General features: G+C 37.8%; 3 protein-coding genes and 1 pseudogene across 4 annotated transcripts; 1 reads left to right on the forward strand and 3 right to left on the reverse strand.

Annotated features, from left to right (window-relative positions):
- The first annotated feature begins 12,043 nt into the window (after positions 1–12,043).
- LOC309817807 (BAG family molecular chaperone regulator 2-like) lies at positions 12,044–12,577 on the forward strand (annotated as a pseudogene). Its single transcript has one exon. The product of its transcript is annotated as a BAG family molecular chaperone regulator 2-like (transcript).
- An 8,236-nt stretch (positions 12,578–20,813) lies between these two features.
- LOC309817811 (tripartite motif-containing protein 64C-like) lies at positions 20,814–27,613 on the reverse strand (the record flags this gene model as incomplete). Its single annotated transcript, XM_082682097.1, has 6 exons — positions 20,814–21,307; positions 22,365–22,462; positions 24,260–24,282; positions 25,031–25,261; positions 25,951–26,046; positions 27,203–27,613. 6 exons carry the CDS (start codon positions 27,611–27,613, stop codon positions 20,814–20,816), a joined length of 1,353 nt encoding a protein of 450 aa, XP_082538223.1.
- Positions 27,614–35,763: 8,150 nt separating this feature from the next.
- LOC309817810 (glutamate carboxypeptidase 2-like) lies at positions 35,764–73,649 on the reverse strand. Its single transcript, XM_082682096.1, has 15 exons — positions 73,557–73,649; positions 72,583–72,769; positions 69,426–69,519; positions 58,410–58,508; positions 58,046–58,131; positions 56,309–56,428; positions 54,027–54,109; positions 52,286–52,349; positions 50,040–50,107; positions 47,621–47,712; positions 45,281–45,371; positions 42,150–42,414; positions 41,795–41,876; positions 38,041–38,133; positions 35,764–36,710 (listed from the first exon to the last, which is right to left on the reverse strand). Exons 1-15 carry the CDS (start codon positions 73,620–73,622, stop codon positions 36,521–36,523), a joined length of 1,680 nt encoding a protein of 559 aa, XP_082538222.1. The 5' UTR covers positions 73,623–73,649; the 3' UTR covers positions 35,764–36,520.
- Positions 73,650–88,917: 15,268 nt separating this feature from the next.
- On the reverse strand, positions 88,918–99,258 carry LOC309817808 (glutamate carboxypeptidase 2-like; the record flags this gene model as incomplete). The annotated part of the gene is made up of 4 exons (XM_082682094.1): positions 88,918–89,059; positions 93,562–93,748; positions 96,774–96,879; positions 99,090–99,258. 4 exons carry the CDS (start codon positions 99,256–99,258, stop codon positions 88,934–88,936), a joined length of 588 nt encoding a protein of 195 aa, XP_082538220.1. The 3' UTR covers positions 88,918–88,933.
- Between the last annotated feature and the right edge of the window lie 16,861 nt (positions 99,259–116,119).

Here is a 116,119-nt window from a genome sequence, read left to right on the forward strand (position 1 = left end):
AAAAATCAAAATTTAAAACCAACCACCCCCCAAAAACATTATAATTTTCACAGCAATTTCCTCTCTACACTAGAATATCCAGAGATGCAATTGATGGAGGCATGACCATAGACCTGTGTTATTGATATTTTCTTATATGATCAATGTCGCTTCTTGGAAGTCCCTACCAGGTGATTGGATCTAGTCTGAATACATTTCAACTCTAGACTGCAAACTGAAGGCTTTCAACAGGTAGCAAATAAGACCTTAAAAAATGTATCATAATTAGTTCAATACATTTAACTCATGTTGATCTGTACAAAGACCATGTAATGTCTACATTACATTCAGCATTTTAGGTGTTTTATGTGCTCCATAGATACATATAAATGGGAAAATTTAAGACCTAAAAACATCTAATACCACATAAAGTAATGAAATAAAAAGTATTAAATAACAATATTACAAATATCAATTTATTGCAATGGCTCTAGTTACAGATATTTTAAATATTGATGTCATTTTAAAAAAAACGAAGAAAACTACTTGTTTGCTTGGACAAGACCCAAGTAGGCCAAGAGGTAAATGAAAAGTATTTGCATAAGGGAAAGTAGGCATGAAGATATTTGCAATCAATTCCTTGCTTACCAGAGTCTACTGTGAGTGGTCTCACCTCTGGAAGCCTGGACGTCCTAGTAGCCTGTGGAGGTCAGGGTCAACAAGAACTCTCCAAAGCTTGGCAGCTACACACTCTCTCAGTCTACCTTGGAGAATCAGTCGCCTCTGGACAAAGGTGCTTTTTAAAGGATTAGACTCACTTGAGGCCACACCTACTTCCTGAAATTGGATACAACCTTCAGACAGGAAGGTGTGAAAACAGCTGATTGGGTTTGCAGCATATAGAAAACAACACTTGAGGGGTAAGACCCTAAAAGAATACAGACTTCCTTTAGGGTAAATGTAAGAAGGTTGACCCCACACAAGTTGTTTGAAAATACATTTGAACTGAAGAAATGATTTCATGAAATGATTTTTTATTCTTCAAGCAATGACTTCATAATTGTTAAAATGTATATTCTTACTCTACTTTTAAAATTTGTAATAGCTAATGATGTTTCTAGCCATTGTTTATCTGATTATGCTTGAAAATAAAACATTAATTGGAATAATTGACACACCTACACTATATACATTTCTCATAAAAAAGGGTAACTAGGCATTCAAATGTTGTTTAAATAATTGTATATATAATAATTGGTGAAATTAACTGTGCTAAGCTTTTTCTTACCTTTAATATTTTATGAGTACTGTGGAATAAGTGGTTTATGTCCAAATAAAATCTATTGTTTGGACTCATACATTTGTAAATTTTTTTTTTTGGGGGGGGTGGTACGCGGGCCTCTCACTCTTGTGGCCTCCCCGTTGCGGAGCACAGGCTCTGGATGCACAGGCTCAGTGGCCATGGCTCACAGGCCTAGCCGCTCCGTGGCATGTGGGATCCTCCTGGACCAGGACACGAACCCGTGTCCCCTGCATCGGCAGGCGGACTCTCAACCACTGTGCCACCAGGGAAGCCCCTGTAAATACTTTTAATCAGAATACTTTGTATATATTATGCATATAACATATACATCAATGGATATATTCATATTAAAATATAAATATAATGTAGTAACTACTTATACAATATTTATGTGAATAATTATCTTTAATAAAATGAATAAAGAAAATTGGTTTTTCGTGAGGTATAATTGACATATAACATTATATAAGATTCAGATCTACAAGCTGAATGATTTGTTATTCATATATATTATGAAATAATCACCACAATAAGTCTAGTTAACATTCGTCACACTACATAATTACAAATACTTTTTCTTGTGAAGAGAATTTTTTTTATAATGTTAATTTATTTATTTATTTTCTTATTAGTCATCCATTTTATACACATCAGTGTATACATGTCAAACCCAATCACCCAGTTCATCACCCCCACCCCCGACCGCTTTTTCCCCTTGGTGTCCATAGGATTGTACTCTACATCTGTGTCTCAATTTCTGCTCTGCAAACTGGTTCATTTGTACCATTTTCTAGGTTCCACATATATGCGTTAATACACAATATTTGTTTTACTCTTTCTGACTTACTTCATTCTGTATGATAGTCTCTAGATCCATCCACATCACTACAAATAACCCAATTTCTTTCCTTTTCATGGCTGAGTAATATTCCATTGCATATATGTACCACAACTTCTTTATCCATTTGTCTGTCGATGGGCATTTAGGTTGCTTCCATGACCTGGCTATTGTAAATAGTGCTGCAATGAACATTGGGGTGCATGTGTCTTTTTGAATTATGGTTTTCTCTGGGTATACGCCCAGTAGTGGGATTGCTGGATCATATGGTCATTCTATTTTTAGTTCTTTAAGGAACCTCAATACTGTTCTCCATGGTGGCTGTATCAATTTACATTCCCACCAACAGTGCAACAGGGTTCCCGTTTCTCCATACCCTCTCCAGCATTTGTTGTTTGTAGATTTACATGTAGCTGTCCAGTTTTCCCACCACCACTTATTGAAGAGACTCTCTTTTCTCCATTGTATATTCTTGCCTCCTTTGTCATAGATTAGGTGGCCATAGGTTCATGGGTTTTTCTCTGGGCTTTCTATCTTGCACCATTGATCTATATTTCTGTTTTTGTGCCAGTAACCATACTATCTTGATTAAATGTAGTATCATTTGAAGGCAGGGAGCCTGATTCCTCCAGCTCTGTGCTTCTTTCTCAAGATTGCTTTGGCTATTCAGGGTCTTTTGTGTTTCCATACAAAATGTAAAGTTTTTTGTTCTAATTCTGTGAAAAATGCCAGTGGTAATTTGATAGGGATTGTATTGAATCTGTACATTGTTTTAGGTAGGATGGTCATTTTCACAATACTGATTCTGCAATCCAAGAACATGTTATATCTCTCCATCTATTTGTATCATCTTTGATTTTTTTCATCAGTGTTTTATAGTTTTCTGAGTACATGTCTTTTGCCTCCTTAAGTAGGTTTATTCCCAGGTATTTTATTCTTTTTGCTGTAATGGTAAATGGGAGTGTTTCCTTAATTTCTCTTTCAGATTTTTCATCATTAATGTATAGGAATGCAAGAGATTTCTGTGTATTAATTTTGTATTCTGCGACCTTACTAAATTCATTGATTAGCTCTAGTAGGCTTCTGATGGCATCTTTAAGATTTTCTATATATATTATCATGTCATCTACAAACAGTGACAGTTTTACTTCTTTTCCAGTTTGGATAACTTTTATTTCTTTTTCTTCTCTGATTGATGTGGCTAGGACTTCTAAGACTATGTTGAATAATAGTAGTGAAAGTGGACACCCTTTTCTTGTTCCTGATCTTAGAGGAAATGCTTTCAGTTTTTCACCATTGAGAATAATGTTTGCTGTGGGTTTGTCATATATGGCCTTTATTATATTGAGGTAGGTTCCCTCTATGCCCACTTTCACCCTGCAATATTTTAAACACTTTATTTTGAGGATCAAATGTGCAAAACAAATTTACTGAAGAAATGACTTAATATTTTCAGCTTTCATCTCAGATACCAGTTTCCACCTTACATTTTGGTGAGTGTCCATTGAAGTGGCTGTTTCTTTGAGAGGCTTCCTAAGCCAGCCTGAGATGGGACGGGTGGTAGGTGGAGAATACATACACATATGCATACTACACACACACATAATTGCTTTTGACTTTTATAAAAACTAGAAGCCAAAAAAAAAAAAAAGCCTTTATCCAAGAAATAGATCATGGTGAGCATAACAACAAAAAAAATTCCTATAAATGCAGAAAATCTTCAAATTCTGATATATAATTTTGAGTTGGTTAAACGAGTTTTAGATGAGGGATAGTCTTTTCATTTTCCCACCTGTTATGTATCAAGGTACGGCCTCTATCTTTCTTGTTCTGGGGGTTTAGTTCATAGCACAGTGCCTGACACACAGGGAGACTTCCACAGACATTTGTTTAATCAATGACGAGGGAAGAGCAGTTTTTGCAGCACTGCCCATATTCGTTGCAAGTTTTGACACCTTACTGGTGCTTGTAAGTGAAATCATCTTTTTCTAAATTGTCTTTCTAACAGCCCTTCACAGTACCCTGAACTCTGTGAGCATTTAATAAATTTGAATTTCAGTCACACTGTATTAGGAAGGCCGAAATGCATTCCATCCGGTTTCCAGTTCTGCTGAAATTAGCGGAGCTCGCCAGGTCCAGGAGCTCAGTCGGCCCGGCGCCCACAGCACAGCACAGCCCTCCAACCCCAAACTCTCCCGCTTTTCGCTTTGGAGGCTGCAGGGAGGAGCAGAAGATCTGGGATCCGGGGAAGGGGTCGGTATACATACCCAGCATAAATCCACCCAGGAAATATGCCAGCGCTGTAGCCAAGCACATCCAAAGCTACGGAAGACCCTGGACTTGGCCATGGCTTCCGCAGGACTGAGAGAGAAGAGCCTGCTGGCCGAGCGAGCCTCGGGAATGCTGGCGAACTAGAGCGCGCCCAGGGGATCCAAAGAACGGCCAGGTTGCTGCCAACCTCACCCGCTGCAGCCTTGCGCAAAGCCCCGCCTCCGCCCCACAGGTGGGTCCAGAGGCGAATGGAAACTGGCAGCAAACTCCTGGCCCCTGGAGCACCCGGGGACTTCTATGGGAGAGAGGAAGCCGTGCAGGGAGAGGAGACATTCTGCTTGTTGGCAGACAACGTCCATTCTGTTGACCCTGGACAAGTTTGCGTTCCGGGGGACTACTGAAAATGTCCCTGCTTGTTCCCTGAAGAACTCTACTTACCAGCCTCTTTCCAGGAGCTGCTGAATGTTGGCAGCCAAGTGCATTTAACTACTGCTTTTCCTTCACTGTTGATCACTCTGCTGTCGGATTCTAATTTCTAACTTGGCACATTTGGGAAACATTTCTGGTCCTGGCTGCTCCCTGATAACACGTTAGTTTCTCAACAACATATAACATCGAAACTGATGGGATTGTGTTCTTTGGTTCTCCCTTACCTGAACAAGTCTCCAAATTTCTGTAATTCTCAAGTTTCTTCCTCTGTGATTGGGGTTTTTGCCTACCTCACTACAATGTTGTAGGTTCAAATTGATACAATTAACCACTGAAAATGCCTTGCAACATAACTTGATGGTAGGTTTTCAACAAATGTCATCTTCCCTGCCCTCCCCCCTCCTATCACATTTCCCCCAGTATTTCTTTCTGAAAGTGATTTAAAGGTTTACAAATGGTGGTCCTCTTAAATAGGATGACTCCATCCATCCATTTTACCCTGGAGGAAATCTTTAGCAATTCCTGAAGGGATTCCTCCTATCCAACCAAAAGCAGTTTGCAGTCAGAGCAAAGATGGCTGCTGAGTGGAATATGAACAGGATAGTACATGTCTGGTTATACCCCCAATCTTCGCTGCATTGTCTGAAGCCCTGATAATCTTAGTAAAGACACTTTTCTTTGTTCCTATCAAGTTGCCGGAAGGGTCTAATTTCTTTTTCTTGCACTGTAATTGTTGATAGATGTATTTGATGGTTTTTCCCTTAGCACTTCTGTAGAAGTAATGTACAATAGAAGAAATACAGGTTTCTAATAACTGTCAGACTATACTACTGAATTGGGTAACAAAGTACAGAACTCTAAAAATCTAATGGCTTCCTAAAACTGCTAACAAAAGATCAAGCTCAGCAAGAACCAATCACATTCATGATTGAATGAACTGATGAATATGACTATAATTTTTATGACTTTTTGTTTGAAATATTACTGACTTTTTAATCTTTCATTTTCATATATGAGGAAACATTTCCTCTTATGTAATGAAATATAGCAATTTGGTAAATTATACCTTTGTAAGCAGAATTGAAACATTTATATTTGTTCTCCCCCCCGATCCCTCCAGAATTTGAAAACTCTTAGTGAGTATTTGTGTTTTTATGGCAATAGTTACTTACATAAATCCACTAATAATCTGTTCTCCTTTTAAGAGGGCACAATTGGAAAAATTAATTATATTACAAGGCTTTGACTAGAATGTCACATTTTAGAATATGCATCCAATCAGACATGACCAGATAGTTTTAAGGAACTAAGATTGACTTTATGGAGACATAAAGCCCCTTGGAAAATCAGCCTGGTACCTTGCTTGCAAAGTTCCCAGAAGCCTTAACAGGTGAGAAAGTAAGGTCACTTCCTGGCAGATATAAGAACCTCAGGATATTTGGGGGACCTCAAGAAGAGAATTAACCCAAATCTATAGGTATTACAGGTGAGTCTGATGGTAAGTTCTTGGCTTGGCTGGCTGACTTCAAGAAGCTATTAAAAATTCAGTCTGGAGATTCCTTATGAAAAGTTTCAGCAAAGAGGATTTAAAAGAGCCTATGTGAAAAAAAAAAAAAAAAAGAGCCTACGTGTTCAATTGCTATCCTTGCCAGACTTATGTAAATATTCAGGCCAAATTTCATGTAACTCATCTTATTTTGCAAACAAATTAATTTTAATTTGGCTTTCTTTGATAAAAATGAGGGTGACGATAGAGAGGAAAAAATTCTCTTTCAGTAGAAACTATAATACACTGTTATTAATATTAGATTCTAGTTCTATTAATCATCCTTGAGATTTTTGTTGTCCACCTGAAAACCAAAATGGATCCTGAATTCTTCTAGTTTCTTCAAATATTTGACTACAATTCTTCAAACTAACATTTCCAGTTTTTCTCCCACTTTTGACTTGGAATCATTGAGAACTAAAGCTGCCCTTTCCCTGAAGCCCTGCTATCTGAAGCTGAACAGCTTGATATAAATGTAAGAGAGACCACCACAATAGCCCATGCTTAGGCAATCTCTGTACCTGTTGCTTTGTAAGCCACTCAGAAAGTTTACATGAATACCTAATGACATCATCAGAGACATTTCTAACTGCAAAATATACTTCAAACTTCAGATCTAGAAATCTTCTCAAATGGAAACTCTCAGGACTCAGTTGCTGAGTTTATATTTGTTCCAATCATTAAACTTTGTTTTACTTTTGTCTCCACAGAAATGCATCTTATTAAATACCTGACTGCTCGCACCCTATAGGTCTAACTTTGAGAGCCCACTTGCATCACTGCCTCCTGAAATGAGTAACTGACATGACCTACTGTCAGAACTAAGAAATTGGCTCAGTGAGATGAAGCAATCTATTGACTCAATTTCTGGAATGTGAAACTTCTTAAAAGAAATTTCAAAGTCAGGACTGTAGGAGAGCAAAATTTGCCACCCCTAAATGTCTCTTTGGTATGTGTACTATTTCTAGATGAAAACAGCCAAGGCCTCAAAGACTCAGGAATAAACTTTTACCTTCCCCCTAACTGCCGAAAAGAATGTAGATAGAGGACCAGTGGCAGGAATGGAGCTATCACCATTGATAACTATAGGATGAACCAGGTGTGGTAGACAGGGAAGAACCAGGAATAGTCTGTTAAAATTCCTCTCAGTGTTCCATTGTCTCTACCTGGCCCAGCAAACTTTTTTTTTTTTTTTTACCAAACATTTGCTTTTCCATTTCCATGTGAAATGCCTTCCTCCCCTTTGAAGTCCCAAACCCTGAGAGTTTTAGCCATTGTTGGGAGTTACTCAGTTTTCTGGGTCTCTCTCATGTATACATGTTAATAAATTGTTTGATTTTCTCATGCTTTAAAAGAAGGACTAAGTTATTTGTGAAATTTGTTTTTTCTTACTCTTATCTCAATTTTTATAGCTAGTAAATGTTGACTAATAGAAAAATCATTTTATTCATTAGCACAGCTTCCTAACCTGATTAATCTTCCCAAATTAAAATTAGATTATTCATTTTTTCAGTATTTATTGAATGGCTATAGCATTCCAGACATCGTGAAAAATTCTGATGATATGACCCTTGCCTTTAGGAAGCCTACAATACAATAAGAAGGCAAATATTGAATATGTAATTAAATGTAAAAAGTTCTAAGAAGGAGCAGTATTACCTTAAATGTGAAGCATGTCGCTGCCTTAATAGGTGGCATCTGCAATCTTGATCTTGCCAATCCATTGTAAAAAGTCCAGTTAGCTGGTTTAGCAAGTCTTTGGACTTTTTAAAAAAATATATGGATACAAATTCAATATCTCTTCTTCTTAATTAAGCTTAAAGCAGAAGGCTGCTATCTAATCATTAGCATCTTAGAGGATATTTGTATCTTACAAAGCACACTTAACAAAGCAACATTGTTGATTTATGCCAACCCCTTGCAGTCCTTCCTTCGAAGCTAAAAAATATATAAGAGACTTTTAGTACTGGAAAATCAGTCTCTCAGTAAAACTATTAACACATTTGATCTGCACATTATTCAGAGCCTCTAGCAAGACAGAACTCATTATCTTCTCCATTCATAAAATTAAATTGTTCCTATATAATCTTCCCTCACCCCTTCTAACATCCTAGAAGAGGCAATCTTGTAACTTCAAAGTCCAAATCCCTTCAAATGGGTCACAGCAAGGTTTGAAAACAAAGTACCACATATATACTAACAAAGCAGTATATGTAAATTTCTTAATAAACATACCAATAATTAAGATTCAATAGAGAAGAAATAATGTTTAGTGTCAAATTTCATGTTTTGGCTGAAGATGTTACCTTATCTCTCATAAATGAGGAATCACCTAGATGCTCACTGTACAGATATAAACATGATGCCATTAATAATGTCACAAGGTGACAGGATGATCTGGTCATCCAGATAGCAACATTCTGTTTCCAAAAAAGTGAAAAGTTGATGTCATGATGGCTGAGATTCATGACAAGTGTTACATTCTAGTTGAGTATTAAAATCCTATGTCTAAAAACTGCCCAAAGTTAGTTTGAAACTTAAGATGTTAGAATGTTAATATATTGTACAATAAACCGTAACATATAACAGGTGAGAAGTGAGACAGGAGTGTAGTGTGAAAAGTATAAAAGACTGATAAAAGTAAGTGAGAAGAAAGTTTAAAAGAAAGGCAGAAAACCATGACTGGATGATTTCCTCCTGAAGTCACAATTACTCTACTCAACAGTAAATGTAGAAATTAGAAAAGACCCACCAAGTTAAAGTGTAAAACAGAAAGAGGGCTGCAACCCATGTCCTCCTATCAATACCGGCTGTGTGTACCATGATGCTAACATTCCAGGCAGAATGGTAAATTATATTATTTGGCCTTTAAACCATGTTTCCCTATTCAGTATTATAATTAACATGTACCTTCAGCCTATTTTCCATGATAGCTTTTATATAATACTACTAGGATTAGGGGACCCCTCATGGTTTTTCTTCCAACATTCATTCCTCATTTACATCCTCAGTCCCTGTGTACCTTCAGTACCATTAGATTATGAATAAATCGCTCTTGATTTATTTATTATTTATTTATTTTTTGGCCGTGTTGCACAGCTTGTGGGATATTACTTCCTCCACCAGGGGTTGAACCCCGGCCCTCTGCAGTGAAAGCACAGAGTCCTAACCACTGGACCACAAGGGCATTCTTAAAATCTCTCTAGATTTTTGATCTTCCTTCTAACAGCACTTTCTCTATTCTATCTTACCTGACACATATTTTTACTTGATGATACCCTTTCCCCTAAAAGCAGAAAAAATTCCACTTCATGGGAAAGTAGAAATAAGTCCTTTAGGACCTCATGGGGTCAGAGAGGAACGATGGACCTTTGCTCTGACATCATCAATTCACTGGTTGTTCTCTTTTGAAGTTACTACCCTCTGATTATATCATCTGCTTCTTATTCTCATCACCGTCCCCAGGTGAACACCAAGATATTCTCCCACCTTCTGCAATGTTTTTCACAGCTGTCTTGTAGATTTTTGGTGCACCTCTGGCCCTTCACTCTTCCTTTTCTTTCACACCTTGCATACAATCCATCAGTAAGTTCTATTGGCTCTGCAATCAATATATGTCATGAATCCAGCTGCTCCACCAGTATTCATCTAATCCTAGCCACAGTCCTCTCTCATCTAGACTTCTGCAACAGACCCCTAGTGGGGCTCTTCCTCCACTGTTGCTCCCATACCCATAATCATTGACTCAGTAGTTTTCTTCATAAAGTAGCAATCAGATCATATTATTATTAAAAATCCTTCAAAGCTTTCTCATTAAACTTAAAAACAAAATTCAGACTCGTTAGAGTGGCAGCTAAACCTACTTGTTCTAGCTTTTGAAGCTGCCTCCCTTCAAGGGAAGACAACACTAAGGAAACACATGCAGACCAAGTGCACAGAGACCAGGAAACAACCACATCAGCAGAGATCACCAGCATCACAAAGAAGCAGGCAATCCCCAAGCGAGGCCTGTGGTACTGTGCTCTCCCAGCGCTGGTGTAGTGCGTCCATATGCCTACAGATGAAGGCATTGGTAAATGGCCAGTGGTTAAGAGAGTCACTGGTCTTCTTTCAGGGTCTTTTGTGGTGACATATAAATTTTATGATTGTTTTTTCTTCTTATGTAAAAAAAATGCTATTGGACTCTTCATAGAGATTGCATTGAATCTACAGATGGCTTTCTGTAGTATTGCCATTTAAACAGTATTAATTCTTCTAACCTATGAACACAGGAAACCTTTCCATTTATTTGTTACAATATATTCTTTTTTTTTTTTTTTTGCGGTACGCGGGCCTCTCACTGTTGTGGCCTCTCCCGTTGCGGAGCACAGGCTCCAGACGCGCAGGCTCAGCGGCCATGGTTCACGGGCCCAGCTGCTCCGCGGCATGTGGGATCTTCCCAGACCAGGGCACGAACCCGTGTCCCCTGCATCGGCAGGCGGACTCTTAACCACTGGGCCACCAGGGAAGCCCTATTTGTTACAATATATTCTTAATAATGGTCTGAGGAAACTGACCCCATGCTCTATGACTCAGATTGTATACAAATACCTGGCAATATCCTCTATATTGGGTATTTTCAGGCTCATTTTTGTATGATCTCTACCTCTGGCCCAACTTTAATATGTTAGAGGTTCTCAAGAGGAGGCTAGAGACAATGATATCACTCACAGTTTTTAAACCTCCAGATGTCTGCTTCCGTCTATACGTTGGATCTCTTAGGTTTCCAACATATTGACTTCACATTAGAATCACTTGGGAGTTTTCAACATGCCAATGATTGGAGCACAATCCCAGAGATTCTAATTTAATTGGTTTGATGCTACGTATTAGTGCACTTAAGAGCTACCCAGGTGAATATGCAGCTAGAGCTGCAAACCACTAGTCTATAATCTTATTTAAAGTTTGATCAAAGATCAGCAGCATCAGTATCACCTGAGAGCAGTTTAGGCTTTATTTTAGATATACTTAATCAGCATTTGCATTTTGACAAGACACGCAGGTGACCTAAATGTACTTTAATTTAGAGACGCACTGGTCTAGAAAATAAGTTGATATCTTGAGAACAAGTCCTTCAACATGTGTTTTTCAAGATTAATTGGAATATTTTCAACACTTTGAATTTTTATATATCTTTTAGAATCAAGTTCCATTTTCACAGGAAGAAAAAAATCCTGGGTTTTTGGTTTTAATTTTATTCAGAATTATCTGACACGCATTATTTAACAAATTAAACTGTATATTAAAACATATTACCCCTAATGTAGCTTCATAGAACAAATATCTACATCTGCTTTTAAGAAAGGGGAAAAGGCCTGAAGTTGCATCATATTTATGAAACTGGGGGAGGCGGTGTTCCCGGGCAGAGTGAGCCCAGGCGCCACGGGAGGCCTCCCATCCGCGCCCGCGCTGGGAAATCGCTGGGCTTCCTCTCGCCAGCCATCGCCCCTCTGAGACCATTCGAGCCCGTCCGAAGCCGTCCGAACCCCTCGGAGCCCGTCCGAGCCCGGGGCCAGCGAGCGTCTCATGCACAGGCACCTGGTTCCCCGGCCCCGGCCCCGGCCCCGGCCCGGGGGCCGCGGGCGGCGCGTCAGAGGGAGGCGAGCGCCGCAAGGTGGCGGCGCCTCCTGCGGCCGAGATGGCTCAGGCGAGCATCAGCATCAAGGCCAACGAGGTCGCTTCTGCTGCTCCTCGTTCATGGGTTGACCTCTCCAGCCGCCTTCTGGAGAGCCTGGACCAGCTGGAGCGCAGGGTGGAAGCTTTGAGAGAAGCTGCTGCTGCAGTTGAGCAGGAGAAAGATTTCCTTCTGAGATGATGCACAGCATCCAGAACAGCCAGGGCACGCGCAGATCGGCGACGGGGAAAGAGAAGAATTAAATCTGACTGCAAAGCGTTTGATGGGACCGTTGAAGTTTCAATGGAAACAATTAGAAACCCCCAGCAGCAGGAGCCCCTCAAGCATGCCCCAGGATCATCAGCGAGGTGGTCAGCACGTTTCTGGATGATTTGGGAAACGCCGAGTCACCTAGCGTCGATGTACAGCGCATGCCCCTCAGAGGTGCCTCCTGGGCTGGGGGATCAGAAGTTTCAGTCCATAGTAATTGGCTGTGCTCCTGAAGATCAGAGGAAAATTAAGAGAAGACTAGAAACCATGCTTAGGTCTGAACACTAATTGAATCTGCTTTCAGCACTTTGTTGCAGTTTTGGAACCAGTTCCTTTAGAATGCGCTAGCAGCTTGATGATGGCCTTGTCAGAGTTTTCTAAGAGCCCTTATAAATAATGACGTATTAAGGATAAAATATTATTTTAAGTGCACATTCTAAAGGAACTGGGTCCAAAACTCTGCAACAAAATGCTGAAAGCAGATTCAATTAGTGTTCAGACCTAAGAGCCCTTATAAATAATGATGTAATAAGGATAAAATACTATTTTAAGTGATAACTAGTTCCGTATGTTAGGCATAACAACTAATTTGATACTGATAGTTGTTTCCGATGAGGAAAATATTTCAGTGTCGTTAGTTTTGTGAAGAACAATTAAAGCTAGAAATATTTTGGTTACCTTTCTAGACGTTTTTAGATTGAATTCTTGTCTTGTGCTAGGCTCTAGCACATCCACTGTTCTTGGATGAACACTTAGTGTGTGAAGGAAAATAAGTGCTCATCTAAGGGAAAAGCCTCATGGTTCTTTTCTGGCCTGTGTCTGCGAAGACACCGGGGCACATGGGGCACTTGTTTGACTAGACATTCTGTACATAAAGCAGTCCACACATTGACCACACATCTGCTAACCAACCAGAGAGCTTAGAGGAATGGAAGGGAATTTTCTCTACATCTTCTCTTTCATTCAGCAGTTGTTTTTTTTGAGATCTGTATCAAATTATTTTGAACCTAAAGATATATGCATCTCATAATATGAATGTATTCCTTGATAATACATGAAAACATGACACAAAATGTGAGAGAATTCACCTCTAGTTTTATCACTGTGAACAACTATATATCCACTTCATCTTTTTTCAAATGCATCATCTTTAAATTTTTAATCATTACAGAAATACAATGTTGTAGCTTGCCTTCAAACAGAAAAAATTAAATGCTGTTGTAAAGTCTGCTCTTTTTTTTTTTTTCAATTTTTGGCCGCACCGTGTGGCATGTGGGCTCAGTAATAGAACCCATGGCCCCTACATTGGGAGTGCAGAGTCTTAACCACTGGACCGCCAGGGAAGTCTGCTTTTAATCCTCAACTTAAAAACCTCTTATTCTTAGTCCTAGCAGTTCTAATTTATTTGAATTATTTCAACAAATTAGTTGGATAAATTTACAATTTATATGTAAACCATGTTTACTGCATAAGAAATTTGTAGCTAGTATACAGACCCCCCAAACATGGCTTGCATATTAATTTGTTTATCAATACACCCAAAAGGATGTGCACAAAATTTCATTAATACTAGATAACATAGACGCCCCTACTATATAGACAGGACCTTATCAATCTTGTCCCCCAGTGTTTATGTGGGTAGCTTTCCTAAAACTGTACAAATATTACATGTTTAATCTTTCATAATATGATATTACAAAGAAATTGCTTTTATTCTTGTTCAGCTCGGTCATCTTCATATATGTTTAATCCTTACTAGTCACTTGTGTTGTTTAATTTTCTTCTTCTTTTGTTTTTTTTTTAAATTTCCCTTGCTATATATAACATCTTCACTACTGGTTTCTAAGAACTCATTTATGAGTGAGAATGTTAACCATTTGTGATGCAATGCAAATCAAATACCATATTTTATTGCCATCAATTTACTATGGTGTTTTGTATTTTGGTTGTGTATTAAAGTATAATCATGTTGTGTTTTCTGTAGTGAGTTCTTAGAAAAGTCCATTATTGTTAAGCCAGGACAAAATGACTTACAGATGGCTCCTTAGGGGGGGAAACTTGAGGAACTAGAGAAGGTGTGTGAAAGAGAGATCATAAAACACTGCAGAACTGACCTTCAGGAACAGCTAGAGGTGGCTAGGCACAGTGGTAGAGATAGATCCAGGGAGATGAAGCTGTGCGTCTGCGAGTTTCTGGGGCAAAGGAGCAGAGAGGGCCTCTGAGGGTCGTGTTCTCCCAAGATGGGAGCACAAGGCTGCGCTCTTAATGTAGCTCTGGCATCAGGGCTCTTCTGGCAACTGTCTCTCTAAAGGCCACTTCATGAACAGTCATACCAAGTTCTATTATATTAGGAAAGGTATTTTCTTCCCTCTGGATTCTTCCTAAATATGAAGTGAAAAACGTGCTCTATTGATGGTATTTATATGCAATTAGTCTTCTTGGACTTTTATAAGGTGAAGGTAGGTCAAGGTAGCTTTCTTCACTTCATAAGTCTAGAGGACTCGGTTGTTTTCCTAAGGTGTTCAGTAACATGAACTCAACTTTTTGCCATCTCCTGGTTCTGCTTCTCTTCCCACTTCTTTTCTTGAGACATTCTCCTTCTTTGCTCCTGCCGCCTAAGTCTTGCTTCGTACCTATTTTACTCCCAGTACTTTTTTCTCATTATGAAGCCTGGTCCTGGAAGGGAGCTTTAGGTGGTTATGTCTGAGAGTTGTAGGGACTGGAGGGTACCAGCCCCTTCACATGTTATTGTGGATTCCTTGCATATTTCAGCCTGAACGCACTCACCCTACTCAGGTTCATCAGTTATTCTTTAAGGGACCTGCCAGCTTTCAATGAATCCCTACTGCTAACTTTTGGGGTTCTGAAATTTATCAGATATCCTGTCCTTTCCTTCTGTTTCCTCCTAAACAGATTCTGATACCCCATGAATCTTAGATATCCCTGATTTGTCTCCATCTGTCCAAATTTTGGGACTTCCAGACAGTTTTGTTGTAGAAAAGGTTCACGAATTTTGATACTGTATCCTAGTTTTTCTTCTGTTTTATTTAGAGTTTTGGAAATATTCCTAACGTACATTGCACTTCTTTTATATTGCCAGAATTCACAAGTGTAGTTTGGAGAAATGCACTGTATAAAAAAATGAAGAGTGCCTCCAACCTGGATCGCAGTGTTTTTAGTAGTTTCCATAAGTTGTATATAAGAGAGAACTAGGACAAAGGAATTGTGGAAGTAGTTCTCCAAGGCATCATGCTCTCCTTCACTTTGAATTTTTGAACATGCTGTTTCCTCTATCTGAACATCACTTCCATTACCCCTTTTCCTACTTAATCTCTATTTATTCAAGGGCAAATTGTGGAATAATTTCCTTTCGGAAAATGTTTACATTTCAAAAAATGCACTTCTAGCAATTTCCATCGCACCATGGATCTCCTACTATTATTTTGTGTAAATATATCTACATAGCAACAGGACTATTTTAAAAATTTCTAGAATGATGCTTTGGGCCAGAGTTGGAACAACATTCTAGCAAGATTATAGGTCATCATGACATATATATATAGTAGAATAATTTCATTAAGTGTATTTAATTTTTTAACGTAATTTATTTTGCTATCTATTATGTATTAGTGGTTTCTTGTTGGAATTCAGTAAAAGATAAGTATGGTAGATGGATGAAATAAAGGAAGCTAAGTGCTATGATCTTAATGTCTGTGTCACCTCCAAATTCATATATTGAACCCTAATGCCCGATGTGATGGTATTAGGAGGTGAGCTCTTTGAGAGGTGTTTAAGTCGTGAGAGTGGAGCCCTCATGAATGGGATTAGTGCCTTATAAAAGAGGCTCCAGAGAGATCCTGAGTGTCTTCTGTCAAGTGAGGACACAAGAAGTCTGCCCCTGAAACAAAGCCATCAGCCAACCACCTTGGCACCCTGATCTGAGACTTCCAGCCTCCAGAATAGTGAGAAATAAATTTCTGTTGTTTGTCCAGTTTATGATATTTTTTTATAGCAGCTCCAATGGATTAACCTAACATTTTCTATGAATCTACTGTGAGCCAGTTATAGGCATTAAATTTAATCTTCACTTATACTTATTCTCATTTCATGAACATATACATGAGGAAACAGATAAGCAATCAGTTAATTATTTTAACCAATGTCATCTTATTGTAATAGCTAATTCACAATTTTAATCCATATTTACCCAATTCCAGTATTTGTACTTTTTTGACCAAATAATGCTTTCTATTACTGATTACACTTACTGGTCATTCTTCAATGTTAGAATGATATATTAAAGTTAAGAATTGTAACTTTTATCTCTGTATCCCATGCAACAAGGCATGGCTTAGAAAACATTAGGTGCTGAATGAATTAGAAAACGCATGCGTTAAATTCACAAGAAGAGCCCCACTTGACTGGATATCTCACTATCTATTCTGGTTTATAAGCCTTACTAGCACTTGAGGGCAAAAATGACTTATGGGAAAATCTGCTGGAGGGCAAAAATGACTTATGGGAAAATCTGCTGATTTTCAGGTAAAAAGAATGAATTCTTAGACCTAATTTTGCAAATTTAAAGTCAAGGAAGGAAGCAAATAACACAAACTGCTAAAGGATTTTCCAAATAAATTCAACATGTTAGCCATCTAGATGGCATATAAAATTGATAAATCTCCAGTAACTTTAAGAGATTAAAAGCATATATTTACAGAGCATACCTGTGTATGAAATTGTATATGGTGGACTCTATGGGAAATAAATGTATTATTTTTTGAATACCAAATGCCTTGTGCACTACTTATCTGCCTGTTTTTTCCAATGAAAACTCAAAATCAGCTTTAATAAATATTTGTTTTAATAAAGTAAAACATAAAAATGTGTTTAAGAGTGTGCAATAGCCATCTATCTATCTATCTGTCTATCTATCCAACTATTTATCTAATTCAATGATCTTTATGTGTTAAAATAAAAATATTTTCATGTACCAGTAGTGAAAACTATGGACTTGGGTGACAATGATGCGTCACTGTGGGTTCATCAGTTGTAAAAAATATATGCTGCATACAGAGAGACAACCTATACTAGATGTAAGAACATGATAATAAAGGGATCCCTGAAACCCAAGATCAGACAGGCAGATCTACAGTCCCCATAGCAGCATATTCCTCAGGAAACAGACTCTTTATCCCGTGATCCAGATCCACCTTGTATTGTTTCTGCACCTCCTCAGCCTGTTTCTTATAGTTCTCCTTCTGATTCTTCAGGATGCCTTGCCGGGATCTCCACCATACGATCCCTCAGGGGCATATCTTGCAACTCCTGACTTGACGGTGAATCCTGGTGGAACATCTGATAGGTGTCCTTGGAGGTTGTTCAGTCTCTCCATGGAATCTAATCCTCATGGTAAAATAGTTTTCTGGGGGAGACTTCACTTCTTGCACATTTTCCTGAAACTTCTTTTGGCCTTTGATTTAGATTCCTTAGGGGACATCCGATTTCTTGGAATATTGGACTAGTTCAGAGTGGTGTTCCCTGAACTGAGCCATTTTCTCCTCACACTCCTGTTTCTCCTTCTGGAAATCTTGAATATGTTTCAGCTTCATGTTCTCTGGGAACTCCTTGTCTTTCGCCTGGTACACAGTTTGGGGTGTTTTGAGGAGTACTAGGGATACATCTCTTTTAAAAAGTGGGGGTAAGTTGTTAGGGGCTTCTTGGGTAAATCAGAATGTTTCTTCTGTGTGTTGGGGGGTGGGTGTTTTGCTTTTGTGAGGATTTTTAACATGTTCCTTAACTACCAGGACTAATTCTTTTTTTTTTTTTTTTTTTTTTTTTTTTTGCGGTACGCGGGCCTCTCACTGTTGTGGCCTCTCCCGTTGCGGAGCACAGTCTCCGGACGCGCAGGCTCAGCGGCCATGGCTCACGGGCCCAGCCGCTCCGCGGCATGTGGGATCTTCCCGGACCAGGGCACGAACCCGTGTCCCCTGCATCGGCAGGCGGACTCTCAACCACTGCGCCACCAGGGAAGCCCCCAGGACTAATTCTTTTAAGGTGCAACAGTTTCTCAAGTTATAAAATGTTTCTAACCATTGGAGTTTACACATTTCTCCAGAAATATCTTAAAAAGCTACTTTTTCCCAGTCCATCAGTGACTGAGTTGTTTTGAATGCATGGCTGTGATTGAACAGGGGATTATTCTCCATTTCTTCCAGGAACTTCACAATGTCGTCTTTGAACCAATGGTGTTGGCCATTGGGCAACACCATTTCTAGGATTTGGGGCTGCTTACAAGGTCCCAGTTCTACAAGCACCACCACAAGAGCTCCAACTTCCTCACACTCAAGACTCAGCTGGTGAATTATTTCTTGAGGTTCTGTAGTGTGAGTGATGCCATGTTTCTGCAGAGAAAGGGAAGGAAAGGAACTTTCCTTCTATGCCATGAATGAGATAATCACACCTCATCTGTTATAAGTCAATTCTATAATTTAATTGACTCTTAAAAATAAAATGAAAACCTTCCCAAATTCTAATTTGAAATTTATGTTTTGTTTTCAGATGCATCATCTGTACTCTTTAAAATTCCCCTTGCCTCTCCAGCCTTCATTCCACCCAATTTTACAGGGCTTACCATAAATGGAACTTAACAAAAAAATGAGTCATTCAATCAAGAGGCTTAGAATAAGAGATATAATCAAAGAAAATGGAGGAAAAAGATCAAAATGAAAAGAGAAATGGCTAAAAGGAAAGGACTTTCACTCCATAGTGCACTGAATACTTCCTTTGAATTGTAGGACTGAAGATATAGTGAAGGATCTGGAGATAAAAATGAGACAAACCAAGAAGCTCCTTCTTGTACTCTGTAAAAAGAAAACAAAATACATCCAGCTCTTGGGTTTTTGTGAATTGGATATTATAGATTGAACTTGAACAAATTATCATTTAATATATTCTTGTGGAGATGTGCCTGAGAATGAATGCTTTCTAGTGAACCATACTGTTTCTGCTTTCAAATGACCAGGGTATAATGAACATTATAGAACAATTACAATATTTTTTAGGTATCATATTATATTACAGAATTCTGTATTTCTGTCTTCTGAATTATTCTTCAAATTTAAATTGGTTTTGGCCTTCCCACTGCTAAGGAAATTATACCACCTTATGCTTAGTAGTATTTTATATGTCAGTTTAAATTCTGACAGTCACCATCATGTGAAGTCCCATCTTCTGTTTCCATATCACTTTACGTAGGGTCTTCATCTTCCAGTAGATTGTACTGATTGTCTTAGGGAAATCTCAAAATCAACACTATAAAACAAAATTATGCAGTAGTTATTTTAAACCTCAAACTAATGGAATTTTCTTAGGCTGTAAAGCTGCAGATCAATTACCTCTCTTTTGTTGACATTATCAGTTAGCATTTTATGTCTATTATGTTAGCTACATTTTGGAAAACTTTATCAATGCTGGAATAATATTTGTTTATATTAATTCTTTCATTCATGTATTTGTTCATTGATTCATCCTATACTTCTGTGTATTATGTTATAAGTCTGCATTGGATAGTAGGAATATAGTAGTAAATAATATACTGTCCCTACTGTCTCAGAATTGTCTGTCAAGTAGTAAAAGTGCGAATTTGAGGAAGGTTTGTTGAACATTATGATGAGACGGTATATGCTCAGAGAGTGTGTAATGAGAGGAACTACACTGGTCTGTGTAGTCACGAAAAACTTCCTGGGAAAAATGTTGTTGAGCTGAGATGTGCTTAATGACTAGGATTTAGAGAAATGATAAAGTCTGTCAAACACTTGGTTCTTACCAACTAGGTCAGCTTTGAAGAGAAAACTAAGCACCATTCCTTTTGTTTACTAACCTGATATATATATTACCTCATGCTTTCACCCCAATCTGGTTCAGATACGCAAGTAAAGCACACTGCTTACAATGTAGATGAATCTTGAAAGCATTAAGTGAAAGTAAACAGATATCAAAAGCCACACACTGTGTGATCCAATTTATTTGAAACCATGTAATAGAAAAATCCATGAAGAATAAAACTGGATTAGGGGGTGACTTGGGAGGGGGAGGGGGAATGGGGAGTAAATGTTAATGGTCATTGGTTTATTTTGGGGGTGATGGATATGTCCTAGAATTAGACAGTTATGGTTTCACTTTTTGAATATTACTAAAAGCCACTGAATTATATAGTTTAAATGGGGTGACCTTTATGGTATGTAACTTTTATTTTAATAAAACTATTATTTATGACAGAAGAAAAGCAACTGATTATACTCTATGAAATATTCCATAATAAATTTTTATTACAAGAAAATGTAATTAACAAATTTATACATTCAACATGGTTATGCCATTTTATAAACATATAGTCGTATGTTCCATTAAATTACAATGTGCTCAGAGATAGTCAGATATCATCCTTTGGCCTCACGTGAGGTTTAGGAAAGCAGTTTGTTCAGGCAAGAATTTCATCAATTAAATGGTCATGGAACTTGACTATTCATGGAGACCTAAGGCAAAGGAAAGGCGTCAGCGGGGAGGAGAAGGAGAAAGGAAGGAAACTATATATGAGGGAACCTCTGCAAACATCATAGAAGCTCACAGTTCCATTGTCATAATCCAGAAACACTCCAATCCTACCCAAAGGCCTTTGCACATACTGAATTAAGGGTGGGGAGTTTGTGGACAAAGTATAATGATTGTTCACCTTCATAGAAAATAGCAAAAATGCTTCTTCAGAATCAATAATGATATCAGTATCACTCGTCAAGATATTTTTACAGACTCCCAGAATCCAGTTCGAGGAGTGTGTCACATCCACCTCCCAGTAATGCCTCCCAGAGGTGAAGGCCACAGCTCCCCAGGCCACAAATCTTTCCACAATCTGGGGCTGTCTGGACACGTCGTGATGGTCACCTCCAAACATCACACTTGTACCATCCTCAGAAAGGCTCACATTGTGAATGGTCATTTTCTGACTCAGAACATTATCCACTGCAGAAAGAGCAAAAATGTGGTCAGCAAATGAGATTTCCACAGCCTGAGAGGCAGAGGCTCTCTACCCAATGAGTCTTTTCATTTTCCCTCCTCCAAGGAAATACAAAGCAAAGACAGCAAAGGGAGTTCAGACTAGCTCTTCTATGAAGAGTAAGAGTCATTACTATCTCACCAGCACACAGAAAGACTTCAAATCATACAGAAAAAGAAAAAAAAAAGGGAGATATGAACTCTGTGAAGTCTGATTTAATGTCAACGTCTTGACAGTTTATTTCAGGACTCACCAAAAACATTTTCTTTTTCTTTCATTTAGAAAACTATTCTTGTGTCCTTTGTCTTTAATATGATCTAGCACGTAGATAGCACTTGCTATCATGTGGGTATTTATTGGGCTATGGGCTCTACTTACTACATTTTCAAAGGTCAAAATTTTGATAGAAATCCATCAATGAATAGTTTGGAAGCTTCTAAAAGGATGTTCTGGAAGCTTCTAAAAGGATGTTCTGGCTAACCATGTTCAAAGATCCCTTGCCTTTCAGTTGTTCTGAAATTGATCTAATAGCATTACAATTATCCTGCCTAAGCTAATTTTAGTCTTTTCTGTCAATTCTTGCTGATTTTAGAAATAATAAATCTTTTTGTACAATGCATAATAAATGAGCTGGTAATACAGAACAAATTAAAAACCAGCAATGCCATATTTAACTTTATAAGAGTGAAATAAACTGAATAAACACAATATTGATGGTTACTCACAAAAGTAAATATTGTCTCTCTTTATAACCACATGAGCAAGCTGGTTGCTCTCCTCTTGCTCTGCCTATGTCATATGTAACTGAATATATATCTCTAGCTTTGCATTTTCGGTAAACTATAGGTTGCAAAGTTCAGCCTTGATCTTTGTAATACGACTATACAAGCAGGAAAAATGTAACAACTTTGGGAAGTTATGTACTACCTTCATGTCAGAAAAAATAAAATAACAATAAAAGAAGGCTCCTTCCCAAGAAGTTCTAATGAAATGTAGTCCTGCTCACTGAAGGTTGACTCTTACCTCTGAAGCTGTTCAGCATGTCTAGGATTCCAGTGACAGGCCAGGAAGTGAGCTCTGGGTTCACTGGCTGAGGCTTTTGCATCTGTATCAAATCAGTCCTGTAACAAATGACATCAGTTGCATTTCAAGGTCAAAGGCTAATCACAGGACCATTACAAAAAAGCAGTTTTTAATCCAGGATATTTTGTCAGAATTCTCCTATTTTTGGTTAATTGGATATACATTATATTCTACACACTTGGGAATATAAAAAGTTACCATACTTTTTTCTAAATATAAATTACATCAAATTTCAACTCCCCTATTCTTCTCAGACTTTACTCCAGTTTTCAACTTATTGAACTTCATTCACTTCCTCTATTCCAACTCAGGTGATGCAAAGATCCTGGGCATTTTACAGAGAGCAAAAAATTCAGGCAAAGCCTTTGGGACTGCAGTCAGCAAGTAGTCATCAAGGATACGTTCAGTGTCTAAAAGGAAGAGTTCACTGAGCCCGACGTGTTTGCTCTTATCAGCCCATTAAGGGAATCCAATTCCAGCCTGGCTGCCTTGGTCCTGAAGGTCTAACTTTCCAGTGGGCACCAGGAAGCCATTAGCTCTGAGGTCCTACCTACAAGGGGGCTTGCTGTAATGGAACAGGCTGATTCAGTGCTACTCCTAGGAACAAAATCACAGCCCCTCTTCCTATTAGGGAATTTGCCCCTTTCCTGCCATTTTCACCTTCCAACTCATTAGTGTAGGTGCTTCCTCTGTGATATCTCAGAAAAATCCCTTCCCTAAGTTTTACTGTGGTGAGTCTGGAGAGGATGGGGTGAGTGGGTGGAACAAAGCCCAGAATGTCAGAAAGTTTTCAGGTATATTTGAATTCAGCCAAATGAAAAGGAAACTTCTCAGACCAAGGATCAGAAGGCCTCTAGAATCCTTTTGAAATAAAACAGAAAATAGCCAAAAAGACGATGTTAATAGATCAAAAGATGTACTGTTCGTCATCCATGTGCAAGGGTTCTGCATGTATGGATTCAACCACGGATTGAATCTGTAATTTCTGTTTTATTTTATTTATTTATTTATTTAGTTAGTTAGTTTACACTAGGTCCTTGTTTGTTATCTATTTTTTTGTTAAATTTATTTTACTTATAGAATAATACATAGATAAATTCTTTTCAAAAAGTTTGAACATTATAGGTAAAGCTAAAGTCTCCCTTGATCACCATTTTTTTTTTTTTTTTTTTTTTTTTTTTTGCGGTACGCGGGCCTCTCACTGTTGGGGCCTCTCCCGTCGCAGAGCACAGGCTCCGGACGCGCAGGCTCACGGGCAAAGCCGCTCCGCGGCATGTGGGATCTTCCCGGACCGGGGCACGAACCCGTGTCCCCTGAATCGGCAGGCGGACTGTAAACCACTGCGCCACCAGGGAAGCCCTGACCACCATTTTTAATCCTGATCTTCTTCCGTATGGTTTGAGATAACCACTGTGTGTTATTTATTTTAAATATAGCAGTGTGTACATGTCAATCCCAAATTCTAAATCCATCCCTCCCCTACATTCTTCCTTCCTGGTTCTAAATGGAAAATATTCAGAAAAAAAAAATTCCTGGAAGTTCCAAAAAGTGAAACTTGAAAATGCCACATACGTGGGAACTATTTACATAGCATTTAATTTACATTTTATTAGGTGTTATAAGTAGTCTAGTAATGACTAAAGTGTATGGGAGCATGCTTATAAGTTATCTGCAAATACTATGGCATTTTCTATAAGGGATAGTGCATCCCGGGATTTAGATTTTGGGGATGGCCTGAAAACAATTCCCCGTAGCACCAAGGAATGACTATCCAACCACTTCATCAAAAAGACAACAACTTTTCCAGAAATCAAAAGTCATTAGCGTACACTCACATTTCCAATACATTTCCCGAGGCCTGCAATGAAAAAAAAAAAATCACGTTAATCATGAGAGTTCTGTCCTTTTGCATCTTCTTTACTATTCTTGTTTGTTCAATAAGGTATTGTTTTTCTCATTCTCCTCTAAGGAACAATCAGAGGCTATCTTAATAACAGAACTTAAACTAAAACATGATGAGCTTCCTCAGGGCACATTAAGGAAGGAAGGAAGGAGGCCAGCAAGAGTCTGTGTAATGATGCAACAACATCAGGTTTCCAATGTCAGTCATTTCTCAGTCCTATTCCCAAGGAGAGATCTCACCATTTATGATGACAATTAAAGCAAAACAAGGAACCATATAAAACGAATTATAGAGTGCATTGAAATTGACTACCAGTTCTAAAAATTTTACCTAGACAATGGGCAAAACCTCAATGTCTTCAGTAAGTGTGGGATGATAGAGTGACAACGTATTGAGAATTACTCCAAGAAAATTAACTTTCCCCTGGTCACAGAATTTTGCTGATTTTCGATAATCTGTCTGGATAGTACTCCTGATCACACTGAAAAAATTTTGTCCTATGTTAGCTAGTGAAAGGATTAAAAAAAACCTCCCAAAGATTACCAGGCTATGAGAAATAAGGGATTGGACAAGTAAGTTAATGGGAGTCAAGGAGCATCATCCCTTAGCTGAGATAAGAGTATATGCAGGTAACATTTCAATGTCATGGCAACAGTGCCCAGAATAGTACCTCTGTCTCTGAGGATGGAACCTCCCTTCTCACCTGGAGCAGCTCCAAGTCGGGCTTGTGGCACATCTCAGTCAGCTCTCTGTACATTTCTTTCAGACTTTCTTTCTGTTGAGTCATTCTGAATTCACTCTCCCTGAGTTGCTGGAGAGTCTCCTTCGCTTCTTCCTCCAGCGCCTCCAGATGGAGTTGCTCCTGCTTCTGGAGAAACAGGTGGATCATCTGATACTGAACTTTGATCATCACCTTCCTTATGGCCGCATAGTTCTGCAGAGATAGTGGATTCAAAGAATCACTCATCCTCATTCTCAACAGAAAACGTCAAACATTATTTCCTTACTGTCATCAGGAAAGCTCTTGACAAACTTTCTGCCTCACACCTCAAAGGGTCCTTCCTGTCCATCCTTTCTCTAAGTTTCTCGCCTTTTTTCCTGTTTAAATCAAGCCATCTGAGGGGGTTCCAGTTTTTCTCCCTAGGAGGATTCTTCAGGGTTCTTACTCCATCAATTATTTCCTCTCTTACCCAAATCTTGTTTTTTCTTGTTCCTTTCCCTGATTTTTCTAAATATTCTTTTATTAGGTAAACCCCATACTGTGCATCTTTAAAAATATGCACTAATTCTCCTCTAGGTACTGCTGTATTCCTCTCCTCACCTTCACAGACACACTTAGCACAATGTTGTCTTATACTCCATGTCTGAGAAGGTTTATTCAAATCTTCAAAATGTGGCCTAGGAATACGTTTCATGCCTTGGTTTTCCCATATACTAGCACTCTTTGAACTAGTTTGTATTGGTCTGTTATAATTGTGATTACTGATGATAGGTCATTTGAAACCACTACTCTTTCCAAGGAAAAGACCACTATCCTTTACCTGGTAATTTGAATTTTGCTAAAAGTCTAAGCCAGGATTATATCTGTCTCCATGCAAACAAATAGAATATTTTAATTCTTACCTCTAACAACTGAGTTTTGTTAGCTTCTTGATTCAGACTGTTTTGCATTTCTTGTGTCATTTTCCTTAAAGAGTCCATTCTCTTCAGAAGTTTCTCCTGCAAAATAACCATGAGCTTTAGCGACACAGATGATACCATAAATTCCATCCCCTTATGTATGAGCAAAGGCAGTCATTTAGAGCAGGGGTCCCCAACCCACCGGGCCGAAGACCGCTACCAGTCCACAGCCGGTTAGGAACGGGGCCGCACAGCAGGAGGTGAGAGGGGGGCGAGCAAGTGAAGCTTCATCTGCCACTCCTTATGGCTCCCCATGGCTCCCCATGGTTCGCATTACCACCGGAACCATCCCCCCAACCTCTCCCTGCCCCCATTCATGGAAAAATTGTCTTCCACGAAACTGGTCGCTGGTGCCCAAAAGGATGGGGACCACTGGTTTAGAAAATAGAAATCTTGAGTTTGAATGATGTGGTCAGATTTTTCCACATTAATCTAATTTGATTCTAATATGTTGAATATCAAAGTGACAGAAACATATAATGAAGAATTGGGGTGGGGGGACTTCCCTTGTGGCGCAGTAGTTAAGAATCTGCCTGCCAATGTAGGGGACACAGGTTTGAGCTCTGGTCCTGGAAGATCCCAAATGCTGCAGAGCAACTAAGCCTGTGTGCTCTAGTGAGCCTATGCTCTAGACCCCATGAGCCACAACTACTGAGCTCGCGTGCCACAAGTACTGAAGCCTGAGTGCCTAGAGCCCATGCTCCACAACAAGAAAAGCTACTGCAATGAGAAGCCTGTGCACCACAGCAAAGAGTAGCCCCCGCTCGCTACAACTAGAGAAAGCCCACACGCAGCACAAAGACCCAATGCAGCCAAAAATAAATCAATTAATTAAAAATTTAAAAAAGAAAGAAAGAATTGGGGAAACTTTATAGATAATGGAATCTCTCATTTCCATGAGAGAAATGAAATTTCTCATTTCCTAAGAAATTGAGACTCAGATTTTTATATAACTTGACTAAGAATGCGTCAAGCTCACATCAGAAGCCAGTGTGCCTTGTGCTGCCACACGCCCCAGGATACAGCAGTTCCACATGTTTGGACAATTGGGCAACAACATTAAAATGATACACGACCTACACTGAAAAATCTCCACCTCGACCATCTCCATCCCCATCAACTTCATTATTATCCTCATCTTTCTCTCTGATTTAGGAGCCTGTAGGTTCCTAACTGCTTTAGAAGCATCACCTACCCGGTATTCCTCAGCAGCCCATTGTATTGGACTGTGGCTGTGAGCTGCATGCTCTGGGGACTCAGAGCAGGGGCCACAGAGCAGGGTCTTGTCAACCTCACAGAAGAGTCCTTTGGCTTCTTTGTGTGTCAAGCAGATCTGCGCCTCCAAGCTGTTGGTTTGTTTAGCTGTGTCCTGTCTGGCGAGGGAAGCCAGTCTCTTGAGTACAATATTGGTTTGGAAATCTGGCTTCTCTGATAGTCCCCTGCACTCAGGGCAGCTCTTTGGAGTCTGGTCTTCCTCCCAGCAGAGGTACAGGCAGGGACGGCAAAAGCTGTGCCCACAGTCTATGGTGACGGGGTCTATGAAGTAGTTCATACAGATGGAGCAGGTTAGTTCATTCTGGAAGGCTTGCAATGTGTCTGAATCCATGTTTCTGAAAATTCAAGACAGAATTAGAGAGGATAAGAGAGAAAGTCTTTCTTCTGCCCTGATAAGGGAAAGTAAAGCCTTTGGACAAAGTCCTGTCTGCTTGAACTCTATCTAATTTACCTATATGCTTACCCTCAGTACAAACCTAGAAATGGTGAATACAGACAGGTTCATGCTGATACAAATGATAAAATTAGATAAGAGAGTCCCTAGCAACTTTTTTGTTTAAAATAAACCATGTTCTCAGTCATACCTAAATTACATGGATGTGCTTAAAGCTTAGACCAGCGGGTAAATGGTGACTCCAGAGTTACTTTTATTAGCTGATTGGTACAGAAGCACATATATAATCTCAATCTGTCTGTCTCTCTCTCTCTCCATGACTCCATGACTGGAACCCATACTTGCACACACTTTGTCTCTATGCTAATGTTCTCTATGTCTCCTGTCTCTGAACTGACAGATGTGCTTTTCTAAAGACAAATAAAATTGTTTAGAATAATTTAAACTTAATATAATCAATGTTGGCTTTACCTTTGGCATCTTAAAACTATAAACATTTCAGTGTTTGCTTCCAACTTAAATAGCAAAACTCCTCCTTTCAAGACAAAAAAGGAAAAAATTATGTTATTTCTAGTTCAGCAACACAATTTTTCCTGGAGTCAGTTCAGATCATCAGAGCACTTCACATTTTTAACTAGTGAATGTTCAAGCTACAACAGTAATGAGTAAAAATTAATCAGTTGTTTTTTAAAACCAAAGAAAAAATTTGAATATACATGAGGATTTTCTCTCTACACTAGAAATTCCAAAGATATAGTTAATGGAAGCAACATCATATTCTCTTTGTTTCTGATATTTCCCTATTTGACCAATGCCACTTCTTGGGAGTCCCTATCAGTTCATTGGATCTATCCTGAACACTTTTCAAATCTACACTGCAAACTGAAGGCTTTAAAAATACAGCGCCTTTATTCTGGCATGGACATATATACACTACCAAATGCAAAACTGATAGCTAGTGGGAAGCAGCCGCATGGCACAGGTTTATCAGCTCGGTGCTTTGTGACCACCTAGAGGGGTGGGATAGGAAGGGTGGGAGGGAGACGCAAGAGGGAGGAGATATGGGGATATATGTATGTGTATAGCTGACTCACTTTGTTATACAGCAGAAACTAACACACCATTGTAAAGCAATTATACTCCAATAAAGATATTTAAATAAAAAAATATATATAGTGCATATGAACTTTACAAGAAGATATTCTAATTCATTCAACACATTTAACTCTTATGTTCATCTGTATAAAGGCTATGAAATGTATACATTATGTTGAACATTTTAGGTGTTCTATGCGTTTCATAAATACATATGTCTGTAGAAATCTCATTTAAGACCTAAAAACATCTAATAACATGTAAGGTAATGGAATAAAAATGATTACATATGTTAATATTACAAATATCAATATATTACAATTGCTCTAGTTACAGATATTTTAAATATTAAGGTCATTTAAAAAAACTAAGACAACTACTTGTTTGCTTGGACAAAACCCAAGCAGGCTAATAAGTAAATGGAAAGGATTTGGATGAGAGAAAATAGGCATGAAGATATTTACAATCAATTCCTTACTTACCAGAGTCCACTGTGAGTGGTCTTACTTCTGGAAGGCTGCACGTCCTGGAAATCTGTGGATATCAGGGTCAACAAGAACTGTCCAACACCTGGTAGCTGCACTTTCCCTCAGTCCCCCTGAGAGAAGCAGTCACCCCTGGACAAAGTTGCCTTTTAAAGGGTTAGACTCTCCTGAGGCCACACCTACTTCTTGAGATTGGATAATAGCTTCAAAGGGAAGTGGAAAATACTGATGTTTACTCAGAAAGGTGTGAAAATGGTTGATTGGGTTTTCGGTATATAGAAAACCCAATCTTAGGGGGTTGAGAGCCTAAAAGAATATAGACTTCTTTTGGGGTAAATATAAAAAAAAAATTGGTGAAACCTTTAAAAAAAATACTTTATATATGTTATATATACATACATAATAATATACATCAATGTATATGTTTCTATTAATATGAATATAATATAGTAATTATTTATACCATAATTATGTGAGTAATTATATTTAATACAATGCATAAAGATGACTGTTTTTTATTGGGGTATAATTGACATATAACCTCATATAACTTTCAGGTATATAACATAATGATTTGCTATTTGCATCTATTGTGAAATGATCACCATATTAGTTAACATTCATCACAGCATGTAGTTAAAAATTATTTCTTTTGTTATGAGAACTTTTAAGATCTACTCTCCTAACAACTTTTAAATATGCATTACAGTATTATTATCTGTAGTTACTATGCTGTACATACTGTAGAATATTATTATTATTATTATTTTTTATATACTTTTTTTTTTTTTTTTTTTGCTTTACGCGGGCCTCTCACTGTTGTGGCCTCTCCCGTTGCAGAGCACAGGCTCCGGACACGCAGGCTCAGCGGCCATGGCTCACGGCCCCAGCTGTTCTGCAGCATGTGGGATCTTCCCGGACCGGGGCACGAACCCGTGTCTCCTGCATCGGCAGGCGGACTCTCAACCACTGCGCCACCAGGGAAGCCCTAGAATATTATTTTTAACAGAAGTGCCATACTACCTGTATTTTGCTGACACCTATCACAGTTTATCAAATTACCAATGCTTACATACATGTTATTTCACTAAATTATCTATTGTTTGTTAATTGAAGCACTACTTATAAAAAAATATGGGAGCTTCCCTGGTGGCGCAGTGGTTGAGAGTCCGCCTACCGATGCAGGGGACACGGGTTCGTGCCCCGGTCCGGGAAGATCCCACATGCCGCGGAGCGGCTGGGCCCGTGAGCCATGGCCGCTGAGCCTGCGCGTCTGGAGCCTGTGCTCCACAACGGGAGAGGCCACAACAGTGAGAGGCCCGCGTACTGCAAAAAAAAAAAAAAAAAAAAAAAAACATATATATATATATATATATATATATATATATATATATATATATATAAATTGACCTTGCTAGAAATTTTTAAAGTGAAAATATAAAGATCAATAGTTTTTGAATTTTATTTTATTTTTTTAAACAGCAGGTTCTTATTAGTCAACCATTTTATACACATCAGTGCACACATGTCAATCCCAATCTCCCAATTCATCACACCACCACCCACACCCGCAGCCACTTTCCACCCTTGGTGTCCATACGTTTGTTCTCTATGTCTGCATCTCTATTTCTGCCTTGCAAACCAGTTCATCTATACCATTTTTCTAGATTCCACGTATATGCATTAATGTATGATATTTGTTTTTCTCTTTCTGACTTACTTCACTCTGTATGACAGTCTCTAGGTCCATACGCATCTCTACAAATGACCCAATTTAGTTCCTTTTTATAGCTGAGTAATATTCCATTGTATATATGTACCCCATCTTATTTATCCATTCGTCTGTCAATGGGCATTTAGGTTGCTTCCATGACCTGGCTATTGTAAATAGTGCTGCAATGAACACTGGGGTGCATGTGTCTTTTTGAATTATGCTTTTCTCTGGGTATAAGCCCAGTAGTGGGATTTCTGGGTCACATGGTAATTCTATTTTTAGTTTTTTAAGGAACCTCCATACTGCTCTCCATAGTGGCTGTATCAATTTACATTCCCACCAACAGTGCAAGAGAGCTCCCTTTTCTCCACATCCTTTCCAGCATTTGTTTGTAGATTTTCTGATGATGCCCATTCTAACTGGTGTGATGTGATACCTCATTGTAGTTTTGATTTACATTTCTCTAATAATTAGTGATGTTGAGCAGCTTTTCATTTACTTCTTGGTCACCTGTATGTCTTCTTTGGAGAAATGTCTATTTAGGTCTTCTGCCCATTTTTGGATTGGGTTGCTTGTTTCTTTAATATTGAGCTGTTTATATATTTTGGAGATTAATCCTTTGTCCATTGATTTGTTTGCAAATATTTTCTCCCATTCTGAGGGTTGTCTTTTCATCTTGTTTATAGTTTCCTTTGCTGTGCAAAAGCTTTTAAGTTTCATTAGGTCACATTTGCTTATTTTTGTTTTTATTTCCATTACTCTAGGAGATGGATCAAAAAAGATCTTGCTGTGATTGATGTCAAAAAGTGTTCATCCTATGTTTTCCTCTAAGAGCTTTAGAGTATCCAATCTTACATTTAGATCTCTAATCCATTTTGAGTTTATTTTTGTGTATGGTGTTAGGAAGTGTTCTAATTTCATTCTCCTACATGTAGCTGTCCAGTTTTCCCAGCACCACTTATTGAAGAGGCTGTCTTTTCCCCATTGTATATCCTTCCCTCCTTTGTCATAGATGAGTTGACCATAGGTGCATGGGTTTATCTCTGGGCTTTCTACCCTATTCCATGGATCTATATTTCTGTTTTTGTGCCAGTACCATATTGTCTTGATTACTGTAGCTGTGTAGTATAGTCTGAAGTCAGGGAGTCCGATTCCTCCAGCTCTGTTTTTTTCCCTTAAGACTGATTTCGCTATATGGGATCTTTTGTGTCTCCATACAAATTTTAAAATTTTTTGTTCTAGTTCTGTAAAAATGCCATTGGTAATTTGATAGGGATGGCATTGAATCTAGATTGCTTTGGGTAGTATAGTCATTTTCACAATATTGATTCTTCAAATCCAAGAACATGGTATACCTCTCCATCTGTTTGTATCATCTTTGATTTCTTTCATCAGTGTCTTATAGTTTTCTGCAGACAGGTCTTTTTTCTCTTTAGGTAGGTTTATTCCTAGATATTTTATTTTTTTTGCAATGGTAGATGGGAGTGTTTCCTTAATTTCTCTTTCAGATTTCTCATAATTAGTGTATAGGAATGAAAGAGATTTCTGTGCATTAATTTTGTTTCCTGCTACTTTACCAAATTCATTGATTAGCTCTAGTAGTTTTCTCGTGGCATCTTTTGGATTCTCTACATATAGTATCATATCATCTGCAAACAGTGACAGTTTTACTTCTTTTCCAAGTTGTATCCTTTTATTTCTTTTTCTTCTCTGATTGCTGTGGCTAAAACTTCCAAAACTATGTTGAATAATAGTGGCAAGAGTACACATCCTTGTCTTGCTCCTGATCTTAGAGGAAATGCTTTCAATTTTTCATGATTGAGAATGATGTTTGCTGTGGGTTTGTCATATTTGGCCTTTATTATGTTGAGGTAGCTTCCCTTTATACCCACTTTCTGGAGAGTTTGTATCATAAATGGGTGTTGAATTTTGTTGAAAGCTTTTTCTGCATCTATTGAGATGATCATGGTTTTTATTCTTCAATTTGTTAATATGGTGTATCATGTTGATTGATTTGCATATATTGAATAATCCTTGCATCCCTGGGATAAATCCCATTTGATCATGGTGTATGATCTCTTTAATGTGCTGTTGGATTCTGCTTGCTAGTATTTTGTTGAGGATTTTTGCATCTATATTCATCAGTGATATTGGTCTGTAGTTTCCTTTTTTTGTAGTATCTTTGTCTGGTTTTGCTATCACAGTGACGGTAGCCTCATAGAATGAGTTTGGGAGTGTTCCTTCCTATGCAATTTTTTGGAAGAGTTTGAGAAGGATAGGTGTTTGCTCTTCTCTAAATGTTGGATTGAATTCACCTGTGAAGCCATTTGGTCCTGGACTTCTGTTTGTTGGAAGATTTTTAATCACAGTTTTAATATCATTACTTGTGATTTTTCTGCTCATATTTTCTATTTCCTCCTGTTTCAGTCTTGGAAGGTTAAACCTTTCTAAAAATGTGTCCATTTCTTCCAGGTTGTCCCTTTTATTGGCATAAAGTTGCTTGTAGTAGTCTCTTAGGATGCTTTGTATTTCTGCGGTATCTGTTGTAACTTCTCCTTTTTCATTTCTAATTTTGATTTGAGTCCTCTCCCTCTTTTTCTTGATGAATCTGGCTAATGGTTTATCAATTTTGTTTATCTTCTCATTAGAGGAGGAAGATGGCAGAAGAGTAAGATGCGGAGATCACCTTCCTCCCCACAGATACATCAGAAATACTTCTACACATGGAACTGCTCCTATAGAACACCCACTGATCACTGGCAGAAGACCTCAGACCTCCCAAAAGGCAAGAAACTCCCCAAGTACCTGGGTAGGGCAAAAGAAAAAAGAAAAAACAGAGACAAAAGAATAGGGATGGGACCTGCACCAGTGGGAGGGAGCTGTGAAGGAGGAAAAGTTTCCACACACTAGGAAGGCCCTTCGCAGGCGGAGACTGCGGGTGACGGAGAGAGGAAGCTTCGGAGCCTCGGAGGAGAGCGCAGCAACAGGGGTGCGGAGGGCAAAGCGGAGAGATTTCCGCACAGAGGATCGGTGCCGACCAGCACTCACCAGCCAGAGAGGCTTATCTGCTCACACGTGGGGACGGGCGGGGCTGGGAGATGAGGCTCAGGCTTCGGTTGGAGCTCAGGGAGAGAGGGAGTCCAGGAAAAAGTCTGGACCTGCCGAAGAGGCAAGAGATTTTTTCTTCCCTCTTTGTTTCCTGGTGTGCGAGGAGAGGGGATTAAGAGCGCTGCTTAAAGAAGCTCCAGAGACGGGCGAGAGCTGCGGCTAACAGCGAGGACCCCAGAGACGGGCATGAGACGCTAAGGCTGCTGCTGCCACCACCAAGAAGCCTGTGTGCAAGCACAGGTCACTCTCCAAGACCACAAGTTATAATGTGAATCAACTCCAGGTAACAAATTGTCTCTTATAAAATGAATAAATGCAATAATCTCTTCTAAACTGGACTAAGGGTGCCCTATTTGTGTTTCTGAGAGACCATAATATTTTTGCTCTTCTTTTCCCCAGAGTTTTTGATTTACATATAACTCTGAGTTGTCAATCAACAAGTTTAAATATTTATTTAAACTTGTTGAAATTTATTTAAAGATACGTCTATAAACTAAAGGTGTTAAAGATATGCAAAGTATTGCATTTCACTACCTGTGTTCTCAATTGATTCAACACAATCATCCAATCTATATGAAACACTTACTTTTGCCTTTCACGTATGGTAGGTGAACCAAAACAAGATAGCTGAGCCTTCTCCCCCAGAAAACTTACTGTATAGTTAGAAAGATAAGGCAAACACAAAACAATTTTTCAAAACATTAATCACAAGATTTAATAAAATACAACTGAAATGCTTAATGCAAAAAAGATTTAAAGAATAAAATAATAATAAAATTTTTATGGAAATATAATCTGAACCATATATGTATTTTTAAACTTCTTAGTGTCCACATCATAAAAGGTAATTAAAAACATTTGAAATGAATTTCAATAATATACTTAAATATATTCAAAAATTATCATTAAAAATATAAATAATATTGAAAATATTAATGAGCTATTTTACATTCTTTTTTCTATACTAAGTTTTTGATGTCCAGCATGCATTTCATATTGACAGCACAGCTCAATTCAAAGTAGTCACATTTCAAGAGCTTGATATCTACATGTGGCTACCCTATTAGGCATTATGGAATTAGACAAACCACCTATTACATGGGAGACACATTGTTTTCAAATCCTCAGGTGACAGAACAATTTCAAGCAGTCTTAGGAAAAGAGGGTGGATTGGAACCCACTATCTCCAAATTCCATAGCAATAGATGAGCATTATAAACAGTCTCATGATAATTTTAGAGGAAAAGTTGTCAAAATCAGCCAGTCTGTTTGCTTTGTAAGAGAGGACTCATTGGCATCTGTACTTGGCATCTTAATGTCCACCAGTGAAGTTCTTTATTTTCTGGATACTGTGAATTGTATTCTTTAGGCCTTTTGTAGAATTTCCAAAGACTAGACTTTTCTTAGGATATTGTACGTTAGAGAAGATTAGGTTATCTTAGGTGTAAACACAAGCTCAAATCATTTTGATTGGATTTACACAATGGCCTAATTTATTTTTAAGGAAACATCTACATGTTCCTGCAGTCCTCAATCCAAGGGACAGTGATTGCTCCATATATCTGTAATTCTTATATTCTGTTTTTTTAAAAATAATTATTTATTTATTTGGCTGTGCCAGGTCTTAGTTGAGGCACACAGGACCTTCCTTGCAACACGCGGGCTCTTAGTTGCGGCACGTGGGGTCTAGTTCCCTGACCAGGGGTCGAACCCGGGCCCCCTGCATTGGGAGTGTGGAGTCTTAGCCACTGGACCACCAGGGAAGTACCTGTAATTCTTATATTCTTTAAACTTCTTTTCACCTTTTACTAGACAATACTTCATTGCTCCAATGCTATTGTAATTAATTATTCTTTACGTTAACTTTCTCTGTTTATGTTTCTGTGTGGTTTCTCTGTCTTGACTAAATGCTAATGCATAAGTGTTATATCAATGCAAGGGAATGCTCTGTGTCAGTGGACTCTAATGACCTACAGCCACAATAATACATGGATGAAATGTCAAAAGTGAGTGAAAAAATCAAGTCCTAGAAAAATATACATGGTACAATTTTATTTATAAAAATTCTAAAAATACACAACAAATAACAGACTGATGTTTTCTACACGTGCAGTGACAGGAGTAGTTTTGTAAGTGCTGAATTAGACATGACTCTCTGATAATGCCACATAAGTGTATTAAAATTTTACTCTGTTCTTAATTTCAACACTTAGTCCAACTTCAGAATAACTTTCTATAATTACAGAATAAAAATCATCCATCTTCCTTATTCGATATATATGGAGAAGAAAAAAGAATGCCAAGGTGGATATATGTATCTATCTGTATCTATATATGTATATATATGTACATAACTTTATTTTTCAGTTTATCAGTACATCCAACATGATTCTTTCTGAGTGATACATCATACTAATTCAACGTGTTCCCCAAAGAAACTTCTTAGGCTACTTCTCTCAGAGTCCCTGCTGCAGCCTGCACGGTGAAGGCTGCAATAGAAATGTGTCTCTTCACTTCTTCCCAGGCCTTGGAAGGATCCACCTTGCTTTCAATATCAAACAGAGCATCGAAGATCCCTGGGAATGACTCCCCCATATACTTGTTGTGGCTGCTTGGAGCATAGATGACATGTCTGTTGATAAAAATAGTTTGCTATCAGTTGCTCGAATTATATATACAAGTGAAAAAACAGGGACATTCTACAATTCGTGGATTGTATAATTCTAATTGCTACTTGTCAACTAAATTTACAAGTTCAATCTCCAAAGACTAGTCTATGAAATATGTGGCAATTAATTATATTTTGACTTTAGACAGATGACTTAAAGTGTCTCAGAGCAACAAAAATGATGACAATGATAGCAACAACAGCTTGTCACCTACTATGGATCATGCTTGGCATTCAATTATTTACCTATCATTTTTCTAATCCTTGAAAATAAACTCTACAGAGTTGAGATTATCATTTCAAAGAGGAGGAAATTGAGGTCTGGGCGATGAAGTGATCACTCTCAAGGCACACTGCAAGAAGTGATGACTTCAAAATACCACTCTATCCTCTGAAATGTAACACAACTGTGATTATAGGGTTTCATTTGTGACCAGACAACCTATCATTGTGTTTTCCTCCTATTTAAAAAAGAAGTCATGTTATAATACCTAGTGTCAAGCATGAAGAATCATTCAAAACAGTTTTAAAACATTCAACATGACTTAGGAAGAAGGTGATGTTTTTACTGAAGGAGCTTAGCCAGTGCATGTAACAGCCCTGGAAGAGAAGGACAAGTTCCACAGTAAAGAGGTAAAGAAGGAAAGGAACATGATTATGCCACTAAGGGGGATCCATTCACCCTGTTTGGATGATGCCCTTATGCCCAATTCCAATTCTTTCATAGATAATCCCTAAACAGAAAGATGAGGTCGTTTCTGGCTGGTCAATGATCTAATTCTTTCTGAATACTTAGTAAGATCAACCTGGGGACAGTTGGTGTTTATGAGAAATAATTATAATTGTCAAAAATTAGAAAAAAACTAAATGTCAACATTAAGAGATAGAGTAAATAAATATATATCTTTATTATGCCTTATGTATACGCATAAATATACATATATTCAAAATAAAATAAGAGAGGGGCTAAAATTATGTATACCAAAGGACAAACATGATTTTATATCTGACAAGTACAGTTGGGGAGATTTTTATTTTCTACTTCTGACTTCCTGGGTTTTCTAAATTTCCTGCAATGAACATATACTCTTTTATACATAGAAACAAAAAAGATAATAAAATAAAGATCTGTAGTAATCATATTACATTATATAAATAAATAATATATTTATCATTTACTACATATATTTTGGAATTTTTTATATGCTTGCAAGAAATCAACTATATTTTTCCCACAGGGCAAAAAATAAGAAAAAAATTATATTAAAATAAAGAGTCATATTTTTACCCTTACCTATAGAAAGGCCTGTCTGGTAATTCTAAAGGATCAATAAATGCTCGTTCCAAAAACATCAGTTGATCATTCATAATTCTTAATAATATTGGGCTGGAAAAGGAAAGGAATACAGTTGTAGCTTCATGAAAATATGTGCACTACTCAGCAAACTAAAAATTCAAAACAAAACTAAACACAGCTAATATATTTTAACTTCCTATAACATGCAAATTAAGAACAGTAGCATGCATAGTTACATTTTTTTAAATCCTACAAAATACTACTCTGCTGAGGCTTATAAAAGGACTGAAAAAGTTCAATGTGCCCATGGAAAAAATATATAGTAATTTTTATTTATATTGAAATAATTAATTGATAAACCTAGGTATTCAAATACAGGCAAGACTTTTTTCATCTTAAGTCTCATAAACATCTGTTCATAGAAGTCATTTCAATATTGAAATGGAATAGTCTATTAATGTTTAGTAGGGTACCTGGGGAATTATACATATTTACCAAATGACAGCTAATAATATTTTTATTATTATTTTTAAAGATAAACCTATCATGAACAAAAGGGGTGGTGCTTATTTCACCCTTTCAACAATATTTGAATGCCTGTTATGTATCAGACACTTCTGGCTTTCACAGAGCTCACATTCCAAAGTGTGCGGTACAGCGTTACTATAATAAAAATGACTCAATACAACTGAAAATTTACCAGCAAGCCTGGAGTAGGGCAACAACGTTATTAAATTCAACCTATTAAGTCTGTCATAATGAGAAATAACCATTACCATAAGGAATCATAAATTACTTTATATAAAAATTTATCTTAGTTTTGTTATTTTTTAGATTTAATAATAAAACAATGTGCCCATTACTATTCTGAATGTTTATAAAATTTGTTCTTTTTAATCTTCAGAGCAGTCCTCCAAGTTATGCAGGATAATAGCCCCGTTCCATAGATGAGATACTCAGATTCAGTAGATAAATGACTTGCCCAGGTTCACAACTAGAAAGTTTTAGAGTGAGTGGTAGCTCAGTACTATTCCTTCAACTGTACTGTGTTGACAACAGGAAGACAGACTAATTAAAGGTCCCACAGATTGGATTTGAGCTATTTTCAACATTCATTTATTTAGCATCAAGGACTCAGGTTTTGCGATAGTATAAAGCTAAACTGGGCATACACTTTACCTGTGAGCAGTTCTCATAAACTAACAAAGGCGGCAACTGAATGAACCATAATTTCAATAAGACGCTACAGGTTTCCGAACCAAATTCATAAAGCATTGCTACAAACACAAAAATTCATGTGGTTACGCACACACCCCATTTGGATGTTCCTTGTACAGAGCAGGGTTCAATCTGAAATATCCCTGGGAGGTAAATGCTCACAGCACCAGATGTATGTAAACAGGATCTATTTCCACCAGAAGCAGGCTGGCCTCCCTAGGGTTGGAGGAGGTAGGTCTTGAGGTTGAATACTATGTGAGCATAAAAGTACCAGGGAGTCAACACTCTGTACCCTTTGATGGGTTAAGGGATTGATTTAAGAAAAGCAGGATTCAAGAAGTGTCTCTTCCTCACATTTCAAAGTTTTGGTTGAGAAATTCAACATCTACTTTAATTTACTTTAGCCAGCATTTACTCATATTATGTACAAAGCATGGCTCCAGGTGTTTCAGGATATGTACCTTAACTATCATTTAGAGATGGTAAGACAAATACAGAAATACTCAAGGAAGTGAAAGCTCAGTGTCCTGGATTACCATACCATGCCAACAGCAGTTCTCCACAAGGAAGAAACGTCATTTATTTAATGATAGAAAATCAGCTTAATAGACTATATGGTGCTTGGCATTTCTCTAAAATTTATTTATAATTGTTGATTTTTTACTCACATAAAAAATTTGGAAAGAATTGTAAAGTATAAGGAAAAAAAATCTTCCTATTCACCCAAGGATAACACGATTATCATACTAATTGGTTTTCTGTAAGATTTTCTCTATATTCAATAAAATATTGTATATGTACAATCTTATGACCTTTTTGTTTGCTTAACATTTTATTACAAATATCTTATTATACTTCCTTTATAACCATCAGTGTTAATCTTTACAAAATGTTTAAATGGGTGGACATCTGATTGTTTAGTAATTTCTGTCCTCATAGGTATGAAGGTTGTTTTGAATTATCTGGTATTATAATTTGTAACTTTCTCTGAGAAGCCATTTTATTCCCTCAAATTTGAAACTCTTTCCTGAAGAAAAAAATTCAAGAAATAGAAATACTATGGCAAAGTGTAAGAACCCTGTCATGGCCCTAGAAACTTTAACGATATGTATTTATGATTTTTAATAGTTTAAAGCAATTCACAATGCTATCAGAAAAACATGAGAGCATCTGCTTCAGTGTACTGACTGTAGCAATGTGTACAAACAAGTTTTAAATTGCTACTCATTTGGTATGAAAATAGTATGACATTATTTTCATTTGTATTTTTGAATTATTAGTAAATTGAATACTACATTATTTTCATTTGTATTTTTGAATTATTAGTAAATTTGAATTTTTTTATCTGTTTCTGCACAGGTGGTATCTTCTTTTTGAATGATTTCTCTTGATGATTAGTACCAATATTTCCAACTTTGTTCTTTTGATTTTCTTATCAATTTTCAAAAAAAAAAGTATTTTTATTATATCTATATTACCCCCCTGTCCATATTTTCTGGAAAAGAGTTTTTCCAGTCTTTTATCTTTGATTTGCAGTATCAGTTTCCATATTATTAACCATTTTAATATTCTCAAATCTGATTGCATTGTTATTTCTAAACTTGGAATCTCACCTCCAAGATATTTCAATTTTTACTAAAAATTTCTTCTATCCCTGTTGTTTATTTTTGCATAGAATGTGAAGTGAGATTTTGAATTCACTTTTTTATCGATTCCTGAAAGAGCTTATACAATATTATTGTTGAATACCTTTCTTTCTCATTTGACTTTAATGTATCCTTCATTACAAATACATCCTTGTATATCATTGGTCTATTTTTTGTTCTGTCTGCTCTTTGTCTTTCTATGTATTCCTGCATCAGGCTCTAAGGATTTGATATTTGTATCGTCACAATATTTTTAATATATAGTAGATATTCACTCTCAAAATTCTACCTTTAAAGAATTGTCCCTAACATTCTCTTTTTCTCCAGTCTTAAAATTTTGTTCATATTATGTTTTACTTTTGTGATTTTACAAAAATTAATCCCAAATGCTTAACATCTGGAAAAAAACTAATGGCTTTACCTTATTTGCTAGTCTGGATATAGAGAATTTTTCTAGGTGGAAGTGGAGATTAGGAGCTCTTTGTGTGGGTAATGACATTAAGAAAAGGGAGGAAGAAGGTGTGTTTTGGGAATAGGAGAGCTTGGTTGAAGTATGATTTACAGATGTTGAAAGAACAGGAGATAAAACTGGAAAAAGATGGGGACACACAGTGGAGGACCTTCAATGTTAAGGCGGAAATTTTGTAACTACCACTCAGTTGGTAGTAAAGAAGGTACCAGCATTTCTCAACAGCACATATGCCACTCAGAATGTCAAAAATATCTCTTTGAGAGATATTGCAGCCCTGTATAGCCTGTTAGAATGAAGAGAAAGAAAGCAGAAAAAAACTTTCCAAAGATACTTCAACAACAAAGATGTCAGCTAGTATTTCTTTTTCATTATATCTATTACATGCAAAACTTATATCTATATATATACAACGTACTTGTTTTTGTCCAAGTCTTGCAGTCTCTCACTGAAGTTAGAAGCAATTTCTGTAAAATTCTTCACTGCAGAAAATAGTGATTCTGAAATAGAAATGAGGACCTAATGGCATTGTTCTATAGTTTAAGCAAAGGAAACAATATAGAAGGTTGTTCTCTTTTGTATTTAACAAGGTATTTATACTTTGTATATTGCAAGACAGGCATCAATGAAATGGAAGATACATTTATATGCATAAAATATTTGATCATATGGAATAGCAATAAGTAATAAATGGGCCTAGGGTAGATCATTACATTTTAGAGATTAATAGAAACATACAGACTGTGAATTTTGAAAAAGGAAGGGTATCATACCAAATGACACATTGTATGTTTTCATTTCTTGTGGATGTTTCATTGAAATATTGTAGATTTTATCAGCATACTTTCTTAAAACGACAGCATAATCTCGACAGTCAAAAGGGAGCACTATGGAATTGGCTAGTTCGAAGACGATTCCTCCTCGAACCTGAGCCACAGCAAGGTGATACTTAAAAGCTGGATCATAAAACTTTTCCACTAATTCATATGTTTCATAGACACTGTGATACAGTGGATAGCTGCTGAATTTGTTTGTTGCCTACAAAAAAACCCAAAAAACAAAATATATCTCTCATGAGATAACTTATATAAAATGCATAGTATCATAGATACTGTTAATATTAGTAAGACTGTTTCTGTCAGCAATGAATAAAGGAAAGTATTTAAGTACCTCAATAAGCCACTTACTAAAGGGTTAATATAATATTAAAACCCACCCCAGGTTTTCACCAGTTAAAAAGTATGTGTATATAACATAAACAATACTATGAAAATTACCTTGGAAAAAAACCTAACATTCTTGCCTTTAAGAAAACAAGAGATGTAATAGAAATATTTCTGAAATAAAGACAAGATAATGTTGCATTTGGGTGAAAACAATTTAAGAAGACAGAGAATCATTAGAAGCAAGGAAATAAGCATGATACAATATTATATAGGGCAATGCTGCAAATCGTTTAATGACTGAAATTCCATGAATAACTTTCTGACAAGCAGTGTGCTGACAAGTAAAGAGTGAACAGTGAGGATTTCAGCAGTAGATCCAAAATCTCACTAAGTAAAGAAGTAATGCTCAGACGGGTATAAAAAAAACAAGAACATACACAAAAGGCAAGAGAGAACAACTTTTCAAATTCTGAGTTGCTGATTTATGCCTTTTGCCCATCGTTTAGATGCTTATTCTTTTTTTTTTTTTTAACTGATATAACAGAACATTTTATATAGTGGTGCATTGAGAGTGGGACTCTGGAATTAGCCTGCCAGAGTTTGAATCCAGGCTTCATGGCTTATTACCAAATAACTCTGGGAGGTTATTAACCCAAAAGTTATTAACCTTTCTTTGCTGTAGTTTTCTCATAAGTAAAATGTAGATAATATTAACATCTACCCTCATCACCAGCCCCAATGGTAAGAGATTATAAAGATTTTCTGTCTGGGGAGAATAACTAGCCCAAGACAAAAGACCTATAGATTCTCTGCGTTAGTTGGCTCTCAATGAAGCAACAAGAACACGCATTCTCAATCCCTCTCTTGTGAGGCCCCCCCTACAACAAGAACCACCCCTGCATACAGGGCTTCAATCAGCTTTTTATGGTCTCACTCCCAAATAAGATACATTGCCAAAGAGGACCAGACATTTGAAGAAAGTCTTTAACTTGAAAGATACATACCAAGCACACAAACTAAAATAAAATCAACCCACGGTGAGGAGGTACTACGGGAATGGAGGGAAACAATAAAAAAGAATGAATGAATGGCAGAGTTGAGAAAAATATCCCAGAATGTAGAAAAAGACACAGATAAGAACACAAAAGAACAGATAAAGACATTGGAAAATAATGCTACAGATGCTAAACAAATTAATAATGGTTTGAGAAAGAGGAAAGAGGGAATAATCAAAGAAAAAAACATTTCCTACACCTACAATACATAGGTTTCCAGAACAAAGAGTCCACTTTGTTCCCAGCTCAGCGTATTAAAAAATGGCATAATACACATGTACACCAAGGGCAACACAGTCATAAAGAGAAGATACTAAAATCTTCCTTTTAAAAAAAACCAGAGGTGGGACTTCCCTCGTGGCGCAGTGGTTAAGAATCTGTCTGCCAATGCAAGGGACACAAGTTCAATCCCTGGTCTGGGAAGATGCCACATGCCACGGATCAACTAAGCCCGTGTGCCACAACTACTGAGCCAGTGCTCTAGAGCCCCCGAGCCACAACCACTGAAGCCTGCGTGCGTAGAGCCCGTGCTCTGCAACAAGAGAAGCCACGGCAATGAGAAGCCGGCGCACCACAATGAAGAGTAGCCCCTGCTCACCGCAACTAGAGAAAGCCCGCGCACAGCAACAGAGACCCAATGCAGCCAAAAATAATAAATAAATAAATTTATTTAAAAAAAACAAACAAACAGAGGCAAGAGATCAAGGAACAAGGGACTTCCCTGGTGACGCAGTGTATAAAACTCTGCACTCCCAATGCAGGGGGCCCGGGGTTTGATCCCTGGTCAGGGAACTAGATACCACGTGCATGCTGCAACTAAGACCTGGTACAACCAAGTAAATAAATAAATTAGATAGAAAAGAAAGAGATCAAGGAACAAACAACATCTCTCAACAGGCAATGAAGCAATGAGGTCAAAATTCTAAGGGTACAGAATTTTCAAGCAAAACTTTGTGCCCAGTCAAATTATTGAAGAATTTTGTGTAGTATAACAGACATGCAAGGTGTTTAGCTGTCATTCACCCTTTTCAAGAAGTGCCTGAAGGATGTGCTCCCAAAAACATGGAGAGTAAATAAGAAAAAGGAATAAAAATCTGGGAAACAGAAAAGCCAAACTACGAGTGAAATGAAGATTCTCTCAGATTTCTTAGTGAGGGAAAATTTCACAGCCAAGAGCTGTGCCACAGGCAGAAAGAATAACCAGAGAACCCAGAGGAGCAGAAGAGCCCCAACGGGAAAAATGGAGTCTGCCAGTTCACCTGATGTGTTTGAATATACTAAGAGTTTGAGGTGAGTTAAGTAGGGATACACGGAGGAAAAAAATGTCTTCTAATCAACAAGGGTAGCACAACTATATATTGAAAAAATGCGATGAGGGAAAGTATTTGGGGGTTGGTAGAAGAAGTGATATAAGAGAACTGAATGCCTAGCTTTCCTAGTAAGAAGTAAATGGATAAATACCTAAAACTGAAAAAGAAAGAAATAGCAGCAGAAGCATATTATTTACAAACATGCAGATTGATATCAGAAGAAACCAATTAAAATACTGAAAGAATTTCAATTTGATGAACATAATCAGAGATGGAACAAGCACGGTGCTTAAGTCGCTTTTTTTGATCAGAATTATTTGTTTAGCTAAAATATATTCATAACTAACCATGAAGAACTCACTGATAGACTTACCCAATCTTTAGTGTACCGTGCTCTGCCTGAAGCAATTCCAAGTCTTTGGAAGAACACTTCAAAATCATTACCAGATCCTAATTTGCTAATCCTTTTAGGGATAAAATACAGGATTATTTGAGTAACTTCTTCACTGAGTACAGATCAATACTAATTAAACTAATCTCCACTCAATACTATAAATATAATTTTTAGATATATTGCGTTGGATATATTTTAGATATAAGCAGCAAAAAAAAAAAAACACAAAAAGTGGGGGGGAATGTCAATTCTGATCACAAAATATCTACTTCCATAAGATTGTTTTAGGGAGAGGTGACCACTGTTCTTTTGGGTTTCTGGATCCAATTCCAACCTGTTTGTGTGTGTGTTGTCGGCGGGGGGGGGGCTGTTCCCCACACCAACAACAAGCGATTCTCCAGGCCATCAGCTGGGTATTCTACAATTCAACTCAATTCTGACATTGCCCACCCAGAGATAGGGTCAGGTCCCACACATTAAGGGCTCAGTCCCAAGAGACTGTTCCCCCCCAACACACAACCACCACCAGTGCTTCTGACCAACTGGCTGTAGATGGGAGGTTCCCATGAGTCCCTCCTTGGGTTTGCTAGAGCTGCTCGTAGAACCCAGAGAAACATATACTTACTAGATCATCAATTTATTATGAAAGGTTATAACTCAAGAGCAGCCAGATGGAAGAGATGCATAGGACGAGGTATGGGAAAGGGGTCAGAACTTCCACGCCCTGTCCAGGCTCACTGGACTCTTCCAGCACCTCCACGTGTTCACCAACCAAGAGGCTCCCCAAACCCAACCCTTTTGGGGTTTTATGAAAGCCTCATTCCATAGTCATGATCAATTAAGTCATTGGACATTGGTGACTGAGTCAACCTCCAGGCCGGCTCCCTTCCTGGGAGGTTGAGGGTCAGACTGAAAGTTTCAACCCTCAAGTCATTTGGTTGGTTCTCCTGACAACCAGCCCCCACCTTAAGTGGGGTCATATCACCTCATTAACATAACAAAAGTCACCTTTGTCACTTAGAAAATTCCAGGGGTTTAGGAGCTCTGTAAGAGATCAGGAGGACCAAATATGCACTTCTTATTATGAATCACAATATCACAATTGTATGTTGCTTTTTTAGAAAAAGATTATTGAAGTTGGAAAATATTTTCCTTCACTAACTTTTTTTATTACCTATATTTGTTGTACATGATAAAGTTAAAAGAATCAGAAAATTTTCAGATAACTCAGATTTAATTCCCATCCTTAAAAATTTAAATTATTCATATTGTTATCTTTAATCTCAAACTACTGAGATATTTATTCCTCTTCCCGTGCTTGTGAAGACACAGCTAAACCCAAAATGATGCCTATATTCTTCTTATAACATTATGCAGTTAACAAAACACTTGTTAACTGTATAATGTTCAGAAAAAAGAATCTTTATACAGTGATGAGAGGACAGACTTAGGTGTCATGTGTATATATTACCTACTCAAAAGCGAACCATATTTTGATGGCCTACAGATTTAATTTCAAAACACACAGCAATATTTTGTAAGCAGATAGGGTAGGGGGTCCCTGGAGAAAGAGAACTAGGCATGGCTTTCTTGACATAAGACAACTCATTTTTGGCCTAAGCCATTTTGCGGTAAAGGCCTGACCACAATGCTTATCCTTGAACTGGTCTCAGTCATTAATGATCTTAAGGCAGCAAGAGAATTTAGGAACAAATGACTTATCAGGCAAGAGAAGTAACAATAGCAAAGATAATAAATCAGTTGTAAAGACTCCCAGTTCTGTTACAATGGTAAAGATTAGCCTGAAGAACATTCTTGAGCTGTTTTGCAGAATTTGGATCCCCTTGAGCACTCAACCCCCAGATCAGCTGAAACCTAAGGAATGATGACGTTGACCCTTTCTGAACTCAATCAACTAAAGTTTGGACTCTGTCAAACTTTGCCCCAATTCTATACTGAATTCTCCTCTGCTCAACCCCCCTCATGAATATGTATGTACCCTTAATTGAAACTTCCCCCATTTTGCTGTCCAGGGAGACACTGCTTTGGAAAAGATCCCCGGTACTCTCCTTACTTGCTGCAAGTAATACATCCTTCCATCTAGTGCTCTTTGGGTTGGTTGTGCCATTTGGCTGACACCCACCAGGAGGCAGATCCAGTTTTTGGGTAACAATTTTATTTGTAAACCTAAGCATCACTTTTTCTTTAACAGATATAAGAGAATTTTAAATTAAATTTTTATTATTTGTTGAAAGAAACTACCCTTTTATTTTCAACACAATTCCATACTGAATTTAGTAAAGAGTTTTCTTTGTTCACCTGGGCAAGCCACTGAATTCGGGTGAAGGGCTTTTTTCATTCCAGCTGTCAAAAAGGGATTTGCCTTCAAAACCTTCATCAGGACTTTGGAGCTATACAAGTTAAAAGGAAAAAAAAAAAAAAAAGAGAGAGAGAGAGAGAGAATACTTATAAATCAGATGTTTTAAAACCTAAACATCTATTAACCAGGGAATGAGTAGCCAAATTATATTCAGGAAAATAAGGAATGCAATTCATACATTAGCAGTCATTAAGAATTACAACAATGAGTTTCTCACAATATAGGAAAATGCTCATGTTATTATATATAATGCACCTATTATAAAAAAAAATACATGGAGTGTATGGAAAAGAAAGCTATACCAAATTATTACCAAGCCATTGTATTCAGACGAATGGTCACACTGTAAGATTTTTTTTTTTTTGGTCTATTTTTCCAAATTAAGGGAGGCTACTCTCAAAAACACATTCATCCTCCTTTTATAAAAAAAAAATGAAAAGAAGCAAGCTGGTTAAGGGAAGGTTTGTTTTTTTTGTTTTTTGTTTTTTTTTAAAATATTGCTTTGTGCCAACAAGTTTGTCAAAGTCATTAAATAATACATAACAAAACAAATGCACTAATATCTTATTTAATTAGTTGAGTATTTATCGTAATTGTGTTAAGCACAGGGCTTTCAATACATTTTCAGATTTTACAGATGAGAATTCTAAGGGAGTACAATATGCCCTACTATTGAATGCTAAACTCAGAGCATTAAATGTTATGCCAAAACGTTTAGCACACTAAACTGTAACTAATACTCACTAAACTGTAACTGAATAATATATGGCATAAAAAGTTTTTATTTTTTATTTAATAAAAGTCCTATGCTCTATTTTTTAACAGTTTCAACTCAAAAGATTTTATAGACTACCTATTCTGTGGAAGACTTTTTGTAGATGTCAGCCATACAAAGTTTAATAATACAAATTACACACCATCTACTAGTGGGAACTATAAATAAAAATGTGGAATTCATGTGCTAGGTGCTATAATAGACGGATGTGCAAAGGTCGATGGGAACACAGATAAATTTATATAAACTTGGGGAGAGAGAAGTTATGTCAGCATCTTAAGTCATAAAATATCAATACATAAAGCAGCAAGATAATTTTACTCAAGCTTACAAATTTACACAAAACTTTGATACAAGGGACAGTACCACTCCATTTATTAAGTAATATGAATTTGAAATTATGTATTTAGAAATATATTACTAAAGTCACAGTTTATCACTAAAATTTGAAATACCGCGAATCACCTTCCCCAAACAAAAACAGAATTTTAAAAATCCAAAACTGTCAAGCATCATATAATTTCAAACTTCACCTAGAAAGTAGTGTTTTTGCATTTGTCACAGGGTGCCACCAATCCACCTGGTAAACAAATATAACTGCCAAGCTTCCTTAGCATTGACCTCAAATTACATAAATGGTGGGAATTCTCTGAGACACAATGTTTCAGATATTTAATTTTGTATACACTTCATGGGAATTGTAAAACTGCAGGCACCTGACAGAGATCTTAAGTAACAATGTGAATAGATTAGTGTCAAATTAAACTTTTCTATTCCTACTGGAGATGTTAATAAATTAAATTCCATGCTTGGGAAACCAAACCTTAACAATATGTTTAGGATCTATTTAAAATCCCTATCTGAGGGAAATAATTGTCTTTCATGGTAATTACATTTCAATTGGTAATTCTGTTAAATAAGCAAGTCTTTTTATCCTTTCCAGTTCAAATCAGGTAATTAGCAGTAACAGCAAAAATCTGCCATGCAAAACATTCCTTATGCCTACCTTTAGGAACGGTGGCTTTATGGGGCAGGATAATTAAAATGAAGAGTTGCCTATTGGTCCTATAGAAATTCAGGCACCACCTCTCTGCCAGATTTAGTATGTTGTGCTGCTGTCAGAATTACAATAACTTTAACTCAGTGGACTGAAGCCCACAGCAGGAAATCAGGAATTGGGTACATGGTCTTACCCAGTCGGTGTCCCAGGAGTCAACACCTGGTTTTTTACACATTCTCTTTCTCAATCGGTTAGAAATGTCAACTCTTCCAGAGTCCTAAGTTAATTGGTATCATTATATTAAAGAGTAAAAACCAGTTTCAAAATTAAGGAGTTAAACCGCAGGACCAAGTCCTGGTTCAGCTACTTGAACAAGTTGTGTGACTCTAGTGGCTAATGCTTTTTGGGCTCAGTTTTCTCGGTTTCAAATGGAGATGGTAGACGCAATGCTCTCCATAGACTGCCTCAGATTGGTGTGGGAGAAATGGGCAAAAGTTATAAAACAACACAGATGTTTAACATAATAATCCACCTCAAGAAAACATCATTTGTAGAACTTAAAATTCCATGTAATTATTTTTACCTCCTTTGTTAGGTTGTATACCAAGCTGTACATAAGTGGGGTACAATCAACTCTCAGAGTGTAGTTTCCTGAAAGACAAGATAGTTTGTTTTCTATTTCATTTCTTTATTTTACTCTTCCACTCAAAGACCATTCCTAACTCCTTAGCCAGAATGATCCCTTTATAACCTAAGTCTGGGGAATTCCCTGGTGGTCTAGTGGTTAGGACTATGCGCTTCCACGCAGAGGGTATGGGTTTGATCCCTGGTCAGGGAACTAAGATCCCGCAACACATGTGGCCAAAAATAAATAAATAAATAAAACCCAAGTCTGATCAAAACTCTCCAACTCATCACTCAATAAAATTCATCCTCACCATGACCCTTGGTGCCACACATGAAACAACCTCAGGTCACCTCTCCACATCTTCACCTACTCCACCCAAGCAAATGTTCTATACAAGAGAGATAATAAAATTACTCACCTCACAGGAATATTGGGTTAAATAAATGTTTATATTTAAACATTGGTTGGTACTTTGTGTGGGCTAAATTCTACATATGAATGTCAACATGATGGAAATACCTCAGACTGAGGACAGTGGTTCCTTTGAAGAGAGGATTATTTGAGAATGGTTTCAGTAGAAATTGTTTTCTTTGTAAATTTTGCATTTTAACATTAGAAAGCTAATAGATGACTTATTTTATTATTTGAAAAATGAACAGTTAATACAATTTTAAATATAAAACAAAGTGAGACAAGCTGTATTCCAATCACAGAGTAATGAGTGTGTTATTTGCTCCTGATCCTGAAAATGCTGGGGAGACAATGCAGCATTTTAAACCAGGGAATGACGTAAACAGAAAAATCAAAGATTAAAAAAATGCATTAAAATCAAGTCTTAAAAAAAAAAAACTAGCAATAGAGAGAACATTATTCTACTTTTGAAGAATATATGTTTGGTGTACTTATTCTGTGTGGCAAAGGTGTTTCATCTTCATATGTGTGTTTAAATAAGGACAATAAGGAATTCCCTGGTGGTCCAGTGGTTAGGACTCTGTTCTCACTGTGGGGGACCCAGGGTTCAGTCTGACACATGGCAGATTTACTAATAAACTAAAGAAAATATTCTGTAAGTCCACCCTTCATTCATTTATTCATTCATTTGTTGCAAACACCATTTATTTAATAAGACATTAAGAATCCAGGAATGAAGAAGTAGGATCCTGCCTGTTCCTGGCAGAAAAATATAGTCTAGAAAGGGAGAGGGTTTGTAAAACAAATAATTACTTAATAACAGCAGTGATGAGTGCTACAAAGATGGCTTCCCAGAAAAAAAATAACACTCCTGGGGAGACTGTAAGAATAAGAATTAAACAGATGGTGTGTCGAACAGCAATCTCAGTACAGAGAACAGCAGTTGCAACGGCTGAGAAGTTGCATGTGGTCAAGGGACAGAAAGATTCGTGCGGGGCTACAGTATAGTGAGTGAAAATGGACTGTTTCAGTTTCTTGAAAATCGACTTGAGATTGTCCCTTAGTTTGAATCTCTGTTTATCAAAGCAAATCCATTCTAAAAGGCCTGTCTTCAATGCCTATCTCATTTCTCAAGCCTTTCCTGACGTTTCTATCATTATGTCTTCTGAACTCCAAGATCAGTCTGATAATATCCTTCTGAGAGTACCGGCATATATTAGAATCCTAGACTGATTTATTTTATCATCCATACTGAGTCTTAAACTCTTGAGTACTAGACTCTTCTTTACTAACCCCTAATTCCTTTGAAATCCTGGAAAGTACACTGCATAGAGAGGTGCTTAGTAAATATTTGCTGAATTGAAGGAAAAAATATTTAAGAAGAAAAAATTCTTGGTGAAAGATGAAATCTGGGAAATCAGCATTTGTTTTCAAAATTTGTGTGCATGATATTATGATGACAGTAGTTAAATCATACCTTTTTGCTAACCCATTCTAAAATCATAGAAATCTTTAGTTCCATAACTGACTTATTCATTTAAGAGATATTCACTGAATTCCTACCATAGATAAGGTAATCTGCCAGATGAAACAAACAAATTATAGAGTGTTGTTTCGAGAGCCCAAATCAGCACCCTAGAGCTCACAGCTGCCATGAGCATGACAAACCAGCAGCAAATTCCCTCACCACTTGTTAATGGATTTGCATTCCTAGTTAGTGCATAACTTACGAACTAAACTGCTGTTACTACCAAGATCATATATTTTCCTTTGAAACCAATAATATTCACCTTCTATAGAAGAATCAGCATTAATATAGGCCACACCACGCACTTGAAGAAGTCTGGAATTCTCCTATAATATTAAATAAATAAATAAACAAACAAATAGCCATAACCCCTTTCTAAAAAAACGCACATCTACATTTACTGTATGGAGGTTTCTGAATTAAGTTGGCCCAAGTTCACCCCAAATTTGACATGTAAGATTTTCAAGCGTATGTTTGAAAGAATTTCAATAAATGTCACTGGTAAGAAATAACAAACAAAACATTTTTAAGACTAAAATTTGAGATGAGACTATCCACATTCATAATACAGTGAGTGGAAAAGGAGTTGATTTCTTTGGTTTTAGTGGGTAGTTACTGTGCGAGGGCTTTCTCTAGTTGTGGCGGGCTGTTCTTCGTTGTGGTGGGCAGGCTTCAGTAACTGTGGCACATGGGTGTAGTAGTTGTGGTGTATGGGATTCGTTGCTCCATGGCATGTGGGATCTTCCTGGACCAGGGATTGAACCCGTGTCCCTTCCATTGGCAGATGGCTTCTTAACTGCTGTGCCACCAGGGAAGCCTGGGAGTTGATTTCTTAACCACACTGTGGTTTAATCCGTCAAATTAAGTTCTCCTGTGTTATGACACCACCTACTCGTCAAAACTTTAAAACATTTTTCTCAGCTTTAAAACACTGACAAAGTATAGCAGGATTTTGTTGATATAAGTGGATTATGAATCTCCAAAACAAGCAATTTTCTAAGTGTCCTGACTGTAAGAAATAAAGTGAAAAAACATACAGCTCTAGGTGATGAAAATAAGATGAAAGACGCAAATCACACCCTCAAAATATTTAGGCTCTTCTTGATGCCAGCATGAATCTTTGTCTACAGGAGAACTACTTTTTTTTCTACCCCAGAGAAAACTGAAGTTTACAGGGCTTCTCATAATTCTTAGATAATAGGAAACAAGTAAATATTTATAGCATGACTAGAAGTTAATGGAATGTTAATTTTGCATATGTTTACAAGTAACACTTCTATGACACAAAGCCAACAATGCATGCAGGTAAAATTACTTTCCAAGGAGCCTAGTAAATATTCTGTGGTGGGGCATTCCACTTCACTTTTAGCATGATTTACAGTAGGTCATTATGATATGAGGAAGACAGTACAAGCTCAAGGAATATTTAAATGTAATTAGCTTTAGGAGTTAATTTGAAAAAGTTAAAACATTATATCTTATTATGATGTCCAGTTTCTAGTGAATTTACTTAGCTACTATCACACTCCCAGACAACGAAGATCAAATTATTTCCACAATTGACATTAAGTGGCTTTAAAAGTTCAAACAGGGCTTCCCTGGTGGCGCAGTGGTTGACAGTCCGCCTGCCGATGCAGGGGACACGGGTTCGTGCCCCGGTCCGGGAAGATCCCACATGCCGCGGAGCGGCTGGGCCCGTGAGCCATGGCCACTGAGCCTGCGCATCCGGAGCCTGTGCTCCGCAACGGGAGAGGCCACAACAGTGACAGGCCCGCGTACCTCAAAAAAAAAAAAAAAAAAAAGTTCAAACAACACTTAGTTCTCAAGTGACAAAAAAAATTTTATCGTTGATTTTTGAACAAGAATATGTTGCTTCAGACTTTCTGGAAAAAAGTTTGAATATTTTCTGGCTGGATTGACCAGTTATTCTTACATTCTTGTGAATTAAATACTAACTGCTTTATTATTATGAAAATGTATGTTATATCGAATTATCAACTAACCTCTGCCCACTCAGTGGAACCAAGAAGACCAAATTCTTCTGCATCCCAGCTTGCAAACAAAATTGTTCTTCTAGGCCTCCATCCTGAAATATATATGCATACTTATAAAAGCTGGGAAAATGCATAATATTGCCAAGACATCACCATGCCCAGCATGCCCAGCAGAGTAACAACAGCAAAAATTCATTGGTTGTTTAGGAGGGTGAATTATGGTGACAATCTTTACTTAATTTCCTTTGGAAAGATTTTAAAGCTAATCTGTCAATACAAAAGAGCACATCTGTATTGAAAAAGGGGGAAATGCAGACATGGTAAAAATCCTGTGAGATCATAAAATATTCTAATAGGTTTATAATGATTGCCTATGCTAGGAAGTCATCTGTGGTCTGCAGCTGCCTAGAGTGAAAGAAGAAAGTGCTGGATGTGGTCTGTGCTCTGAGACAATACAACTGAGAGAAAATCCTTTACAACTCTTCCATGCTGTGTTGGCATCACACAAACAATTGTTCAATGTCAGCTGGTTGTGTGATTTCACTCCATTCTCTGCCAGAATTAGTCAACAGAAGCTCCATTCTCAACACTAGTGTCTGCTGCCGCTGAGAAGTACACCATTCATTAGGACGGTCATATGGCTTGGAGTTATAAATACTGATCTTGAAGTTAAAGAAAGATCTTATTTCAAGCCTTGGTTCTTTCACTTACTAGCAGTATGACCAAGGGAATGTTATTCAAACTTGTTAGGCCTCTTGTTTCTTCACCTGTATACCAGGAAGAGCAGAGTTAAGATAACACTCCTTGATTGTTAGGAGGATTAAATGGAATAATATTTATAAATATAGCACTGAACAAGTGTTCCAGGCATGTAAGTTATTGTTTGAGTACATATTTCATTTGTGCTTAAGGATATATATCCCTCTAGCTGTTGAGTCCAGAGCTTCATTTTTGTTAAGTATATTAATAGCATTATTCAAATCTCCTGTTAATTATTATTCTCCATCATTGCAGTCTTTTGGCATACTTTGTAATTGTCATAGTGATGTTTTGTATTTACCACAGAAATCTTCTGGCAAAATCATGAAACTTTTTGTAATACTATGAAACACAACCTAATTCACAAGCTATGTAAATTCAGGTCTCCATAGTTCTATTTTCTTAAAAAATAAGATAGCTGTGTGGAAAAAAGAATAGAGCACCTTTACATTTGATTTCAAAGAGTGACATCACTGTTTTGTGGACTGGGAGACAGAAACCTGAATTTTAACCCTAGTTCTCTGATTCTGCCACACACCAGCTACAAAACGTTGGGTGAATTACTTCATTCTGGAAACCTCAGTTAACTTATTTGTAAAATGAAAAGAGAAATAACTAAACATATCCCTCCTCCGATGAGTTCAAAATAGATAACACGTGATAACACTGTTTCTCTGAGAGAGTAAGTACCAGGCAAATGTAACATATTTTTACCACATTCATTGTTGCTAAAAAAAAAAAAAAAATATGGATCACATTTACAGCCCATAGACACCTTGTTTGCAGGGTCCGTAAACAAAGTAGAGCTTCTGTTCTCAGTATGTAATGTTTACTTTAAAAACTAACCATTTGAACTCAATTTTATTTTGGGTTTCATATGAAGATTCTAAAATGACTGAAGTAACTGTGCTAGTAGTATAATCTTCAATTCTGTGAGAGAAATCAAAGCTGGGGGTGTGAGAATACAGATATCGAACTTTTGACAGCATCCTATTAAGCAGGAAGACCAGCATTTTTCTGAATTAGCTTTCATCCCCTCAGTCAGTTGGTGTACTTGACCTGAGGCCTGAGGCTGGAAGATCCCAAGAAGCTCACATTTCTCAGACCAGGACGCTTTGGCTTATGACCTAAATCTGGTGTCTACTCTCCAGTAAAGAAACCCATCTCCATCTTCTTTGTTGCCAGAGAAACCACTAATAGTATAATTCCTTTATTTCAGATTATAATTTAATATATAAATATAGATAATATGAACTTTATTATATAAATAAGTGAATTATTAAAAATGAACATATAAAAATGAATAAACAATATCATTAACCAACATAAGTAATATAGCTGCTAGTTACTGAAAGCTACTATCTACTATTAAGCACTACTAAGTACTCTATGCTACTAAGATGATATAATTTGCATGCAACCTCTCTGTTGTGTTTCACACAAACCTATGAGGTGGTATTTTTATACTCACTTTACTGAGGACAAAACTGAGATTCAGAAAAAATGGTCTTTTTACATTTTGCTTACATTACCTTCTTTTTTCAGCTTTCCAAAACTCCTGACAATTTCCTGAACAACAGCTGCTCCACTCTGAGGGTCAATGCCACCAAATACCCAAGAGTCACGGTGACCTCCAAGAATGACATATCTGTCTAGAAAGCATCATTGCAAAATTACTTGCCATTACAGGTCAAGAACAGAGGAAATTGCAAATGACTCGATAGCACTAAACACAAAGCACTCAGGACTCAAGTTAAGATAGCAAAGGTTCCTGAAGACTTTTGTAAATGTATCACTTTGCTCTGAATTCGATGTATGAAGGAAATATGAATGTGATAAGCAAATGTATACTTCAATTAATTACAGTAATTATAAGTATGTAAGTAATGATAAGTGAGTATAAAAGTATCCTTATCCACTTCTTTATATAATTCTCTGTTACTTCTCTCTTACCTATTTACGCTATGTTTCCAGTATTTTCAGAGTAAGAGAACACAGTGGCCAAATAATGATTTCTCCACTTCCTAATTCTTCTACTTAGTTTTTAACGTACAGCTCAAAGATTCTACCTCTCTATGATCTGTTTCTATTTTCTGCAGGGAGAGGGAATTGCACCCCTATCCAGCTTTCTGGGCAGTCTTTTCATATTGATAAAGCATTTACCATGGGGCTTCCCTGGTGGCACAGTGGTTAAGAATCTGCCTGCCAATGCAGGGGACACAGGTTCAAGCCCTGTTCCGGGAAGACCCCACATGCCACAGGGCAACTAAGCCCGAGTGCCACAACTACTGAGCCTGTGCTCTAGAGCCCGCGAGCCACAACTGCTGAGCCCGAGTGCCTAGAGCCTGTGCTCTACAACAAGAGAAGCCACTGCAACGAGAAGCCCGCACACCACAACAGAGTAGCCTCCGCTCGCCTCAACTAGAGAAAAGCCTGCATGCAAAACAAAGTAAAAGGATTTTTTTAAAAAAAGCATTTACCACACTTAACTGTAGGGGTCTTCATGTCTCTGGTCTGTGTCTTTTTAAAAAATCCCTCCATCCCCAAAGCCTAGCACAGAAGCTGGCACAAAATATGTACTCAGTGAGATTCAATAAATAGCCAGTGGTACACTGTTTAGTGCTCATTGGAAGCACATCAATATTCTTTATCCCTGAAAGAAAGTCCTGGCTGCTTGCACAAGAGATATTCAGTTTAATTCTGTCTGTTTGGGTAGGAAATATAACCATATAGTTCCTAAGGAATCAAACATAATAAAGTAAGATTATTTTCAAATGTATCATCGAGCGGGTTATCTGAAATCATATGGAAATCACGTGTATATATATTCCACCCATTTCAGTGTAAAAAAAAAAACCATGTAAAGGATTCATTAACTTCTGGTTATCTTAATTTTCTAAGAGTGTTACTTATTGTTGTAATGAAGATATTTCTCCAGGTAAAATATGCGGTAAGGAAATCCAGAAAGCTCAGATTAAACACCTGTAAACCATCTCTCCTTGATCTTCCTCTCTCGGTCCTTTAATTGAAGCATGCATAGTTTATCAACAACCTCGGTCATCTGACCAATCTAGTCCCAACATTTACTTTCTTCACAACATGCATCACAATGTAAAATTACCTCCTATTGATCTATTTTGTGTTTATGTGAGTTCCATTAGGACAAAGAGTTGTTTTGCTTTGTTCACCTTACATTCCTAGAGCTCAGCGCAGTACCTGGCACCGAAGAATTGCCTGATCGATATTTGCTGAGCAAATGATCAATTTACCTGGCTCCACTGCCCCTCTGAGAGTTCCAATCACATTGTAAATTCTTTTCACTTTATTGTTGGAATGGATGTGCATCTTGACTTTTCTAATGCAAAAATAAAGGACACAGACTAAAAATACTGGTTAACAGCTTGCCACCCACAATTTTTAAATCTGACATTGTTTTGAATATTTCTAAAGGCACACAGGCAATAATTGCATTGACCAATTGTCCAATTGTGAGGATATATGTGTATTCCCCTTTTCAACCTGTTGTTATGTCTCCTGCTGGTAGTAGATTTTACTTTTCAGTCATCCTCTGTAATTGTTTTTTGAAAAAGCTTTCCTCCCCCTAAAGAGTTATTATAAAAATAGTCTCTTAACTTGGTAGAGAAGTTTCCAGTAAATCCAGGTCCAACATTGTAGGGCACGTGGAGGCTTCCTTTCCAGCTGTGATCTGGTGGTGCTGATGCACCCATTTTTCTGTTGAACACAAAAAATATTATTAGCTGAAGGAAACCTTTGAAGTTATAAGTTAAAATGTCCTTGAACTTGTTTTCTTGAGTGCCTGCTCATAATAGCTTCTATGAGTCATGGTAGTACAAAGTGCTTTGCATAGGGATATGCCGTTTAACTCAATACACCTCTTATGAGGCGGTTCTGCTATTACTCCCCACTTCAAAGATAAGGAGGGTGAGGCTTAGAGAGATTAGGTAACATGCCCAAAGTCAAGCAGCTGATTAGTGGTACAATCGAGATTCAAACACTTGGTAAGAATTTGGACTCTGTGTTACCAGTTTCCAACAGTAAATCATGTGAAAAGTGCTCTCAAGAGCATGCCCTGAAGAAACAGCAGGTGCCAAACTCTTTGGAATTTCCCATTATGTTATTCCTCCCACTGATAAATACATTCCCAAATACATGTATGGTCATCCTTTACAAAGTACTTTTGCACTCATCTATTAGGAAGGGAGGAAGGGCAAAGGAAGGGATGTCACTTCAACCAACAGCCCCTCAAAGCTTTATACACTATTTATTTTTTTAATTCAAAAGGGTGGAAAGATTCAGGTGGACCAGCCCATATATGCCACTAGCCGTGGTTATCTCTCACCAGGTGATTGAGAAAAATAATATGATAATATCTGTGGAATGGTGAGGTTCTTCCTGTTTCATTTCAGCATATCTTCCTTTACTGTTTAAGAGCATGGATTGACTTATTCTTGATTTGGGCATGGAAACCAAATGTATTTTTGCTACCTAGAAGCAGATAGAAGAAGATGGCTCCAGACAAACTTAAGAGAGTGAAAAACATCAATCTGTCTTTTATGCCTCAATCTCTGGTCCACACACCTGCATGCACCCTATGATTTACAGTGAAACATTTTCTGTAGTTTCCTCCTTTTTTCTGTGCCTGCACACAGGTACTTATTCCCTGCCTACTAATTTGAGGTGATGGGAACAGCTCAACTTGACCTAGAATATATTATATGTGCAAAACTACATCAATATGATTATCTTCTCATGGAAAACTAAGTATAAATAATATTTTGTTTTAAAATGCTCTATCAGAGAGTAAATATTTACTCTTTTATTTTCCTATCTCATGAGGGAGTTTGTTTAATAAAGATAATTTCATGTAATATACTATATAATTTATTTATCTATATACAATAAAATTTCACATGAAAAGCATCAAGTAAAATGAAGGGGCATTATACATTGTTAAATATCATAATGAATAGTCAAAATAGCAGAGTATTATGTATACAAAAAATGGTAGAAGCCAAGTGAAGAATATACATATACTTGATTATACATAAAATATTTTTATAGTACTATATTGCAGACTAATAATATTGATTGCCTTTGGGATGGAAATGGGTAGGAGGGAAACTTTTTATTGTATACCCCTTTGAATTTTGAACTGTGTAAATGTATTTCCTTTTCAAAATAAAAATATGGAAAACAAAACAAGGTGCAAATTCATCAGGAAGTCAATTACATATTATAAGGAAGGTAATGAAGAGTCCCTATTCCCAGAAAATAATAAAATATAAAGCCAAGATTACAGTGCCCCCACAAGGACAAGAAAATATCGCACATCTATGGAGAACAGAGGTTTTAGTCACTAAATTTCACTGGGATAATTAATCAGGGATATAATTTTCTTTAGGTCCTTCTTTCACTCTATAAATAAAAAATAAATTCTGTGAAAATTAAAAGGTTGAATATTTAAATTTCAAATCATAGAAATTTCAGAAAATATAATATTGGAAATGTCTTTGAAAGGATTTGATAGATCATAGATGCTCAATAAGTATCTATAAACAACACTGAATTTAAAAATCTATATTGTGTAGCATATTAAACTTTATTTGTCCATTTAGCAAAGATTTATTCTCTATAATGCTCAAGGTACTGTATTGTACTCACTAAGGAATACAAATATGTACAAGACATGGTCATTCTACCAAAGAGTTTATAAGTCAGAAAAAGATAGATATAAAACAGAGCATGATATATGATAGATAAAGCTCTGAAGGACAAAACAGAGCTTGATTCCCCTTGTGGGATCAGAAATAATTTTCTTTCTACAGGAAGTTTCACTTATCTGGATTTTTAAAGAATGAGCAAGATGTGGGCAGGGAAGATGGAGGTAAAGAGCATTCCAGGTACAATTCCAGGTATGATGTAAACAGTCACGAAGGCTGAAGAGTCAGAGCAAAAGTAAGGCATGGTGATTAATCTGGCTGGGGTATAAGATGATAAGGATACCATAACAGAGAAACTTGAAAAATAGTGAGAATTTGCTTCTGAGAAGATGCACTTTACCCTATTCATCCTGATGAGTACAACTAAATTCCCTGGACTATAAATACATAAAAAATAAACATAAGACTCTGAAAGGTGGAGAAAAGAAAATAAACCAGCTCAGGACCTCAGGGTGCAAGAAACGACAAAGTGGTGAGTTCCTTGGGTTTTCATATGGGCTCTCATATCTCAGACATAGAGCTGAAGAAGCTGGCAAGCCAAAAAGGCCAAGTGGCTCATATGAAACATGTTACTCAACAAAAGCCTTGAGTATGAATACGTACTTGAATACGTATATATATTCAAGTGCTCCTAGGACAATTTTCAGGATAGACCATATATTAGGCTATAAAAAAACTCAATAAATTTAAAAGGCTGAAATCATATCATCTCTTTATTAATCACACAAACCTTTTACTAACCCAACTATAGTATAAAGAATTTAGTAAGCAAGGATTCTTCAATATATGCAAATCAAGCAATATGATACACCATATTAACAAATTAAAGAATAAAAACCATATGATCATCTTGATAGATGCAGAAAAAGCTTTGGACAAAATTCAACACCAATTTATACTAAAAACTCTCCAGAAAGTAGGCATAGAGGGAACCTACCTCAACATAATAAAGGCCATATATGACAAACTCACAGCAAACATCATTCTCAATGGTAAAAAACTGAAAACATTGCCTCTAAGATCAGGAACAAAATAAGGATGTCCACTCTCACCACTATTATTCAACATAGTTTTGGAAGTCCTACCTATGGCAATCAGAGAAGAAAAAGAAATAAAAGGAATACAAATTGGAAAAGAAGCAGCAAAACTGTCACTGTTTGCAGATGACGTGATACTATACATAGAAAATCCAAAAGATGCCACCAGAAAACTACTAGAGCTCATCAATGAATTTGGTAAAGTTGCACAATACAAAATTAATGCACAGAAATCTCTTGCATTCCTATACACTAACAATGAAAGATCAGAAAGAGAAATTAAGGAAACAATCCCATTTACTATTGCATCAAAAATAATAAAATACTTAGGAATAAACCTAGCTAAGGAGGCAAATGACCGGTACTCAGAAAACTATAAAACACTGATGAAAGAAATCAAAGATGACACAAACAGATGAGAGATATACCATGTTCTTAGATTAGAAGAATAAATATCGTGAAAATGACTATACTACCCAAAGCAATCTACAGATTCATTGCAATCACTATCAAATTACCAATGGCATTTTTCAAAGAATTAGAACAAAAAATTTTACAGTTTGTATGAAAACACAAAAGACTCCGAATAGCCAAAGCAATCTTGAGAAAGAAAAACGGAGCTGGAGGAATCAGGTTCCCTGACTTCAGACTATACTACAAAGCTACAGTAATCAAGACAGTAAGGTACTAGCCCAAAAACAGAAATATAGATCAATGGAACAGGATAGAAAGCCCAGAGATAAACCCATGTACCTATGGTCATCTAATCTATGACAAAGGAGGCAAGAATGCACTATGGAGAAAAGACACTCTCTTCAATAAGTGGTGCTGGGAAAACTGGACAGCCACATGTAAAAGAATGAAATTAGAACACTCCTTAACACCATACACAAAAATAAACTCAAAATGAATTAAAGACCTAAGTGTAAGACAGGACACTATAAAACTCTCAGAGGAAAACACAGGAAAAACATAAATCACAGCACCCACTTCCTAGAGTAATGAAAATAAAAACAGAAATAAACAAATGGGACCGAATTGCACTTAAAAGCTTTTGCACAGCAAAGGAAATCATAAACAAGACCAAAAGACAACCCTCAGAATCAGAGAAAATATTTGCAAATGAAGCAACTGACAAAGGATTAATCTCCAAAATATACAAACAGCTCATGCAGCTCAATATCAAAAAAACAAAAACCCAATCCAAAAATGCACGGAAGACCTAAGTAGACATTTCTCCAAAGAAGAGATACAGATTGCCAACAAACACATGAAAGGACTCTTAACATCACTAATCATTAGAGAAATGCAAATCAAAACTATAGTGAGATATCACCTCACACTGGTCAGAATGGCCACCATCGAAAAGTCTACAAATGATAAATGCTGAAGAGGGTGTGGAGAAAAGGGAACCCTCTTGCACTGTTGGTGGGAATGTAAATTGATACAGCCACTATGGAGAACAGTATGGACGTTCCTTTAAAAAACTAAAATTAGAACTACCATATGACCCAGCAATCCCACTACTAGACACATACGCTGAGAAAACCATAATTCAAAAAAACACATACACCCCAATGTTTATTCTTTTTTTCTTTTCTTTTTTTTTTCTTTTCTTTTCTTTTCTTTTCTTTTTTTTTTTGCGGTACGCGGGCCTCTCACTGCTGTGGCCTCTCCCATTGCGGAGCACAGGCTCTGGATGTGCAGGCTCAGCGGCCATGGCTCATGGGCCCAGCCACTCCACGGCATGTGGGATCTTCCCGGACCAGGGCATGAACCCGTGTCCCCTGCATCAGCAGGCGGACTCTTAACCACTGCACCACCAGGGAAGCACCCCAATGTTTATTGCAGCACTATTTACAACCGCCAGGACATGGAAGCAACCTAAATGTCTATCAACAGATGAATGGATAAAGAAGATGTGGTACATATATACAATGGAATATTACTCAGCTGTAAAAAGGAATGAAAATGGGTCATTTGTAGAGATGTGCATGGACCTAGCGTCTGTCATACAGAGTGAAGTAAGTCAGAAAGAGAAAGACAAATGTCATATATTAATGCATATATGTGGAATCCAGAAAAATGGTACCGATGAACCCATTTGCAGGGCAGCAATAGAGAGGGTGACATAGAGAATTGGCAGTGGACACATTGGGGGAAGGGGAGGGTGGGATGAACTGGGAGATTAGGATTGACATATATACAGTACCATGTGTAAAACAGACTGCTAGTAGGAACCTGCTGTACAGCACAGGGAGCTCAGCTCGGTGCTCTGTGATGACCTAGATGGGTGGGGATGGGGGGATGGTGGGAGGGAGGTCCAAGAGGGAAGGGATATGGGGATATACATATACATATAGCTGATTCACTTTGCTGTACAGCAGAAACTAACACAACATTGTAAAGCAATTATACTCCAATTTAAAAAAAAAGAGAGAGAAAGAAAAGAAGAAAGCAGTGGTCTAAGAATAGCCATGTATGGATGCTGACTGCCACCATCATTAATAAATGATCCTGCACTGAAGCCAAATAATTAATTTGAGAGTAATTTATGATAATGTGTTGCTAGGCAATTAAAATAAACTTCTGAGGAAAAAAAATAACAGAAAAAAATTGGGAAAATTTGCAAATATATGAAAATTAAACACTGACCCTAAATAACCAATGGCTCATAGAAAAAAATCACAAGAGTAAATAGAAAATACTTTGAGATGGGGGCTTCGCTGGTGGTGCAGTGGTTGAGAGTCCGCCTGCCAATGCAGGGGACACGGGTTCATGCCCCAGTCCGGGAAGATCCCACATGCCGCGGAGTGGCTGGGCCCGTGAGCCATGGCCACTGAGCCTGCACATCCAGAGCCTGTGCTCCGCAACAGGAGAGGCCACAACAGTGAGAAGCCTGCGTACCACACACACACAAAAAAACTTTGAGATGAATAAAAATGAAGACATAAGACACCAAAAGTTATGAGATGCAGTTAAAACAGTGTTTAGAAGGAAATATATAGCTGTAAACACCTATATTAAAAAAGTAGAAAGCTATCAAATCAATAAACTAATCTTCCACCCAAAGAAACTCAACAATGAAAAGAAAGCTAAATTCATATAAGCATAAGAAAGGCAATAATAAAGACTGGAGCAAAAATAACAAAATAGAATCTAGAAAAAAAGATAAAGAAAAATGAATGAAAGCAAAAGTTTGTTCTTTGAAAAGATCAACAAAATTGACAAATCATTAGCTAGACTGACCAAGAAAAAAAGGGGAAAAGACTAAAAATCAGGAACAAAAGAGGGAATACTACTATTGACTTTACAGAAATAAAAAGGATTATAAGGGAACACTATAAACAGTTATATACCAACCAATTAACCTCAATGAAATGAACTCCTGAAAAGATATAAACTGCCAAAACTGAAGAAAGAGAAAATGTAAGTAGGCTATAACAAGTAATCAAAACTTCTCAGAGGGTTTCCCTGGTGGCACAGTGGTTGAGAGTCTGCCTGCCGATGCAGGGGACACGGGTTCGTGCCCCGGTCCGGGAAGATCCCACAGGCAGTGAGCCATTCAGCAGTGAGCCATGGCCGCTGAGCCTGCGCGTCCGGAGCCTGTGCTCCACAACGGGAGAGGCCACAACAGTGAGAGGCCCGCTTACCGCAAAAAAACAAAACAAAACAAAAAAACCTTCTCTGAAAGAGAAGCCCATATGGCTTCACTGCTGAATGCTAGCAATCAGTAAAGAATAAACACCAATCCTTCACATGCTCTTTAGAAAAACAGAAGGAACATTTCTAAAGTTACCCTATGCGACAAACATTACCATGACACCAAAACCAGATAAAGAAATCACAGGGAAACTAAAGATAAATATGAATATTGACACAAAAATCATTAATAAAATACTAGAAAACCAAATTCAACAGCATTTTGAAAGGATTATACACCATGACCGAGTGAGATTTATTCCATGAATGCAAGACTGATACCACATACAAAAATCAAAAAGTGTAATATACCGCATTAACAGGCTTAAGAAAAACCACATAATCAGAAAAATTGATGCAGAAAACAAACAACCACAGCAACAATAAAACACTGGGGAAAATTCAACATCCATTCATGATGAAAATTATCAGAAAACTAGAAATATTGAAAGAAAATACAAGACAAACCTGAAATATTTTGTGATGTCAGAATACAAGTGCTTATAAAAGGATTGGAAGAACTGTGTTTTTTTTATATTGCTGGTAGGATGTAAAAGGATACAACCACTATGGAAAAGGTTTGTCAGATTCTTACAAAAGTAAACATGCTATTATCATATGACCCGGCAATTGCACTCCAGAGAAATGAAAACTTACGTTGACACACAAATCTGTACATGATTATCTGTAGCAGCTTTATTCATAATAGCTACAAACTAGTTGTTCTTTGAATGGTGAAACAAACTGTGATACCAAATACAACGGAACACTCCTCAGTATTAAAAAGAAAAAAACTATATATACAACAACTTGAACAAATCTCCAGAGAATTATGCTGAGTGAAGAAAAACCCCACAAGGGTATACATTTATATAACATTCTTGAGATGATGAAATTATAGAAATGGTGAACAGATTAGTAGTTGCTAGGAGTTAAGGTTAGAGGGTATGGATGGAGGGGGACAGGAAAGGAGTGGGTGTGGCTAAAAGGGCCACATGAGGGATCCTGGTGATGATGGAAATGTTTTGTGTCATGAGTATAAAAAGAAATATATCAGTATCTTGGTTGTGATATTGTACTATACTTTGCAAGATGTTACCATTGGGGAAAGCTGGATAAATGGCCTAGAGGGACTCTTTAGTACTACTTACAGTTGCATGTGAATCACAATTATCTCAAAATAATGAGTTTAATTCTTAAAAATTAGGAACAAGCTAGATGGGCAGAAAATGATGTGCTAGAATTTCGTGGTTTGTCATGTAGCCTCTATTTAGCTGTGAGCTTCTATACTATATTTTGAGGGCCCTGAGAACAAAGTCTATATATAAATCATACTCTTATCACAGTGCTTGACAAAAAGAGGCCACTCCATAAGTGTACCTTGAGTGGACAGGCTGTAGGAAGCCATTAAAAGTCTTCTGAGCAGAGACACAAGAATGAGACAGTGTCTTGACAAAGAGATGCCTCCTAAATGCTTGTGCTGTTGAATAGAGAATAAGTGATGCTCAACAAAGCTGTCTTTTACATCAGACATGAATTTGGGTCCCAGATCTATCACATACTCTCTGAACTTTGATTTCTTTATTTGTAAAATTAGTTATCACAATACTAACACATGTAGTTGTTTTATGGGCTAATTGATAAACAGTATGTAATCATTTAGCAAAAAGTAAGTGCTAGAATATAATTAGCACTCTATGCATGTTAGATGCTATTATCATTGTCTTTATTATTATTGTCGTTGCTGTCATTATAATCCTGATAGTTACTCAGGGAGACAAAAAGAAACCATGTAACCACATTCCCTTCAGTACAGATGCAAAAAAGAATAAGAAAGAACACACACTCTGTTCCCCTTTTCTCCCACCTAGGTAAACACAATTTTCTTTTTTCTATAATTCACATTTCATCAACTTTTTATTAAAGTTGTCGGCATACCTGGGCCATTATATAACTTTATGTCTCTCCTCTTCTTCTCAAATACTTGTTAAGAAACTTTCATTTTATGATATATCCAATTTGTAAAATACTGTCTATTCTAATTAATATATAATGTTACACTGCTAACCGTTTGTGGGAATATGAGAACTGACTATAATAGATATGTAGCACACTCCCTAGATAATTATGCAGAGGGAGTAAATACTCCCAATTAAATTCATAAACAAATTACATGTTCTTAAAATGTTTTATGACTAAATTCCAGTCTAGAACATTTCACTATACCTTAGAAGGTATGGATGGTAAAACAGAAATTATCTTATTGCTTTTAGTATACACAGATCATCTTCTCCTTCCAAATACATTTTTAATACATTTCTGTACTACCAAAATTCATTTTTAATCATGGTCTTTTGAATGCAAAATATACTTCCATAGAATTTATGTTATTTAATGATGACTGCATTTACAAAATGACTTACTAAAGCTGACTTAAATACATTTGGTAATTTTTTTGATCAAGTATTAATAATTCTACTACCCAGTTAGGGCATAGCCAAATTCAACTAGTTTACCAGAGCAGTCAAATGGTAGACATGGCTAAATAAACCTCACGTCCAATTCTGTATAATCCTTCCTTCTTGCCTTCCATACACTCTTTTTCTAACTACAAAGATAATACAGGTTCACTTTTTAAAACATATAATTTAGGGATTATACATATATATATATATATATATATTTGAAATCTACTTTTTCTATTTAATAGTATAGCATAAGCATGTACCCACATTGTTAAATACTCTTGTACAACATATATTTTAATGGCTTCATGTACTGTCATAGACAGTAATATATTTAACTACTTATCAATTATTGAAGATTTGTGTTGTTTACAATTTTCCACTATCACAGGTAAAGCTACAATCACGTTCATCTTTTAAATATAATGAATATTTAGACTTTATATTTACACAAACACATAGTCCGTGGTGCCCTCAAAAGTTGTGCCCCATCCTGAATCTTAACCCATGTGGTAAAGCTAAGAGCTCAAAAGAAAAAAAGACCAGGGTGCTTGCTATTCCTTAATCTGCCCTTAAATTGGACAGACACCTCCAATTCTCTGATGACAGCCTCCTCACCTGTAAAAATGAGGGCACTGAACTAGGTCATAAATAAGTTTTCTTATACATTCTAGAATAAAATGATTAAGAATGCCTTAAACTCAAAGAAGAAAAGGGACTAACTGGCCAGATGCTTTGGTCTCCAGTGATTCTACTTTCAGAGAAGTCAGTGCTCTCTCCCCTCCTCAAGGATAATGGAGAAGAAGGGACATGCAGATGAGAGAAAGCAGGACAGGAAAGAGGAAAGAGCTCCAATGTCAGGTTAAACAATAACAACTTTGGAGAAGCTTCAATAGTGAAAGCAGAGGAAGAAGTGGAATGGATAAAGATGAAAATCAATGGAAGATGCTTTCAAAGGGCATTATTCCAGGTCCACCAAGAAGTAGACAATAAGAGGTTTCAATAAGTAAGAGATTTATTAGGGGAAAGGCGTGTGAAGGAAATAGCAAGGGAGCTAAGAGAGGCTGAGAAAGCCATCAGACTGCAATGCAGGTCAGAAATGGGGTAAAAGAGAAAGAGAAGAAAGAAGAATGCTGGTGGCAGAATCCCTTGATAGCAAGGCTGTCAGGGAGTCCTGAGCCAGAGTCTCCCATCAGAGGAGTCCCATGCCTCCCAGTAATGGGCCTCATTTAGTACCCTTGCTGCATTTAGTTACTGACTGGGAGCATCTATGGGAAGCATGGCCTTGATACAAACAGGGTGATGGATTTCAAAACACAGTGGAGCACCTTATCAATGACACTCCCCACAGTTGATGATCTGAAAGACTCACTTTCATGGCTGTCACACACTGGATACCAGTATTTAAAGCAAATCCCAGGTTAGAACCACTGTTCTATAAAATGGTGATAAAATTGTATGCTTATTTGATTTTCTGCCAACACACAAAAGAATAGACACTATCTGATTCCATTTATATCAAGTTCAAAACCAAACTAATCAATGATGATAGATATCAGAAAGTGGTTGCTTCTAGGGGGGTATGGTAAAAATTGAGCACAGAAAACTTCAGTATCAAATAATGGAGATAAAAGCATGAAAGTTGAAGATTGCCAGTAAAGAGAATTACCCAAATAGCCATCGGTTTGTTTCTTACAAACTTACTCTAGGAGCTTCTGTGCATCATAGTATCCAATTGGATGAACAGGAATACTTGGAAGACCAACAGCCTCTGCGATTTCACATCTATAAGCATATTCTGAAAAAAAGTTGAACATACTTCTAATAAAAATGGAGTCCCTTTCAAAATGTTCTCTGTAAATCAGATTAAACACATTCTTAAATTGCATCTACTAGAACTGTTACAATTAGAAAGACAGTTTCAAATGTTAGCGAAAATGTGGAGCAACTGAAACTCTCATACATTCTTGTAAGAGTGTATAATTAGAGAGTCACTTTAAATAACTTCTTTGAAAAATAATGTTATGCAGAATTATGCCCTATGGCAGAACAATTACACTCCTAGGTATTTACCCAAGAAAGATGGAAACATATGCCCACAAAAAGACCTGCACAAAATTGCTCATAGCAGCTGAATCTAGGTAGCCCATATGGGACACAGTCCAGCTGTTTGTAAATAGGAGAATGAATAAGCAATTTGTAGAACAGTCCCATAATAGAATTCTACTCAGCAAGTAAAGGGAAGAAACTATTAACACACACAATAACATGACTAATCTCTAATCGTTGTACTGAGTGAGAGCAGCAAGGCAAATGATGAGGGAAAATCATAAATTTTTCTATGACCGGGAAATCAAACTAAGAAAGGAAAAAAATAATATGCCCGCTTTGTGGTAGGCCTTTCCCAATGTTCAGTGTGCATCTGTATTGTACATTAACCAGACCTCCTCAAACAGGAGGATGTAATCACCTTTAAGAAAAATGGTTGCTTTATTCAGACAATTTTCAGGTTATTTTAGTTTCTTTTTATCCCATACAGGGAGTTGTATTGACCAAAACATCTTTGATCAACTTTATGTAGAATGCTAACCTGTCAATACAACACAGAAATTCTTTGTCTCAGAAATGTATAAAATTGCATCTCTAACTCCTGACCAATGAAACAGTTCTCACAGCTTCTGCAAATCTGTTCCCTGGGTTATAATCCTCAGTTTGACTCAAATAAAATTCTCTTTTCTTTCTTCTTAGCTTGACTGTTATTTGATTTTACACCAGCACACAAAAGAATAGTTACTATCTGATTCCATTTATATGAAGTTCAAAACCAAACTAATCAATGATGACAGATATCAGAAAGTGGTTGCTTCTAGGGGAATATGGTAAAAATTGACCAGAAAGGGGCACCAGAGAACTTTCTGGAGTCATAGAAATGTCCTATATCTTATTTTGAGTGATATAGATACATGTAATTTAAAAAAATTATTGAATTAACTCAAGACCTGTGCGTTTTGTTACATGTAAACTCTACCTCAAAATAAAAACACATTTTCTGTCATTTCTTCAGATTTAAGAAAAATAAGAGCTATTTTTCCTTTTTTTTTCTTCAAAGTTTTAAATTATAAGAGCTTTAGGGGATTGCAAAAGCTATTCTTTTTATAGTAAAATGACATAATAATATGTTGCATGGGATTTGTTTTAAAATTCTTTAGGGTAATAATGCAAAAGGAAAGACGAAGAGATAAAATAAGATTGACAAAGTGGTGACAATTTTCTCTATTTTTTTGTATGTTAGAACTATTCCATAATAAAAACTAAAATTAAAAGGAAAAGAAAAAAATAGGGCACAAAAGGGAATTCAACAAATGCAAGCCTCACAGGGATAACATGATTTTTCTTTCTACAATGTCATCTTTTAAATTTGAGGATAATAAACAGAAATAGTCCAGTTAATCTTATTTTATGTTCACATGTTTTTTTTGTGTGTGTGGTATGCGGGCCTCTCACTGCTGTGGCCTCTCCCGTTGCGGAGCACAGGCTCCGGACGTGCAGGCTCAGCGGCCATGGCTCACGGGCCCAGCCCCTCCACGGCATGTGGGATCTTCCCGGACCGGGGCACGAACCCGTGTCCCCTGCATCAGCAGGAGGTACAATTTTAACTTTATATAACCAACAGAGCTTGGGAGAAGTTGCATTTTTCAAAGCTTGGGAATAAAAAGGCTAAGTAAGTAAAGTTCAGGTAGACTTAAGTGATTTTACTATAGGATAGTATGTATTGCTTTACAAAAATCTATGATAATGTACTATATTCCAAGATTTACGAAGCCAAAATGCATAAACTTTAAAGGAGTTTACAATTTGGTAGAAAAACCAGATGAAATATAAATATGGAAATGCCATGGATACTTGGTAACCTATTTTATCCAAGGTACACACCTTAGTTAGTTTTAAACCACACAAATTAAGTGATCACAGATTTTTGTAAATGTCATCAACTAGCTGAGTACATTCAAAATAAATTAGCTCCCTTTGTTAATGATCTACTGTTTTACAGCAGAGCATTTCAGCATAAGACAAACATGTGGACTCCGGAGCCAGACCATCTGAATTTGAATCCCCACTCCTCATTTAGTGGTGTGATGGTCTAGGGCAGAGTTTGCTTACTTCTAGTCTCGCTTCCCTCCTCTATCAAGTAGAGATAATAACATAACAAAGCTTATAGGGTTGTTAAGGCATGTAAGAGCTAGCATTTAGGAAATACTCCTTGAAAGTGATCACTATTATCTTTATACAGCAATGATACAATAAGCATTTTCTAGGCTCTAAATTCTAAATGTCATTTCAGGGATTTATAGAACTTCTTTTGTTCTACTATCCCTTATTTACAACTAGAAATTTTAAAAACTGTGAAATCCATTAATTGGGGGGAATTTACTTGTCAACAAAACATGATCTGATGTAAACTAATTTGGAAGCAAGATCTGACTTGAATAGACAGACTATATTACTTACATTCCTCTGCTTAATATGATTATTCATACATTTTACTGCAAAAATATTTACATGCTTGCTTCCCATTTTATGTTCCAGCCTCCTATGTGAATGTTATGCAAGAAATGGTATATGCACCATATTACTTTTAAATATCTGAAAATGTCTGCATTTCAAAACCTATCAGATCCGAGGATTCCAAATAAGGGATAAGGGACCCGAACCAACAATTTTCTGAGTTCAAATTCCTTTATTCTTAGACACAAAGAGAACGAGAAAAAGACATACTTTATCCATGTGTCAAAGGAAATCCTTTGGTAAAATCACTTTACAATGTTAAGGTTTTTGTGATGATTAAGGCCTGGTCACTCACCATTTGCTGGGTAGCCAGGTGTGAGAGGGTCCCCTGCACCATTAAGATTTAAGATATTTCCACGCTGAACACCACCTCCAGGAAGATTCCAACCACCTGGATAGGACTCCACCCCGGGAGCAAAGTAATCAGCAGGATCTGAGTACAAAATGATCCCTTTGGCCCCAGCCAGCTGGGCATTTTTAACCTGGAATAGACAGTCTTTCATATTTTAGGTTGGTAACTCAAAATTACTCTTAAATAAGTAGCTAAACTTTATCTTCAATCTTTTATCCTTAGACTTAAAACAAGGGACATCTCACAGAGAGTTGGCTTTTTCTTTTTCCTACTGCAAGCTCTAAAAATGAGTTTCCAGGGCTGAATCAGCCCTCAGAGCAGCAGATTTTAAAAATGTACATATTAGTGGTAGTGAGTATGTGCTACTTCCTTCCTCTAGTCTAGAAGCACAATAAGCAAGTAGACCCCACAGACTAGACTCCCATTTCTTCTATGGTTGAGAGGGAATATTTCTGAAATTTAGTTTCCCACAAAAAAGGAAAAAATATTAGCAAATCAAGCCAAATTAAGTGATAGTAACTTTCAAAACTGCTGTGTATAAATTGGTTTCTCTCATTACCTATAATAAGAATACTAAAATTTAATTTAGTAAATATTTTCAAAGGTAACATTTAAAACAAAGATACTGACGGTTAACAACAAATCAAATGCATGCTTCTTTGTAGACCACAGGCATAATGTGTAGGTATGGAAAAAACCTGTTCTGTTTCCCTGAACTTCTACCCTGGCCGAATTCAAATGACCCAGTTTAAAACCCCTGTATATAAGCTAGAAAATGTATCTTCCCTATTAGGTGGGCTGGTACAGAGTATGAGAAGATCACAGTCCTCCAAAAGTTTTAAGGATGTGGTTCTACCCATGTAAGATACAATATAACTTTTTATTTTTGTGGAAAAGAAAAAAAGATTATTTTTTACCTTATTTCCTCTGAAAATTTTCCCATATCTGGCAATCAGAATCTTCCCAGAGCAATTAATTTTCATGTCCCGCTCTAGTTTAAAGAAGTCTTCAGTTCGTGCGTAGTTAGCATAGACTAGGTCACCCTGTTGAGATCATGGATGACTTACTACAAGTAAGATTTAATAAAAGAGGTTTTTCTGCGTGAAGACTGTTTCACATCTTTGAAAGAGGTAAGAGACAAGAGTATGCAAGAGGGTCAGAAAAGCATGAGCCTCAGGTAAGAGATTCAACAGAGAAATGAACTTGAATTAAGAAGGCAATTACCTGGGTAGAGACTTATGAGTTAACTATTAAGTTCTGTTTATGTTGATGTCTCCTGTAAAGTGACCATAAAACTATAGAAGTGTTCGTCAGGAAAATACACATAAATATACACACTGCAATTTGGCAGAGGTCAGATATCCGAGGTGAAAAAGCCCTAGATGAGAGCTGTATTCTCTTTGAAGTATATTCACAATGGGTCTTCACACCACCAGGTAAAAAAGAAATGTCAGGTAATACTGCTTTACGGGTCTGGCTTCAGGATTAGGTGCGAGTATGCTACCATCTCGGAGTATCAAGATTATCATTTGTAAAATGGCCTGTTAGATTAGAGCAGTGTTCTTCACACATTTTTTCTGCTCACCTACTCCCTAGATTATTTTTGAAGAGAAATGTATCCCTCCTTTATTTTTTATAATTTGGATTTTTTAAAACATCTTTATTGGAGTATAATTGCTTTACAATGGTGTGTTAGTTTCTGCTGTATAACAAAGCGAATCAGCTACAGGTATACATATATCCCCATATCCCCTCCCTCTTGCATCTCCCTACCACCCTCCCTATCCCAACCCTCTAGGTGGTCACAAAGCACTGAGCTGATCTCCCTGTGCTATGCGGCTGCTTCCCACTAGCCATCTGTTTTACCTTTGGTAGTGTATATATGTCCATGCCACTCTCTCACGTCGTCCCAGGTTACCCTTCCCCCTCCCTGTGTCCTCAAGTCTATTCTCTACATCTTTGTCTTTATTCCTATCCTACCCCTAGGTTCTTCAAAACCACTTTTAAAAAAATTTTTAGATTCCATATATATGTGTTAGCATACAGTATTTGTTTTTCTCTTTCTGACTTCACTCTGTATGACAGATTCTAGGTCCATCCACCTCACTACAAATAACTCAATTTCATTTCTTTTTATGGCTAATATTATATTGTATATATGTGCCACATCTTCTTCACCCATTCATCTGATGATGGACACTTAGTTTGCTTCCATGTCCTGGCTATTATAAACAGTGCTGCAGTGAACATTGTGATACATGTCTATTTTTGAATTATGGTTTTCTCAGGGTATATATGCCCAGTAGTGAGATTGCTGGGTCGTATGTATGGTAGTTCTTTTAAAATTTTTTAAGGAACCTCCATAGTGGCTGTATCAATTTACATTCCCACCAACAGTGCAAGAGGGTTCCCTTTCCTCTACACCCTCTCCAGCATTTATTGTTTGTAGAATTTTTGATGATGGCCATTCTGACTGGTATGAGGTAATACCAAATTGTACTTTTGATTTGCATTTCTCTAATGATTAGTGATGTTGAGCATCCTTTCATGTCTTTGTGGGCAATCTGTATATCCTCTCTGAAGAAATGTCTGTTTAGTCTTCTACCCATTTTTGGATTGGGTTGCTTGATTTTTGATATTGAGCTGCATGAGCTTCTTGTATATTTTGGAGACTAATCCTGTGTCAGTTGCTTCATTTGCAAATATTTTCTCCCATTCTGAGGGTTGTCTTTTTGTCTTGTTTATGGTTTCCTTGCTGTGCAAAATCTTTTAAGCTTCATTAGGTCCCATTTGTTTATTTTTGTTTTTATTTCCCTTTCTCTAGGAGGTGGGTCAAAAGGGATCTTGCTGTGATCTTGCTGTGATTTATGTCATAGAGTGTTCTGCCTATGTTTTCCTCTGAGAGTTTTATACTGTCTGGCCTTACATTTAGTTCTTTAATCCATTTTGAGGGGTTTTCTTGTGTATGGTGTTAGGGAGTTTTCCAATTTCATTCTTTTACATGTGGCTGTCCAGTTTTCCCAGCACCACTTATTGAAGAGGCTGTCTTTTCTCCATTGTATATTCTTGCCTCCTTTATCAAAGATAAGGTAACCATAGATACATGGGTTTATCTCTGGGCTTTCTATCCTGCTCCATTGATCTATATTTCTGTTTTTGTGCCAGTACCATACTCTCTTGATTACTGTAGCTTTGTAGTATAGTCTGAAGTCAGGGAGCCTGATTCCTCCAGCTCTCTTTTTCTTTCTCAAGATTGCTTTGGCTATTCGGGGTCTTTTGTGTTTCCATACAAATTGTGAAATCTTGTGTTCTAGTTCCATGAAAAATGCCATTGGTAGTTTGATAGGCATTGCATTGAATCTGTAGATTGCTTTGGGTAGTAGAGTCATTTTCATTCACAATGTTGATTGTTCCAATCCAAGAACATGGTATACCTCTCCATCTGTTTGTGTCATTTGTAACTTCTTTCATCTGTGTCTTATAGTTTTCTGCATACAGGTCTTTTGTCTCCTTAGGTAGATTGATTCCTAGGTATTTTATGCTTTTATTGCAATGGTAAATGGGAGTGTTTCCTTAATTTCTCTTTCAAATTTTTCATCATTAGTGTATAGGAATGCAAGAAATTTTTGTGCATTAATTTTGTATCCTGCTACTTTACCAAATTCATTGATTAGCTCCAGTAGTTTTCTGGTAGCATCTTTAGGAGTCTCTATGTATAGTATCATGTCATGTGCAATCAGTGACAGTTTTACTTTTGCTTTTCTGATTTGGATTCGTTTTATTTCTTTTTCTTCTATGGTTGCTGTGGCTAAAACTTCCAAAACTATGTTGAATAATAGTGGTGAGAGAGGGCAAACTTGTCTTGTTCCCGATCTTAGTGGAAATGGTTTCAGTTTTCCACCAACATTGAGAACAATGTTGGCTGTGGATTTGTCATATATGGCCTTTATTATGTTAAGATAAGTTCTCTCTATGCCCACTTTCTGGAGGGTTTTTATCATAAATGGGTGTTGAATTTTTTCCAAAGATTTTTCTGCATCTATCAAGATGATCATATGGTTTGTCTCCTTCAATTTGTTAATATGGTTTATCACATTGATTGATTTGCATACATTGAAGAATCCTTGCACTCCTGGGATAAACCCCACTTGATCATGGTGTATGATCCTTTAAATGTGCTGTTGGATTCTGTTTGCTAGTATTTTGTTGAGGAGGTTTGCATCTATGTTCATCAGTGATATTGGCCTGTACTTTTCTTTTTTTGTGACATCTTTGGTTTTTGTATCAGGTGGCTGTGGCCTCATAGAATGAGTTTGGGAGTGTTCCTCCCTCTGCTATATTATGTAAGAGTTTGAGAAGGATAGGTGTTAGCTCTTCTCTAAATGATAGACTTCGCCTGTGAAGCCATCTGATCCTGGGCTTTTGTTTGTTGGAAGATTTTTAATCAGTTTCAATTTCAGTGCTTGTGATTGGTCTGTTGATATTTTGTATTTCTTCCTAGTTCAGTCTCAGAAGGTTGTGCTTTTCTAACAATTTGTCTATTTCTTCCAGGTTGTCCATTATATTGGCAGAGTTGCTTGTAGTAATCTCCCATGATCCTTTGTATTTCTGCAGTGTCAGTTCTTACTTCTCCTTTTCATTTCTAATTCTATTGATTTGACCCTTTTCCCTTTTTTTTCTGATGAGTCTGGCTAATGGTTCATCAATTTTGTTTATCTTCTCCAAGAACCAGCTTTTAGTTTTATTGCTCTTTGCTATTGTTTCCTTCATTTCTTTTTCACTTATTTCTGATCTGATCTTTATGATTTCTTTCCTTCTGATAACTCTGGGGTTTTTTTGTTCTTCTTTCTCTAATTTCTTTAGGTGTAAGTTTAGGTTGTTTATTTGAGATGTTTCTTGTTTCTTGAGGTAGCATTGTATTGCTATAAACTTCCCTCTTAGAACTGCTTTTGCTGCATCCCATAGATTTTGGATCATTGTGTTTTCATTGTCATTTGCCTCTAGGTGTTTTTTGATTTCCTCTTTGATTTCTTCAGTGATGTCTTGGTTATTTAGCAACATATTGTTTATCCTCCAAGTGTTTGTGTTTTTTACATTTCTTTCCCTGTACTTTATTTCTAATACCATAGCGTTGTGGTCAGAAAAGATGCTTGATATGATTTCAATTTTCTTAAATTTACTGAGGCTTGATTTGTGACCCAAGATGTGATCTATCCTGGAGAATGTTCCATGAGCACTTGAGAAGAAAGTGTATTTCATTGTTTTTGGATGGAATGTCCTATAAATATCAATTAAGTCCATCTTGTTTAATGTGTCATTTAAAGTTTGTGTTTCCTTATTTATTTTCATTTTGGATGATCTGTCCATTGGTGAATGTGGGGTGTTAAAGTCCCTTACTATTACTGTGTTACTGTTGATTTCCCCTTTTATGGCTGTTAGCATTTGCCGTATGTATTGAACTGCTCCTATGTTCAGTGCATAAATATTTACAATTGTAATATCTTTTTGGATTGATCCCTTGGTCATTATGTAGTGTCCTTCTTTGTCTCTTGTAACAGTCTTTATTTTAAAGTCTATTTTTTCTGATATGAGAATTGCAACTCCAGCTTTCTTTTGATTTCCTTTTGCATGGAATATATTTTTCTAACCCCTCACTTTCAGTCTGTATGTGTGCCTAGGTCTGAAGTGGGTCTCTTGTAGACAGCATACATATGGGTCTGGTTTTTGTACCCATTCAGCCAGTCTATGTGTTTTGGTTCGAGCATTTAGTCCATTTACATTTAAGGTAATTATCAATATGTATGTTTGTATTATCATTTTCTTAATTGTTTTGTGTTTACTACTGTAGGTCTTTTCCTTCTCTTGTATTTCTGCCTAGAGAAGTTCCTTTAGCATCTGCTGTAAAGCTGGTTTGGTGTTGCTGAATTCTCTTAGTTTTTGTTGTCTGTAAAGGTTTTAATTTCTCTGTCAAATCTGAATGAGATCATTGCTGGGTAGAGTAATCTTGGTTGTACGTTTCTCCCTTTCATCACTTTCAATATGTTCTGCCAGTCCCTTCTGGCTTTCAGAATTTCTGCTGAAAAATCAGCTGTTAACCTTATGGGGATTCCCTTGTATGATATTTGTTGCTTTTCTCTTGGTGCTTTTAATATTTTTTCTTTGTATTTAATTTTTGATAGTATGATTAATATGTGTCCTGGCATGTTTCTCCTTGGATTTATACTGTATGGGGCTCTCTGCACTTCCTGGTCTTGATTGACTATTTCCTTTCCCGTATAAGGGAAGTTTTCAACTATAATCTCTTCCAATATTTTTGCAGTCCCTTTATTTTTCTCTTCTTCTTCTAGGACCCCTATAATTTGAATGTTCATGCGTTTAATGCTGTCCCAGAGGTCTCTGAGACTGTCCTTAATTCTTTTTATTCCTTTTATCTTTTTTTCTGCTCTGTGGTAGTTTCTTTCACTATTTTATCTTCCAGGTCACTTTTCCATTCTTCAGCCTCATTTATTCTGCTATTGTTTCCTCTAGAGAATTTTTAATTTCATTTATTGTATCGTTCATCATTGTTTGTTTGTTCTTTAGTTCTTTTAGGTCCTTGTTAAATGTTTCTTGTATTTTCTCCATTCTATTTCCATGGTTTTGGATCATCTTTACTATCATTACTCTGAATTCTTTTTCAGGTAGACTGTCTATTTCCTCTTCATTTTTTGGCCTGGTGGGTTTTAACCTTGCTCCTTCATCTGCTGTGTATTTTTCTGTTTTCTCATTTTGCTTAACTTACTGTGTTTAAGGTCTCCTTTTCTCAGGCTGTAGGTTCATAGTTCCCATTGTTTTGGGTGTCTGCCTCCAGTGGGTAATGTTGGTTCAGTGGGTTGTGTAGGCTTCCTGATGGAGGAAATTGCGGCCTGTGTTCTGGTGGGTGAAGCTGGATCTTGTCTTTCTGGTGGGCAGGACTGCATCTAGTGGTGTGTTTTGGGGTGTCTGTGAACTTAGTATGATTTTAGGCAGCCTCTCTGTTAATGGATGGGGTTGTGTTCCTGTCTTGCTAGTTGTTTGGCATGGGGTGCCCAGCAATGGAGCCTGCTGGTCGTTGAGTGGAGCTGGGTCCTAGTGTTGAGATGGAGATCTCTGGAAGAGTTCTCGCCAATTAATATTACAAGGGGCTGGGAGGTCTCTGGTGGGCCAATGTCCTGAATTCAGCTCTCCCACCTCAAGAGGCTCAGGCCTAACACCTAGACAGAGCACCAAGACACTGTCAGCCACACAGCTCAGAAGAAAAGGGAGGAAAGAAAAAAAGAAAAGAAAAGAATAAAATAAAGTTATTAAAATAAAAAAATTAAAATTAATTATTAAAATTAAAAAGTAATTAAAAAAAAGAGCAACCAAACCAATAAACACATCCATCAATGATAACAAGTGCTAAAAACTATACTAAAGGAAAAAAAATGGACAGACAGAACACTAGGACAAATGGTAAAAGCAAACCTATACAGACAATATCACAGAAAGAAGCATACAGATACAAACTCACAAAAAGAAAAAGGAAAACAAAGAAACAAACTCCCTCTCTCTCTCTCTCTATATATATATATATTTAAAAAAGGAAAAGAGCAACCAAATCAATAAACAAAGCTACCTATGATAATAAGCTCTAAATACTAAACTATGATAAACATAAAACTAGAAACAAATTAGATGCAGAAAGCAAACCCCAAGTCTACAGTTGCTCCCAAAGTCCACTGCCTCAGTTTTGGGATGATTCATTGTCTATTGAGTTATTCCACAGATGCAGGGCACATCAAATTGATTATGGAGATTTAATCCACTGCTCCTGAGGCTGCACAGAGAGATTTCCCCTTCTCTTCTTTGTTCACATAGCTCCTGGGATTCAGCTTTGGTTTTGACCCCGCATCTGCATGTAGGTCGCCCTCTGGTGTCTGTTCTTCACCCAGACAGGAGGGGGTTAAAGTAGCGGCTGATATGGGGGCTCTGGCTCACTCAGGCCAGAGGGGTACAGAACGTGAGGCGAGCCTGCAATGGCAGAGGCCAGCATGACATTGCAACAGCTTGAGGGCATCGTGTGCTCTCGCGGGGAAGTTGTCCCTGGGTCACAGGCCCCTGGCAGTGACGGGCTGCACTGGCTCCTGGGAGGGGAGGTGTGGATAGTGACCTGTGCTCGCACACAGGATTCTTTTTTTTTTTTTAACATCTTTATTGGAGTATAATTGCTTTACAATGGTGTATTAGTTTCAGCTTGATAACAAAGTGAATCAGTTATACATATACATATGTTCCCATATCTCTTCCCTCTTGCATCTCCATCCCTCCCACCCTCCCTATCCCATCCCTATAGGTGGTCACAAACTACCAAGCTGATCTCCCTATGCTATGTGGCTGTTTCCCACTAGCTATCTTTTTTACTCTTGGTAGTGTATATATGTCCATGCCACTCTCATTTTGTCACAGCTTACCCTTCTCCCTCCCCATACCCTCAAGTCCATCCTCTAGTAGGTCTGTGTCTTTATTCCCATCTTACCCCTAGGTTCTTCATGACCTTTTTATTTTCTTTGTTAGATTCCATATATATGTGTTAGCATACGGTATTTGTTTTTCTCTTTCTGACTTACTTCACTCTGTATGACAGACTCTAGGTCCATCTACCTTACTACAAATAACTCAGTTTCGTTTCTTATTACGGCTGAGTAATATTCCATTGTATATATGTGCCACATCTTCTTTATCCATTCAACTATTGATGGACACTTAGGTTTCTTCCATGTCCTGGATATTGTAAATAGAGCTGCAATGAACATTTTGGTACATGACTATTTCTGAATTATGGTTTTCTCAGGGTATATGCCCAGTAGTTGGATTGCTGGGTCATATGGTAGGTCTATTTTTATTTTTTTAAGGAATGTCCATACTGTTCTTCATAGTGGCTGTATCAATTTGCATTCCCACCAACAGTGCAAGAGGGTTCCCTTTTCTCCACACCTTCTCCAGCATTTATTGTTTCTAGATTTTTTGATGATGGCCATTCTGACCAGTGTGAGATGATATCTCATTGTAGTTTTGATTTGCATTTCTCTAATGATTAATGATGTTGAGCATTCTTTCATGTGTTTGTTGGCAATCTGTATACCTTCTTTGGAGAAATGTCTACTTAGGTCTTCTGCCCATTTTTGGATTGGGTTTTTGTTTTTTTGTTATTAAGTTGCATGAGCTGCTTGTAAATTTTGGAGATTAATTCTTTGTCAGTTGCTTCATTTGCAAATATTTTTCCCATTCTGAGGGTTGTCTTTGGTCTTGTTTATGGTTTCCTTTGCTGTGCAAAAGCTTTTAAGTTTCATAGGTCCCATTTGTTTATTTTTGTTTTTATTTCCATTTCTCTAGGAGGTGGGTCAAAAAGAATCTTGCTGTGATTTATGTCATAGTTTTCTGCCTATGTTTTCCTCAACATCTAAGAGTTTGATAGTGTCTGGCCTTACATTTAGGTCTTTAATCCATTTTGAGTTTATTTTTGTGTATGGTGTTAGGGAGTGTTCTAATTTCATTCTTTTACATGTAGCTGTCCAGTTTTCCCAGCACCACTTATTGAAGAGGCTGTCTTTTCTCCACTGTATATTCCTGCCTCCTTTATCAAAGATAAGTTGTCCATATGTGTGTGGGTTTAACTCTGGGCTTTCTATCCTGTTCCATTGATCTGTATTTCTGTTTTTGACACACAGTATTCTTGGTGGCTGCAGTAGCAGCCTTAGCATTTCATGCCTGTCTCTGGTGTCCTAGGCTTGCACCCGTCTCTGGAACTCATTTAGGCGGTGCTGTGAATCCCCTCTCCTCGCACACCCTGAGGTCTTTTGACTCTTTGGCAGTTCCAAACTTTTTCCCGGACTCCCTCCCAGCTAGCTGTGGCGCATTAGCCCCTTTCAGGCTGTGTTCATGTAGCCAACCCCAGTCCTCTCCCTGGGGTCTGACCTCCGAAGCCCGAGCCTCAGCTCCCAGCCCCACCTGCCCTGGCAGGTGAGCAGACAGGCCTCTCAGCCTGGTGAGTGCTGGTCGGCACCGATCCTCTGTTCGGGAATCTCTCCACTTTGCCCTCTGCAGCTCTGTTGCTGTGCTCTCCTCCATGGCTCCGAAGCTTCCCGCCCCCTGCCCACCCCCGTCTCCACCAGTGAAGGGGCTTCCTAGTGTGTGGAAACTTTTCCTCCTTCACAGCTCCCTCTCAGTGGTGCAGGTCCCATGCCTATTCTTTTGTCTCTGTTTTTTTCTTTTTTCTTTTGCCCTACTCAGGTACATGGGGAATTTCTTGCTTTTTGGGAAGTCAGGTCTTCTGCAAGCATTCAGTAGGTGTTCTGTAGGAGTTGTTCCATATGTAGATGTATTTTTGATATATTTGTGGGGAGAAAGGTGATCTCCACATCTTACTCCTCCACCATCTTGAAGGTCCTCCCCCTCCTTTATTTATTTTATTTTTTTATTTTTTTTTTTGTGGTATGTGGGCTTCTCACTGCTGTGGCCTCTCCCGTTGCGCAGCACAGGCTCCAGACGCTCAGGCTCAGCAGCCATGGCTCACGGGCCCAGCCGCTCCGCGGCATGTGGGATCTTCCCGAACCAGGGCACGAACCCGTGTCCCCTGCATTGGCAGGCGGACTCTCAACCACTGCGTCACCAGGGAAGCCCCCCACCTTTATTTTTAAGTTGACATCTGAAATTTTTTGGCATGTCTTTAAGTTGTGGTGAACAATGCAATTTCCAGCACATTATAAATATTAACATTTTCAGAAGTAGTCTTGCCTCACTTTTTATTTATATCCAAAGGAATTTAAATATTGTAATGATTTTTTATTCAATATCATCCACTTTAAAACCACACTCTTCAGTCAGAATTTTATCATCGCTTTTTCTCCTTGAAGTTGTATTTGCCCGTTTCCCTAAAGCATTTTACTCTAAAGTAAAATGTATTTGTGCTGGACACCAGTGCGTTGGTGTCGATTCCCCTTCACTGAAGATGTTCTTGCTCCTGCTGCAGGGCAGGCTCTCTGCAGGCAGCCTTCAGGAGTCAGCCCCTTGCTTACGATCAGCTACAGACAGCCACCTTGTTCAAGGTCATGCCCCTTCTTAGGATGCACATGTTCAATGACTGATCGATGTGGGAATATGAATACCTGGACATCTTTGTCCAGCCCAGGACAATCTTGAAAGGCTATTCTGACTCCAGAGCTGCCCATTGGGTCAGCTGAGGCTGTCCTTGAGCTAGCACTGAGGTGCAGCTTCTCCCTCTGCCTATTCCAGCTTCCTTCTCCTCCCTGCTACAGATATTGATCCCAAGAGAACATTCCTTAATAACCATCTAGCATGCTAAATTCCATTTCAGTTTCTGTTACCTAGAATCTGGGTATATTTGCAAGTCTTTTATTAATCACTGCCAAACTTGCCTTGATTAAGAATGTGTGTGTGTGTGTGTGTGTGTGTGTGTGTGTGTGTATAGTGCTTAAAAATATTTATTTCCTATGACAAGCTGTACATGTTAAGAAAATTCTTCAAGAGTAATTTACTATTATAATTATTAGTAGTATCAATTGAGCCTAACAACATCATTACAAACTTTTATAAATAACATATACCTAAGCATAAAATTTTACTTGAAATACAACTTTTAGTGCTATGGGATGTTAAAACATTAGGTCATGGATCTACGGATGAATAAATTATTTCCAGAATGAGTCAGGACTCACTCTCAGTTTTATTTACATTTCTTGTTTTTAGACAAGTTCTGAGAAACCTCAGGATGGGGATGATAAAAAATGGAATTTCCTTATATTATCTAAACTCTTTCCAAGTTACAACTCCTAAATCTCACACTGATCTTTTATCCAAGTTAATTCTAATGATACCAGTTGGAAACTCAATTAGGCTCATCCTTAATTTTGTTCAACTATAAACCATTTGACTTGCCAAATCTTTGTTACCCAGCTATTAGAATCTTTCACTATTGTCTCTTTGTTTGGAGCCCCAGAGATTGTTTTTACTACTCAGAGATATTCTTCATCTTGTTTTAGGATGAATGAGTGATGTCTCTCATTCATAAAATAAGATAAAAATAACTATAAATAGGGAGGTGGAGACAGAGTACTACCGGGACCTCACCACGGGCTAGGTCTCAATACCATGGAAGAGTCCACTGAGAAATTGATGATGCAACTGATTTATTTAAAACGATCCTATGTCTGCCTTTGGAAAGTCTTCACATACCCTAGAGTTTGAAGTCCCTGTCCTACACGATTTCTGATATCCTATCATTTTATTTTGGTTATTATTTTCCTCTTTAACTACATCTCATAACATGTGCACAACAAATTTATAACATATTGACATAAGGTTGTTTCCAAGCTGATTTTAGGATTCATTCCACAAACCTGTTGAGGGCATATCATTCTAGGAATTAGGGATACAGCAAATCCCTGTCCTTGAAGAAACTTACATTCATGTGGAAAGCAGAGAGATAAGATAATAAACAATAAAATTAATAACTAAGTAAATTGTATATTATATTAAAAGGTGATGAGTTCTGTAGAAAAATTCAAAAAAAAAGTTTAAATACAGTAGGCAAACAGGGAATTTGTACTGTACTCAGTTGGGTGCAATTTTCGAAAAAGAGAGAAAGTCTATTGAGAAGGTGACATCTGAATCTTTGCTTCAGTAAAAGGATTAGTTTTAGCTATTACTTTTCCTCCTAAGACCAATGCAATATTAATGCACTATTGATGATAGCACTGTATGTCTGATTTATAACTGTTAGTCTTCCCTGGAACTCACTCTTATACTACTGTGAATACAAAGCCATTAACCAATTTGGTTTCAGTGAATTTTGTTTTAGTGTAAATGTTCTACTTGAAATTTATTCATATTTAATATCACCAACTTTGAGAAGACTTCTGTAAATGTCTGTAAATTGTGGCTATCTTTTAATAAATCTGCACTCCTCACAAAGCAAATTATGATGGAGAAGGGATTGGAGAAGATATTAGTTTGAAAATGACAGTAAACTTTGAAAATGAAAACAAGTGTGGACAGATAGGCCCTCTCGGCACTTCACAAATGCAAGTTGTCACTGCTAGTTAGAAAAAAATATTTATTTTCAGACAATGACCTTCTTGTAAAATTTACACTGTACCATTGTTCTATAACTGGGAATAAATACAATCTTGCACTGTTAGCCTACAATTTTCCATTTCTTTTATGCTTCCATCTTCCTGCTCTTGTTAATAGAGACAGAATTGGGACGTGAGACCAGTGGTTCTCAAACCATGGATCTTGAACCAGCAGAATCAACAATATCTAGCAACTTGCTGGAAACAAACTCTCAGGCTTCACCCAAGACCTACTGAAACTCAGGTGATGGGAATCAGAATCTGTGTTTTATATGATTGTTTATAATTTCCTTTGCTGTGCAAAAGCTTTTAAGTTTCATTAGGTCTCATTTGTTTATTTTTGTCTTTATATCCATTTCTCTAGGATATGGGTGAAAAAGGATCTTGCTGTGATTTATGTCATAGAGTGTTCTGCCTATGTTAGGTGCAAGAGGGAGGGGATATGGGGATATATGTATACATATAGCTGATTCACTTTATTATACAGCAGAAACTAACACAACCTTGTAAAGCAATTATACTTCAATAAAGATGTTTAAAAAAATAATGAATGAGGAAATTAATAAAGACCCAAAGTGTGAAAACATAAAGAGAACACTGGACAATATCACAATTAAAAAATCCTTTTCAGTAAAAAGCAACATAAATAACATGAACAAATATAGATGAAAACTTAGGAGAAGCTGTTTGCAATATCTAAACCAATAGGAGATGAATAACTAAAATATTTAAGAAACCTCTGAAGTTAATAAGAAAAAGGCCAGAAACTCAACAGGAAAAGAAGACTATAATTAATCATTTCACAGAGCAAAAACACAGCATAGCTAATAAATATATTTGGAGATGTACAATCTTATTTGTAATAAAAAAAATGTGAATCAAAATAAATTAAAACAACAACAAAACAATTAGATGAGCAAAATTTAGAAAGTTACATAACTTCAGCCATTGATGAAAATGTGAGGAAACAGGAACACTCATACAGTATTGGAGGGAGCAGTAAACTGCTACACTCTTGACAGTGTGAAATGAAGTATTCCCTACAAACCAGCAATCCCATACCTGGTTTAGTTTACACAGAGAGCCCATACATGAGCATATTCACTCCAACACTGTTTGTGGTAATTTAAATTTAGAGGCAAACCACGTGTTTGCCACTAAGAGAATGGATAAGTTACATGTGGTGTGCATGATAACATGGGATAACATGCAACTGTGAAAAGTAACAAACTACTCTGACATAAAGCAATAGATTAAAAAAAAATTTGATTGAAAAACAGTAAGAGACCAAGTAAGACCTAAGGTATAATATTATTTGCGTACATTTAAAATACACCTATCACAAAATTAAGGCCATGTTTTTGTAAGAATACATACATTTCTAAAAGTATAAATACATTAGAGTCAGTGGCAGGGTGTAGTGGAGTGGAGAAGAGGAATGAGATTGAAAATAGGGATGAGAGATGAAAGGAAAGAAATTAAATTAGGGATCTTACATGGACCCATTATTATTATTCCTTGAGGAATAAGTCTAGGTGACCTCAAGACACCTGAGTTTTAAAATATGCTATATCTTCATTCCCAATTTTTATATAACTTATTTCTATGTCATGTCAATTATGAAATAATTATAGTGATTATAAGCATTCTATTTATGTGCAAATATTTAGGGAGAATTTTTCTAATACTGTTCCCTTAACTATGATGTTAACTACTCATTTGAAGTAAATTTCATACAACCAATAGAAAATATTCTATTCTAAGTTTGTGAGAGTTTTTAAATTATAAGTTAATCAAATATTCAAAACATTAGCAAACAATAAAAATAGTGTTTTTTAACTTTACTTATTAAAAAACATGGCATTGCCAAATATTAAATCATCCTTATATTCTTGCAATAAATTTTAACTAATTGGTGAAGATAGAACTTTAAATGTCAATTCAATTCTAAATGTAAATTTTTTACTTAGGATGTTTCTGATGATAGTCAAGCCCTTATCTTCCTATTGAGTGATATTTCAATATGCCCAATTGTCTATTAGCAACCTCTTGGAATATATCCTAGGCACCTCAAACTCAATATGTCCAAAACTGAATCTACTTAATGTTAAATATTACGGTAGGAGATATAACATTTTAAAAGACATTAATAAATTATATTCAACTGTTTCAAATTTAACTTTCTTATAAAAAAACAAAGTACTATGCAAGAATCTGGGGATTTACTGTAAAATCTCAGATGATAGTTATACACACTGCTTTATTCTTTTTTTTTTTTTTTTGGTACATGGGCCTCTCACTGTTGTGGCCTCTCCCGTTGCAGAGCACAGGCTCCGGACGCGCAGGCTCAGTGGCCATGGCTCACGGGCCCAGCCGCTCCGCGGCATGTGGGATCTTCCCGGACCGGGGCACGAACCCATGTCCCCTGCATCAGCAGGCGGACTCTCAACCACTGTGCCACCAGGGAAGCCCCACACTGCTTTATTGAGTAAACCACGTAACATTTTCTAAAATGGACATTCGTACTCTTCACTTGAAAATGGCAACAATTTCAAATTCTCATTCAAGTTCTTTGAAACTTAATCCAACTTATACAGTGGTAGTAAGATATGTAGTATTTTCATACAATGGAAATTACTTGGCAATAAAAAGGAACAATCTACTGATAAATGCAAAACATGTGAATTTCACAGACCCTATGCTTAGTGAAAGAAAATAGACACAAATGATTACATGGTATCAATTCTATCTATATGAATTTCTAGTATAGGCAAAACTAATCAAAGGTGGCAAAAAAAAATCAGAAGAATGATTGCCTTGAGAGTGTGTGGAGTTGATTGAGAAGGGGCTCAAAAGTACTTTCTGAAGTGATAGTAGTATTCTATATGTTGATGGGGTTTGCATTACACAGGTGTATGCATTTGTCAAAAGTCCATAAATGTACATTTTGGATTTCTCCATCTCAGTGTAGTAAATTTTATCTTAAAAAAAACTATGAACACAAAATAGTATGTATTCCTTTTTATTACTAAGAAATTCTATTTCTTAAATATAAAAAAAGGTGAATTTGGATTACATCAAAAACCTCCTTAATACCTCTTTAATTATTGCCTGTATGTATAAGGAAGTTCTCTTTGTTATTTCTATTTTATTGCATGCATTTTTACCTCTGGCATTCCTTGTGGAGAAAAGGCACTGAAAGGTGGAACAACATCTGAAACATTTTCATATCCTGGAGGAGGTGGTTCAAATAATGATGTGTTGAAAATCTAGAGAAACAAAATATAATAATCAGAGGCAAATCAGGTAAAGTTTCATTACTATGACCAAACAAGGAAATGTGTACTATCCCTTTCTGTCAGTAGATGGTTAATGAAGCCTTTGGTATTTTAAAGATACAGATCAAAGAGCCAGCACTGTGCTAGAGGCTATGAGGATTTCATGATATGAATAAACTTAGAGACCCTTAGAGGATGTATAAGCACTAGCTTTTGATTTAGAAGGAAAACTTTAATTCCCAAATAAAAATCACAGCGTACAATATTCTTAGTCACTTATAAAAATGCTAAGATAATTACTTGGGAGCAAATTAATGTTAAATTCACTTTGAACCAAATATAATATAATCTTTCAAGTGTATCACTGTCATTGTTAAGTAGGTATCAATTTTTTTTTTAGGTTCCAAACCACTACCTCTAAAAGAGAGCTCCAAGCTACAGGAAGAAGAAACTGACAGAATTCCAAAGGGAAATAAAAATAATCCACCACTATAGTGAGATAATCTAACATTCCTTTCCCAGAAATTAATAAAGATTGCAGACAAAATAAGACTACATCAAGGATAAAGGCGATTTTAGCCAAACAATTAACAAACTTGAACTAATGAACAAATATAAGATCATTAAACTCAACAGCTGAATACATTTTTTTCAAATAAACACAGAACATTTATAAAAATTGACCACATAATAGGCTATAAAGGAAGCCTCAACAATTGCTAAATGACTAGTGTCATACAAACCACATTATCTGATCACAATGTAGTTAAGTTAGAAAATCAGATGAAACCGAGAGTGGAATAACTTTTAAATTTGGAATTTTAAAAATACCCCTAAATAGCTCCAAGGTTCAAAGATGAAAACATAGAACTTAGAAAATATTAAGATATTAATGATAACTAAAACACTTCTCCAAACTTGTGAGATCTAGTTGAAGTGGCTCTTAGAAGGAAATTTATGGTTTTAAATACTCATATTAGAAAAGAAGAAAGGTTGAACATCAATAAATTAAGTATTCAACTAAAAATGTTACAAAGAACAGCAAAATAGACACCAGGAAGGTAAAAGAGGAAATTATATTAAGTAAGAACAGAATTAATGAAACATAAAACATATATACAAGAAATGATTGCCAAAGCTGAAGGTTTATTCTTTGAAAATACAGGTAAAATTGACATATCTCTGTCAATGTCAATAAGAAAAAAATAAAAGGTAAGCACAAATAAATAATATTAAGGGTTGAAAAAAATTCATATCTATAGATGTCGAACAGATTCAAAAAGGTAATAAGAAAATACTAGGAAGAACTATGCCAATAATTGAAATCTTAGATGAAATGGAAAAATGCATTTTAAAAAATTTATTAAAACTGACATAAGGATGCATTTTTTAAAACCTAAATAGTCCTATAACAATAAAAAAAATTGAATCAGTACTTTAAAATCTCCCACAAAACAAAGTATCAAAACCAACTGGTTTTACTTTGAGTTTGAAAGTAAAAGATTAAGTATAACACAACGTATTTCAGAGATTAAAAACTCAGCTCATTATATAAGGCAAGTCTAATCTAGAAATTATACCCCAATAAGCAAATTGCAGAAATACAGGCCAAACATGCTATGAATATAAACTGAATATATATAGATATATGAGTTGAAAACTCTACTACTGACTAATATTACAAATTTCAAAAATGTAAGATAAGTCTAATATTACAATATCATTTAATATAATTATCATTGTGAAAAAGAAAAATTATACGCTCATCTCAAAAGATATCCAAAAAAAAGAAAAAAAGTGTTGATAAAATTCAACATAAATCCATGACAAAAAGTCTTAGTAAACTTGGAAAGGAAGTGAATTAACGTAACCTGATATAAATATCAAAATTAAGGTGAAACATTAAAAACGTTCAAGTCAAGGACACCTGCTATCACCACTCATTTTTAATGTTAAACTATAAGTCCTGGTCCGTGCAGTAATGCAAAGGGTTGTGGGAGATGGGGAGTGACTCTGAGCTGACATTATATTGTACTGACTAGAGCACCAGTTACCTACTTCTGATGCTGATAGAACCTAAAATGACACCAAATCAACTACTACTCTTCAAAAATTCCCATATCTTCCATCTTTCCCATAATTTTTCTGTGGTCCACATAGGGTACAAATGCAGCTGAATCACTGGGAAAGATTATAAGAAAAACTATACTAAAGTGCAATAAAAATTCATCTAGAAACAAAGTCATCCCATCAGCAAGTCTTTCAGCCAAGGAAGTACTCAAGCTCGTCTCACTTGATTTGCCTTTATGGTAATCTTCAATTTTACAACACCACTGAGCAGGTGGATTTTACATCAAGTTTATGAGTTATTCTAACAACTAGGAAAAGTTTCTTAAGGTAATGGAAAAGAGTCTTTTGGGTGACTTTATCAAAGGTAGACAATACACCAGTGATCACTGCTCACTATCCAAAATTCACTAATATAGCCTCAAATTATGTATTCTGAGTATAACTAAAATAATTTTGGTTTACAAATTTCTATTTACTTTTTTGTGACATAAAAAAGGCAATATATATACTTCAATCCATATGGCATGTTATCCTTATGTAAACAAAGATGAAATAATGCATATAGCATTAAAAATATTTCTTGCAGAATCTATAAAATGCTAATCATATTTGTTGCCTGTGGGAAGGGGAATTCCTCTGTGTCGTGTAGGAAAGTAAAAGTTTGCAGTTTACCACATAGCTTGGCTATGAATAGTCACAATAATTAAACTGGGAGATGGGGACACAGTAAAAGAGCATTTGTAGTTGGGGTGAGAATAGAGCTGAACTGTCACAAGGTCAAAAGATAGTGCCTGAATTTGAAACACAAGCAATACAAGCATGTCATTTAAAGAAACAGAAGTAAATACCAAAAGAACCACTCAGTGCTGAACAGTGATTGCCTCAGGGAAGGGGGATATAGAGGGGCCCTTAGGAGAACTGTGTGATTCTTTTTGTGCAGGTAAAACTTGGGTAAAAATAAAAATGATTCAATGATATAACTTCCAAAAAAGTTAATAAGCTTTTGGCAGCTAACACCATTCAGGAAAATCTCCAAAATGAAACTTCTACAAGTTAGGTTTATATTAAGTGACAGGCTTTAGAAATTTCATAAGTGCTTATAATAGCAAAAAGAAACAATGAAATGAAATAAAAGCAAAGGTACAGTCAAAATTGGAAGTGAAGAGCAAGGAAAAAAGAAGAGAATTGAAAGTTTGCTATTTTCCTCATTGCACACAATTGCCAAATTTGATAGATCAAATTTGGTTTAAGTATGTGTATTTTTTAACGTTACCAATATTTTATTACATCATTAAATAATCTTCCTAAATATACATTTAAAGACCCCTTAATACTTAATTATATAGATATGACCCTGCTTATTTAATAAAGGTTATGGGACCATAGGAAGTATATCAGTATTCCCCATACCTACCTTAAAAATATTTTTAAAATTTTGAAATAGTTTGATAATATTTTTTAAAGTTAAACAGTATTAACTACTATAATTGAAAATAGTGAATATGGAAACTTTCAACTCATATTAGGAAATTTAGCATGGGATTACATCACTGACTGTAAAACAACATATTAATTATTAAGAAGAGGCTGATTCATTAGTCAATAATGGGAGGTGATTAAAAATTTATATATACTTAAATCACATGACATTTTTAGTTGACTGATCAAACTGAACATATCTGAAGCTATATGCAATTTAGAAGGCCCAGCTAACCAAAGGACTGAAAGAAGCTATCCAGAGTAAAAGGGGCTACTTTAAATATGGTAGCTGTAAGGCAAATAGGGATGAATGTTGACTTATATTTTATGAGCTTTCATATTGAATATATATCGTGATAAGAAATACCTCAATTACTTGTATTATCTTCTTTCCCAAGTGCCCTAACTAGCAAAGAAGATTGTAAATTTTTTAGTGTAGATATAATTCTATAGTATTTCTGTCCAAATTCTCCTCCTTCCAAATGCCCACACCCAAGTTCTGGGCGCAGAGCTGAACACATGATCATATGAGATTTAATCATTAAGTACAAATAAAAACCTGCTAGCTCAAACAGCACTTCTCTGAATTTTCTAGCATCTTCAAATCTATGCATGATCTTTTATAGTCCAAATCTTTCAAAAATGTATCAATTTCGTTGCTTAGAAGTTTACTGATATATCATATTTTATATTAGTGTACAATACTAAAACACAGAAAATAGCAAATGTCATCAAACATCAATTTTTCAGAATCTTTCCAACATCACATAAATTCAAACATCATAAGAAAGAGTTGGCACCAGTAATAAGATTATAAAAGGCATCATTCACAAGTGTCAATATTGATTTCTACCAGTATTTGGACATGGTAGAGGGCATTCTTTCACATAAGGTATTTCAAAATAGTAGACCGGGGGGCTTATTTTTTCTTTCTTTCTTTTTACCTCATTTCCATCTTCATCAATTATTGAGATGTAGTTGGGATGAGTCTTATTTGGATAGGACAACAGGACATCATAATGGGCTAACTCAACAGAATCCAGGCCAAATTCTTTCCACTGAGATTGAATTTGCTTTGCAAGCTGAAAGTTTTGTTCTGTTCCAGCTAAATGTGGTATCCGTGTAAAATTGCTGTTGACAAAAAATTGAAAGTGGTTAGAAATTTTTAGTCAGACTTTATCTTAAATCAACAACCAAATAAGCCTGATTTACATTAAAAAAAATATTTTGAGGTGTTATACTTTACAAAAGCAAAGTGGGGGCTTCTCTGGGGGCACAGTGGTTGAGAGTCCGCCTGCCGATACAGGGGACACGGGTTTGTGCCCCGGTCCGGGAGGATCCCACATGCCGCGGAGCAGCTGGGCCCTTGAGCCATGGCCGCTGAGCCTGCGCGTCCGGAGCCTGTGCTCCGCAATGGGAGAGGCCACAATGGTGAGAGTCCCACGTACCACAAAAAAAAATAATAATAATAAATAAAAAATAAAGGAGAGAAGGAATTATATATGTTGCTAAAGGAAAAAAAAACCCTCCCCTGAAAGTCACCTGGGATTTCTGGTCTTTTGAGCATAAGCTGTCTGTTCTCCCTATTTGACGCCCTACAGTAAATGCTGGACTCCTTCACCTCAACCTGGTGTCAGTAGACTGGCTTTGCTGCACAGCAGGCTAGCAGACCCAAGTTTGGTTAGGTAACATTATGAGTGAAATTCCTGGTAAAATTTTGTCATTACCCACCAAGATGCAATGGTGTTCTATGATCAGGTTTAGAACCCACTCATTTGGAGCAAAGTTAATCCTGAAAATGATGAGTAGGAAAAAAGATTTGTTTCCAAGGATAAATAAATCAACTGGCCACAAAATCAGTGTATTACAGGTTTTGCCACTAACTTGTTGTGTAATCCTGGCCATGTCTTCAATTTCTCATCCATACATGGGGAGAATATTGCTACCTCACTAATTCACAAAGATTTGAGGCTCAATTAGACAATTGCTAAGAAACAGAAGTTCATTTTTTTTTGTTTTGTTTTAATCAATTGAGAAGTGTGTCACACTGTCTTGATTCTATTAGAATATCCAGTTATTTTCTAATAAGAAGAATAATTTACAAATTATCCAAAATAGCCAACAACATGTATTAACAAAACAAATAGGCTCATACATCTCTGTCTGGCTAGAAAAGGTTATATATGTTCCAAGGATCATTATGTTATCTCAATTAATAAAGGGAGCTATTGGTATTCCTGTTTTCATACATTGCATCTGGTTTACAAATGCACAGTGCTTGGAGAAGTTAGACGACCTAAAGACAGCCAGTGAAAGACGGAACTGGTATTCAAATGTAGATCAGTGAAAGCTAAGACACTCTTCTGAAATAATCTTGTCTTTCAGAACAGGGTGGAGAAGGAAATTCCCTCTAAAGACATGCAAAATAGTGAACAGATCTGAGAATTTAACTAGATGTTACAAAACAAAAGGGAAAACACAGGACAACCTTGCACCCCAAGGAAGACTGAAAAAGCAGCCCTTACTTAACGCCCCGCCCCAGCCACTATTGAGAGTCAGGTGACTTAGTAGTAGTAGAGCATTTTTAGTAGTAAAGCGAAGGATTAGAAAGGGGAACAAGACAGAGGATCTGAGGCTTTAATGACCCCTAACCTAAGGGTCTAAATAGACTGAAAGCACTCTGATGGACAAATGGCAATTTGGAATTCTGGAGAGTCCAGGAGGCTTCTGGAGGTTCTGTGGTCCTTGGAGGGGTGAGTGGGGGGTTCTGTTAATCTCTTTCTTTTGTTTGTTAATGATGCAAATCCTTGAGTTCTAAACAGTTAGAGGAGCTTGTTCAAGGCCACGGAGAATAAGCAAGAAGCTGACGGCCCAGAAAGTGAGCTAGAGGCAGGCATTCATTTTATTTCTTTGCTGGTTACTCCATCTCACAGGTTAGAAAAGGAAAAATGAAGCAGAGGCAGCACCCCTGTCTAGGAGTGAAGATTATATCTCGCCAGACTTCCACTTTTATTATACCTATTATACATAATTATAGTAAAAGAAGTGCAAGAGGCAGAAGGATTTCCACAAAATTTAAGCTTCTGGGTCTCTCACTTGAAATGGCCCTTCCAAAGACTTGATAGGTGCCCTAGCAAATTTTATTCATAGTTTTAATTCTATCATAATTAAATAGACATATGTGTTTGTATGACTAAGTGTATGTACATCTATACATATATATATATTTACTTGACTGTTTTTACATAAAATTATAACTTGTATTCACTAAGGAGTCCTTTAATCGTTATCAGGACTTCAAGTATGTCACTTTGAAAAAGCTAAGTATTCCAATTAATTATTCAATAAAAGTGTTTTATTTTTAGTAGCCTTGCAAATACTTTTTATATTTACTCATTTACCCCTTTTTCCCTACACCAGGGATAGCTATTTCAGGAAATAGGGAGCTGGTTTTTACACTAGGTCACATATATACTCTCTAATTTCATGCTCATCAGAACAATATCACTATCCCCATTTTATAGAGGTGAAAATGATGGCTCAGGAAGGTTAAATATTCACTCAAACTTACTTTAATATCAGTGGGCGAAGATGGAATTTAAACTTGCGTATGTCTGACTTCGAAGTCCAAAATTTATTCTTTTGACTAAAATATACTATCTTCCTCTTAAACAGGAGTCAGCAAACTATGTTTCACTGACCAAATCCAGCTCACTTCCTTTCTTTGTACAGCCCACAAGCTAAAAATGGTTATCACATTTTAAATAGGTGAAAAAAATCAAGAGGAATAATATTTTGTGACATATCATTTATATGAAATTTAAATTTCAGTGCCTACAAATAAAGTTTTATCGAAACTGTCACACTTATTCAATTATGTATTTACTATCACTTTTTTGGTGCTACAATAGCAGAGCTGAGTAGTTGGGACAGAGATCAGCTGGCCTACAAAAGCTGGACCTTTACAGAAAAAGTTTAGTGACACCTGCTTTAAAACATCTATCATGATAAAGTTCAGCTGAAGGTACAATCCTCTCCAGATGAAACATGATACAAGATCTTCAGTAATAAAACCTTTTAAAAAGTCAGTTTCTGTTTATGAAATATTGGATCAAAACTACTAAACAGAATAATAAACTTTTAAGTATATGCTTACTACAAGAATGTCTTGATGTTCACTGCTTTCAACTCATCCAAAAATGCTTTCTTCACATTATGGGGTGGAATGTTAGTAGCTTCACTGGAGGATTTTATAAACCATCCTGTAAAATACAAACAAATATAGGAATGAGATATGAGCTTATAGACAGGGCCTATCTCTCCTTATTATTGTATTTATCATATATAAAACATCAATGACCTCTGGTATTAACTGAGATTTTCTGAAGTTTCATTGCTCTTGCCTACTTCCATTGGAAAAAAAATCATGCAGACACACTTAATTACAAATCAGTTGCAACATATTTTTTAATCCAATTTCAATAAGCATTGCTGTTATTCTAAGAAATGTTTTATGAAATTAGCACTAAAATTGAAGATGGTTCAACTGATGGGAAAAATGAAGGCAAAGAGGAGATCCACCTTCTTTCTCCTTAAACCTTTTATCCCCAGTGACGACGCCTCTGCTGACCCAGAATAAGCATTTAGTAAATGTTTGTAATGAATTAATTATGAGTATATTTCAAGTACATAAATTATTTCAAAGAGTTGAAGGCAATTCAGACTTGTAATTTGTTCTGGTTCTGAAACTAAAGCCAAATATGCTTAAATATTTTGTGCTTGCAGTTGAAGTAGGCTTCAAAAGTTCAGCTTCAGAGAGCTACAGTGAAACTCCAATTCACCCAACATCTCTGCAAGACACACAGTGAATACAGAGACTAGAGGCAATGGGTAGCCAGATCGCGTAGAGCCATTAGCCCTGGTAGTTGGCTTCGTGACATAGTTTATTTAGATAAATGATATGATCTGTGCATAAAATGGTTACCTAAATCACCCAGCTAGCTTTCATGGAGCTTTCCAGTTATTAATCACATACACGTTACACACATGCATATATACACGCATATTGAAATAAATGGTTGGCAGCAAATGGAAATACAGTTCCACCAGTATGTAAAATAAAGGGACTTGGATTAGACTGTAGGATAAGGGCACTCGGAGGATGAAATGCTTGAATCGAGATCTAAAAAATGAGCTGGATAAAGAGGACGGAGGCCTGTGGGAGGGAGGGAGCAGAGAATCCTAGGAAAAAAATTAACAAACATTAATAAAGAACACACAGCCATTGAGCAGTGAATGTAGGGATGGGGCTGAGGGCAATACTGGGACGAATAAAATGCTTTTAAAAGATGCAGAAGATCTTAATCCTCATGCTACCCTTGCCCACATTGTACAGCTGAGAAAATTGAAACTCGAGTTGAAGTGTGCCCTTAACGAGCACACTTATCTAAGCCCCACAATAACCCTAATATCCACATGCTAGTTATGAGAAGAGTGTGGCTCAAAGGTTACACAACAAGCAAGAGGCTGAATTTGAGACAGCTTAGTTGGTCTATGCCCTGGTCTTCTAAATCCCAGAAAGGGGACCCAGAATTCAGAGTAGGGCCGAACTACCAGGCTATACCTTAACGCTAGTCCTGTGCATTAATATCCAGTTAGAAGCATCTCCTCACCAGGAAACAATTTTGAAAAAGTGCCAATACCCCAGTACTGTGCGAGGAGCTTTAGATGCTATTTCGTTTACGATTCCCACTAAGTTACAGATAGTATTCTTACAAAGGTTGACAAACTGTGGCTCAGAGAGACTCGGTAACTCGCTCAAGGACACAGAGAAGTTGCAGAGTTAATATTAGAATTTAAAAGAGTCTCAGCAAATCTGTGCTGCCCCCTGGTTATCATGGAGAGTTGGGTTAAGTCTGCAAATCAATACACAGGGGAAAACGCTAAAGAACTGCTATTAAGGATCTGTTCAGAGCACTGACAATGTCAGCCAGTTATCTCCTAAATGTTCCTATTTATTTACTCCCCAGGACGAAAGAATGAGAGAATAGGGCTCCCACGCAGCAGTGCCCTGAGTTCTACCTACTGTATACACGAAGCAGGTCCAGGCACAGGCACTAGATAAAGACCCCAAACAGGTAAGAGTCGTTTCTGGCAAAGCTCCTTGGACGACCTAGCAAATGCCCCCTGAGATCCGGCGCTCCTGCTAAAACGTACCGATTGCTCGCAGGGCCTCAGCAGTTGGAACTTTCTCAAGTTCAGTTTGAGTCTCTCCGTTCTACTCCTTACCCTGGGTGACTGTCCTACAGTAGACCGTCCAGAACCCAGCTGTGCACCGCCCCCAGCAACTCCTACCTAACTCGCGGGTGCTCGTCCCCACGTTCCCCCAACCCGGTCACCGCCCCCCACCCCCCGGGAGACCGGGAGACCAGCAGCTGGCCCCACGCGTCAGCTGGCACGGAGTCCCGCGAACCGCCAAACAGCCGGGTAGGCTCAGGGTTGTCCGTGGCGAGGGCCCCGTACCGAAGAGGAAGCCGAGGACGAAGAGGCAGGCGGCCAGCACCAGGGCCCCAGCGCACAGCCAGCGCGCGCGGCGCCAGGCGACAAAGGTCGACTCGGTTTCGCGCAGGGGGATTCCACATCTCACCGTGTGGCCCGCGGGGCCTCCGGGGACCGGTGCCTCTGCGGTGCGCCCCCGCTGCTGCCTCGCGAGCGGAGGGGCAAAGGCTTCCTCCTTCGAGGGCCGCTCTTAGCAGTTCTGCAGCCTAGAGTCCACTCGCACTCCCAGGGCACTCCCAGTTTCTCCGCCCCTGAAAGTATTTCTAGTTTACTCTCAACCAATCCCGGAGAGCAAGAGGCAGCATCAGTCCCCAGAAGAAAAAAACCCGGCACCTTCGGCGGGGTGCTTAAAAAAAAAAAAAAAAAAAGTTTAGCTTGAAAATTTCTAGCCCTTATTTTAAAATAAAAGGAAAAGAAGGAAGAAAGGGAAGGAGGAAGCAAAGAACAAACTCTTCTCCTTTCTCCACTTCCAGACCACAAATCGATTCAGAAAAAGAACACTAAGTACCCCGTAATTCAATAGAACGATCCTCTTTTGTCTGTCTAGGAAAATGCATGTTCCAGGCAAGTTGGTAGACTAAACTATTCCTCAAGAACTTTTTTCAGATCCGAAATCCTATTAAATACTATTATAGCCCTAAAAAGAGTAAATTCAAGTAGAAAACGGTGGTGTCCAGTTCTGGCACTGCTTTGGATATTCAGGGAGTGAATTTTGGTGTCAATGCCAGTTACCACTGTGCTCTTTTTCCTAATGAAGATCATTGATACTTATCAATTATTAGAGAATTATTCCTCCCTTTACATAGCACAACCATTTTTAAAGAAATATTATTGGAATTTGCTGAAGGCAGAGAGTACATCTCTTTTTATATCAGAGCTGCCCTTGGCACTCTCTTACACTGTGGGTATGAAATCAGTCTTTGTTGAGTTAACCTGAAGAGTCAATCACACATAAATCTACCCCTGTTATAAGTTCTTAAAAAATTATAACAGTGATACCTAAAGGAGGACAATAACGACATGCTTTATAAAATCAACGATGTTTTTATAATCTGTAAGGGAGACTGCATGCATGGCCTCTAGCTAGGAGTGCTTTATGGAAGTATTGCATTTAAAAGAATCGTGAAGTACCAGCAGAGTTTGAACCAGGGGAGATGAGAAGAAACTTTGGGTCTGGGAGCCAGAGCGATAGTCAAGGAATGGCAGATAGTTTGCTTTGGGAAAGGGAGCGAACAGGGAGAGAGCGAGGAGACACGGGGCTACATCATAGAGAATGTTGGGTACTTTGATAAAGAATTTCTGAGCTAAGTGAAGTGATGTGGGAAAATTAAAATGTTAACAGTGAACCAAGACAACTACTAGATAATTTAGGACAGGAAAGGAAGGAGTTTCTTCAGCCCTTTCTAACAATAGCTTATATTTATTAAATGTCTCCTAATGTTCCTATTGTTAAATCTAACCAAGAATAGTGGAAGAATAATACTTACTGAGCACTTTCTGAATGAGCCACTTTATATACATCAACTCGTTTAATCATCGGTACCCTTCGTGGTTGATACTATCACCCTTCCCGTTTTACATGTAGGAAAACTGAAATTTAATGAGATGAGATAAATCACTCAAAGTCACAAAGCTAAGACAAAATCCAAAGTGTGCCTTACTCTAAACCACTGTACTGCCTCCCTTGAGCATGGGCTGCATTTGCTAAGCTCTTTGCTTGTATTGGGAGGAACACTGGGCTTGGAGTCAGAAGACTTGGACTTAAGCTTTGGATCTGGTCCTGTCTAAGCCTTGTACCCTGGAGAGTCACATATTCGGTTTACTTGAATGTATCTTCTCATTTGTAAAATACAGGATCATCTAATAAAATTATTAAGTACCATCTGTTAATAAAGATGTTCTGAAGGTCAGATGCGAGTACAATTGAGGGAAATTATATTTATTAAATATAAGAAGGGTTTTGAACAATGCTACAACTACCTAACAATTTAAGTAATACCCTTATGGTGAGCTGGGCTACATTTGAAGAAATCAGAGAACAAATGAACATCTGTGAAATCTTATTGAAAGGATTCGTTCTCTCCTCATGAAGCTTACAGTTTAGTGGGGAAAACATAGCTTTAAGAGTAATTAATGACTGATTAATATTATGAGCACATTCCACATGGCAGGCACTTGCTATATGCTTTACAGAATTATTTCATTTAATTATCAGGATTTAGCCCAAAAGGATTTGAAATATCTAACAGGTGGTTTTGCAAGCCACACTAGATTTTTCTTTTCTTTTCTTTTTTAAGATGCTCTCTTTTATTTATTTATTTATTTATTATTTTTGGCTGCATTGGGTTTTCGTTGTTGCATGCAGGCTTTCTCTAGTTGCAGCGAGGAGGGACTACTCTTCCTTGCGGTGCGCAGGATTCTCACTGAGGCAAGCCACACTAGATTTTTCTGTTGCTACTATTTCTCTTTTACAGCTGAAGAAACTAAGCTTTAATGAAGCTGATTAACACCCACCTTCCCCCCCAAAAAACCTGACACATGTTTGCTTTGATAAGCATTAGATCACACTGTACTTCCTTCTTCAAGTATTGAGGAAAGATTGTAGATGATTCTTCATATAAGGACTTGTAGAAGAAGAATGCCAAACCCAGGAAGACACGTTATTTATCTTGATTGAAACCTTTACCATACTATATTGTAACTGTGTTTACTTGTCCATCTTCCTGGATGTTGTGAATTTTTTTTGAGGTCAAGGACTTTATCTGATACATATTTATACCCATAATTCCTGGTACAAGATAGCTAGGAATGGCTATTTGTTTCAATTAACGAACAGGTGAATGATTGAACAGAAGAACAACTTTAATGTTAGAAAGGAAAACTATTTGCTTGATAATTCACTATGTATTATGTCACCTAATGACAAATGAAAAATCTGACATCCCTACATCTTGCCTCGGTGCCTACTTGAGATTTCAAGAGCATTGATTTCATACAATACTCTCCCCAACCCTGCACCATTTACTTCCTTCACACATTCATTATGGCTCATAAACTCCCAAGGAAAAATGAATACAACATCTGTTTAATAATGCTTTATTTTTGAAAGTGTCCAAAATTGCAAATGTACTCATCTATGTGGACATCTTATTTCCACTTTCATATGCATAACTTCTTATATGGACGTATTATTTCCACTTTCATATGCATAATTTTTTCTCTCTTTAAAGATCCTGCTTAAAAATACCTATGTTGTGAAGTCTTCTTGATATTCAGAGACATTTGCTACTAATACACTGATCTCTACTTTTCCTTAATTTTGTGTCAGCCTTTTGTTACACAGGTTACTCTCTTATTCCCTTTCAGATTTTAAGCTTCTTGGTGCCAGGAACCATATCACGTTCCTGTCTATTTTCCAGAGTTATCACAATGCCTCGCATATAGAAACCTCCTTTTGAATGAATGGATGACATTATGCTAAGTAAAGAAGCGATTATGAGGTATAAGAGATCATTACTGTTACTGAAGAACTTTACTCAAAGGGGGAAGACAGGACCTAAACGGAAAGATAAATAACAATACCAGAAAGCAGAGATTATGACCCAAAAAGAACAGCAATAGCTTGTGCTCAGGAAAGCATTCTGGGCTCCTTGTTTGTACCTAATGACTCATATTAACCTCATTAGCTTTTGTTTGAAGAACACCTTGAAATATTTCATAGTGCCATACGCCCATCCATACACAAAGAATGTGTGGCTTTACTTTGTAGGTAGGTAGATAAGGAAAAATGTGACCTGATCATCCTCTTCCTCTCCCAGTGCAGGAAATAAGAGATTCAGAATAGAAATATTAAACGAAGGAAACGTAATACACTTGTATCTGCTACTAGTTATCAGCTCTTACAGAATCTCTAGACTGAAAGCTCCAAAGAGGAAGGGCTGTGCCTGACAGAGCACTTGGCACATAATACTTATACGATAAATACCTTTAAATGATTGAACAGTACAGCAACTATTAGATGATGAATAGTTATTACCTAGTTACAAAACTCTTTTAAACAATAGAACAGTAGAGTACAAAATGAAACTCTTTAACTTTAATTCAGTAAAGAGAGAAAGCATTTTTGTCCTTTACTAATATATACTCATTTAGATATTTTATTCAGTCTGAAAGGCATTTCTTAAAATTATCAACATGGGCCAAGTACTGGGCTGGGTCACAGAAACACCAAATAATAAGATCTTTTTTTGCTTAAGCTGCGATTTCTGACTCTCTGAACTGTAAGGTTTGGTAAAAGCAGATGCTCAATAAATAGTAGCTATTATGATTCCCTACGTAAGACTGGCTAGAATTGAATATATATAAATCAGTACAAAATAGCTGTGCTGGCTAACCAGCCTTGGAGAGAATGTGTGTAATCCAACCTTGTTAGGCTGAAATGATTTAAAACAGTCTTGACCAAGAACTCTTGGAATACTGCTGTCAACTCAAGTGGCAGGAAGCTTGAGAGCTCAAACAGAACAATGTTGTCACATTAATTTTCCAAGGTCTCTACTCTGTTGTTGATTTCCCAACTCAGAAACCTTAAGTGGAATCCAGTGCACTATATAGTGATTCTAAATTCCTTAACAAAGCAGTGCAGGCTATCTGGATTTTGGATTCTTTTTGGCAACATCCTCCATTAACCTCCCTGTCGTGTACTCTAATGTAATTTCCTTAGTCTTGCTAACCTTCAGTTTACTCATCTATAAAATAGTAATAATACAAGTTCCTGTTGCACGCAGTGGTTAAAAAAGGTTAGCAGACAAGCCTGTCACTTAGATCACTGTAAGTGAATAAGAGATGCTGCCATTACGTATTTCAAAAAAATCATGTAAAATCGTTATCTTATTTGACCAGATTATTTTAAGTAAACGTCATATGTGTACTTAGAAATCTCCTGTGTTTAAAACCAACACATTATCATTACGCTAACCTACGCTTAAGAAGAAACTATTCTTATGAGAACAGTAAAAAAATATATTCCAAAGAGTAAAATGAGATACTTTATGCATAATACTAATATTTCTTTCATAAGTTGAAAGTGATGAGATCAGTCAATATGGCAATAAGGACAAGATAAATCTGTCTTTGTACAGACATGAACTAAATCAAAGAGTATTACACTCATCTCTGGAATATGTTTGAAAGAAAACAATTAAAATTATTTTAGGTCCTTTATCCCCAGGCTCTAATACATATTTACTTTTTAAAAATACTTTAATGTTCTAAAAAAAAATACTTTAAAGCTTCGTGACAAAGGAAACCATAAACAAAGCAAAAAGGCAACACACAGAATGGGAGAAAATATTTGCAAATGAAATGACCGACAAGGGATTAATCTCCAAAATATACAAACAGCTCACGCAGCTCAATATCAAAAAAACAAACAACCTAATTAAAAATGGGCAGAAGATCTAATTAGACATTTCTCCAAAGAAGACATACAGATGGCCAAGAAGCACATGAAAAGATGCTCTAACATCTTTACTAACAATTAGAGAAACACTAACTAGAGAAAAGCAAATCAAAATTACAATGAGATATCATCTCACACCGGTCAGAATGGCCATCATCAAATAATCTACAAACAATAAATGCTGGAGAGGGTTTGGAGAAAAGGGAACCCTCTTGGACTGTTGGTGAGAATGTAAATTGATACAGCCACTATGGAGAGCAGTATGGACGTTCCTTAAAAAACTACAAATAGAACTACCATACGACCCAGCAATCCCACTACTGGGCATATACCACGAGAAATCCATAATTCAAAAAGAGTCATGTGCCAAAATGTTCATTGCATCTCTATTTACAATAGCCAGGACATGGAAGTAACCAAAGTGTCCATCAACAGGATGAATGGATAAAGCAGATGTGGCACATATATACAATGGAATATTACTCAGCCATAGAAAGGAACGAAACTGAGTTATTTGTAGTGAGGTGCATGGACCTAGAGCCTCTCATATAGAGTGAAGTAAGTCAGAAAGAGAAATACAAATACTGTATGCTAACACATATATATGGAATCTAAAAAAAAAAAACTGTCATGAAGAAACTAGGGGCAAGATGAGGATAAAGATGCAGACCTACTAGAGAATGGACTTGAGGATATGGAAGGGGGAAGGGTAACCTGGCACAAAGTGAGAGAGTGGCATGGACATACATACGCTACAATCGTAAAATAGATAGCTAGTGGGCAGCAGCCACATAGCACAGGGAGATCAGCTCAGTGCTTTGTGACCACCTAGAGGGGCAGGATAGGGAGGGTAGGAGGGAGGCAGTTGCAAGAGGGAATAGATGTGGGCACATATGTATAACTGATTCACTTTGTTATAAAGCAGAAACTAACACACCATTCTAAAGCAATTATACTCCAAGAAAGATGTTTTAAAAAAAAAAGAAATATAGGTCTCAATCAAGTTTCTAGACACTGGTTAGCAAACAAAATCTATAGATCCCATACACCAGTTAACAATCAATTATAAAGTGAAAGAGTAAAAAGGTTTTAATCCCTTTAATAACAGAAATACATGGCCCCAATGAAGAAATCTAAAAATGATATGCATGCAATGCTTATACTTTAAATGCATAAATAAATGTGAATTTTACCAGGGAAAAAAAGTTGCTTTCTGGTATAAAATGTCATCCTTTTCATCTTTATGCTTTAAAGGAAAAAAAAAAAAAGGCCAAAAAAGTGCCTGCCTTCTGCCAGTCCAAAATCTTAATTCCAAATGATGACACACAGGACCCAGAAAATGGTTTCCTTGAAGGATTCAGCCTCTGAATGAAACAGGCTGTGCTCAAAGTCTGGCTATATATGTCCCACACCAATTTCAATTCAATCAGTACCACCCCAAATCTAATACCCTCATATCTAATCAAAATCTCTAATTTGATCCCACATATTTTTCAAGTCCCTTCCAACTGACACACTCCTTACCCAGTTCTAGAAACCCTCTCATTCCCATTAGATCACAGTTCACTAAATGAGGTGCTTTTTCCTGAAAATCTTTGTGATTTTTACCAAGAAAATATTAAGAAAAAAATTAACTTCACAAGTAGGAAAATAGTTTAAAAATAAAAACTCAAGGAAAGGATATCCCAATGTATAGTACCCTCTCTCTCGCTCTCTCTCTATATATGCATAAATAGTGTCATTTTTTAAAACTTCTGGTAGGAAAATAACTCTTTTGCTCATAAGCACAAATTACAGAAATAAAGTGACCTACCTTCTACCAACAAAATCCTGATTCCAGTTGGAAATATTCAAGGACCCAGAGAGAGAGAAACAGTGTTCTCTGGGCAGCTGGCCTCCAAATGCAGACCCATGTCCTGACGGCTCTGGCTTTCTACCTGGGCAAAGGTATAATCTGATCAGCACCAGTCAACGGTAATTGCTCTCGTTGATCAGCCCACTTTGTCTGCGCCCCTTTGAGTTTTTAAACCAGTCTTACAGCAAACTAAGAGGTTGCAAATAAAAGGAGTGGGAAAGTCAAACCAAGCAATTATTAAACTAAAGAAACCTGGTCTAGCAGCAATTAATATCGAATGTATTTATAAGGTAAAAGAAGGGCAGCTTTAGTTATGAAAAAGAAAAACTCGTGGGAAAGATTACAATGATGCACTTTACGCACCTAGACACATAGCACTGAGACACAGAACACAAAGACTGAGAATTATAAGGTAAAACTGACATATCTGCAATCATCGTGTGAGGTTTTTTTTTCAAACACCGTTCTTCCAGAAACTGATACATGAGGACAGAAGAAAATTAATACTGTTATAAAAGTATAAACAATATAGTTAACAACTTTGACTATATTTCCTGCAGCAACCACATAGCAAAATGCTTTTCAACACATATAAAACATTTACAAAATTTTACCGCTGTTAAGACCACATAATAAATCTCAATAAAAATTCCACAGAATCTACATATTGAGTACCCTCTTGATCAATCTTTTATTTCAATCATGAAATAAAATTGAAAGTCAATAATGAAAAAAGGGAACACCACCATATTTATTTAAAAATGAATATCCACATAACATCTACAACAATATCCATATAATAGCTAAAAATCTATTGATTTTTCTGTTGTCTGCAAGTAGTTAGTAAAAACTAAACCAAAATACCTCAGAATTATTTGAAAGAAAAAAAAGATAAAAATGATAAAACAATTCAAAAAACAAAAGGGAAAACAACCATATACAAAAATATAAATGATTAATAAAATAGAAGTCTGTTACTTAAAAGATAAAATAAAGAAAGAACTGGTTAATAAATTATATAGTACTCCCTGCTACAGGAAGAGAGTGCTCCCTGCGTGGGAGAAGCTGGTGCAGAGTGGCAAGTGGTGATGGGACTCGGGGAGGGGTAGTCATTTTATAGAGGTAGACCCTGCCAAACCCCATTTTAACCAGGTCAACATCAAGAGTCATAAACTGGGAATTCCCTGGCCGTCCAGTGGTTAGCACTCCGCGCTTTCACTACCTAGGGCCCAGGTTCGATCCCTGGCCAGGGAACTAAGATCCCACAAACTGCGAGGTGTGGCCCCCCCCCAAAAAAGCCATAAATTACTTTGATAGTATATGTCCTTGATATGATGTGATTAAAATGTGACAAAATTCCCTCCGTAATCTTCCTCCAAGAAAACAGAGAAACTCAAGATAATCATAAGAAAAGCATCAAATTCCAATAGAGGGGCATCCTCCCCCACACTGTCAGGTTTCTATATAATCTTTTGGTCAAAAACAAGGAAAGTCTGAGAATCTGTTACAGCCAAGAGAAACCTAAGGAGACATGAAAACTAAATGTAATTTGATATTTTAGATGAGATCTTGGAACAGAAAAAGGACATTCCGTAAAATGTGAGGAAATCTGACCTTTAGTAGACAGTAACATATTGACATTGGTTCATTAATTGTCATCAATATACCATGGGAATTAAGATGTTACTAAAAGGGGGACATGCAAGTGGCGTCGGGTCAATACTCCCTGATCCACGTGCTCAACGCTTTGTAAATCTAAAACTGCCCCAAAATTTAGGTATTACTAAATATTGTAAATAATAAACAAACAGGAGAAGGCATCAATAAACAATATTAGAATGAAAAAAATTTGAAACATACTCTGAGTTTTGGAAACAGTCTACCAGACAGCACATTATAAACCAAATGATTCTATGAACCACTATGTGGCATAATCTTTTAGAGCACTTTTAAAAATATTTTAAATTATGAAATATAAAGTGTTCACAGAAATCTATAAAGCATATATGTACACTTCAACAAATAACTATAGAGTAAGCAGAAGTGGAACCAGTACCCAGGTCAAGAAATGCAATATTGCCAGGCACCTGGCTGCCTGACTTGTGCTCTTTTGCCCAGATTACAGCCCCTTCTGCCTCCTGGACTGACCTTATCCTAACTATTCACATAGTAATTTGGGGAAACATTATAAAATTAAAACTCTGTCCAGTTTTGAAAACTTTATATAACCTTGAAGAATCACAATTGTATTTATGTCCTTTAGTGTATTTTTGGTGTAGTTTTTCATCACTTACGCCTTTGCATGCAGCTGGACTTTTCTGTTTCAGTACTGTAAAGTATTCAACCATATAATCGTGTTGGGCCGGGTCCTGTGAGAAGGGTGTCTGTCGCGCTTCTGGGGCGAGCTCCCTCCTTCCGGAGCCCGATGGACAAGCCTGGGGGCGGCAGAGGTTGTGCCCCGGCTGTGGCCGCGAACGCTCCTGTGGGCCGTGTTCTTACCCATACCGCAGACTCCCGGCCAACCCCCCGCCCAGTCGTGGACTTGGCGGCTCGTGGAGCGCCTCCGTGGGCCCAAAGGGGAGAGTCGATTGGTGGGGGATGACGCACCGTCGGTGAGAAAGCCTTCTCTAGCTGTCCGAGAGGGAGCCTTTGGGTACCGGACCCCCAGCCGCTGCCCCTCTCAAGCGTGCAGTGGTCACGGTGGCGACTGCCAGAACACGTGGGCAGAGCCCCTCGCCTTCGCTGGAGGGCTTGCGCCGGCCCTGCGGTGGGGCCGAGCGCCGCTCTTTGCCTGCCGCGTGCTGCGCCTTCCCGCTCTGAGTCGTGGGAAGGTCCTGCCAGGCCTGCGTCCGGCGCGGGGCCACGCGTATGCGTCTGCGTGCGCGTGCGGTGACCCCGTTGGCTAGCCCAAGGGGGCGTGGACGCCCGGATGTCCCGGCTCCCCAGTCCCGCAGCCGCGAGGAGCCTGTCGCGCCTGCCCTCTCCGCGAGTCGCAGCCGGTGGCGGTGTGTGGGAACGGTGCGGGTCGCCTCGCTCGGGAGCGTTTCCCTGGGGCGCGAGCACCGGGGGTCGGACTTAGATGAAGGCGGATCTGGCGAGGACGGAAAGGTTGAGTTTGGGTGGATGGGTCCCCCCGTGCCACGCGGGGGGACCGTCGCACGCGGGCCCTGGCGGCGGGACCGGGTCGTGGGAGGTCCCAGGGTGGCTGGGCCTGGCCGGCGTCTCAGGCGTCGTGGGACCGCCTTCGTGTGTGTGGCGGTAGGACCCCGCACTTGTTTTCCTGGTGGTCCGGTAGTGTCTCGGCCCTTCCTCTCCTTGGGCAGCGCCCCGCGCCCCTGCCCCGCGGCCCTCGCCGTGTGTGCGTGCCGCCACCTCCCCGTCGCCGCCGGCCCTCACCCGCCCCCACCCCTCCGCGCCCCCTTCCCCGTCTGGGACCGAGCCGGCCTCGCCCACGTGAGGGTGTCACCCCCCCCCCCCCCGCCCACGGTCCTCAAGGACAACGGCATTCCCTTCGGTCGGGTCACTCAGGAGGCTGGAGAGTTCATGGTGACGTTTCCCTATGGCTACCACTCTGGCTTCAACTGCGCGGAAGCCATCAATTTTGCCACCCAGCGCTGGATCGATTATGGCAAAGTGGCCTGGGAATAGGGCTCTGCATGACCTTTGGAAAGATCTTCGTCAGAATAAGGGAGATTTCAGGTGAGCACCCTTAGGATATTAAAAATGGGTGGTTGGGTGGGGACTCTAAAAGGGACCTATAATTACCAGCTGCGAAGGGAGTTGGATGTTAGAATAGTAACATTAAGACCAGAGCTTTGTATGGTACTGACATTGTGTGTATGTGTGTGTGTGCGTGTCTTCTGTTTCCTGAAGCAATATGGAATGGAGACTTTGTTTTCTTGGAGCAGCACGGAAATAGGAAGGTGGGGAGGCTTTATCTTCCTTTCCAGCCAGGCTTGGGGATGGAACAATAAGATGAGTGTGGGCATGAAGAGGTGAGGAAGATGGGCCGTGTCCCTGGCATGCACTGTAGAGAAGAAAGGAGACTTGGGGAGGTCTGCATTGTCACCAGACTGTGAGGCCACCTTCCCTGGCCCCTCTCCAGAGCTGCAGAAGTTTTCTTTCCCCATAATGGCAGAGAGGGTGACCCCCAGGGGAAGCTGACTCTGTCCATTATGAAGTTTTGTCCTTGGTATGGGAAATTCCAGAAAGGCTATTACTCTGGATAGTAATAACAATTCTCTATTCAGTTCTCCTTCCCTATCACCTCCCCTGCAGCCTCTTATTTTTCTTTCAATGGTGAAGTAAATAAATGTGATGCTGTTGATGTGGTTTTGTGTTGTCCCTGCAGCCACAAACTCAGTCCATCCATGGACCCACTCTGTATGCGTATGTGCAAAGTTGAATCTGAAGCGTGATGTCTTTCGTAAAGCAAACTTTTCCGTAGTCACTGCTTTGAGCTTTCCAGCAGTTACTTAGAGGGGAGAACTGGACTTAGAGTCAGCAGAAATGGCATTCAAACCTGCGCTTTGCTACTGTCTAGTCGTGGGAGCTTCAGCCAGAAAATCATTGATTTTCTCTGAGCCAGAATTACAATGCGAGAATTTTGTGACGATACTGGGGTTGTAAATGTAACAGGCATGTAAGAGGTACTCAGTTAATTTGATGTGCATTCAGACACTCTCCTGGCCTCTAGGGCCAGCCCAATGCCTAGGACATCCACTCGTATTCTTTCTGTGATGCTTAGTTCTACTCTTGTGTTCCTCACCACACCCCCAGGCTTACACGTTAACTTTTCTTTTAATTAATAGACTTTATTTTTGCAGAGTACTTCGCAACAAAATTAAGTGGAAAATACAGGGGATTCCAATATATTCGGTCCCATGCTTCTCCACCAGCATCCACACCAGAAGGGAACATTTGTTACAGTCGAAGAACCTGCACTGACACCTCATTATCACCCAGAGTCCTTAGTTTAATTTATTCACTCTTGGTGTTGTACAGTCTATGGATTTGACCAATGTATAATGACATGTATCTACACTTATAATACCATACAGAATAGATTCATTGCCTAAAAATCCTCTGTGCTCTGCCTAATCATCCCTCCTACCCCCCCGACAACCACTGATCATTTTACTGCTTCCATAGTTTTGTCTTTTCCAGATGACTTCTTTCTCGTAGTAATATGCCTTTAAGTTTCCTCCACGTTTAGTGGTTTTATAGCTCATTTCCTTGTATTGGTGAATAATATTCCATTGTGTTTTGTATGACCCTTTATTTATCCACTCACGTGCTGAAGGACATCTTGGTTGCTTCCAATTTTTTCTGCAATTATGAATACAACTACTATAAACATTTGTGTGCAGGTTTTGGTGTGGATGTAAGTTTTCAGCTCATCTGAGGAAATAGCAAAGAGTGCAACTGCTGGATTGTATGGTGAGACTATATTTAATTTTGTAAGAAACTGCAAATTTTTAGGTTTTTTTAATTTTTTTTGTGGTATGCAGGCCTCTCACTGCTATGGCCTCTCCCGTTGCGGAGCACAGGTTCCGGACGTGCAGGCTCAGGGGCCATGGCTCATGGGCCCAGCCGCTCCGCGGCATGTAGGATCTTCCTGGACTGGGATTCGAACCCATGTCCCCTGCATTGGCAGGCGGGCTCTCAACCAGTGCGCCAGCAGGGAAGCCCTGCTAATTATTTTTACCGGTAGAAAACTGATTTTTTTTTTTTTTTTTTTTTGCTCATGATCTACCGCATGTTTGCACAAAAGGTCACACATACCCATTTACAAATTCCACTCCTTGTCGTATTTGTCCTTGTTGCAGTGTTACAAAGACAAGGTAAAGATTTTACAATCATTCAAGAGCCAGAGGACCCAGCCTTTATTCAGACTCCTACCCCAGCTTGTTTAGTAGTCTTTCAACAAATCAGGTTTCGATGGCTCTCCATTTGTCAGTTTAGGCAAAATGAGCTCTTAACCACATTGCACCTCTGTTAGAGTTTGCACATAACAAGTTCAGATCAGGGCAAACATAATCTGTGCTAAATAAATATTACCTATTAGCATTATTACTTAGGAGCCCAAGGTTGTAAGATGGATATTAGAACCTGTACTTAAGCATAACTCGTAGAAGTTGGAATTCGGGTCTTGGGACTCCTCTAAGATTTGTATAAAGGGTCTGTTATGGATCTGTGTGACTACCTGGCCACAGTGAATTATTCGTAGAGATTAACCATTACACCAATTCAGTTTCTGTGTGTATAAGGATTCCTTTCCAGATATTTGGAAATAACTTTACCATGATATTTATGTCGTTAGATTGTTACCGTATATGGGTCTTGAAGTTGCTTTTTCCCCCAATGTTTGTGTTACCTTTCATCACTTTAAATAGGAAAGCACAAACAGTTGGTAGGAATTGGCTACCGAGGTAAGTGGAATGGACACTGATGTGAGTTGAACAGATCCTGCTGAGGAGCAGCCCTTGCCCGTCCTGCTCTGCTCACCAGTCGCTCAAACTGAAATGCCTCCCAAGCTCCTTGTCATTGACCTGCAGTGATTACAGGGTAATAGTGAGACCCTTCTCACGGTTCCTCAGCAAGTGGTGGGTGTTAGGGGGATAAGCAGTTTCAGGGAGGACAGAGGAAGGGCACAACTGAGCCCTGTTGGGCATGGGTAACATGTTGGAGGTGCCACTCAATGAAAATGCAACATTTGTGTGGCCGGGTTTCTGGATTTTTCTGGGATCCTGGCATCCAGTATCCTCGTGCCCTAAATGTTCAGGCTCCTCTACCTAAAAAAGAGCTACATTAAATCCTGTAGACCTCAGAGAGCATCTTTTCTTTGTCCCATCTCTCAGAGAGCCTTTTCTCAAAAGCTTCACATGGTGTCTATATATTTCAGTGCCCGTTCACTCACTCTCTTATTAATTCATTCAGCACATGTTTGCTAAGCACTTACCGTGTACCAGGCACTGTTTGTGGAATTGGGGACACAACAGTGAAAAAGGCAAAGTTTCAGTTCTCCTGGAGCTTATATTCTCATTATAAAGAGAGAGATAACAAGTCAAGCAGTCACAAGGCCTAGGAGAAAAAATAAAGCAGAGTAAGGGGTTAGAGAGTGGCAGGACTGCTGTGTTGGAAAGGGTGGCCTCTTGGGAGTGTGGTCTTCGAATGCGTGCTGTGGACAAGGGAGTGAGAGCATCACCCTAGGCAGAGGGACAACACATGCAAATACCTGCGGTGGGGGCACCCTTAAGGGGCTCACAGATTAGCAAAGTGGCTGGAGAGCAGGAGAGAGGCGGCGGGAGCTGTGGCGGGGGGAAGGCATAAAATGTCATAACTCAGTGAATGCAAACTCCTCCCACTGTGTGATTGGGGCCATTGGTGTTTTAGGTGACCTGGGGGTGGAGAAATTTGGGGGCCACAGAGTCTTTGAAAGCACGGATAATTCACAGCCATCCCTGGAAATGGCTCTATCGTTCCTACCAGATGCAAATCCTGAGAGCAGAATGTCTGTATGTTCTCGTTTCCTGCTGTACCAGCTGACATGTCACGTTTCTGACTTGTATTGCATTAGGTGGGACTTTAACAGAGCCAGCAGATCACTGACATTCACTAAGTTGACAATAGCCATCTCAGCTATGTATGAGCAGCAGCAAATCAATGCAGTCAGTATTTTGGAATTGTGCTGAGGCCCACATTCACATAATGTGGAGGGCAGTGAAGGCATCTCCTCAGGAGACTTCAGGAGAAATCCTCTGGATAAACAGCTACCGGGTGAGAGATCAGGTGTGAGAGTTGAACGGGCTATAGATTTAGAATTTGTGTCTATGCATGGGAAATCCTTGGCGCCAGAGACGGATAATTTTTAGGAAAGAGCTAGGATTAAGAATTTGCAAAGAAAGAGCTCAGGATCCATTCCCTGGGAATGTCAAGGGTCTATTGCATAAGTTTCTTTTTCCTGAGAAACTCCTTAGTAACCAGGTGACCTAACCTCAGCTCTCTTGTGGTATATCACCTTGACTGTACTTACACATGACCCTCTAGGACCCTGAGTACTTTATTACCCTATGGTTTAGCTCATGGATTGAACCAGATTAAAACAGTTGATAATTATCTTTCTTGGCTTTCTCTGTTTAGTGAGGACTCAATGAATATTGTCGATTGACTGAATGACTTGAAACCACCAATAGAAATGAAAAAAAGAGCTAGTATCATAAGAAACACCTAAAATAAATAAATAATTCCTATTACAGCATAATTGCTTTTATGTTAATTGTCTTTTAAAACAAGATATCCAGTTCTAAGCTGGGGTTTGAAATAACTTACAGAGCCAGAAAATAAACTCTGTTTGTCTTATTCCAATATGAGACCTTCATTCATTGACTCCACAAATATTAAGCACCCTCACTGTGCCAGGCTAGTCCTACGTGCTAAGGAAACATAGTATGACGTTTATGATCTGCTTGGAGACAGGCAGTTAGGCAGTTTCACCACGCCACAGCTTCTTCCCAGCTACAGTAACCATAGCCAGGCTCCCCCCCAAACTGCTGGTTTTAGAGCCTCTGAAGAAAGGCATCTTTTACTGGGAACAGTCAGCCTCAAGTTCAGGACCAAAGCCTCTTGGGACTCTCAGAGCTGTTTCAGTCTGTTCTCGGGCTCATGGCAGCTCTCTTGTTTACTTTTCTCAGTCGTACCCTTCTTCTTCTTCTTCTTCCTCCTCCTCCGCCTCCTTTTCTTCTTCTTCTTCGTCCTCCACCACCTCCTCCTCCTTCTCCTCCTCCGCCTCGTGCACCGCCTCCTCCTACTTTTTCTTCCTCTTCTTCCTCCTCCACCACCTCCTCCTCCTTCTCCTCCTCCGCCTCCTCCACCGCCTCCTTTTACTTCCTCTTCTTCCTCCTCCACCAACTCCTCCTCCTCCTACTCCTCCACCTCCTCCACCGCCACCTCCTTCTTTTTCTTCTTCTTCTTACTCCTCCACCACCTCCTCCTCCTCCTCCTCCGCCTCCTCCTCGGCCTCCTCTTTCTTCTGCTTCTTCTTCCTCCTCATCCGCCGTCTCCTTCGTTTTCTGCCTCTTCTTCCTCCTCAACCACCTCCTCCTCCTCCTCCGCCTCCTCCACCGCCTCCTCCTTCTTTTTCTTCCTCTTCTTCCTCCTCCACCACCTCCTCCTCCTCTTCCTCCGCCTCCTCCTCCACCAACTCCTTTTTCTTCTTCGTCATCAACCACGTCCTCCTCCTCCTTCTCCACCTCCTGATCCACCTCCTCTTTCTTCTTCTTTTTCTTCCTCCTCCTTCTCCTCCTCTGCCTCATGCACCACCTCTTCCTTCTTTTTCTTCCTCTTCTTCCTTCTCCACCACATCCTTCTCCTCCTCCTCCACCTCCTCCACCACCACCTCCTTCTTTTTCTTCTTCTTCCTTCTCCTCCTCCACCTCCTCCTCCTCCTCCTCCTTTTTCTTCCTCTTCTTCCTCCTCCACCACCGCCTCCTCCTCCTCCTCTGCCTCCTCCACAGCCACATCCTTTTTCTTCCTCTTCTTCCTCCTCCACCACCTCCTCCTCCTCCTCCGCCTCCTCCACCACCTCTTCCATCTTTTTCTTCCTCTTCTTGCTCCTCCACCACCTCCTCCT

This window comes from Grampus griseus (assembly GCF_964374135.1).
Source record: "Grampus griseus genome assembly, contig: HAP1_SCAFFOLD_299, whole genome shotgun sequence".
NCBI lineage: Eukaryota > Metazoa > Chordata > Mammalia > Artiodactyla > Delphinidae > Grampus > Grampus griseus.

What these genes read in the sequence shown, in the direction of transcription:
- LOC309817810 (XM_082682096.1), bottom strand. Translation starts at nt 73,622, where the DNA reads ATGAAAATTAATTGCTCTGGGAAGATTCTGATTGCCAGATATGGGAAA. An exon ending in TATACAACCTAACAAAGGAG is followed by an intron (nt 47,713 to 50,039) that starts GTAAAAATAATT and finishes TAACTTGTATAG; the next exon opens with CTCCAAAGTCCTGATGAAGG. An exon ending in CCAGACAGGCCTTTCTATAG is followed by an intron (nt 36,711 to 38,040) that starts GTAAGGGTAAAA and finishes TTTTATCAACAG; the next exon opens with ACATGTCATCTATGCTCCAA.